Consider the following 138,731-nt stretch of genomic DNA (forward strand, 5'->3'; position numbering starts at 1 on the left):
AGTAGGGTGACCATACGTCCCGTATTTTCCGGGACAGTCCCGGTTTCTCGTTTTTTGCATGACACTACTTGGATTTTTATTCTTCATTGAAGTCAAAGATCGAAAACATTTTTGAACTCATAAATAATATTATGATAATTACAACTACAAATAACATTAATCTCCCACATTTGCCTTGGTAAACGTTTTATTTTGTGGAATCCACTGTAATTTGCAGTGTTGCTTCGTTTCCCGCGATTGCGATTTTCCCGTAATTTCAGCAATATTTGGCAACATTGTTGACTTTTGGCGTCGTTCTCGGCAATAATTGGCGATGTCCCGTATTTTGAATACCAATTTCCCGTATTTCTCTCGAGGAAATATGGTCACCCTATTCTTTAGGAAGCCATTGATGGAATTCGTGTTGTCACCTATTGATAAAATGGAAAGCTATGGAAATATCTCTGAACCTTGTAGACCGATGGTAGCACAAATATCACACATTACTCAAACTATATTTGCTTCTAATTTCGCAAGAAAAAAAATAATCAAGCGTATTTTTTTTAAGGTTTTCAGAAAGCGTTATGAAAAAAAAAAAGGCGAGAAATCACCTAAAATTGGTCCCGTAAAAAAGTTCTTGATGGTTTTGGGGAAGTTGTGAGAGAGCTCTTGAATAGATTTTAAAAGACAACGAAAAAAACAATGTTTATTGGGGTCTGAGAAGTATTTATTGTTTTTGAAATATTTAAGTATGTGTTTGTATTAGTAGATGGCAGCACGTTTCATTTGAATTTGTGTGGGGAAATATATCACACGCGAGGTAACCATACGTCCCGCATTTGTACGGACTTGTTTGGCAAAAATATCCCGGTTTTTCAGCGAAGTTAACTTTACTTTATATTCTTCCCAACCCAGAAGTTACATTACGACTACAAATAAGTCGTATTTATTGCGCAAAATTTTCTTTTTTGAAGTGACACTTTATCTCCCGCGAGCGGCGACTTCTCTGTGATTTAAGCACGGGTTGACCATACGTCCCGGTATTTTCCGACCATCCCGAATTTTTGGAAAAGTGTCCTGGTTTTTCCCGTATTTTACATGAAGCCTACTTGAATTTTTGTACTTTATTGAAGTCAAAGATTGAAATTATTTTTCAACTCGTAAACTATATTATGATAATTTAACTGTAATTAATCTCCCACATTTGCCTCGCTGAATGGTTTTTCCGTGGAATTCATTTTAATCCACTGCAATTTGCAGTAATGCTTCATTTCTCGCAATTGTGACTTTTCCGTAATTTCAACAATATTTGGTAACTTTGTTCGGTTTTGGCGATGTCTCCTATTTTCCCGCATTTGAAATCCCAATTTCCCGTATTTCTCTCGAGGAAATATGGTCAGCCTACTCTTTGCTTACTTTCGACATCATTTTTAGCGATAATTGGCAATGTCCCGTATTTTTGTTCGAGAAAAAAAGGGTCCCCCCCCCCCCCGCTCTAATTTCTAGAGGTGGGCAACCCTTTTCCGATCCGTGCCACGATCACATCGAGCTTATATTACTGGAGGGAGTTGGCAACGTCACCCACATCCAATTGCAAGGATACCACGTGATTCGGTGAAAACAAAAACACGATCTCTCGTAGAGATCAAAATTGCCGATTTTAACGTACTAAATTTCCGCAATTCTAAGGTTTTCCACCGCATCGATAATTTTAAAAATTGAATTGAATTCTCGATTTTCGAAATATTGAGTTTGCTTAGCGATACGAGAGAGAGAGAGAGAGAGAGAAGCCCAGAAAATGAAATATAAAATATGTAATTAGCCAGACCCCCCCTTTTGAGGTTGATATCCATACAATAACATTAATATCAGCTTTTTATTTATATCTTCTCAAGCACGAAAATCAGAATTAATGTCTCCGTATTATCCACTTGCATCAATCCCGTATAGTTTAGGATGTTTTGAAATTAATTACGGAATTATTTCTTTATTAATTATTATTTCTTTCATTACTGCTGGAGTAATTGCTTTAATCAATGCTGGATTTGTTTCTTTCATTATTTTTCATTAATGCTGGAATTATTTCTTTCATTGAATCTGAAATTATCTCTCATTAATTCTGGCATTACCTCTTTCATTAATTTTGGAATTAGCACTTTTTCTTAATTCTGGAATTATTTCTTTTATTATTAATGCTGAAATTTATTTTGGAACTGAAATTACGTTTCATTAAAACGAATTATCACTTTCATTGATTCTGGAATTATCACTTTCATGAATTATGTAATTATCACTCATTGCCGCTGTGGTGGTCGAGTGGTTATAGTGCCGGACTCGTGATGCGAGGATCCGGGTTCGAACCCCACAGTGGTGGTCGGCTGAAGTTGGTTTTCTGTGGTTCCCAACTTCAAGGCGCAAATGCGAGCCGATCTCCCCGTTAAAAAGTCTCGCCACAGAGAGCAACAGTCCTACAACGGTAAATCATTCAATCATAACACTTCACTCATAGTTAAAAAAACTGGGGGCAGATGACAGCACTACACATAACAAGCATTACACAGAAACAAACTTTACGTCAGGTTGCACTACACGTACACGCACATTCCCGCATGTACCGATTCGTTGGGGGGTTCCGCGGGGGGGGTGCATGTGTGGTGTAGCAGTAGTTGGTAGGGCCTCCAAAAAATGGCTCGGGGATCCATGATGTTCTTAAGTCAGCCACCTCGTTGGGCAATTTGCCTGTTGTGGCGTTGTATTTGTATTTGTTGACGCCCCTAGATGGCAGCAGCATACCGTTAGCGAGCGGCCGTTGCCTTGATGGCTGCGCGCGCAACGGAGTAGTATGACCGCGATCAAGCCGACAACAAGGCGGCTCATGTATCGTTTTCCCTCTCATGTTTCAATAAATTCAGTTAATTTCATCTTGAATTGTCCTTAATTATCGATGGTTCGTTCAGCGGAATATTCGACGCTAGTTACCAGAGACCCATCCTGAAAATCACGCCACAAGATCGTGAACATTTATGGTGCCGAAATCCGGGAAGAAAAACGCAACCAGCGACAGCGGTCTTCAGATGGAATCTTTGGTAAAGAAACGAAGTTCGGTGAAAGGCAAGATCACACGGCTTTGCAACATCATCAAGCCGAAGCTCAACAGCGATGATCTCCCACGGCATCAGTTGGAAATCTATCAAGATCAAGCCAAAGAACTGTGGACGGAGCTCAACGTCTTGCATGATGAAATCGTCATCTTGTCAACGGATGAACATCTGGAAGCCCACGAAGCGGAATTCGACGATTTGGCAAGTCGGATCGACGATCTTCGCTTCAGCATGGCCCAGGCATCAGGATCGACGAAACAATCAGGTACTATAAATTCAGAAGCTAGTTCCGTGCGCTTACCGAAAATTGAACTGCCTTCGTTCAGTGGCGAACTTAACGATTGGTTGCCATTTCGCGATATGTTCACAACGACCATCGATCAAAATAAAAGTTTAAGTGACATTCAAAAGTTACAATATTTGAAACTATGTGTCAAGGGAAACGCCGCTCAAGTAATTCACGCGATCCCGCTCGCAGGGAGCAATTACGGCAAAGCATGGGCGCTTTTGTACGATCGGTTCAACAACGAAACAGATTGTTCAGGCAAGTCTGGACAAGCTGTTTTCGCAATCGAACATCGCACATGAGTCAGCAACATGCCTACGTCGGCTTCTAGATACCACAAATCAGTGCCTGGAAGCTCTACAATCGCTGCAGCAACCGGTGCAACATTGGGACAGTATCCTGATCTACTTCCTGTCCAAGAAACTGGATCCGGAATCTTTGCGCCAGTGGTCTCTTCATTCGCAGGGGGATAAGAAAATTTTCACTTTCAGTGAATGGCGGGAATTCATCGACAATCGGGCTCGCGCTCTTGCAGCTGTCAGCACAAGCAAATCATCAGGTTCAGCCAAGTCGAAGACGCAAGGTCACCCGACGAATTCATTCGAATCACGAAAATCAGTGTTGATAAATCATGGTGTTTCTAGCACATGTGTGGTTTGCAAAGGAAACCACCCCATCTTCAGATGTTCGACATTCCTCGACCAGAGTGTTTCAGCTAGAAAAGCAACGGTCGAAAAGCTTCGACTTTGTTTCAACTGTTTGGGATCATCACATATGGTTCGGAGTTGCTCTGCAGGACACTGCAAAAAATGCAACGGTTCACACAACACACTACTGCATGAAGCGGATGTCGATACCACAACGACTGTCAAAACGACTTCAGTCTTTTCGTCACAGTTGTCGCGTACAAGGAAGACGTCGACTTCCAGTTATGTCATCTTGCCGACGGCCATCGTCAAAGGGTTCGATAAAATGGGTCAAGCTCACACATTCAGGGCACTTCTCGACTCCGGAAGCCAATCAAGTTTCATCCGAGAGGCATGCGTTCAAACACTAGGTCTCCGACGACATAATTGCAACTTGAATCTCTCTGGACTATCGTCAACCAAGCTTGGCAAGGTAAGAGGACTGGTTCACTTCAACATATCTTCATGTGACAACGAATCGACTGAACTGGTTAATGCCTTTGTGTTGCCCAAAATAACATGCAATTTGCCGCAAACAAATATTTCTTCAAGGGGGTTGACACAGTTCAAAAACTTGAAACTAGCAGATAAACATTGTTTCCGTACTGGTCCTGTGGATGTACTATTGGGTGCAGATGTTTTTGGAAAATTGTTGTTGCCTGGACGAGTAGCATCTCATGATGGTTCACTTCATGCCCTCGAGACAGTGTTCGGCTGGGTCATCTCGGGGAAGGTACATACCACAGACATACCGAGACCTGTTTCAACAACACTTCTCGTACAGAGTACAAGCTTCGATCTCAACAAGTTCTGGGAATTGGAAGAAGTCCCGCAAACTTCATTGTTGACAGCCGAAGAGCAAGCATGTGAACAACACTTCGACACAACCCACACACGTAATTCATCGGGAAGATTCATCGTCAGGCTTCCTTTCAAGAACATCGATGGAAAATTGTCATCATCCAGAGACGTAGCTGAGACACGACTTCTACAAAATGAAAGGCGTTGGAGACACCAGCCAGAAGCTCAGAGAATGTATCGTGAGTTCATGCAACAGTATGAGACTCTGGGACACATGAAACAGCAGGAGGTGACAAGTGACAATCAAGACAAGTACTACCTACCTCACCACGCAGTTATGAAGCCAGAAAATCAAGCCAAGTTTCGTGTGGTTTTTGATGCTTCAGCAAAATCATCATGGGGTTTATCACTGAATGATAAGCTGATGGTTGGACCAACATTGCAAGACGATATTGCCACACTTCTTCTCCGCTTCCGAACTCACAAGGTCGCAATGACAGCAGATATTGTCAAAATGTATCGTCAGATACTTGTTCATCCGGACGACGCGAAGTACCAAACAATCTTGTGGAGGGAATCGCCAGATATACTCATCAAGGAGTATCAATTGCTGACTGTGACATACGGAACTGCATCAGCACCTTACTTAGCTACCAAGTGCCTGCAGCAGTTGGCTGAGGATGAAAAAGATGAGTTTTCCAGAGCTTCTGCCATAGTCAAGCAGGATTTTTATGTAGACGATTTGCTCACTGGAGCAGATTCAGTCGAGGAAGCTATTCACATTCAGCAGGAAATCATTAAACTTCTTCAAAACGGTGGATTCGTCATAAAAAAGTGGGCATCAAATGAAGACGTTCTTGTATCGCTACCGAATGACTTTCGTGCGACAAGTACTACGTTCGAAATAGAGACTGACATCAAAACTTTGGGCATTTTATGGAAGCCAAAGGATGATGTATTTGTTTTCAATTCAAAATCACCACCGGTAAATATGCAACAGTGGACCAAGCGCTCTGTTCTATCACACATCTCCAAGGTGTTTGACCCACTTGGATGGCTGGCTCCTGTTATAATCAATGTCAAAATTCTAATACAAGAAATGTGGAAAGCTGAACTGTCTTGGGATGAGCAATTGCCAGAGAACATTCACAATCGATGGACAGCATTTTATGAAGACTTCAAGCAAGTGGAGGACATTCAAATTCCAAGATATATGATGCAAATCTCTTCACATATGTTAGAAATTCACGGTTTCAGTGATGCATCAGAAAAGGCGTACTCCGCGGTTGTGTACATTCGAACAGTTTCCAGTGAAGGAGTTGCGAAGGTTCAACTAGTAACAGCAAAGACACGAGTAGCCCCTGTGAAGCCAACAACCTTGCCTCGACTTGAACTTTGTGGAGCAGTGCTGCTTGCAAGACTCATCAAGTTTACATGCAATGCACTACGTCTAGTCAACACAAACATATGGTGCTGGACTGACTCTACAATTGTTCTCGCCTGGCTCTCTTCACATCCAAGCCGGTGGAAGACGTTTGTGGCTCATCGAGTTATAAAAATTCATGAGCTTCTCCCTGAGGGTCATTGGAATCACATTGATGGAACCAACAATCCCGCTGATTGTGCGTCACGAGGAATACCGGCCAACAAATTGAAGGCATTTACCCTATGGTGGTATGGCCCAGAGTTCCTTTCCAAGCCAGGTCAGCTAGCAGACAAACCTGTGTTGTGCAGCTCCGTGGATGAAGTTTTGACTGAAGAGAAGAAAAATATTTCTTGCAACCAATCTGTGTTTGTTGGTATTGCACATGACATGGAAATTATCGACAGGTTTTCCTCACTTACTTCTCTTCAGCGAGTCACGGCATATGTCTTCAGATTCGTAGACAACTGCAAACTTGCTGCACCTGAAAGGAGCACAGGGTTTCTTACCACTCAAGAGCTGACACACGCATTATATACATGGGTCAGGAGAGTTCAAGAAGTAGAATTCAAATCAGAATTGTCTTCGTTGAGAAAATCAGGAACGCTACCTTCAAACTGCAATATTCTTCGGTTGAATCCATTCATCGCCGATGATGGAATTATCAGGGTGGGCGGAAGATTGCGACATGCACATTGGTTGGGAAGTCACCGACATCCAATTCTTCTTCCAAAAGAGCATCATTTCACTCAGTTGATTATCCAGCATTATCATACAATGCATTTGCATGCTGGACCTCAACTTCTCCAGTCTTGCATCCAACAGCAATTCTGGATTGTTTCTGGAAGAAGTGTCATCCGGCAATTTGTGAGAAAATGCATAACCTGTGTTCGCTATCGTGGCGCAACAGCTCCTCAAGTCATGGGCGACCTACCGGCAGCAAGAGTAACACCATCTCGAGCATTTCTTCGCTGTGCTGTCGATTATGCAGGACCTTTCACTATCAGGATGTCAAAGGCATCTCGAGCAAAACCATGCAAGGCATACCTGGCACTTTTCGTATGCTTCTCAACCAAAGCTGTACATTGTGAAGTTGTAAGTGACTTGTCAACAGAGGCATTCATCGCCACTCTGAAACGATTCATTTCCAGGAGAGGAAAGCCGAGTGATATATACAGTGACTGTGGAACTAACTTCGTGAAAGCTGACAAGGTGCTGAGAGAGTTTGCTCGTCTCTTTTCATCTCGCACTCATAACGAACGTATTTCCAGTCATCTCACCGATGTCGGAGTAAACTGGCATTTCAATCCTCCAGCATCTCCTCACATGGGAGGTCTTTGGGAAGCTGGAGTGAAAGCCGTGAAATACCATCTCAGGCGAATCACTTCCAACATACAGCTAACATTCGAAGAGCTGTATACCTTGTTGTCACAGATTGAGGCATGTCTCAATTCTCGTCCTCTCTGTGAACTTTCAAATGATCCAAACGACGTGTCTGCTCTCACTCCCGGTCACTTTCTCATAGGTGGTCCGTTGACAGCATTGCCCGAGCCAGACTTCACACAAACAAAATTCAATCGTCTCACCCGTTGGCAGTTGGTACAGCGCCTTCTGCAACATTTCTGGAATCGTTGGAGAGCTGAGTATCTTACCCAGCTACAGCATAGAAGCAAGTGGTTGAAACCAAAAGAAAATCTCGCTCTCGGTGATCTCGTTCTAGTGAAAGAAGATCGTCTACCACCCTTGCAGTGGAGACTTGGTCGAGTGACAGAGTTGTTTCCGGGATCCGACGGGATCGTCAGAGTTGTCTCTATCAAGTCCAAGGATGGGACATTTAAGAGAAATGTACAAAAACTTTGTCGTCTACCAGTTGACAACTAGTATGACTGCTCAAGGTTATATCATGTATCACATTTTTTAGATTTCATGTACAATAGCATATGTTTCTGCGCATCTATACAATTTGCATATATATATATATATTTTTTTTTATAATTTTCATATGCAGCTGCCATTGTATTTCATGTAAACATGTCAGTTTTGAAACGATGTTTCAAGGTGGGCGGCATGTTGACGCCCCTAGATGGCAGCAGCATACCGTTAGCGAGCGGCCGTTGCCTTGATGGCTGCGCGCGCAACGGAGTAGTATGACCGCGATCAAGCCGACAACAAGGCGGCTCATGTATCGTTTTCCCTCTCATGTTTCAATAAATTCAGTTAATTTCATCTTGAATTGTCCTTAATTATCGATGGTTCGTTCAGCGGAATATTCGACGCTAGTTACCAGAGACCCATCCTGAAAATCACGCCACAAGATCGTGAACAGTATTTGTATAATTCTGGAATTCCCACTTATTATTGATACCATTATTTTTGAAATTATCAATTTCATCAATGCTGAAAGTACCTCTTTCATTAATTCTGGAATTATCTTTAATTACTCTCATGAAAGGAACAGAAATGAATCGATCTGCCTGTTTTTGCTTTAAAAAATGCTTGATTAAAGCTGCGGAATTTAATTTTATTTGGGCCCATAATTAATTTCAAAACATCCCAAACTATACGGGATTGATGCAAGTGGATAATACGGAGACATTAATTCTGATTTTCGTGCTTGAGAAGATATAAATCAAAAACTGAAATCAATGTGTTATTGCATGGATATCCACCTCAAAGGTGGGTCTGGCTAATTATTTTATATTTCATTTTCTGGGCTTCTCTCTCTCGTATCTCTAAGCGAACTCGATATTTCAAAAATCGAGAATTCTATGCAGTTTTTAAAATTATTGATGTGGCGGAAAACCTTACTAAACTTCCGCAATTCTATGTTAAAATCGGCAATTTTAACATGATCTCTACGGGAGATAGTGTTTGTTTGCACCGAATCACGTGGTCTTCCGACGGAAGATGTTGGGGGACACCTTTCTCAGCACTGCCAAGGCGGAGAGCGCTGACGTCACGCTCCCTCCAGTAATATAAGCTCGATGCACAATCATGATTACTATTCACCATGGAGGAAAGAAACAACTGAATGTATTCTTTCCTCCATGACTATTTACGATGCTAGTGTTACTCCACGAATTTCTACTCAGACCATACGTTCTGTTTTTACAGGACACGAGCATTCTCAATATTCCTGCAAAGTATTGTTCAACTGGGTCTTCTAATTTTCATAAAAATTCCAGTGTGCAACGCTTTTAAGTTTTTTTTATTTTTAATAAAAACTCCCCCCCCCCCCCATAGACTCGAATTAAGAAAAAGTTACATCCCCCCCAAGGCAGGTTCTGCATTGCCCCTGAGCAGAATATAATTCCATGTCAGTCTTTCCCTGCGGAACAGAGAAATCACATCTGCATACTGTTCATAAATTATAAGACTTTCCTTTCGTGGACGCTATCAGTGATTGATAATCTTGGGCATATGAACTCTTAAAAGCTTTATATTCAGCTTTATATAGCTTAAAGTTTTATATTTTCTTTCTGAAGACATATTTAATCGGAAGAAACAATTTAAAAAAAAAATTCAAATTACAAAGCTGCCGACGAAAAAACGTGTTTACCGCACGGCTGTTAATGGAATACAATAACTATAATACAGGAATTTCGGCAACTAAGGTCATGCCCCTGATAAATGATTGCCGATAAACGCTACGAAAACGAAGTCGCGTCTTTGCCAGTTGCTAAAATCAACACCACCTGTAGAACAAGGGCTGCGCACGAAGCTTGTGACGTCAATAAAGGCCATTTCTCCTATTCATATTGGGTGTATTGTAAAAAAGGTAAAGATATCACATGCGTCGGCCTGCTATATCCAATGGCAACAGGTGAAATTAAGACGCCTTCATATATTAAGGAGTGTATTAAGGAGTTCTAGGTGATATGTTCTTCAGTGACGTCACGAGCTTCGTGCGGAGGCCTTGTTCTATAGGTGGTGTTGCGTAAATGCGGTCACACGTTTTCAAGGCTGCTCGATGGAAATGATTACAGCTGTCCTCTATGGGTGTTTTCCCTAACGACGACGGTAATTATTGACGCCACGACAACGTAAAATCTAATTTTCTGCCAAAATCCGGAGAGCGGGTGGAAGGATGAAAAATCCGGAGTCTCCCGCCTGAATCGGTAGAGTTGGCAAGTCTGCGAATCTGTTTTTTCCCCCACCACAGAGCTTTTCCCTGCCTTTTATAAAATATTTGCGTATTCGTCATTTCGATTCAGAAAGAGTGGTTTTACGCTTACCTAGGGTGGGAACCACAAACTATGGATGCTCTGCTTACCATAAGGCGATTTCAATTATATACATACTTTTGGGCACTCCCCTCATATTATGAGGTGGGGGGAAAAATTTATACATCAAGTATCATCATTCCTAGAATGACCATATTTCATCAGGAAAAAATATGTGAAGTGGGGGGAACCCTAAATTATGGGGTAATTCAATTGGCAACGTCAAAGAAACTACCAATTGCAGTTGACGCTCGCTAAAATGTACTCCATTTCACAAACTGCACATCAACTGTACTGCAAAAATTTTTGGAATGAAGGGCTACAGAAAGAATTGAAATATATTTTGGTAAAAAAAAAATTAAATTGAACACATCATATCTGTGAGATATAATTATCATTAATTGATAAATGATGAAAATTATCTTCATTCAAATAATTTCGGTAAAGATATCCCATTAAGGTTACTTAATTGCTGATAAAAATATATCCCATTTTAAGGTTAGTTAATGGGATATATTTTTTTTAATGTGTGGAAGTATGGTCATCCGCATGATGGCAATGAAAACAAAAATGCAATGTTTCACCTGATACAATAAAAAGAAAAAGCAAATAACAAGGGAAACAAATATTTGTGGTCTTTCTTATTATTCACCTTTTCATCATTGATTTCTTTACTTTTCTAATATGACCATTAAAAATGGTGATCCTCAAATTTTCAACTGTGTCCACCATTCACTTCTAGCAAATTCTTGCTAGAGACTGTACTGCTACGACTACTACTACTAGACTGCACGTGCACCTCCTCCATATTCCTCTGGTGAATGGGTATAAGTCAGAAGGTGCATGTATGCATTATAAACTTAACGTAAAGTTTGTTTCTGTGGAATGCTTGTCTAGTGCTATCATCATCAATTTTTGGAGCAGATAAACTGGCAGTTTTTTTTTTGCTTGTGTCATGCGTAATTTTTTTTTAAATGCTCCAGGCCTGATTGCTGACGAAGAGACTCTTAAATGTGAGATCAGCTCGCATTCTCACCTTGAAGTGTGAAAGAATCACTTACAAAAAAAAAGCTCACTCACGAAAGAATTAGTTACATTCCTGGGAGTCAAAGTTTGAAGCTCACATAATGTAAACTATTTTTTACAGAAAATTTGAACACAATTCATTGACCAAGACAAAATTTTGAAACTTTAAATTTAATAAGTATGGGAACAGTTGATGCTGAAACAAATATATGATTAAACAGTAACACAATGACATAGGGAGTAAAAAAAATTCGAATGTACATAAAATTTTATCATTTTCCCTATATAATAATAAATCCTTTGGGAGAACAAACAAAAAATAAAAATCCTTTGTACGTTGCTGCATACACATACTGTTCTACATTATCATGACCCTAAAAAAAGAGAAAAATACCTAGATATATTACCATAGGGGGAAAATCAATCGATGATCAATGCAACTTGAGTGTACAATATAATGTTGGAATTTATAAATATTTGAGGCACTATATATTAATAGGCGGAGATGTGATTGGAAGGAGAGGTCATGGGGACCAGGGCCATAACTAGGGGGGGGGGGGGCAACTGCTACAGATGGCAAAATTTAGTGGGGTGGGAACAAAAAACACCATTATAAAATTATAAAGTAATCGGCGGCAAAATAATTTTTGCCCCGGGCAACAAAAATCCTAGTTACGACGCTGATGGGGACTATTGCCTCCCTCCCCCCCCCCACCATCAAAGACAGAGGTGTTTGTCTACTTTTACACAGAGCACTCACATTACATTTCCTGCTGCCTGATACTATACAGTGGGATTGCTGTATGCTTGGTTCAGAAAATGTGTATGTTATGGCCTATATGTTAGGCTCCTTTGATATGCGATTACACCCAAATGGTTTGTCTCAGGTTTGTGAAATTTCATTACTTTTCGCATCAACTAAGAAAAATTCCTAAAATATGTAAGTTTCTTAGCTGAGTGGAAAAACTACTACCTACAATGACTACTACTAAACCACACATGCACCTCTGCTATATTCCTCTATGAATTTTCTAAAGAATACCTGGGTACCTGGTGGAAATATGTGTGTGTATGCTGTGCCTAACGTGAAGTTTGTTATGTGCTGTCGTCTGGCTTCCGAATTTAGAAGCAGACAATTCACCCTCTGTGGAGAGAGACTCTTTCAGAAAGAGAAGACTTTTTTTAGAAAAACAATTACCACTGTCTGCTTGCACAGCTTCTGCTTGCCCTTCTGCTTCCACCTCAGCTTGTGCTTCCACCACAGCTTGGGCTTCCACCACAGCTTGGGCTTGCCCTTCTGCTTCCACGACAGCTTGGGCTTCCACGACAGCTTGGGCTTCCACCACAGCTTGGGCTTGCCCTTCTGCTTCCACCGCAGCTTGGGCTTCCACCACAGCTTCAACATGATTCATTTCCTGTAAACTGAAAGAGAAATGTTTATCTTGAATTGTTCAAACACTACTTCATAGCAGAATGATAGACTGGATAGATATCTTTGGAGCTAGTGGACACTTTGGAGTTAAGTGTTTTTCTAGAAATGTGAAAAAAATATCAAGTTCTGAAATTTTGGTCATGTAAACCCTATGACCTTGCTCACAACTTCCAGTGAAAATTTAGTTACAAGTGTATTTAGGACACCAACACACACACACACAAAAAGTTGAATAAGAAAAACTAGTTTTTGATTTACACTATCAGATAGAGCTGCATCTGATTTTTAACTTTCATAACATATTTTACATAATATTTTCTATGGTTGTATGCATTTTAATTAAAATCATCTCTCAAAGATATGAATGCTTCTAAAAATTCTAATTTTCATTAACTATTTTTGTTCATAAAAAAGTGGATTTTTCAAATTCCACAAAACTTGACAACGTAAAAATTATATTTAAATTTGGAATTGAATTCAATATAGAACTTGGTTAATTTGAAGTTGAAAGTCACTGGAAAAAAGTTCAAATTATCCAAAATTTGAATTATCCAATTAACCTATATTGGATCTGTAAAACAAATACAAATTGCAACTTAATCATCCATTTCAGCAGATCAAACATGTCAACGACCATGTCCCTAATGAGCTTGGGACGTGAACACCAATTTTTTAAATCATTGTGGGTGGATTGACAATCAATAAATTACGAGTGATTATAAGACTACAAAACATTTAATTTACTTCACGGACAGATAAAATATAACACATCATGAATACACAATTTCCATCACACCCTGTTTGAGATGTTGTGTAATTGAAAAATGCTTTCATTCCATCAGACTACTATTATAATGACACATGCCCTTCATTAACAATACTAAAGCAAAAAAAAAAAAATCAATTTTAATTTCTAAAAGTTACTGCAATAATTACAAGATCTTAGCTGGAAATGAGTTTCCTTTAATTTCAAGAAATCAAAATCAGCTTACATGATTTCTAACACTGCTTGACATTCTTGATCTCTAGCAGGAATGTTTTCAACAACATCTTTCACATCTAAATAACGGTGAGCAGTATATCCCACACTAGGGGTTTCAAGAACTATCAAGGGAAGTGAAAAAAAAAAAATTATATAAATGTTGAAAAAAAGAAAAAGTTTGCAACTTGGAACTTTTTTTTTTGCTTCACAAGAGAGACAAAATTCAATCATTTTTACCTTGCTGGAAAATGAAAGTATTGTAGCATTTCACAAATGCGCTTTCCGCATCAATACGGTGTAGCTTACAGCCATGGCCTAAAATCAAATTTATATGTAGAAAAAATACACATAAATTATTCATGCATCACCTGATATGAACGTTATGTCATACAACCCCCATAGTAAGATACAAGGGGAGGCTAATGGGGCAATCCCTCCTCCAGTGAAAAAAAGTATTTATTAGCATAGGGAAAGGCAGAGGCTAACCAACTCTCATTCACTATGCAAATCTTGATTTCTCACCCCTTTCCCAGTCCGCTTATGACCAGCCTATACCTTGTTTCTCTAAAATTATGCTCAGTTAGATGCACCCTCAGCTAAGGGGATGAATTTAGCAAATCTATTGCAACTTATCAGAAATATACTATATATTGTGTGTGTGAATAGTAAAACAAATATTTGTTGGTATTATAGACATTAACATTCAAAATAATCAGAATTATTTAGATTAAAAAATGGGAGAACACGCTAAATTAAGACAAATAAAATACGCATCTCAGCAGGAATCTGGCAACATTCTGGGAAGAGTTTCAATGTCTGGAATGAAATCTTTGACAAAGTCCATACAAAATAACTACTATGGGTGAACAAGAAATTTAAAGAGTTCAATTTAAAAACTATTCCTAATTATTATTTTTCAAAATAAGATTGATATACCACACACAAATAAACACCACATATGAATCTCACATACCTACTGGCATACTCTGTATCATTTGAACTCTACTCTTCTTCTCAAAAAATTTGAGCCACAAAATTAGACCTCTATCAGGAATGACTAAACAATAAAAATTTATGACACTGCAAATTCAATTTAGAACAAACCAAAGAATATGCATAATTTTAAAATTCAATAACACAGAGGTGTACGCAGATGAGCTTGTGCTCCCCAAGCCAAAAAAACAATTTAATATCAAAATAAAATACCATTTATATATTAATGTATAATGTTATATGTAATACCCGCTGCTGCCTGGGTTTACTCCATGCACTGGAGAAGTTGAAACCATTGTATAAAGGAATGAAAAAAATTCTGAAACCATGTTTCGAACCACTGTAACCAAATTAAGCATTCCAAAAATCATTGTAGCAGAAAATGAACCATTGCTTCCTGATAATTTGTCAAGCTCTGACAAATTTTTAGAGTAGCCCACCGTTCGAGTAGTGTCCTGTTTAGTATACAGTGGAACTTCGGTTAACGAGCTTAACTCGTTCGGCCAATATGCTCGTTATTCGAATCAAACTTCCCACTAGGAAATAATGAAAACTCAGATAATTTGTTCCACAATTATTTATTCACATAAAAATGACTAATAAAAACGGCATTCAATCAATAATTATACATAATGCAATAAAATATACACATAATATAAAGAACGCCATAAATAAACATAAAATATGATAATGTTTACAAATTAACTTACTCTAAACGACAAGAGGAGGACTATCATTTAGGATGATTTACAGGCTGACTGTTTGAAAACTTATTAGTTTTGTGTGACTTAAAACAAACCCTTATCCACATAGGCGTAAACTTATTGAAAATGTTAGGGGGGGGGGACGCGGTATAACTGGAATTTTTTTTGAAAATTACCCCCCCCCCCCGTTTTTTACAGACGTTTCCCACAAAAAAAATTTGTAAAAAATCTGTCGTTTTGATTCAAAATCTATGCTTAGGGGCCGTTCAAGTATTACGTAAGCAATTTTATAGCCATTTTCGACCTCCCCCCCCCTTGTCAGCAAAATTTTGTCATCAGCTCTGCTCCTCTGAATCCTAACGCATATTGGTGGGATCAGAGACGTACACGGGGGGGGGGGGGGGCATGGAGGGCTCATGCCCCCTTCCCCGATCAAAAATTTATTTTTTTAATTGAGTTATTATAATCAATTTCTGTTAATTTCAATGTCATTTGAAGGCTATGTATGAACGCAAAATTTATCTTTAATAAATTCATTGCGACCTACCCTCTAAGTCAGCGTGTCTCAACCGGTGCTCCTTGTGCACCCTCCTCCAGGAGCTCCGCGGCCGCTCAAGGAAAATAAAAAAAACCAGTAAAATTAAAAAAAGTAATTATAAATATTTTTAAATAGAAGTAAATTGGCCTACAGTGCTCCGCCATAGAATTTTTCTACTTAAAAGGGCTCCACGAGTCAAAAAAGGTTGACAACTGCTGCTCTAAGCCATACAATGATAAATCGCATAAAGGCTCTTGGCCCGCGGACCAATTATGTCCCCCTGGTGGATGCAGCCTGCCCTCCTCAAACCTAATTTTGTAAAAACTGAATTAAACGGCCCATCTACAGATCGGTTAAGTGTCCCATGGTACAATTCCAGAACCTTTTCAGATCACTTAAATAACCCGGGACACAGTTCCAGAACACTTAAGCGATCCGTGACACAATTAGAGATCCCTTGAGTGACATGCGACGTAGTTTTAGACCACTGGTCCCAAGTGGCCCCCCCAGTGCGGTTCTATATCACTCATGTTATCCGCAGCACATTCTCAGATTAATTAAGTGATCTGCGGCATATGATTACGGATCACTTGAGTGATGTGTGGCACAATTCCGGAGTACTTAAGCGGCCCGGACACATTTCCAGATCACTTGGATCCGCGAAACATTTAGAGATCACCAAAGTGGCTCTGTAGGGCATTTATCAATGAGGGGGGGGGATGTTACTTCAAGTGCCCACAAACTACCGAAAGGTGTTTCTCGGTTCCGGCGCGCAGAGTAAGATGCTATTAAAAATACTTCATATTGTCATAGAGGGTGGTTGATGACGTAAGCATTATCCAAACCCCCCTCCCCCCCCCTTGTCATCAAAAGTCAACAAATCGGAACCCCCCCCCCCCCCCATTGATGATGACATAATACTTGAGCAGCCCTTTAATAAGAAATATTAAACTATCATAACATTACTGTTGCTAAATTCTCAAGCAATTTTACGGTATTCATTTCAAGATTTAATAGAACAAACATTTATTTAAACCTTGTGTAAAATGTCCTATTTATTTGTTTGTTTTGCTTTTGGTTTCTATATCTAAGCAAAAAGTAGATGATGAATTGAGTTCTGTTGTTGAAAGATTTTTCTCTTAAAGAAAGAACTAATAGTGTACATGCTTGCTATCAGCAAGGCCGGAACTAGAGAGGGGACAGGAGGCAACTGCACTGGGCGGCAGTTTTAGGTGGGGACAGAGAACACTGTTATAAAATTATCGAATTGGGGGGGGGCGGCAAAATCATGTTTGCCCCGGTCGGCAAAAATCCTAGTTACGGCCCTGGCTATCAGCATACCATAGCCCATTCAATAATTATTTCAGTACCTGTCAAAAGCCATTGAAACAGTCAATCATCTTAAATTTTATGGCTTTTTCAGTAAAAAATATGCATGAGAAAAACTACAGTCGATCCCGCTTAGTTTTTCCTCTTACAACGTTTTTTCATGACGTTTCGTCACAGATGTTAACTGATCAGTGAATATATGTTGTTTGAATTTTGGGGGCTCAAAGTTATAAAGGCTTCATTTGCCCATGAAGAAATTGGGTAAGGGCCTAGCCCGGTGCTCCACGCCAAAGTTCATGGAAATGGAAGAAATTAGACCCTGTATACAGGGATAATGTATATAAATGTATAGCAACTGAAACAAAACATCGTACAAATAAGTAAGGTCAGAAACGTAATAGGGAGACGTATAGAAAGGGTTCCATTACATTTTCCTAAATGCAGTAAAATCTCCACAAATGATCACCTGTACTCAAACACAAATATGCATCAGTGGTCGCCTCTACTCAGCGTAAATTTCTATGCCTTCAGCGACCGTAGGCTCTTATATTCATTTATCGAATTTACTGATTTAATTTATTTTCTTCGAGTGGGTGCGGAGCCCCCGGGAAGTGTACACAGAGCACCGGTTGAGAACCGCTGCTTCAGTGAAAAGTTTCCCAAACTTTTTGTCCCATAGCCCTTCTTTAAAAAAAATTTATTTCTCATTTCTCCCAACTCAAGCCCACCCATAGGATCCTATACCAAACCCATAGCTTCTATCAACCCTTTGGACAATTGCATCGCCCCCTTCCCCCAGGGGGCGATATTTCACACTTTGAAAAGCACTGCTTTAGTGGCCATTCTTGGTTATTATACAACTTAATTTAATGAAAAGTCATGGGAAATTGGCCTTTTTATTTTTGATTTTTTTTGCACTATTTATAAAGTTGTTATGATTAGTCCTGTTTGTTGCATTTATATAAATTAACCTCTTTTTAGCATTAATGTGTGTATAAATGTATGTAATTGAAGAATCTTCAGAATAAGTGCAAATTTTCAAGTTATGCAAAGGATTAATTAAATTTTTGTAATTTTTCAAATTAATATTGCTTACAATACAATGAAAGTTCATTATAACAACGGTTCACAACCACGAGAAAAGTTTTTGTTGTAACGTAGTTCTCATTATAAACAAATTTTCACTTTTTGGTCTGTAAGGACATAAAATTATTGAAAATTGCTGTTTTATCTGCATTGGGAGGTCTTTGAGATCATTTCGTTCTAATATTAACGATTGAACAGAACTCTAGTCATGTGAAATTGATTTTTGATCTCAAATCAGTTGATTCTCTAAGAGTATAAGACGTTTTCCATAGAATTTCGTATCATCAAAGCCGTTTAGACGACCAACTGAACAATTAAAAGTTTGAACTTATTACATTCATGCTCACTTCCATGGATATATGGATCAGTCAACATCGTCTATCGAATCAGAAATTTGACATTTTCAAATAGTTTGGTGTTTGGCTGTTCGACTCCAAGGAACTTCTAGCTACAATGGACCATACCCGAAGCCTGGGGGCTTTATTTGCTTCTGATTTCTTCTTCTTTCTTTTTTTTCAAGTAAAAAGTAAAATCTCTCAGAGAGGAGAAAAATCCGCCCATTTTTGACATTATTCATGTATGCACTTGTAGTTTGCTTCTTTTTCGAGCAACTTTTTATTTCTATTAGTGAGCAGCTAAAGTACTAATAATAATTTCTACGAAAAGATGCATTTAAAAACGCATTTGTGTCTCTTGCGTGGTTATTTGTTCTTTAGCATATATTTTCTCAGTTTTAGTTCATATGTTGGCATTTTTTAAGTGGAAAATTCAGGCTCTAATTACAGTCGAATCCCGTTTTAACGAATACCATTATAGCGAAAATCTCGTTTTAACGAACGGTTTTCTAATCCCTCTAATAAGTATACATAGGAACAATGCAAACAATCTGAAATTCCTTTATAATGAAATTTCGTTATAATGAAGTTTTTTCTCCAGTTTCTTGGAGTTTGTTATAATGGGATTCAACTGTATAACAACCATTTCATGTATTGTTACCAAAGTGAATGGGACAGGGGCGTAGCCAGAAATTTAGTTCGGGAGGGGGACCAACTTTCATTTTGGGGGGGGGGACCAAAGTGATAGAACAATAGTTTTGGTCATCATTTTCCCTTTTTTCGGTCATTTTCTCACATTTCGGGCCAGCGAAACATTCTTCCACCTCTACACCCTTGGAATGGGACTGCCCCTGAGCAGGAGCGTACCCAAGAAAGTCGATCTATGGGGGAGAAACACGAAATTTCTTCCAGAGAATTTTTGAGTTGGTGCCAAAAGCATTTAATTAACAAAAATTTATTTGATTCTTGGAGGCGTACACCTTTGTCCTTGAGCCCCATTCTAGTTTGATCACGGTCCAAGTAAAAATATACTTTCATTCTCTCTCTCTCTCTCTCTCTCTCTCCTTGAAATGAGCACAACTCCGGTCTATCACCATAGGCAATTTATTCAGATCTAGTCATGCCGTAAATCTGACTATATACCCCAGGATCTCCTTGGTCCCCCAGATCTCATGAATCCTGAAAACCCCTGGGCGGGGTCATGAAAATGATTATATACAAAAAATATATACAGAACAGTATATACATCTTTATTTATTCCAGGGTGGGACAAATCCCAGGTGCCAGGTCACCATGGCGACTGGAAAATCTGTATTGACGCCTAAAATTTTGTATATGTGATTGCTAAATCAGAATCTAGGGATGGCTCAAAATTTTTCGATTTCATAATTGTCTTCCAACATGGAAAGGAGCAGAGCCACAACTAGAGAGAGCAGGTGGGTCTGGTGTTCCGGACGCTGGACGAGAATGGGAGTCGAATTCTCTTAATGGGAGTCAAATCTTTAACTGCTTCTTCTACATGCAAGGGATGCCAAAATTTTGAATTGCCCCAGGTGACAAAATATCTAGTTGCAGACCTGGGAAGGGGTCATCAATTCCCAGAAAGGTTGGAAAAATATTATTTAAGATACTTTTCTCGTGAAAAAACCTTGCTTGGCTCCTACGGAATTTGGCTGGTGCCTACATTTTTTTCTGATTTTTGTCAAGCCCTGTATTTATTTATATTTTATGATACAGTGTATATTTCCCCAAAATCAAATTACATTTCACTTATTTAAGATTTATTTTACTCTCATATATTGAGTCATATATCAGGTTTTAAATTAGAAAAATAATAATTTTTTTTAGTTGCATAAATTTCTTAATTAAAAAAAACTCGATTTAAATATTGTTACTGTCCCAAGTATGAAGCCAAATTAAGTTTTTTTTAAATAAATTTTAAATATGATTGAAAAAAATAAAACATATGGTAAGTTTTATTAATTTATTGGATATGTCTAACAAAAAAAACAATTATTTTACTACGCTTTATTGATTATAAGTATTAGAGGGCTGCAAAATACTGTATCTAGATTGTTTTTGAAGATTCTGAATAAATTATCATTAAAGAAAACGCTTAAAATGCATGAGTTTATCAAAAATGTGTAACTATATTTAATATATTGCTTACTTTTTCTATCAGGAAACTGTGGAATCAAGAAGAAATTGAACCTTTTCGTTTTTTTTTTGTCATGCAACATGTTCTACTAACAGAAGGTTATACTGTACGTGCACAACCGAATGTGGTCCACACAAACCATAAAATACTGTGGAACTGCCTATCTCCCCCCCCCCCCCTTGTCAGCAAAATTGTGTCAGCAGCTTAGAATATTTCATATCTTCAAAAAGGGTGGTTGATGACGTAATCATCCTTCAAACCCCCCCCCCTTCCCCTTTGTCATCAAAAGTCAGCAAATCCGAAACCCTCTTCCCCCCCCCCCCCATCGATGCTGACGTAATACGTCGTCGTCGTGGAGGGAGGGAGGGAAGAGTATGTAACTTTTTCACACTTTCCACTAAAAAAATCGATCGAAACAATATTTTTGTATCCCCCCCAGAATTAGCAGCCCCACAAGATTTCCGCCTGTGAAAACTGCCTTCTTCCCTAGTTCTCTTCAACATTAATTGAAATACTGTATTTAAAATTTCTATATAAGAGTGCTACTAAAGTAAATAGTTTGGGAATCCCTGATTTGTAAGGAGGAAATTTCATATTCCTAGTATTAGAATGCAATGGTACCCCGGCTCAGGGGGCTTTGAAATTTTCCATTCATTTCTTTTTTTTTTCTTTTTTTTTTTTGTGTGTTAATTTTATTTTACTATTATTTATTTGATTCCTTAAAGGCACCGGAACCTAGGAGCGGAGGATATTTGAGCCCCAATAAATTTTGTAAGGCGGTTGAGCCTCCACCAATAATTTTTAGAAAAACAATGCAGTGCGTCCTCTGTTTCCTGCGTATGCGCTTTAGCCCCGTATATACGGGACGGCCAGCAACTTTCTTCGCTCTCTCCCTACCCAATGTTAATTTCTTCATGTCAGCGCCTCTGTTGTGAAGACTCGAAAAATCGGGCCTTCGAACTTGTTAATAAGCTTAATCGTTGTTCACTTTACCTCCTCCCACTTTTTTTCCTGTTGTCTCATGTTCCCATCCCCAAGGGTCACACTCAACAAAAGAAGGAAGAGATGCTCTTGAGTTTACCGACAGTGCAAGCAAGAGAAAGGATTCCCCCCCCCCCCACCCCCAAATTATCTACACAGGTGCCTTCACCCAGCACTCTGGGAAGATGCAATTTAGGATGAATGGATGCCGGGGTGATTGGGAGATAAGACTATTATTGTCACAGAACAAGTGCGTTGAGATTCTGAAGAAAAGTGAAAAAATTAAAATTTCGAGCAGATCGATCTACTATTTAGAGAAATTTTTTGTCAAAAAGTTTTTTCTGAGCCAAGTGTGAGAAACATATCCACTCGAATTTTTTGGGGGGGGGGGGGGCTCGGGCCCATGGGCCAGATACAAGTTTACGCCTATGCTTATCCAATGACACTTGCTTCTGCCTCTGTTTTAGGATTTCTGGGAAATGGTGAATTGCAATGTTCGTTGGAGAGATTCACTGCTACAACTTCATTTGGGTGGTTCTTTTCTACAGAGGTTTGCAAAGATTCCCACATTCTACACATCTTTCTAATCTCATTTTATGTGAGGGACTCCTCCTTGCTTGTGTCCTCCTCAGCCGAGATATCGTCCATAAAACTGTTGCTAGTGTGTGAAAAAGACGTCCATCACTTCACCTACCATTAACTTCTAGACATTTTTTACCACTAGTTCTTGAATGCCATCCTCATGCACCTCCAGTCCATGGTCTTTCACAAGTACAAAATCTCTTACACAACTAATGGCTGTTTACGAGCTAACCCCCCCCCCCCCCCAAATCATGTTCAATAATGCGGTCAACCCAGTTTTTTTCCAAGCAGAATTAAAATTTTTTTTTAAAAAGTGCACATATGCATCGCTGCTATGCTACATCTAATTTCATATGGTAAATATTCACACTCATGTGTATGTTAAATTTCCGACTGAGGCTCGCTTACCAGAGATCGTAGGGGAGAATATTACCCAAAATTCCATAACACATGTATGGACGAAAGCAAAAACCATCAGCTCAGTTGTGATAACGTGAAAATAAATAGCAAAAGTGCAAAATTTTGCTCTTAATGCAAACCATCATTTGTCAATCAAGTCAAAATTCATTCAAAAGTTTTGCTCTTTAACTGAACAGCTCATTAACCAAAGTTCCACTGCTTATGTGAAATTTGGCGGTGATCTGTCTAAAATTGTATATTTGTATAGAAAACATACACACACAAAATCAATTTTATACACTCCCCTATTATGCTTGAGACATAAATGTCCAAATTTTCACTTTTTGGATATATCAGCTAGGTGGATAACTTATTTTGATATCTAAGTTTTGCCAGAAACGCAAATGTATATCCCATATTGAAACAATGTTACAAACAGGACCAGACCTTGAATCCTGTAAATTGCAGAAGGTGCCAACTGAAGTTGGGCTGATGGGAAAGGAAAATTTTTATCACCAAAATATTATTCGCTTACACTTAAAAAGTGCCCAGAATCGGCCCTGGGTGCAAAAAAAAATTTAAGAACATGACATCCATAGAGTAACATGGGTAAAGAAAACATTCAAATGTCATTTCCCAAGTTATTTTTCTTCCCCTAAAAATTTACAAATTCGTGTTTATGACATAATGTAACTCAGGAAAAAATTCCTGGTGCTCCTCCCCCAAGGTCGATCCTGCAACAACACATGTATATATATATATTACCTTCTTCATTCTCCATCATGTCTAAATAATTCTTCCAATAATTTTTACCCCAATATATCCTGCATTGAGAGAGTTTAAAAACATAAGTATGTTAGGTCAAAAAATTTAATTTCACCAAGATTGATGGAACATGCTAATTAATAATTTTGATATATGAGTACAATAGGTTTATTATATAGCTACAAACACAGAAACATACTTATTTCGATAAGAAGCCATATCACCGAAATCACCAAGATTGTAAGCATTCCTCTCAGCTACAGTAGAAAGAGAAAAATCTCTTTCAAATTGGAGAGTAAATAAAACTAACAAAAATTAGATTTATAACTCTTTTGTTGTACAACAATAAAATAATATGTTTACCCAGTGTGCTGTCCAGAGCTAAAAAAACCATAGCAGTCAAGAATGCATCTGAAGATGCATTATGATTCCGAAGATTTTGCATATCATAATCTTCATCCGACGATTTTTCTAAACAATAGAAGGAAATGCAAAAGAAAAAAATGTAGGTTATATGTACACATAGGCATACGTGGAATTTTTTCAAAGGGGGGTTTTGAATTTTTTATTCTCAGATTTTTATGTTTTTTCCTGCAAAATAACACTATAATCTCGGCTTGGGTGGGGGGGGGGGGAAGTTAGAACCTCAAACCCCCCCCCCCTGCATACGCCAATACATGTACATGGTGAATAGTAAATAAAACAAGGAAAAATAGAAAGTTACATACCAATATTAGTTGGGAGGTATTCTGTTAGCTTGCTTTTTAAACTAACTAAATCTGAGAACTCTGTCTGCAATAGATAAACATAAATACTCACTTACAGCAATAAAATATACTTTATTTTTAAAAAAAAATGGAAATATCATACAATCAGCCTTTACTGGTATCAACTTTCTTTAAAGTAAATATTAATTTTCTTGTACCAACCTCAAGAACACGTTCACCAATGAATTTGGTATCATACAATTGTCCGTACATTTGTTGTGTTGCAGTCTTGAACTCTGCAACAGACTGAAAATTCAATAAATAAAATTATATATGAAGTGTTTTTTTAATATAGTTTTTTTACTGCACATGATCCAGGCACTATTGACTAATTTATTATGACTGCATAGTATCAAGAGTTAGATACTGAAGCTACTAAAAGTGAAGAAAATGCATGGGTCATTCTCACGAAACTGGACAAGAAACTGAAAAAAAACCATCAAAAATAATTGTGGACCAAAAAAAAGTAAAAAATTCTTAGAGACACTTCTTTATCTGCTTATAAATAAAATACATATAGTCAGCAGTGAAATTTGTTTAAAATTAATGGTTAAGAAAAAAGTTTAATCATTTTTAAGAGATAGGCGAATCAGACATGATATTTTAGCTATTTCGTCACTTAACTTGATATTTATGCTTGATTCTCGCAACATGTTCTATATATTTTAGTAGTTTATTTCCAACTTGTACAAGCACTGATACTCTGCATAATTTTTTTGTGAATTGCATTTTTATTTCTTTTTTTATTTGTCTCTCGCTCCTTTTTTCATCAATGTCATGGAGGGGCAACAGATTTGTCTGTGTTTTACTAGAAGCATGAGTTGCATTCTGAAAGCAAAAAGATGATACACTATTGCAGATTGATTTTGCAACAAAGAAACTTGTTTTTTTTTCACTTTTTTCCCGCTCAACTTATGATCAAAATCAACAATACATACTATGCAGTACAACATTTATTTTACATTGAATACGAGTGGATTTAGCATAAAAAATCTTGCACACCCATTAGCGACTTGAAACCCTATGGGAAAACCATAAATGTTGCAGGGGCACCAAATCAGTGGTAATAAAAAAAAAAATTATTGCAGAAAAAAATTATTTAAAAAATCTGCGTGAGAATCTCATGCAATAGAAATAAAACTTCTGGTCTGATTTGGCATGACTAGATTCACTTTGCCTCACATCTCTTTTACTGGTCACAAGGTATCAAAGCATGGGAACACACACACACTCCTTCCCATACTAACCCAAATTTTCCTTTCTTCCAAACTGTGTGCATCGCCGGGAGGTCCTGCGATTCCAGCAGCATCACTGGGGTAGGGAAAGGTAATAAACTTTGTCCAACAGAAACCACAAAATGGTTCAAGCAACCGTTTTTAAGGGAAAGGAAAGCTTACTTTATTTTCATTCCACTTTTGTCATTGAGAGGGAAAAGAAAGGTTACATCATTTCTGTTGTAATTTCTCTGTTTCACTTTTTCTGATCTCATCGGGACCTGGAAATTTTGCCCTGGTTATATTTAGCCCTGGTACGCTTTGCCCCAGAAACTTTTGCACCTCACATTTCACCTGCCCTGAACGTATGAGTGACTTACTGTGTGAGCAACCATATAAGTGGGTGAGTGACCAAATGAATGTGAAATTGACTGTAGGAGTGAGTTAGTGACCGTACAAATAACTAAGTGAGTAACCGAATGACTCACCACATGAGTGACCATATCTGTGAGTGTGGAATTGACTTTATGAGTGAGTGTGAATATCTGTGATTGTGCAATTGACTGTATGAGCATATGACCGTATAAATGTCCAAGTGAGTAAGTGACCATATGAGTGAACGAATGGTTGACCATATGTGTCCAAGTGATTGACCATATCAGTGACTGAGTGACAGTGATTCACTGTGTGAGTGACTGTATGAGTGATCAAGTGAATGATCATATGAATGACCAAATGAGTTACCAATCGGATGACCAAATCGTTGACCAAGTGAGTGTCTACAAAGATGATCACCCTCTTATAGCTGGTTATTTTAAAAGTCTTTAATAAATGTCTTTAATAGTAAAAGGCTCCACAGAGAGCAGGCAGCTCTCTGTGGAGCTGCCTGCTCCACATTATACTAACATTATACCAGCAAAACATGAAAATTCAAATATTTCCATCTTTACTTCAGAAAATGGAAGTCAGGTGGCAGCATGAACACAAAGCAATCAAACTCAACAACAAAAATACTTTAGGGTCAAGCATACACACAAAACAAACATTCTGGCATGTGCCGATTCATTGGAAATTCCATAGAGGAATGTATACAAGATGTATGTTTGGTTAAGTAATAGTGGTACTTTAATGGGCCCTAAGAAATTGGAATTTGCTGTGAAGTATAAAATAATTTTTTTCAAAATTTAGGTTGCTGCAAAACTTTTCAACATAAGCTGGAGTATTACAGTTCTGAAGAAAAACATTAAAAGTCCCCTAAGGTACCCCCTTAATGCTTCCTTCATACGTCAATGCATTTGCGACAACAGTAGACATTATATGCTTTGTGCAAATGTTTGCTGCATACTCACTTAACATTTATACAAGGGGCAAAATGTCAGGTGTGAAATGAGATATCTGGTCCAACCCACGTAGTCATACACTTGATCACTCATATGGTCACTCACTTGATCACATTGGGTAAATGTCTAACTTACTTGATCATTCATACAGTCATGTTTACTATACGGTCATTCATACAGTCATGTTTACTATACGGTCATTCATACAGTCATGTTTACTATACGGTCATTCATACAATTGCTTATACGGTCAGGGCAGGTGAAATGTCAGGAAGTATATGTCCAACTCACTTGGTCAATCATATGGTCAGAGCAGAAGAAATATGAAGGAAGTAAATTTCCAATTCACTTGATTGCTCACTTGATCACTCATATGGTTAGGGTAGGCAAAATGTCACGGATAAATGTCAAACTCTCTTAATCACTCACTTGTACCATCATTCATATATTCACTCATATGGTCGGGGCAAGCGAAATGTCAAGGGGTAAATGTCCAACTCTCTCGATCACTGATAGGGGTCACTCATGCGATTGTAACATTACCTTGGGCCCCTGCAGAATAGTCCTAGAGATCTAGTCATTTTGAAATCTTATTTATTGTCTGATCTTTAATTCCCTCCTGAGAACCGGTCCGCTATAGATTTCCGCTGATCGGCCAACATTGTTTATATTTCAGTATTGCCAGATTTCATGTCATAGTTGTATTTTTATTCTGAATAGTTATGCAAATAGCAGTTGTTCTGTCATTACGTATTAGTTTTCCATTCAAGAGCAGAAGATTGTCAACCAACTCAAATCAATTGAGCCTGGGGTTCTATTTTTCACTTTGGCACCTGTGGTGCCCCCTTCCCTAATTTAATGCTCATTCATGAGTTTCACTGACTCCCCAGAATCTCTTCAGAAAACCTTTGGAAGCACATAAGGGTGTGCAGTTTGAGAATCCCTAAATTAGGCCCACAATTTTTTTGGATGAATTTTACTTTTTTTTTTTAATATTTGATGCAAATAATCCATAACATATATGCAGGATGACTCAAAATTCAACAAACTTTTAGGGGAGGTAGAAAACTCAAAAACAAAACAGAATCACATAGAAATGTATGACCGGAAGCCCCAACCTGATCAGCTGGATGATAAATGAATATGCAGAAATAACTAGCCAATAATGAGTGGAAAAACTCTTTAGCGCCTTCAAGCGTGCGTAACTGTGTATGGTAAGAGCTTTGAGCACTCGCTGAGAAACTTGACACACATGCACATGTACTATAGTGTAAAGTACCGATAAATAGTATTCCCACCCATTATTGGCTTGCCATATCTGCATCTTTGTTTATCCCCCAGCCGATCAGGTTGGGGTTTCTGATCACACATTCCTGTATTATTGTGCTTTGTTTTTGCATTTTCTACCTCCCCCTAAAATTTTGTACATCAAGTTTTTAATCACCTTGTATATATATACTGTACGTTGTGGAAGCTGAGGAAACTATAAATTCCTCTAAAGTTACGCGAGCAATGCTTGAAAGATCTCGAATCCTAGAGCACATGCAAATTCCAAAGCCTTTTCTCACATGAGTGGGCTGGCAACTGGCACATTTTGGGCATGAATGTCCTGAAACCATGTATGTTTCTGGAAAATGTCTTGATTAAATGTCCTCTAAAGACAGCTACATCCACATCTTTAAAATTTGAAAGTCTAGTCTTTGAGATACTATGATATCCTATAACTGCTGTATTTGAAGAACTGCAACTTAGTCTGTGATTTTTCAAAAATGGTTAAAGAGTTGATGGATATATATATATGCCATACTTTGATACCACATTGCTTTTATTTACAACAGCATCAACTTCAGAAATTACCTTAAGTTTTTCTTTAATCAAAAACTGTTGGGGCGCGGTAGCCCAGTCGGTAAGATACTCGCCTAAAGTACCAAAGGATGTTTAGAGGTGTCATGAGTTCGATACCCGGTTCGTTCTTGTCAGAAAACTTTCCTGACACAGGGGTACAACAAAAAACTGTGACTTGACAGCAGAAAAGAAATTGCTACCACAGGGAGTCCCCCATCGAGGGATTAGTGCACCAACCTTTCGATGAGTATAACAAACACGCCTGCCATTTGGAATCGGCAATAAATTGTAGGTCCCGGTCTAATTAGCCCTCGTGTGCAGAAAATGACCATGGTGCGACAAAAATGATCAAAATCTATTTTCTTACGAGGCCTCTCATTTTGAAGCAAAATAAATGTGAAGCATTCTTAATGTGTAGCACCAACTCCTACCCCACAAATTTAATTTCTTTTTCGTGCACCATATTGGTTCAAATTTCTTCCTGAACCCCCTACAAGCCATAGAAGATCTCCCCCAATAGTTCAGCAAGTTAATTCTCTGAAACCAATTTCACTGAATCATTTTTGGAATGTTCTGTACTCTTCTGTTGATTTTCAGAAATTTGGTTTTGAATTTGTTACAATAGATTTTTCATTTTGTAATACTGGAATTCACAACACATTGTCCCTATGTAATCTTATCTTTACCTTTTCCTTGGATGGGGAAAGTTTTCATTACAACAAGCTTGTCGATATAATGATATTCATTAAAACAGGATTTGACTATTTCATATGAACTAATAAAACATTAAATGCAGTTCCACCTACCCTTGGCAGTGCTCCTGCTTTGATGTATAGCAAATGCATAACATCTAATGTGCAATTGTGAAACACTACTCTTTTATTTGATAAATTTTGTAATATCTGTCGTATTCCAATTTGTTGAGCCAAGGAATGCTATAAAAATAAGAACAATTGGAGCAATTCAAATTATATATACAATATATATTATTTTTTATATATATTAATTTATAATTTACCAGTACTAAATCGTCTTACTAAGAAAAGTATGAAAGTAATAGCATTAGCAGAATGCTAAATCAAGGTTGTGTTTAAAACCCATCTCAGCCCAAATTGTATTTTCAAAAACCGTGGGTTGCTTTGGAAAAAATTCTTTTCCCATAAGCTAAACATTTGTGATGATTGACTTTTTTCTGATTTTTTTGTGTGACAATTAAATTTTTTTACTGATTTTCTTCATGGGCACCAGTGTGATGATGGTTGTTTTTCACGGCACCAATTATGTTGTGGTTCAAAATTGTTGAGTACTATTTAAGTTGACAGTACTCCAAGAAAGAAAACTTTTGGCCTGGTGATCATATTAGTGGGGTACCATTTTTGAGTTGTTACCGTGTCCGCAATAACCCTTTGTGTGTCGGTGAGTAATTCTCCTGAATAAATATGTACTAGAGCATTTTAACCGAAACAATTAAGTCACAAAGAAAAAGGAATATGTCAACACACAGAGATCTAAATGCACATTAGGTTCTTTAATTCTTAATTCATATAGCCGAAAACAAAATACCAAAAAAAAACAACGATGCTGAAATACCTTACTTTACTTATCGAAAAATTAAAAATTATTTAGGTGCAAAACACAAAAAACTAAATATTGCTCCAGTTTGATTTTTGCCCAACCACTCAACAAAATTTTAAAGAGAAAATTTACTCACTATCTCCCATATTAAGGTCACTTCATTCTTGACAACCGAATTTCGATGAACAGTTCCCTTTAACTTGAACACTCAGTACGGACAGTTCGTTATTTCATGTCATCCTTAGACGGGCGAATCTGCTTGGCCACTTGAACGATTAATGTCCTCTATCTGCTGAAGCAACGGTCCGTGCACATGCTTTACGATGTCGGAGCATCGAAGTTCTCCATCTGTACTACCACTCGGGGTAGTGTGGTCGAAGTACCATCCTTGGACTGGACTGCAAGAGACAGCTGCTGGGCTTCATCTTTCTGGCATGACAGTAAACCTTCCTTTCTGGATCAGTTGGGAGCAACTGATATGACGAGACGATGCTTCATACTGTTTTCCTTGAGCTTACATCTTCAAGTAAAATGTTACGACTTTTGGCAGTTCCAAATTAAATAGGGTTTGAGTGACTTGGGACTTATGAGTTTCGGGGGATCTTCAAGTTACGTGGGTGGGTGGGGGGGATTTTTCAACGGCGGGACCACTCTTTCTCGTGCAACTGGTCCCGATGAACTGCACGCCTTCAAAGTTTTTCAGTGATAATATGTAAATTGAGTGATGGGCGGGGCTTGAGAAAACGCACCCTCTAATTCGTCGCGCAAACTGCGTCATCCAAAATTTTATCCAATTGTATCACGAGGCGCGAACACAAACATGAAACCAAAAGAAAAACATCTTCTCTCAATACGGGGTCGATTTAAGAAAACGAACGGCTTTCAGCAAAGTTTATAATTACAACAATAATGTTCAGTATAAGATTTCCGGATTAAATGCACAAATATTCATCAAAATGAAAAAACATAAACATCATTGTGTGGGGAAAAAAATTAGCTTTCCAACGATATGCGACATCATATATAAATATTCTTGTTTCGCGACATGCCGAAAAATTTAAATCCAAACAAAGGAAATTCTTAAAAAAATTCAAATTCAACACTTTCTCGATGACAGAGAATAATTTCAAGCATATAACATTATTTCAAAAGTTTCTCTCAATCACAATATTTTACAACACTAGTTTTTTTTTTCAAAGCATCGGAAACAGTGGAGAGAAAAAGGGAAAAAAATACATACAAATTTTTAAAATTGAAATACTCACACGGTCTCAAAATTATTTAACTCTTGATTAACAAAAATGCTTGTTTCCCTTATTTTAAAAAGAAACATCCGACTCAGAATATACAAAAAGCGAAAAATCGGCTTTTCAAGAAAAAAAAATATATATACAACAGATTACGAACAAGTGAGAAAGAAAAAAAAGAAAAGGAATCTTATCTTCCTTTTACATGTACGGGAGGCATTTGCGTTCGTGCGGGAACAAGAAAACTGACTCATCAATATGGCGATAATATCTTTGATTATCAGTGAATCATTAGGTGTCTCTCTCACAAAAGAAAGGATATATTATTCAAAAGAACACGCATTTTCTTGTTCAATTTAACTCGGAATTTCTCAAAATTTTACAGGAAGAATCAGAAAAATTCAAGGAATTTGTTGTTGAGCTGAAATGATTGAGATGTCAAAGCATTTAATATTTAGGATTTTCCGACAAACACATAGAGTGTGATGCATAAAGAGTGTGTGTCCACTCTGTACGAATGATCTGTGGTTCAGATCTCGGGCATTTTATGAATATCGGACAGAATGATAACACAAGAGGAAAGGAACTAGACAACCACGAGATTCGGTTCAGCTTTCCACAATAATATAAAGACAGAAGCTCAAATATTTTCCACGCTACAAACACAATTATATTTACATTTAGCAAATTTCACTTATTTGACATGACAATACTGGGTTGAAATTATGTCAGGCTTCTTTGTCAAAGGGGGGGGAAAGTGTCCTACTTTTCCCACCGTGACACATTACTGGATATAACTACAGGGTAATCATAAAATAACTTTTTCAATATGCAGGCCTTAATGATAGCAAAAATCAATGAATGCAAATGAAATCCAAGATATAGCTTTAAGCATAACTAGCTTTTGCAGTTATGGTTTTAGCTACAAAATTTCAAAAAACTCAAATGGCAACACTTTTAATTATTACTAGGTGATCTGAGCAGTAAAAACCATGAATGGCATTGGAAAGGTATGTGTTGTAACATTAATTTAGGTCCCCGCAGAAAAGTAGTCCTTATTCTAGTCATAGGCGGAGATAGACTTGGAAGTCTGGGGGGGGGGGGGGGGCACGATGATGATGATGATGTCAATTTATATATGCATATATACATTAGATTAGTCAACTTCACCTTTGACGCCCACATCTCCACCCATGATTATAGTCATTTATATAGAATTTAAATTATTTTACCTTATTTTTTTCCGGGATCGGTCGGCAAGATCATGTGTCCGCCGATTGGCCGTCGTCTTATATATTTAGTTGCCAGATTCAATATTATATTTTTCACAATATTTCCTTTTCTCTCATGAATTTATGTAAATTAGATGCAAGCTCAATACCATACCCTCGATCTTATGATTGGTTCTCTCATGAAGCATTGTGGGATGGCTTCTGTATAAAACCAGTTGGAGATGTGCAGGATCACTACTGCTTCTGACTTCCTATCTTCATCACTCAGTCGTCACGCCCTGTTGAGGTGTGAGCCAGATCGTCTCTCAGATAGAACAATGTGCTAAATTTGGAAAGGTGTGCCCGGGGCACCTCACCCGTCTCATCGTTTGACTTCATGTGATAATCCAACATCGTTGTGATCCTGTCGCCTGTGGATTGGTTAGTGGCCAGACCGGCTACCCTCGGACGTCCGCCTCAAGTTTTCTACGCAGTGGCTGAGCTGTAGCCTCAACGCATGTTTCGAGACACCAAACTCGTCTGAACCTGGGGGTGAACTATCTCTGCAGTCCTTAGTAACTACTAATCCTAATGAACTACCGGTCGGAGGACTGAAGCTAAGGACCGCTTCGACTACTAGTAGTTAAGAGGTACTATGTACTACCAGTCCTTAAGGTCACGTGACGTGAAACAGTAGTTAGAGGGGGAGAAAATTTTTGGTTTCGAGAGTAACAGATCTCTAACCAATCGGGATGCTGTTTGAAGCCTACAACAACTACTAATTATTTAACAATCGTTTTTCCGCAGTGGGTTGTGGCAGCGATTTCATGTTTACAAACAAACATGTTGTAAACAAACTTTTTCCGAGGGACTCTCCATACATTTTTGTTACCCGTGTTTTGCAATTTTTTTTGCTAATATCGCTGGCTAGTTTAATTATTTTGTAAACGTATGAGGACGTTGCATTTTTCATCTTGCGACTTCTTTTTAGAATAAGATTCAGTATATAATAATAGTCAAAGTATTTTTCTTGTCCGAGCTCATGGACCCCACTTTTAGATGATTGAAGAAGCGAGTATATGGGACCCCAGCTGCATATATGTGGGTCGCATACTGATGAAATCAAAATTTGAAAAAAAAAAAATTCTTACAACAGAACGTAAGATTTTAAATTAAGGTTACCGGCACTAGTTGAGCCTATGGCCGTAATGTGCCTTTTCGGGGCAGACTTTCCCTTTTTTTTTGGGGGGCCTTCTTCTTGAAAGGGTTATTATGCAAAATAATTATAGAATTTTTGGGCCCCCTATTCACCTCGGGAGCCCTACTTGAGGCCCCAGCTGAATACTATTTTTAATATTGAGTGTCACTTTTTTTTAAAGACCAATTTGTTAAATGATTTTTTATTATCCATTTTTATTCCTTTTTAAATTCATTGAAACAACGAATTGCAAATTCTTTCTGGAGCAACTAAAATAAATTATTGATAATTTTACAAGATAATTATTTTTAATTTTATAATTAAAAGAATTAACTGCCTTGCTGCGTATTGTAGTTCTGTATTTTAAACTATGGGTTTCTCCTCAGTATTAAAAAATATTATCAGAACACGATTCTCTATGAATGAGCACTTACCTGTTAATGCAAGTGAATACTTCAATATTTAAAAGATATATAATTCTATAATAAAGATCTTTCATCAATTTATCTGTTTCATATTTAGCTTCCAACAAATAACTTCACCTGATAACTTTCATTTGATCGTATATTTCAGTTCATTAGAAGATGAATGATTGATTGAAGTTGATTAATAGAAACATGAATTGAATAACAACTTACACACATGATTTGTCATACAAACACATTTTATTTCAAACATATATTCATAGAAAGTTATCATAATCACAATTTATTTGTTGTACTTTTCTTAGAAATCGCACCTTTCAAGAATATAATTTTTTGAGATTCATTAATTTTCATCTGCATCTTCAAATGTTGATTTACCTGAAATTAGAAAGAGGAATAAAAAAACACTTATTATGCTTATCAATCTTTAAATGTACTGTATATTTTATTTCAAATTATAACAATCTTTAGTTGCATAAGTAGAGATAATTCGTGCACAATAGCACTTTGTCGACTCGCCACCATTTTATCACAGTAGGATCCAAAATACATCAACTGTGTTTTACAAGGGAGGCCTGGCATTGCACACAGATGCACTTGTTCATGTCTAGATGTATTTACCTAGGGCTTCACAAATCTTAGGAGCCAACATTGCAAAAAAGAAAATCATACTGACACCTAAAATTTTCTATGCAGATCACAAAATATTTGGAGTTTATGTCTGCATCTTCCAATATGTGAAGATCATCACTAAGTGCTGAAAAAGTTGAATATAATTTTTTTTACTTTGGATTATTTTTCCTAAAAATATGCTTGGCTGCGAAGAAATTTGGCCGGCGCCAAAAATGTTTTTCAATTTTTCGAGCCATGTTTCTACCCTAAAATTTTGGTCAGACAGATGAAGTGAAAAAACCTACTGGCACGCAGCTTACTTAATATTTTCACTCCCTTCAGCTTCGCTCTAGAACACATCCTTAGCAACCTCTTGTAGATCGGAGAACTCCTATTTAAATTAACATACAAATTTTGCAGTGTTGTATGGTCTCGCTAGTTAAAAAGTATAATATTATTTGTCGTCAACTATATTAATTGTTTTAATATTTCCATTCACAAAATTTGCTAATCAGTAAATATGATAATAACATTTTCAAAGAATTAATATTGCTTTTCAGTTAGCAAAGCTTCTAAAGGTTTTTTTTAATGTCCTCCCCTCTCATTTATACGTATAGCCAAGACAAGTTTTTCAACAGTACATGTTTTTACTTGCACTGGTCAAATTTTGAGTGGTACAGGTAGCCATTAAGAAATCTATCTTAATTTGCTCAATTCAATTATGTCAAAAAGAGTTGTTCTTTCAATAGTATCTGAAAAAATTATGATTATAAAGAAAATTACTCATAGCAAGATATTTCTCGAGAAAAATCAATATGGTATGGACTAAAAACAATGCCACCTTTCCCCCCCCCCCTGCTTATTTTGTTTTTGCACATATAAAATGTGTTGCTGAAATTACAATAATTTCAGAGGGAAGTATGTTTTATATTGAGAAATATTCAAGTGATTTTACAGTTTACAATTTTTATGAATTTTCTCAACTTAAAATTGAATGTGTATAAAATAGGTATTTTATTCATCATGCAACACAAATGAGACACTGAAATACATTTCTTAATAAACGTGTGAATTTATGTAATACAGCCTCTCCGAAACGCTATTATGTCTGCGATCTGATATAACGCCAAAATTCTTTGGGTGGGATGGTGACATTAAATCGGGGGTTCGACTGTATTTGTTCCTCTAGGGTTGTTGATACAAATGAAATCAGTGAAAATGATGCGACACAATGTTAAAATTTATGTCATTAAATCATGCATGGAAATATTTTATTTTACATGAAAATAATAATGGAAACTGTTGCTCAAAGTCAAATACAAAGAATTAAAATTACCTTTGTTTGCTCTGGTATAATTGTTTGGTAACCTTGAAAACCTTCACATAACTTCGTAGCTACCTACAGCCAAGTTCCTGGGAAACAAAATTTTTCAAGAGTTAGAAAAGTCTCACAAATGTATATACAATATATATATATATATATATCAGCTGTTTACTAACAACATCGTTAAAAAATAAATGCTTGTTAAAAGTTTAAATGTTAAAAGTTTCAGTTCCATAACATCTCAAAATGTTATATTTTAAAGTTCTTAAGTATTCGACATGGAAATTTTTTTTCTGTCGTTACCCATACACACAAAATCAAAAACAATTTTTGGCAAAAAATTCAATTTGAACACACACAGCAAGGACATAACCCAAATACTGAAGTAGTAATATGTTTCAAACACGAATCTGCTTCCTTTCATTATAATATATATACCTCAGCACTAAAAACTGTGCCTGAAATTAAAACTTTGTTTTTTAGTCCCATTGTACGAATTTCATTTTTTTATCAACAAAAATATATAATGATTCCTTATTAAATATTCATCTCAGAGTGCAATTTTTAAAGTAGTAGCATATGATTTTTTTCTGAAAATTTAACTTTCACTAAGTATTACAATATTGTTCATTTGAACAGTTCAAAATATCAAATCTATATTTTAATCCTTTACATTAAATTTAGTGCATGAGTTTTACAAAATTTAATATTTAACATTACTGTCAATTTTTACCATGCTTTATTTCAATTTCACCATTACTCATCACAAAAAAATTAAAATTTTTGTCATTTAGGTGCTATAATTTATTATCAATGAATTGTATTTGTAATTATTTACGCATGTGCTCAATTCATTTAGACATAATTTTTCATTAAAAAAAATTAATGTAGCAGAAAACATAGAATGTAAAATTTCAATTTGATATTATCGTAATTGAAGATTCATCTTTCATTCGCCATGTAAATATTTTCAATACAATCCAAAGTATACATGGGCTATTTGATATTTTTCAGCATTACCAAGTGGGATCCATTGCCCTATTGATTGCGTGACATTATGTCCATTTATATTTTTAAATAACGCATTTACTGAGCAAAAAATTATTAATAATATCTCTAACACTTTTCTTATATAGTTCGATAGCAATAAAATAATTCTTACCTCAGTAATGAACATGCTAGCACTTCGTCGTGGCTTCGATCGCCGATGTCAACATACACATATGTATACTACAGCAGGTTTTGGAGGATATAACGATGAATCACTTCAACTTTGATGACACCGAAGATATAATCCAAGTTTTATCTGTCATTATTATCGTAAAAAATTTTTTAATTCGAAAAAAAACCAGCATATTTCATCGCTAAATATCACAGCGAGAACTCGCGGCCAGAGACGAAATTTCCTCTTTTCCAAGATGGCCGCCGTGAACTACTTTTCTTGCTGCTTTAGGACTGGTGCTAGGCAGTCCTTAGCAGCGGTCCTAAGTAACTACTAAAAAAAAAGTCCTTAGCTTAGAGATAGTACCGAAAAGTCGAACTACTGGCCATCTAAGGACAAATCGGGGCTTAACTACTTTTTTTCGGCGAAGGACCGGAGAGATAGTTCACCCCCTGGTGTCTGGAGTCTTCTGCCGTGAAGTAGACATTTTGGAGTGTCTTGTGGACGACGTGAACTAATAATTTACATGAATATTTGGACATGGCGGTGAGCTCATTCTGTTTTATTGTCTCTTTGTGATAATTGAGAAAATGTTAACTGTAGTAATTGTTTGTTAAAATGTTATACTAATAGTTAATAGATAATTGAGAATAAATGTTTATAGTTTAATTAAAGCCTTGTTTCATTCATTTTCATCCATTCAATGATTACTGGGGTAAAAATGATAAAGAACTGGGAAATGCAAGACAAACGTAGCAGTGTAGCATCATAAACATCAGCACAGGACACAGACAAACATCCATGTTGAAACAACAAATTCAGATCACATTATTACTGCAGGAATCCTCCCCCCCCCCCCACAATGGTTAGTGCATCAACCCTTTGGTGAAATCTTTCTTTGCCTGCATATTTCATGATGCTACTATGACAAATGGCGTCACATTTCCAGGATCAGGAATGAACATCAAGACAATCCAACAGAACAAGAGCTGAAAAATTAACTTCAACATTAATTAAATAGAATCATTAATCCAAACTCTTGGTCTTATTGAGTATTTAAAATTATTGCCTATTTAATCTATTTACAGACTGAATTAGAAATTGGCAACTTGCCATTGTGTCTGAAAAGTTTTCAACCAGTGTGTGTTGCCAGCACCGACTTATGAAGCAGAGACATTATGGAGCTGGGTACTCACAAACAAAAATGATAAAAAGACTACAAATAGCACAAAAGAGCATGGAAAGATGTGACAGTGACAAAGTGATATAGAGCGCCAGATCAATTTATTAATTTAAGATCTACATCTTCTTCATCATGGAGTTCACTATTAACGTGATACATTATTAGGACATTGTTTATGCATTTTAATTATCCATACCCCCACCCCTTCTTTTTTTAAAAAAAACCCCAGAAAACAGCCCTCAGAAAAGCCATAACCCTTCCATTTGTGCTATTCAGCCATTACACAAGATCGTTCAATCATCCAGTACTGATTCTTACTTTTTTTCTTTTTTTTTGATATAATCTATCACCTTCAACATCATTACAGAAATAACTGATTTCAGCGTTTAATATAAAGAATATTGTTTCCTTGTTTATCAAATTTTTTGGTCCATGCCTTCAATCATGATTCGTTTTTTTCTTTCTTCTTGAAAAACTGCAATATTTTCAATCATTAATTATCATATTTCCCCTCCTCACTAACACATCCTTTTTTTTATTCTTATCAATAAATTGGATATTACCAAGATATATCTTTAAAGAAATAATCTAATTGAGTTACTTTGCACTAAAAACAAATTGATTATAATATGTATATCTTTCAAGTAATGACTATTACATACTATTACAACATAAAATTATCTAAATTAGGTATATTATATGATATATATTGCATATGATGAGCTTAAGTACCTTACCATACTTCCCTTATATGCGGGTTTTCTTAAAAAGTATCATACATTTTCAAAAATTATAAGAAATTTCCTATGTTAATTAATAGGATATATAACACAAAAAATGATTTTAAAAATCTTAAGATAATCATTCCTAGAATTATAGTAATAATAAATTATAATATAATTAAATATTAAATAATATAATAAATAATAATATAATAAATAATAATATAATAAATAATAATATAATAAATAATAATATAATAAATAATAATATAATTAAATTATATTAATAGTTGGAGAACTATGGTCTAGACGTGTAGCAAGTGCCACATTTGTGCTTTAAAGCTACGAGCCCATTGCAAACCATTTTCAGCTGCACAATCATGGGTATTATCAGGGCTTCACGATGGAAAGCCAGATGAGGGGCTGATAGTTTAAATAAAGGGCAGTTATCCCAATTGGATTTTCGAGGACAAAGTTGATCGTGGAAACTTGCCAGAAAATTCGAAAATTGATTTTAAAAAAAATAAAAATCTGCTACCTTCTCTCTAATTTAGCAAACTTTTCTGGACTTCCGACAACTCATTCAAGGAGAGACCAGATGGATTATCGGTTCAACATGCTTGTAGCACTTTAAAAAAACTGTCTTGGGGTAAAGTTGCGAAGGGTAAATAAAAATTAAATATTTTTTGATTGAAAATTTATGTTTAAATGTAAAAAATATCTCTGTAGACAAAGCGTGAAAAGCACACATGATTAGCCAGAGTGTTTTTCCCAACACTGTACTTTACAATGTAGTCAAACTACTTTCCGACAGACCACTATTTTTTTATAGCACAACTACAGAAGATGGGAGGATAATGGTGCTGAGAAGTACAGAGGAAGAAAACATGCTCTTCTCAGAAATAATCGTTTTGCAGCAAGCAGGAACAAAAAGTTTTTGGTGTCCTATCTAAAATTTCGGGCATACTGAGGCAGAATTCACTATTTTGGCTATTTGGCACAGAAGCATATGAAATACAAATACAAATACAACGCCACAACAGGCAAATTGCCCAACGAGGTGGCTGACTTAACATCATGGATCCCCGAGCCCCTACCTACTACTGCTACACCACACATGCACCCCCCTCCCCGCGGAACCCCCCAACGAATCGATAAATGCGGGAATGTGCGTGTACGTGTAGTGCAACCTGACGTATAGTTTGTTTCTGTGTAATGCTTGTTATGTGTAGTGCTGTCATCTGCCCCCAGTTTTACTAACTATGAGTGAAGTGTTATGGTTGAATGATTTACCGTTGTAGGACTGTTGCTCTCTGTGGCGAGACTTTTTAACGGGGAGATCGGCTCGCATTTGCGCCTTGAAGTTGGGAACCACAGAAAACCAACTTCAGCCGACCACCACTGTGGGGTTCGAACCCGGATCCTCGCATCACGAGTCCGGTACTATAACCACTCGACCACCACAGCGGCCTACTATGAAATACACTATTGGAGCAGGATAGCACAAGATGTTAATTTTGGTGTAGTGTGGTGCAATTGGCACAGAATTCCCAGGCCTGCAATAGCTGAATTTTTAAAAAAAAAGACATTCTAGCTTTTTTTATAATAAAAGAAAAATATACATAAACAATTATACAAATTTGGTGAGCAGGAAAGAATCAGCTTAAAAAGAACTTTTGTCAACATATGCTAGAAAAATATAAAGAGTCGTATCTCTACAAAGAGAGTAGCAGATTTGTGAGGGTATTTATATCACAGTGAGAAACCTCGCCACAATGACACTTGATATATCAATAAATCAAATCTTGTTTGGATTTGCCTATAGTCTAATGTTAAACATCTTGATACACTACACTTTACTATGATAAATCCTTCAACATTTTTTCCTTGGTTCACAGAGTATCACAAGGATCACAATATCAAGGTTTCACAGTACTTATCAACTTGCAAATGCAAGCCAATCTTTCCATTAAAATGTCTCAAAACAGAGTAACAATGGCCTACAACGATATAATTATTCAATTATTACACTTCACTCATAGTTAGAAAAATTGATGGCACAGATAGCAGCACTACACATAACATGTATTACAGAAACAAACTTCATGTAAGGTTCACTACACATTCCAACATGTACTAATTTGTTAGAAATTCTTCAAAGGAATATAGATGAGGTACATGTATGGTTTAGTAGTATTTATAGATTAATAATTAAATGCAATTAAAAATGCTCAAAAATAAATTCCTTACAATCAGTCTTTGCTTATCAGCGGCCGTTATACCAAGATTGGCATCTAATTTTTCCAAAGCGCCATGCTCTTCTTCTTCGGTCAAGTACGTAACTCCTACAAGTATGAAAGAGTGTTTGGGATTAGTAACTCTGTATCTATGTATATAGGTACATATTCATTTATTTATACAATATTGTTGGCCCTGGGGCCTATACAAGAGGATGCGATTGAAAATGACAAAGACATTGTTTGATATTGGACAAAAAACTAGTGATGGTGGGAGATTCAACAATAGAGCTTGGGAGTTTGTTCCATTCACCAATGGTATGAGGAAAGAAGCTGTATTTAAAGCAGTCAATGGAAGCAAAAATAGGTTTTAATTTAAGGGAATGGTCGAGTCTTCTAGAGATGTAGAATGGTTTGGCTAAGATACTAGAACTATCTATGTTGAAATGACCATGCAAAATTTTATAAAATAATGTTAATCGAGAAATGAGACGAAGAGTAGAGAGAGGGAGGAGATGAAGTTTGTTTTTAAGTTCGGACACGGAAACGAAAGATGACCAGAAGTCGTGAACAAATTGGGCGGATTAATTTTGGATTGATTCGAGTTTGTCTATATTACTGGAGGTGTAGGGGTCCCAGATTTCAGCGCGGTAGGAAAGGATGGGGGAGATATAAGTTGGGATATCAGACTTCTCTGTTACCAGAGTGGAGTATTTAAGACTGTGGCGGAGGAAGAAAAGTTTGTTAAGACACTTATGATAAACGTAGTCAATGAGTTTGTTCCAACGTAGGACGGCTGAAATTATGGCACCGAGGTATTTGATATGAGAAACTTGGGATAACGTTAAATTATTGATGGAGTAACAGTATTCAAGAGGAAGTAATTTACGAGTAACTTTCATGTGAACGGTTTTTGAGATGTTGATTGGCATTTGTCATAAGGAACACCAATCAGCGATGGAAACCAGATTATGTTGGAGAAGTTCTTGATCAGATTGATGGTGAATGATACAGTAAATTACACAGTCATCAGCAAATAATCTAGTGGTGCAGTTGAGGGATTGTGGAAGGTCATTGATGTAAATTAAGAAAAGTTACGGGAGAGGACCGATCCTTGAGGGGTCCCAGACTTTATGGGGGCGGATGGGGAGTTTTTTAGGAAAGCCTCCACCCAATTAAGTAATTGTACGTTAAGGCCAAGGCATGCGAGTTTGAGGGGAACTTTATCAAAGGCTTTAGAGAAATCTAGGAAAACAATATCAGTTTGCAGGTTTTTATCAATGGCTCCCGAGAGGTCATGGATGAAGAGGGCCGGTTGGGAGGTAGTAGAGAGATTGTCTAAAGCCCTGTTGGTTGGGGCAAAAAAAGCTGATGGAGTCCAAGTGGGTACGGATTTCTTTTGCTACAATATGTTCAAAGATTTTACAGTAGGAGGTGGTGATTGCTATTAGCCTGAAGTTAAGGGGATTGGAAAGTGGGCCCGATTTGTGGATAGGAATAATTTTATTGATTTTCCAGTCATTCGGGAGGATAGCAGTATTTAGTGAAGCATTGAATAGGATTAAAAGATATAGTCAGCGACTTCATCAGCACAGAATTTAAGAATAGAATTTGGGATGTCATCGGGGCCAACAGAATAGGGTTTCAGTTTTTTCAATAATTTTAGGATACCTTGTTTGGAGAAGGATATTGGGGGAGAGTTGTAGATAGAATAAAAAAAAAGCGTATTGGGGAGGAGAGGGGTCTATTGCATAGCTGCCAACTTTTGAAAATGAAAATTTGGGAGATTTCCGCGCAAACCCGTATTTTATGCTAAAACCACTCCCTAATAAATACAATAGGGATTTTTCCAAATAAAATAAGGATTTTCCAAACAAAGAGTTAAAGTGTGGGAAATAAAATCCCTACTCAAAAAAAGTCAAATTAAAATAGGGATTTTACACACATGGAAGTTAAACCCTTGGGAAAAACAAGTGAAATTGGAGGTCAAAACTTCAATGATGTAAAAATAAATATTGTGTTCAATCAGAAACGCTGTGAACAAACATTCTGCGCGAATGACCCCAAAATCATCGGAAGATGAAGGGGGAAAAGCGTCAATTTTTGAAGAACACTGACTTTTTGTGACACTTGCTTGATGCTTTTTTTTCATTTCACATGAGTGATGATGTCAGTCTTTCCACCATGACCGATGCTTATGTCCGTAACACAACTTGTAGAAATAGGAAAAGTCTGCCCTTTTCTCTGGAACGTTTGATGAAAGGAAATTCATCGGGGAATAAGTGTCTTTAAAATTGATTAAATATGACTTCGCTTATCAGTATTCGTGTTTTGCTATATCGCACGTACGTAACTTCAACAAAAGAAATTTTGACCACAAGCGCGTCACTATAATCTTCAATTATTATCCAGGACTATTGGCTGCTAAGCTATTTCCCTGCACGATAAGACAAACAACTTTCTTGTTACCATCAGAGGGTTTGTAAAACTTCCTTAAAAAGGTAATTTCCGTATTTACGACGTGTGACGTCATTTCGAAAGGAGAAAAAAAGAGGCTTCATGCTCAACAAGAAATTCCTTAGAATTTGTTTTCATAAGTTTTGTTTTCATGTTTTAATGAAGTAGGGACTTTTTAGGGAAAATTATGGATTTTTTGTGATTTTCGTAAAAATTCGGGAGATTTAGAACTTTTCGGGAGGTAGAGGGATGAAGCTAAAATTCGGGAGACTTGGCAGCTATGCTATTGAGATGACAGAGCAGAACGCTAAATTGAATTCAGCAGCCATCTCTGAAGGAGAAGATGTATATTTATTTGAACCTCTGAGGAAAGTGGGGCCAACAGATTTAGGTTCTAAGGTAACTCTAGAATTATGTTGGATTCGTTTTTAAGTAATGGGGTAGAGAATGAGAGAGGTATCTGGACTTTCGGGCGGAAATGAGGTTTCTGAGGTCTCGGGTGGAAGCTGAAATTATGGATTTGTTGGTTTTATATTTGAATGCCATACGGCGGATTTTCCTCTTTAGATGAATAATGTCTCTGGTGATCCACGGCTTAAAAAAAATACTTACAAGAAACTTTTTTAATTGGAACTGTAGCTAGGCATTTGTCTATAATACATTTAAAAGAGGTCCAGAGGGTGTGGATATTGTTAGAAGAGGATATAGATAGGAAATTGAAGTGAGAACGAAGAATATTTTCATAAGTGGATAATTTGCCTTGTTGAAATTACGTTTAGGGGGCGAGTTTGTAGGATGGGATAGAATGGAGGAGGGAAAAGTTAATGACTGGGATTTTATGGTCGGAGCAGCCCTCAAAGACGGAAGTAGAAAGGATTGAAATTTGGTTGGAGGTAGCGATAAGATCTAAGGTAGAGCTGGAGTAAAAGGTGGTTCTTGTGGGTTCTAAAATATATTTTACCAAGTTAAATTTAAGGAAGATATCTAAAACTAATAATGGATAATAATGGAATGTGTATTTGAGAACTTGTCAAGGATAATTTCTAGTTGTTCAAAAAGGTGGAAGCCTGAAGAGGGAGGGAAATAGACTGAAAAGATGGCAAGTAGGGGACAGTTGGGTTGAAGCCATTCGGCTCCAATAATTTTGAGGTCGGAATCTAATAGAATTTCAGTTAAAGGGATAGAATTTTTGAAAATAAGTAGGAATCCCCCCCCCCCCGAGAGTTTGTCTTTTCGAAAAGCATTGTATTCAGGTGGTAAAATTTCAGAATTAGAGATTGAATTATTTAACCATGATTCTGTAACTCCCAGAAAATGGGGATTATGGAGATGAGTAGGAATGATTCAAGAAAATATATTTTATTTTTCAGGCTGCGAGTGTTAATATTTCCCAATTTAGAGGTATTTTTTAATTTGGAGGTTGTGTAGACAGAGGGGTTGCACCGGAGGCATATGGGAGGAGAGGGAGGGCAAGGAAAGGTTCGAAGAAGCGTGAGCAGGGAAGATGGGGCAAATGTAATTGTCATGGTGGGAAAAGTAGGACACTTTCCCTCCCTTTGACAAATAAGCCCGACATATTTTTAACCTAGAATAGTCATGTCAAATAAGTGAAATTTGCTAAATGTAGAGATAATTGTGTTCATCGTGTAAATAATTATTGAGCTTCTGTCTTTATTTTATTGTGGAGGGCTGAGCCGAATCTTGTGGTTGTCTAGTTCCTTCTCTCTTGTGTTATCATTCTGTTCAATATTGATAAAACGTCCAAGATCTGAACCACCGATCGTTTGTGTAGAGTGAACACACACTCTTCATGCATCACACAGCATGTGTTTGTCGGGAAATCCTAAATATTGAATGCTTTGCTTTGGCATCTCAATCTTTTGAGCTCAACAACAAATTCCTTGAATTTTTCCTGTAAAATTTTGGGAAATTCAGAGTTAATTTGAACAAGAAAATGTGTGTTCTTTTGAGTAATATATTCTTTCCGTTGTGAGAGAGACACACTTAATGATTCACTGATAATCAAAGATATCATCGCCATATTAATGAGTCAGTTTTCTTGTTCCTGCACGTACATGCAAAAGGAAGATAAGATTCCTTTTCTTTTTCTCTCACTGTTCGTAACTTGAATATTTTTTTTTATACTTGAAAAGCCGATTTTTCGCCTTTTGCATATTCTGAGTCTGTTTTTTTAAAATAAGGGAAACAAACATTTTTGTTAATCAAGAGTTAAATAATTTTGAGACCGTGTGAGTATTTCAATTTTAAAATTTAATTTTTTTTCCCTTTTCTCCCCACTGTTTGCGATGCTTAAATAATTGATATTTTGTAATATATTTGAGGGTAAAATATTTTGAGGGAGAGAAACTTTGAGATAATGTTATATGATTGAAAATATTCTCTGTCATCGAGAAAGTGTTGAATTTGAATTTTTTTAAGAATTTCCTTTGTCTTGGATTTAAATTTTTCGGCATGTCACAAAATAAGAATATTTATATATGATGTCGCATATTGTTGGAAAGCTAATTTTTTCCCCACACAATGATGTTAATGTTTTTTTGATTTTGATGAATATGTGTTTAATCCGGAAATCTTATATTGAAAATTATTGTTGTGGTTAAAATCTTTGTTGTAGTCCTTTCATTTTGTCAAATCGACCCTGTTGTGTTTTTACTTTTGGTTTCATGTTTTAGTTTTGGTTGTGATTCAATTGGATAAAAGTTTGGATGACGCAATTTGCGCGACGAATTAGAGGGTGCGCTTTCTCAAGCCCCGCCCATCACTCAATTTTCATAATAGCACCAGAAAACTTTGAAGGCGTGCAGTTCATCGGGACCAGCTGCATGAGAAAGTGCGGTCCCTCCGTTGAAGAATCCCCCCCCCCCCCCCCACGAAACTTGAAGATCCCCCAAAACTCAAGTCACTAAAACCCCATTTAATTTAGAACTACCAAAAATTGCAACGTGCAAAAGATTACTTAAAGATGTAAATTCAAGAAAAATAGCTATAAAAAAAACCAGTATGAAGAATCGTCTCGTCATATCAGTTGCTCCAAACTGATCCAGGAAGGAAGGTTCACCGTCATGCCAGAAAGATGAAGCCGAGCAGCAGTCTCTTGCAGTCCAGTCCAAGGATGCTACTTCGTCCATGTCCACACTACCCCGAGTGGTAGTACAACTGGAGAACTTTTGGTTACGCCTCGACTTTGAAATGAGGGTGCGTTGAAATGAGGGTGCGTTTTCTCAAGCCCCGCCCATTACTTAATTTCCATAATAGCACCAGAAAACTTTGGAGGCGTGCAGCAAACGCTCTCTTCAAGTGCTTTGGCGTGCAGTTCATCGGGACCAGTTGCATGAGAAAGTGTGGTCCCTCCGTTGAAGAATCCCCCCCCCCCCCACGAAAATTGAAGATCCCCCGAAACTCAAATAAATGAAAAACTTCAAATAAATGAACTGTCAATAACTGTGTCTCCCTTTAGAAATCCGGTATCCAAAGATACTAAGATGATGTAACCAGCTTGGGAAATTGTGAGTAAAAATTTCCTCTTTTCAATTTTGTATTTCGAGAGGTCAGGCAAATCAAATTGATAGTTTTTAGGCATCCAAATATGTTGCATTAATACCAAAGATAAAAATTAAGGGGTCAGATATATATATATTTTTTTTGTGTTTATCTTATGAATATGTATTGTTTTGAGAAGTACTAAAATTTTGTTTGTTTTGATTTTTGCTTATATAGTTGAAACATTATTGAGGTTGAAAATATTGGTTTTTTTTGTGTGTCTAACCTTGTGAAACAAATGAAAAAAAAAAAGGATTTCTTAGAATTAAATAACTTAAAGTAAATTAGACCTCTTTGTGTTGACATATTCTTTTCGTTGTTTGTGACTTAATTGTTTGGGTTAAAATGCTCTAGTACATATTTATTCAGGAGAATTGCTCACCGACACACAAAGGGTTGTTGTGGGCACGGTAACAACTCAAAATTGTACTCCCAACTAATATCACCAGGCCAAACGTTTTCTTTCTTGGGGTACTGTCAATTTAAATAGTACTCAGTAACTTTTCTCCATAACATAATTGGTGCCCTTTCCTTGTTTGCACCACAACCAGAACATTTGGTACCGTAAAATACACAACCATCACATTGGTGCCGTGAAAAAACTTACTTATCACATAATTAATGTTGGGATCCCAGACATATTTAGCGCTATAAATGAGTGCAAAATTGTGAATTTGATTTTAATGCCTTCGTCACAGAATTTTTGACTGGCTCTCCAAATTTGACTACGAAGTTTGCGTGTATCGAAGGAGAAATCTTCTGAGATAGATATGTTGCTGTTTCAAAGATGCCAGTTTGATAACCTCAGCAAAACTATTTAATTGCTATTAATTAAAATATACCTCTGCTAATGACGGCATTCAGATCAAATTCATGTGCCACCAGGAACTGAAGAGATGATGGCTATTGATAAGAAAAACAAAGAATGTTTATACAGATACATTAATAGTATTTTGCTCTAACTGGAATTAAAATTCAATAACCCATTGATACCCACAAAACAAAATTAAAAAACGAGGAAAAAATGCCAAATGCAAAAGTATAGATATTAAGAAGGTGGCCCAAGTTGGCACACCCTTATCAGTTACTGTAAGTACCATGTCATGAAATGAGGCATAGCATGCACAATATCATTATTCAATGGTGCAATATTATGATCAATAATTATGGTAGGGGCATGACATCTTGTGCATGCTACAATCAGACCTCTGCATAACGCCATCCCTGGAGACAATAAAATCCTTCACAAAATTTCACACTTTTCTGATGACTGGCCTGTAGGCTACTTTAAAATAGGGTCTTTTAATTATGTGGATGCCCTGGGTATATATATATATATTATGCAGGATGTCCATAAACTTTTAGCAGAATAGGAGGGTGGTGATACCCATCAAGATGAACAATATTATCAATGGAACCCATGACTGCATTCCACTTAATGCCTGCAATGTCTTGGACATGTCCAAGATTTAGCATTTCCTGGCATTTTTGTCACTGAGATTCAGCACTGAATTCCATTGCAAATATTTTGATGGACTTTGTCACCCATTATTTTGTTGAAACAATCTGTTGTGTATGTATCTGCAATGTTGTTGCAATAAAGATCTTTCTTAATCAATGTCATTGCAACGCATATCACAAAATTGATCAATGTCATTGCAACGCATATCACAAAATTGATCAATGTCATTGCAACACATATCACAAAATTGATTAATGTCATAATAATACAGTTCTATATCTGTCAATGTCATTGCAACATGCATACTAGATTCCCAATATTGATTAATGTTATTATGATAGTTTTATATCAGTTAATGTCATTGCAACATAAATATACAGGGACTTTCAAAATTCAAGTTCCACTTTGAAATGGTCATAAAAGGAAAACTGCTGGACAAAATGTTATGAAACTTGGCAATAGTTTACAGGAAATCATAGGATTAAATTTTCCTCAAAATGGAAGTTCAAAAACTCACTACCAGCGGGAAATGACGCAGTGTACAATATTGTTAAACAAAATAAGACATGAAGACATCAATTTAAAATGTTTTTAATCATTTCTAAAACGTGTTACAAAGCATGTTCAATGTAACGTCCACTATTTTCTGAAAGCAAGTTAAATCACATTACTGCGTTCACAACAGTAGCTCTTAGCATATCAGAAGGAATGTTACGGACATGTAGGTGTATCATATTTTTCAATTCCGCCAAATTGTTTATGTTATCACCATAAACAGTGGCTTTGGGGTAATTCCATAGCCAGAAGTCACAGGAGTTGAGGTCTGGTGACCGGGGCGGCCAAGAAATGGGGAAGTGTAAGCTTATAATCCAGTCATCTGTGAAATAGTTCTGAAGTAACGCTTGCGATTTTGCATAAACTCAGTCTTGTTTTAGAAACTATTAAAAATATTTTAAACTGATGTCTTCGTCTTATTTCGTTTAATAATATTGCATACAGTGCCATTCCTCGCTGGTGGCGAGTTTTTTTTTTTATAACATTTTGTTATCAAAAGTTTGATAACATTTTGTCCAGTAGTTTTCCTTTTATGGCCATTTCAAAGTGGAACTTTAATTCTAAAGTCCCTGTATATTAACATTTATCATGTTTATTGTTATGACATAGGTCTATATCAGATGCACGATATGGATATGTATCTCCTTAGACAGATATATATCAGATTCATAATATCGATCTGTGTCTACCAGATTTCCAACATCAGCTTATGTCACTACAACACAAATCTATGTCAGCAGTTGTCGTTACCATATAAGCCTATATCAGATTCATATGAAAATATTTCATAGACAGATCTATATCAGATTAATGATATAGATCTGTATCACCTGCATGATATAGATCAATTTATCTCATGCCTTTTTTAGCGAGAACAATATCGTGGTCTGATATTAATCTATGTTTAAAACTGAAATTTTACAATATACATCTACATCCTTGTGCTCTACTGGGGTATATTATAATACACAATAACATACAAGATATATAATAATACTGGGTAATATACACTTGAACTTACAGTGTATCTATATTACTATCATCAGACATGCTAATACTACCATTTAAAAAAAACTATTTTGAAATAAAAGTGAAACGAGATTTTTTTTTTGTTTTCTTTTCCAACTGATAAACGCGTCGGTATGGAAATTATATTACTTATAAATTATAGAGGAATTTTTCAGTTTATAAGCATAATTAGTTACATGAACATTCTATTGTTTATAATTCATTTGGATGTTCTGGATGTCGTAATCACACTAATAAGTCAGAACACTTGTATATTGAGTCAAACTTTCTCATAAGAAATGATGAAGCTCAAATGATTCGTTCCACAACCCTTCTCCATATGCCATCAACAATTCTTTTTAAAGATATATTGCAGGTTTTAAATTCTGTTTTATTTTATATTAAATTCTTGAGTGTTTCAGAATGGCATAGAAGAGCAAGGGGTTTCACTTCAGAAATCCTACTTGCATTAACATATAACAAGAGGGGTGAGACAGCCTTCCATGGGCTTGAGCAATGAATTCCACTCCTGTAGTCAGAAAAGTCTTAACAAATTTGTCCAAATCAAAGAAGGGCTCCCTTAAACTTGCTTTTTAAAAAGGGTTTCACACATTAATATGCATACAATATATTTTATAATTTGGTCTTTTATTAAAATAAGAAAACACGAGCCCTGTAAACTGTTTGGGCCCAGTCCGCTCAACTCATTATAATAGTCTTTGGACTTAATTGTCATCACATAATGCTTGACAGACAAGGTAAATACACAAAGTCTATAATGAGTAAATAGTCATAATCTGAAATTTTACTGTATATCTACTAGTGTGTGAAAAATTACTACTAAAATCAAATGTAAGATTAACACTTATTATTACAATGAAGTGTTTTTATGATTTTTTTTTAACTTTATATGTTATACAAGTAGATGCATATTATATTTTTATTATTATAAGAGTATTTATTAAATATTTCAATAGTTTTTAATATTTATGTATTAACTACATACTTTGGACCTTCAGTCCAATTTTTCATAATGGAATCAATGTTTTGTGGGTGAAATTTTGCATAATATGAATGAAATATTTCTGGTGCATTTTTTACATCACCTGGCAAAACTGGTTTTTTGAGTGTGGCTACCCAAAATTTACCATTATAATCACCCACCTGCTCTGTGCTAGCTACACCCAAAAAACCAGTTTTGCATCTTCAGTTTTGTGCACCACTTCTGGTGTGGACCTAGCTCCAGTTTTGACTATTAATAATTTATATATTTAAATAAAAATACGTAGACAGAAAATAAAAAACCTCGTTAATATTTGAACTCACTGTGGAGGAAAATGATTTCCTTTCTTTGTTCCAATAGCTTCTTGGAAATACAAGGATATCAAAATCTGTATGACTCCAGCTACAAAGAAAATATGTTCAATTGTATAATTACTGTCTGCAATTAACAAAAATCATACATTTGAACTTGGAAATTGGGAATCCAAAATTAATGCCAACTAGTAAAAAAAATGACAGGATACAAGGTTGATATGCAAGTTATGAAACTGAAGAGAAAAGAAAAATTCAACACTGAATATATGAAATGAACTAAGTTATACCCATTTTCAGTTTTCCGAAAACAACATATTCCTACTTCTAGGATCTGAAAATCCTTGTTTCTCTAAAGACAGAAAAAATATTAGTTTAAGTCACCATATATTTCAAGAAAATTATCCAACTTACTCAATCCATTCTAAACACTGAACAATAAGTCAGAAGCAGGGCCGCAACTAGGGGGGGGGGGGCAGGCAGGTCTCGTGCCCGGGCGCTGGACCAGAGGGGGGCGCAAATTTTATTCTCACACCTCTCCTTCAACATTACAAGGGGGCACCAAAATCCACACTTGCCCCGGGTGACCAAACATCTAGTTGAGGCCCTGGTCAGAAGTGCACTAATATAACAGTTATAAGGTGTTTGAAAATGATACACGCCACATGCAATATTCTATTAAATAATAGAATTTATTTTCTTAAAGTAAACATTTTTTTTTATTAGAAATCCCTGACTATACTGACACAGGAACAAAACAATAATAATAATTTAGCAATGCTGTGGTGGAATATTTTGCCACAATGTGAAGATCGCCCTTCAAGTTCTGAGACACTACTGTATTGATTGCCATACTCGTATACTTTATGTAATAAGGTCACCATGGCAACTAAAAATTTTTTTATTGGTGCCTCAAATTTTTTATATGTGATTACAGAGTTAATTATGTGTGCATTATTTGTGTGACCAGGTCAGGTAGAAAGAAATACACACGGCTCTTAAAATATCTAGTTGGTGCCTAAACTTTTGCATGATTTATCAAGCTCTGCTTACATGCCGCTACAATTCACGTGTTTTCCATCTGATTAAGGTTTAAAGAACATGAGGACCAGTCCATTACTGAAGACCCATTTGCAAGAAACCACTCCTACATCGAATTTGCATTGTGAGGTTTGTGAGGTGGGACATTTGTCCTATTGAAAATGAGCTGTGGAGCCAATTTGAGACTGAAACAAAACGGAATTGTATTATATTTAGAGAAAACCCCAAAAAATACATGTTGTATTCTAGGACACACCTTATGTATACACCAAAAAACATTATGCCACAAAAAAAAAAGTAAAATAGCGCAAATCTATAATCTCATTTTTTTCAGTATAATTTTTGTAGCACGTTGGCATAATAAAATACAATTTTTTTTACTGAAAATAATAAGCATTTTTTTTAATAATATATATAGAGCATTTTTCACAAAACAAAAATTTTATTTGTAATCATTTCTTCGTTAAAACTATGTGTCCAAAAACTTTAGGAGAGCTAGTGAATCTATGCAAATTTGAAACGCCTAATCATGAAGTAATGCTTGAAATCAATTAATGCAGTAAGATAAAATAATGTGAGAGGAAAAATCTTCTGTTTATAAGGCGCTAATATATATTTATACATATATTGGAAAAAGTACAATTTATCTTTTAGATCAGTGGTTCCCAACCAGGGGTACGCGAAAAGAAAACGGTAATGGCGGTCATCCATCTAAAAAAGAACAAAATAATTAAAAAACATAAAAAATAACTTTTAAAAGTAGGTAGAGGTTTTTACTAATATTGCCAGTTGTTATATATTGGCCTTTCCTATCAATAAAATCTTCTATAACAGGGGTTGTGTCCGCTGGAAGATTCGGTCTTTCCTCCTCCCGTCCCCAGCCTATGATCGGGATTCGTGAACTCCATCCTCTCGATTCACTTTTCTTCAGTGTTTTAGATTTCATTGTTGACACATGCCTGGCTGTGCATAAAAGCGAAGAATTAATTCGTGTTGTGTTTAACTTTTGTTGTGGACGTTTGTAATAAGGCGTGTGCATGTTATTCGCACAATTTCCCACGTCAACTTTTCTACCAAGCACCTACTACTCATGCGATTTGAGCTATGGATCAGTGGCTAAAAATTAGATCTGCGCGGAAGTCGACCGAAACACCAAAATGAAATACCGAGCACCTGTAAACCTGAAAACAATTTGAATCTTCCAAATGTGATTCTACCAAAGCTATCGAAACCTCCTACTACATTAGCTATCGTATTGCGAGACGGGGAGAAAAATCACACTATTGGTAAAAATATGATGTCAGATGCATGTTTGCAGAGGAAAGTGCTCTTATAATGAGTTTAATGTCTCCGTCAAATAATAGGGTGTCTCGAAGAATACAGGACATGTCAGACGATGTTGAGAGCACAGTTATAAGTCACGTCAAAGGTTGTGAATTTTTTTTTCTATCCAAATCGACGAAAGTATCGACGTTTTGCGCAATATTCTGTGCTACTTGTAATTACTAAACTAAGCACTTGAAAGAGAATTCGAAGTAAATCTTTTTATTTGTCACCCATTGAAGGGATCGTACGACTGTTAAAGACTTATTTGAAACAATTAATCATTATTTCGTTGAAAAAGAATTCAATGGTCAAAATGCATTTAGCTCACAACAGATGGAGGAAAATCCACGGAAAGTTGCTTCTCAGGCCGTCGTCCACGCGTGGCAGTCCCGTCTCAACGCCTCACAAAAATGAGATCTGAGAAAAACCACATGGCCTGGGGGCCCATGATGCTCTTAAGACAGCCCTGGTTGTGGAAAGACATGGACATCCTTCACAACGCTTTGCTTTTTGTACACGGAAGTTACGTGGCTATCTCGGGGTTAAGTCCTGAGGTTGCTGTTTGAAATTTGGAACGAGGTAACCCTTTTTTTTTATAGGAAGTGTTTAAAACACTTCACGATTTCTTGTCACAAGCTGAGCTAAATTTAACAGTCGGCCACTTGGGATGGATTAAAATCCTCGTTTGAAAAATATTTTTCAGAGCCGGAAATGGGTGATCGGTGGGCATCTAATCCTTTCAAAGAAGACTATTTTGAACCGGCTTTTGATTGTCGATTCCAGAAAAGGAGAAATTGCTAGAGCTCGCATCAGATACGACCCCTCTGAACATCCTCTTCAATGACGGGATGGTGAACCTAGTCAGTTTTTGGGCTTGCCGCGGTGACGAATACGTTGAACTTTCTAGAAAAGCTGTAATATTTTTGTTGCCGTTTGTTAGCACAGAGCTTGTTGAATGGGCGTTTTCTTCATATAACTTTTACATGAAAAATGAATATAGAAGCAAATTGAACGCAGCTCCGGCTTTGAGTTTGTATTTATCCTCTTTTGAGCTTAATTTTTTAAAACTTAATACAGTCCCAAACATCACAATTTTTTTCCCAATTTTTGTGTTAATTTGTTTTTGCTTACTTGAAAAATAAAAAAAGCTAAATAATGAAAAAATAGATAATGTAATTTAATTCAACACGTACCTTTTTTTTGGTGAAACAGATTGGGGGGGGGGATTCGGGGTTGGGGTACGCGGAAAGGAACCGAGCCAGCTGGGGGTACGCGGACTGAAAAAGGTTGGGAACCACTGTTCTAGATTAGAATATGTTTAAAGAGCATGAATTTTCACAATTTACAAAATAAGATTACTTATGGCAACTGCTGAACCTAAATGGCAATTTCGGAGATTGAAAGGATATCAGTTAGGCTTAGGCTTACAACAAAAATTATTGATGTTAATGTTGCGTTGATAGAGCATTATTATTTTTGTGCTGCATAAATGTACAGAGAATAAGAAAAATAATTTTATAAATTAAAAAAACCTAGATCACACACACCCGTATTTATGATGCAATTTCAACTACAGAGGGCCCTGGGCAAGGCAGAAATCGGTGGGATTGCCCCGCCTTCAACTGAAGTAACAAGTATTTAGTTGGTCAGTAAATGTTTAAATTTTGGAAGCCCCCAAAATTATAAGGAGCATGGCAAATGCCAACCCCTTTCCTATGTGAAAATCAGGCCTTGCCCATATCATAATACAATGTAAAACCATATTAGCACCCCCAGACAAGCAACTACTGGCATATTTTTCATGATAATTCTATCCACCCGCGTTAGGTATGGCAACCCATATCAAACCGCTGTTATGATACAGTAATCATTTTTTCCACTAAAATTTGACAGAGAAAACTATATGTTTACATAATTATTGTTATAGTTTTTTCTCTGGAATTTCTATATGCAATTTTTTTTCTCTCATTACAGGGATCCAATCCAATACAGCTGCGATATATAGACATGTATCATACGTATAATATTGTCGTATATGCATAGACCCCCCCCCCCCACCCGGAGCTAAAGTCTGGTGCTTCTCATTCATTCATTATCATTTTCGAGCTTTATTGGACACCTACGGTTCCATCGTAAGTAAGCGGTTCTGTATTGTTGACATTCTGATTCTGTGTTGTAGGATTATGACGGTGCCTTTCGAAGTTTTCCTGTATAGGTGGTGTTCGAGTTGACCGGCCACAAAATTTGTTTTATTCAGGTTCCGCGAAGTACTTCTATTTTCTCAACACCATAAGTCCCAAGGGCATGCATGGGAGGCTTGGTCAATTGTCCTGAAATATTCAGTATTTAGATAATGTATATATATAATGGTTCATATATAGATAATGGTTTTTCCTAAAATTCTTTGAAATCTGGATAGGTGTTGTAATATATCTACTACTTAATACCATTTATAGATGGCAGCACCGTCCTACCTTGTAAGATGGTGATTGTAATAAAGAAGGGCAGTCAGGCTCTGGATGCCATGTTAACTGGTTGTTGCAATCTATGTTCATCGCTATAGTTAGTGGACCAAACAGTAAATAGCCGAGCATCAATATATAACAGGTGTAAACGAACCGAAAAGCTATTCCGACCTGGCGTGAGCCATATGTTATCAGAAATAGTTATAAATAAGCTATGAAAAAGTGAAATTGAAAGAGAATATAATTAAGAAGATTGTGTAACTCCCCGGTTCTTTAATATTTTTCCCCTAGTAACCATTGAGTGGATGACAACAATGAAAGAGACAAGGTTTTGATTAAACTATAAACATTTATTCAATTATATATTAAACTATTAATGTAACATTTTATCAACAATTATCACAGTTAGGCTTTTCTCTTACAACGAAACAATAAAAGGGATCGGTCTCACTGCCATGTCCAGGTTTTCACATGTTAGTTCACATCGTCCGATAGACACTCCAAGGTGTCTACCTCACAGCCAAAGACTCCCCGGCACCAGCTTCAGACGGGTTTGGTGTCTTCAAACACACGTTGAGGTCACAGGTCAGCCGCTGTGCATGGAACTGGAGGTGAAAGTCCACGGGTTGCCGGTCTGGCCACAAACCAATCCACCGGTAACGGGATCACGACGATGTTGAATCCTCACATGAAGTCAAGTGATGAGACGGGCGAGGTGCGCAAGGCACACTTCTACAATTTTAACTTCATTGTATTTGAGAGACGATCTAGCTCACACCTCAACAGGGCATGGTGTCTTAGTGATTAAGACTAACCGGAAGTAGTAGAATCGTTCGTAAGTCGTAGTGAATCACATCTCTATCTGGTTTTTATATAGTAGCATTCCCATAATGCTCTACGATAGAACCAATCACAAGATTGAAAGTGCGACATTGAGCTTGTATCTAATTTACATAATTTCATGAGAGAAAAGGAAATATTGTAAACATTATAATATTGAATCTGGCAACCAAACATAACAAGATGGTGGCCGATCAGCGGACACACGATCCCGCCGGTCGATCCCGGAGACAAAATATATAAACAATGACTAGAATAAGGACGATTTCCACGGGGGCCTCAATCGGTAACGTTACAATTGAAACTTCGAAATCGAAGAATATAATAAAAAATCTGATAACAAATAGGGAAGCCTAACCCCATACCTCCTCGTTTTCGCGTCGGGCGACCTAGCGTCGGCAAACGGGGAGGTTGGCATAGTCGGAACAACAGTTCACCCGACGAAACTGTAAATATGTCAGACGCAGGAGGTAGTATGAGCAGTGAGGTCTCTGCTTATTGCTGTTATTTGAGTTCTGGACTCAGTCAGGAAATTGAAAGAGCGAATTCAATCCCTGGGTCATATATCCAAAGTGACAAAGGATGCTATGAAAGGAAAGATAGATGAAATATTGGTCGAATTTCGAAAAGTGGCAAAAAGCTATGATGAACAGACTAACGAGATAAGGGAATTGCGGAAAGTACGTACCCCTTTGATCCAGCAAGTAAACGACCTGAAAGAATTTGAGACAAGTGGTCAATTGCAGAAGTCAGATTTGGAAGAAAGTTTTCAGAAACAAACAGAACAGCAGATTAAGATGAAAAGTCAGATTATAGACCTAGAGAATACTCTAAAAGAGGAATCTAGGAAAAAAAGTGACATGAAAATAGAATATGAAAAACAAATTACAGATTTAGAGAATATTTTAAAAGTGGAATTTGGGAAAAAAAGATATGAAAGTAGAACATGAAAGACAAATTACAGAACTAGAGATTCTTCTTTAAGAAAGAGGTAGAGAGATTAGTGAAATACGAAATCAGTTGGGTGAGAGCAAAATACAGGTACTTCATATTGAAATTGACTATGTTAGTAAAGAACAATATAATAAAGTTATACAGGAACATAATGAGGAGAAGGAACAAATGAGGCTAAATTTTGAGACCAACCTGGATAAGATGAAAAAAGCTATAGACTTAGCGAAAGTTGATAATGAAACTAAAATGCTATTAGAAAGAGAAGAAAATTTAAGGACAAGAAATGAGTTTAAAAAAAAAAATAAATAAAAAAAAAAGAAGTTAAGGAGTTATTAAAAAAGGTTGATGAGCTGACACACTTGAAGGAAGTAAAGGACCTGTATTTAGAAGAAATTCATATAAGGAGAGAAATGACAGAAAGATTAGAGGAATCTTTGGAAAAATCCGTGAGGGAAGAAATTGGACAGTTCACTAATAATGGGGTAGAAAGCCAAGAAATAGATTTGGCTGAACATTATAGTAGAAAGTTAACAACACAGCATGCTATTGAAGAACTCCTATGTATGGGAGAAATAGGTGATAAAGGAATAGAAATGATAAAGAAAATTAGACAAGGAATAGATGATATACTTATGTTGGTATTTAAGAAAATAGGAGAAATGCTGAGGATTGTAAGAGATAAAGACTTTAGAATGCAGAGGGAAAGTAGTTCAAAAATAATAGAAGAAAGCAAGGATAAGCAAACAGAGGAACAGTCTAAAGAAGACATTCCAATAACTGGATAGGGGGGGAAAAGATAAGAGAAATATAATTCGAATAAAAACTTTGGAGCAAACAGAAGACATAATTCAAGCTCTGAAAAAGGATGTTAATCCTGTTAGGGATAAAATTAATATGAGAGATCATTGGATCACCAAGCAAGGAGTAGTGATGGTGGAAGTTGAGAGTATAACCAGGATCATGGGTGCAAGTGCCCCTCATCCATTTCGGAGCAGCAAATTTCATTTTTGGAACAGAAATTTTGAAAATGGAGCAGAACTAAACATGAACTATATCTGATATTATATCATGAACTATATAATCAATATAAGGAGTAATTTTTCTGTGAAATGCCAAAATTTTTGCCAAAAATGGTTGGAACAAATAATTCTAAATAAATTTCCTTCACAAATTAAAATCCATTTAAATTTTTTCTGAATTATCTTATGGTGAATTATCTTTTGGTGATACAATGTTAAGCAACATCCCAGCAATACGAGGGGAGTAATGTACCATCCCAGCAATGCACGAGAGGGAGTGCGAAAAACAAGAAAGGATGCAAACGTTTCATTCTCTCCAACATGTTTTGGAAAGGTATGACATTTACATATAATAGGTATCTCATAGAAGTTATGTAAAATGAGCATGCTCCTATTACAAACTCCTTCCTCTGACTATTGTTAAGAGCATGCCCTTCCCCCAGTAGTAACGGACCGTGCGGCCATATTGGGCACCGCTCGAGGAGGGGTGCCAAATGGAGTTGAAAGGGTGAAAAAAGGTTTGTCGACCAAAAAAATGTGGTCAGTAGCGCCAAAAAAAGGTTCTGCATGGGTAGAGATTTTTTTCCCCTCGAGTCGGCCCTGCTCGAAAAATCCGGATTTTCGCGATGTGAAATTGTTACGATAACCACACGACCGCATAGTGGCTAGATGACAAAACTATGAATATTTTTTTTTTTTGCTGGAGTTTTTTTACAGATCCTATTTTTTCCCAACGATCTCCGAAAGATTTCGGTGATTTAAACGAGTAAACTTTTTCGATGTTTGCCGTCTTTGAACGCAGGTTGGCAGCCGCGAAAATACCGTTATTTTCAGTATATAACCTATAACCAGCAGGAGAAAAAACGGTCTCCGAAATCGGAAAATTTGGCATATTTATTCAGGGACGTTGATAGCCCGCCGGTTATACCAATAACAGTACAGGACTTTATACTTCAAGGTAGTAGAACTACTTTCCGAAGTCACGAGATAACACGATTGTGGTAGATGGCGGGAAGTGAAAAAAAAAAAGTTTCTCCCGCCCCCGTATCTTTTTCCGTGTCTCGGAAAGAACATGCTCCTTTTTCCTAAATTAAGTGTATTTGACGTACTACATTGTGGTTCGCGGAGGTAGTGCTAATGCAAACATGAATTGGCGCAAATGCGCAGGGATTGGGCAGTTTGGCGCACCGTGCAGCAAGAGAACCGGTTTGGCGCAATTGGCGCAGCTCTTGCACCCCTGCAGGATATAGTAAAAATGCAGGAACGGCTGGGTCAAAACGATTTAAGTGAGAGATATAAAGTTGACCAAATACAAGGAAGAGATCCAAAAATTATAATATATTCAGTGGATAAGGACGTTAAAGAAGAATTGTTGGAAGCTGTAAAAAATAAAATAAGAGAAATAGACCAAGGACAAATATGTATAGTATTTAAGTATGACTTAAGAAGAGGAATGAATTGGATATATTACAAGTAAACAGTGATGCATTTAAGAAAATTATGTATAAGCCCACCATATTTTGTGGATGGAAGAGCTACAGAGTAAAAGAATTCCTTAAGCCTTTGCAATGTTTCAATTGTTGGAGATTCGGCCATATGGCCAAAACATGTAAAAGGGACAGTACATGTAAAAACTGTGGTGAACTGGGACATTTAAAGACCGACTGGTAAAGGAAGTGAAATGTGGTAATTGTGAAGAATTTAATAGACCGAAAAGAACTAAATGAAGAGCTACAGTTCACTGACGTACTGAAGTGCGAGTAAGTTATATCAAAGAGAAATTGATAAACTTAGAGAAAGAACGAATTATTGTTAATTTGAATAGTGTGAATAATATAATGTTGTCATCCCCACAAAACTATTAAACTGTGGATTAGAAATGTGTAAATAGTGAACTAAATTATTTTGTTTTTAAAATGAGTGCAAGTTGTACTTTGTTTTAATAAAATATAAAATTTGTTCCAGTCACGGGGTGGAGTGGGAGCCCAAGTCAGGGATAAATTAAACTAAATTAAGCAAATTAAATTTTAACTAATTATTTTGTTTTGACACTCGTGCGAGTGGTCCCAGCCCAATTTCTCTCCTACTGGGCTGGGTTTATTCGCAACGTCCGACCATCAGAATTAGCGCATGCCCTTAGGGGCAAGACACGTAAACTTATGAGCTACACGCGTTTGGAAGACCTAGGCAGGGGTTCTTGAAACTTTTGCCACTCGCGGCCTCTTTGGCCTTGTCATCTTTATTAATCCGTTGCTCATAAGAATAGCCTAAAAAGAGCCATTTCAAAGCACTGCAGGGGTACACATTGTCCGTACAACGGACAAAGTCGTCGCGACGTTCCAGGTGTCAATCCGTAGCAGAAGCGACGTATACATTCGGGAACCTCTATTTTTGGGGCACAGATTAAAAGGGGGGGAGGGGATTTTCAGAACATTTCTGATTTACTAACTTCTGAAAAATAATCGTTTAAGCTGTTTTTTAACAGCCATAAGTTACTCCAGCGGTTCAGAGGGGGGGGGGGGGCTACAAGGAATTTTATTGAAATTGGCTGCCCCTACACGAACTTGCTACCCCGGTCCGCTTAACCCCCGTACATACGGCACCAGGGCACGACCACCTAAGTTATATAGGAGGTCGTGACCAGGGCCGCACATAGGAAGGAGCAGGCGGTACGAAATGTGTGCTTGCCCCGGCTGAACAAGGATGCAGTTGTGGCCCTGCACCTCACTATGTGTGTGTAAGGTTTAACGGTATGTACAGTGTCGCAGCTAAATACTTTCTTAGCTGCTGCAAGCACACTCTTGGCCAAGGTTTCTGGAATATATACTGGAATATATTATCTGGACTCTTGGCGTCCCCGTGTAGGAAGCGGCTAGAAGGAGTGGTGAAAGGGAGAAATTCGACGCAGCGCCTTCTACTTCAGCGCCCCGGACAACAGACCCAATCTCCCTAGTTGCGGATCTTTGTGGATATATGAATCAAAAGCTGCTTAAAAAGCAACGGTAGGTGTGAAAATTGGATGTAGAAAATCTGAGAGTCTGAAATTGTCTTAGATCTTACCCGCATACAGCGTTTTGTCGTGACGGGTTTTTTTCATTGCAAAAGCACACAAACGAGCACATTCACACACGATACAAAGATAAATAAAAAAAAGAGTAATTAAACCAAAACACTCACAATGCAGCTTCTAGGGACGTACAGTCGAATCCCGTTATAAGGAACTCCAAGAGACCGTACCAATCACTTCGTTATAACGAATTTACGTTATAAAGGAATTCCAGGGTTTTGTAATGTTCCTATGTTAATTTATCTGAGAAATTAACATAGGAACATTAAACTCGTTCGTTAAAACGAGATTTCTGCTATAACGGTATTCGTTAAAGCGGGATTCGACTATTTCCTTCCCGTTTATACATATTATTTTAATGAATTTTTCAAAAATTTGACATGTGGAATTTGCAAGTATAAAAACTTATTCCTTGATATGTCTATTTTTACGACTGATAATTTCTTATGAATTTGTTACAAATGGTCGGGCCCCTGGTAATTTATGCTTTTTGGGTGAGGCAGTTTTTAGTTTTTTTTGCTAAAACGTTATAAGCGGGATCCAATGCATTTTATTCAAGTATTTTCAAATATATATTTCGGTTTTTACGGCGTAATCACGTTATTTTATGAATGCCACTATAACCGAGTTTTACTGTATGCTCGTGTAAGAAAGCCAAAAAAGAAAATACTAGTTAGAAAAATTTAGTTTTTTCTTTATTGGTTTCTTTTTAATTGGTTATCCGTGCAAGAGCGCCAAACAAAGAATTAGTTTATGAAATGGAATCTCACCATTCCGTTTTCTGAATTTGTCTCTTCCCCATTTTTCTGGCAACCTGAGAAGAGCAGTTCCTTTGTCCAGCGCCTCCGAAATGCGATCACCCTACTCGTCAAACAACTTGATAGACAATGGGAGACTTGATAGACAACTTGATAGACAGCAAACCCGCGTTCACCCGCCTCGCTGATCTGGGCGTTCAAACATTTCCAATAGATAACCGAAGATTTGCAACCGCCACCAAAAATGTAGATTTGGACGGGTGGTCGCGGGTAAAAAAATCGCTAGCGGGTTGTCTGTGCGCGTACAGAAAAACCTATAGATGGTCGCTACCCCCCCAATCGCACCCGCTAGCAACCGCCTCGCAGTCAGTTCCCGGCCTTAAGCTCGATGGTAAAATCATGGGCGGTGATACGGAGGGACCCCCCCCCCCCCTCCCAGCGTCAAAGGTAGAGTCGACTGATCTAATGTATAAATGTATATATGAATTGACATCATCGTGCCCCCCCCCCCCCCAGACTTCCAAGTCTGTCTTCTCCTATGGGTAACCGACCGCAAGAGCCAGCTATATACCTGTATATAGGGGTTCTAGCCAGGGCAGGTTTCTACAGCACGTGCATAGTGAAAACGCTGATTAGTAAAAAAAAACCGTAATTTAAGATTTTTAACCAGTCAGCGTTTTCACGCTGCACCTTTAAATATTAACCCGGCAAGAGTTCGGAAAGTGAGCGGTGATCCCTGGCTGAAACGAAAGACATGATTCGGGATTATCGTCAATTTGGCGGATTTTATCGAGATAATTATGCCACGTTAGTTATGGCAAACCATCAAACCGCTGTTCACAATGCGCTAATCATTTTTCTTTTTACCAAAAGTCGGCACAGAAAACTATAAGCACGTTGAAAACATGTGTTTTCAGAAATAATAGTCTTCAAACTGAAACAAGAGATAAATTGAAAAAAAATTCAATTACATATTTCTCACAAAATGTAACTGAGAAGGACATTTCATAAAAAATACTCGCCTCTTTTTTCGCTGAACAAATCTGACTAGTGAATTAATTTACAATGCTAATTGATTTAGAAGGACGTTCTCAAGTGATGGCTACATCCACAGAGTAATAATACTATAGAGTGCGCGCGAGGGGTTACAATGTGAAGCAAAGATCCGGAGTCACGTGACTCCGGTCGAAAGGCTGGTCAGGGAATCTCGCTGGCAATGCTTTCCTTATGGCTACTCGTATGACGATCTACACGCGCTGTCTTATTTTTGATTAGAATGGCCAACACTTGCGCAGCTTTCGGATGTTCTGAGCGGTTTAGGAAAGGGGGACCAGTATCCTTTCACAAGGGAATACTTTTTTGCTTATTCCCCTTCTTATAAATTAAAAATTGGAATATTAAATTGACGATGCAATGGATTTCTGACGTAATCTCAGTTTTTAACGACTCCATTTTGGATTTAATTCAATTAAAGTTCCAAGTTTTGGTAAAATTCAAATGTCATGAATCATTATTAAATGTTTTAATAGAATTTTTGGCAATAAATGATTGAAATTGTGAGTTTTATGAAGTTTTAACTGAAATATACGTCTCCGCAAGATTTGGCGAGATTTGGCGAGCTAGTGAGTTCATTCGACTTTTGCTCAACTTGGAAGAAAATATGCTTTTCAGGAGGAGAAATTTATGAAAAATATTCTATTTAAATAGAATGTGAGGAAAACTCCCCCCCCCCCTCTAGACAATTGCAGTTTTGCATAAAAGTGCATAACAACCTCTAAAAATATTATTCACACCTGAGATAAAACTATTACAGAAAAGAAATTTTTTTATTCATTAATTTATGTTTGTTGTATGTGAAATTGCCGCTTCAAACAAGAAAATTAATTATTCAATTGATTTTTTGAGTCAATATCTGTACTAAGACCTGAAGTCATATATTGTGTACCTCAGATGTTATCTTGAAAAAGAATCATTCTAAAAACGATTTAATACCTTAAATTAAGATTAACATATGCATACTTTTGGAGCGAAGAGATTACATATGTCATGTATATATATATACATATATATATGACATATATATATATACATATATATATGACATATATATACATATATATATGACATATATATATGTCACATATATATATATATGTGACATGTGTAAATATTATATTATATATATGAAATATTATATCCTAAAATATTATATATATATATATATATATATATATATACACACTTTAAATTATTACATATATATACTCTACATGGAATTTTAATTCTTATAATTTAGAGAAATTGATGATGAGATTCTGAAATTTTCTTGAGTAAAATCTATTTTAATCCTGAAATATTATGTAAGTGTTTACAGTTTTGTGTGATGAGGTTATAAAAGGTTTTTCAGGAATGTCAGAAATGAAACTTTTTCTTATTGTTTGAATATTATTTCATGACTGAATATGGTATGAGTGCGAATGTGTTACATTACATAACATAATATGATGCATTATAATTAATTATACATTAATTATGAGTATATAGAGTAATTGTAATGTTCTGGAAAGATATATTTTTGTTTTAATAACCCCTCGTATAAATAAATTTTCGAAATTAAAAGCGACAAAGTGAATGAAGAGAATATTTAAAAATATAAATGAATTAGGCTTTACAACATATACGTTGTTCCGTTTTCCAATATTTGTTTATTTTATAGAATTTATTTTTTCAAATCTGATACTCCCTAAATATTTCACATAAAAATGAGTGAAATTCATTGAAAAAATGAAGGAAAGTTTTCATCAACTTGATCGAATTGAGTCAAATTTCGTTACAGCAACATCCTAGCTTCTGCGAAAACGCGCCAAATGTAATAGCGCAGAACCTGTTCTTTCCCCGACAATACTGCTCATCTTTTCTTCACGTTCGACAAGTTTTATGAATAGCGTGCGCGGTCTATTTATATCTTAAGTCTATGGCTACATCCTTCTTAGCTTTTTCAACACAAAATTTGATGAGTGGCAACTGATGTTGAAGGATTTGAATCAATATTTTCCAAATGTCTCAAATGGAGAAAAAAGCTGGGGAAAGTTTTCATTTGGCTATAAACTATTAATATTTAAAAAAAAAAATTTAAAATTATGTAAACGATGAAATATGAAAGTTTAATCGCCCTCTAAAAATATGTATTAATTTTTTTTTTCAGATAGAAAGTTATCATTTTAAAATTTGAAAAATGGGGTCAGCAAGGAGGACATTCCCCTCAACAAGTGAAGATTTGTTCAAGCAAATTTAAAAAAAAAATCTATTGGTGAAAAAGGTATGGAGTGGAAACTTGCCAGAAACAAGGAATATAAAAAGAAAGTGATAAGAAAAAAAAAATTCTGCACCAAATATATTAAATGTAAATTGCTGGGACACAATTTAGGTCAATTTCATGAGACCAGGGCCGCAACTAGGGGGGAGCAGGCGGGTCTAGTGCCCCGGGCGCTGAACCAGAAGGGGCGCCGCCGAATTCACCCTTTAACTGCTGCTTCTACGTTACAAGGGATGCCGGCTTGCCGCGGGGGACAAAATATCTAGTTGCGGCCCTGCATGAGACTGACCCTTATACGTGTGTGTGTGGTCCAGAAACCATTTTACACAAGATACACTTGGGATGGGAACCATATAGCGGATGTCCCATCAATGAACCACAAGGTTTGTAGGAGAATCTCCAAAATAATTTTTTTAAATATTCTCTCACCTCCTTTATGCTTAGATATCGCTCTGAGCACACTTGACATTGCAAGTTCTTTGGTACCGACACTGCAAAAGAAATATGAAAGACTATATATATATATATATATATTTCGTTTGGGGTGAAGTAGAAAAAAAAATATATATATGTATATATAATTAAGAGATATACATATAATACCTACCCACACCACTGAATTCGGTATCTATCGCAACGAAGTCGGAATTTTGGATTGCTTGAAGAATCACTGGCAACTTCTCTCCGAAATCTGTAAAACAAAAATAAAAATTCCCATTACTCATGTTATGAATAATTAAAAATTATTTGGGAGAAACTAAATTTCGAAGTTTATTGACGAAAAATGAAAGCATTTTTTAATGAATCAGTAAATGGTAGCTGGGTCCAGCTTCGCGAGCTGTTATTATCGTCTTCTCGATACACGTGAACCGCATTTGATTAAGTCAGAAACAAAAGTGGTAACACTTTTTTAGTAAATATTAATAAATGACACTGAAAAGATTGATAAAAAAGTTTTTACGGGTTTCAGATCGAATCGAACACATAACCTTCGGTACATGAACCTCGTTCCATAACCATTACTCCAAGGGTGGACGTCGGGGTCCAGAACAATTAAATGTATCTATTGCTAAACGTCGCCAGCAAAAATTTCGCCAGGAGTGATGTAATGGTTCATCACTCATTTCGGCCAATCACGATGCGCTAAATTTCTACAATGTAGCTAGAAATGTAGGGATTGTTTATAAGCGCCCCGGGTGGCAAAATTTAGGGGACGGCAATTTTAGTCGGGAACAAAGAGCACCATTGTAAAATTATTGAAATTTATAGTTGTGAGAGCGGAAAAATATTGTTTGGCACGGGCGACAAAATTCCAAGATACGAGCCGGGTCCCGGGCACCTCCAGCTATGAATTTTCTAACGAATGAATGCATGTTGAATAGTGTGAGGTGGAAATACGAAGATTATTTCTTAGAATTAATTAGAAATATTTGTTGTGTGTGTGTCATTATCTTGTGCTGCCATCTAGCTTCCGAATCCAGAAAGACTTGCCACCAAGAACTACAAGACACCAAGCAGTAGCAAGCTGGGCGTGCTTTCAGTGAGGGCGCGAAAATGTGTTGGTCATCTGTTGGTTTTCATGTTTTTGCTCGATCAAATTCCATATTGAGTGGATATGCAAATGTAAGTACCGCGTCGGATGACGTAGTGAGATTGTATAAAAAAGATTATGTGAACTCCGATCAGATCGGTGGTGATGAAGACGGAGACCGATACGGGTATGTCGATTGATAAGGTTTTTGAGCTTAAGGATTTGAAATAAATAGATGTGTTAGTATGAAAAAATTCGTGTCTTTATTTGAATTGAATTTTTTTTTTAACAAGGTTATGGGCCAGAGCACCCAAATCCTAAAAGCTCTAGTTTAATCGTAAATGTTATAGCTAGCGAAGTTTTCCTAGATATTGATGAATTATGGCTGAAAGTTGCTCAGATCGATTTGTTTTTCCCAAGTTGAACGAGTTCAATTATTCAACATGGAAAATGGACATGAAAGTTATCCTGATGGATCGCAATTGTTGGGACTTTGTGATGGGCACAGCTCAAGAATATCCTGACGATGCTTCGGAACGAGACAAAAGAGACTTTGCTTGGCGTAGGCAACGGTGTTACACCACAATTTATCAAGGTGTGGAGCGAAAATTTCTTCCTCTGATAAGCAACACTAATGATGGAAAAGAAGCTTGGCAAGTTTTGAAGGAAAATTTCGAACCGACATCCAGAGCCAGACTAGCATGTTTAATCGACGAATTTTTCGAGCTGAAATTTGATTCAGAGAATCAGACGATTGGCATATTTTGCAAACGAGTTGCCGAGAAACGACTTGAAGTCAACGATGTGGGATTTAAGATCCCAGAAATTTTGTGCTGTTTCCAGTTGATCCGACGTCTACCACAAGAGTACGATAATTTAGTACAAATCCTATATCGTTTAGCGGACGACGAATTCTCTTTCTTGAACGTCGAGAAACAACTAATTAGTGAAGCTGGTAGAATCCAACTAAAAAAGAAAGACTCTAACGCAACAGCAATCGACTGTGCATATGCAATGAAATCAACAAAACGTAATCTGGCTAAATCGAGTCGCCGTTCTCAAATCGACAGCAGTGGATGCGTGTTGGACAAACCAAACGAACAATCTAGGCCTTCAACCACCTACGATCATCTTATGGGGCCGTCGAAATTCTGCACGTACTGTAAAGGGACTAATCACAAGGTGGATCGATGTTTCAAAAAGAAAAAAAGTGACAGTGATCATCGAAAGAATACTCAGACTATGTTTTGTGATAGTGCAATCACCGATCAAGAACAATCCTTCTCATCGACAAGAAAGATGGAAGAATTCCTGATTGACACAGCAGCGACTTCACACTTTTGTAATCAACGATCATGGTTCAAGAACTTTAGAGAACTGCCATCATCGGAAGCGCTTATAGCTGACAAGGACTATACGTCCAAGATCCTTGGGGTAGGTGATATTGATTTTGTTATTAAAGATGTAAAAGGTGACGTTAACGTAACTCTCACGGATGTATTGTATGTACCAAATATGAGGAGAAACTTACTAAGCGGAGCTAAAATAGACTTGGGCGGAAACAAAATTATTTGGAAAAATAACAAAATGCTTGTATATAACAAATGGTCGAAATATTTCTTTACTGTTTTTCGTAAAGGTTTGTTATATGTGTTATATGGTTATCCAAAAATTAATGAGGGGAATGATATTGAAGCACGTGGCTTAGATTCTGACTGTATGCATAAGAGGTTTTGTCACATAAATGTTCCTGTAATTAAAAATATGAGTTTAAATAATAGCGTAAAAGGTCTAGAAAATGTGAAATTCAAAAACGCTAATTGCATAACTTGTAATATTGCTAAGTCTAAGCGAGTATGTCTGACTAAAAACTATGAATATGCCAGAAATACAAAATGTGTTCTCGAAAGAATCCACATGGATTTATGGGGGCCTGCTCCCGTGAAATCATTAAATGGAGGTAAATATTTTTTGTCAATCATTGACGACTATTCAAGAAAAGTTTGTGTTTATCTTAAAAAACAAAGATGAGGTGTTTGAATATTTCAAACAATATTTGTCTAAAGCTGAAAGAGAAACTGGTAAAAGGTTGAAGTCTGTCAAAACCGATAATGGGTTAGAATTCATTCACAAGACGTTTGAAAATTTTCTAAGAGACTTGGGAATAGGAATTGAAAGGAGCACAATTTTTACTCCAGAACAAAATGGTGTAGCGGAGAGGTTCAATGGCACATCGATGGACGCTGTACGAGCTATGCTACATGCAGCTAACTAAAACCATCATTTTGGGCTGAAGCTTTACTAACCTATGTTCACGTCAAGAACAGGTGTATACACAAACTCACTAAAGGGTAAACGCCTATACAAATTTGGACTGGTCATAAACCATCTGTCCGGCATTTTCGAAGTTTTGGATCTTTGGCTTTTGTGCATGTTCCAAAAGCTTACAGAAATAAATTTCAAGCTAAAGCGAAAATTGGAATTTTCTTGGGATACGCTAACCAAAGAAAAGGATACCGAATTTGGATTCCTAAAGAGCGTAAAGTTGTTGAAAGTATTCATGTAAAAATTGATGAATCAAAAATTGGTGTTATTTCACTGTTCGGTCATGAAAATAAATTTGAATATGGTTCTTATGAACTAGACAAAAATGTTAGACAATTTGAAGATTCAGAAAAAAAATCTATTGACGTATCTAATTGGATAAGGGAAGAAAATCCCAGAACTACAAGTTCACGTGTAGATGTGTATTATTTCCCTACATCCAAACGATCGGAAAGACTTAGAAATTGGAATGATGTCAAAAAATATTGCGAGAAAAATAATTTGAAGTTTGATCCAGATCAATTCAATTTTAAACCAGTTGTGAAAACTGCAAGTGAAAAAGTGGAATCTGATGAAAGTGCGGATTTTGTGGATATTTTTCAATGTGAAGCTTACAACGTTGAAATTCCGAAAACATTCGAGGAAACGCAAAATTCACAGTTCAAGGAAAAATGGGATCAAGCTATGGATGATGAAATTGAGATCATGAACGATCGGCAAGTTTGGGATCTTGTTGAACCACCTCCAAATGCGAAAATGGCTGCCGGTGGATATACAATATCAAACGAGATGACAAAAATAACATCAAGAGATTCAAAGCAAGATTAGTGGCTCAGGGTTTCAATCAGAAACGAGGTATTGATTTTACCGATGTTTTTTCCCCCAGTTGTAAATTTCGATATAATCAAATATTTGTTTGTTATATTAGTTAGCTTATTGAATTGGTGTCATTTTCAAATTGACGTTAAATCAGCTTACTTGTGTGGTAATCTTGATGAAACTGTATATATGAGACAACCCGTTGGTTATATTTCTGAAAAATATAAAAATTATGTATGCCTACTAAAAAAGGCTATATATGGTTTACACCAGAGCGGACGTCAATGGAACTTTGAATTAGACAAAATATTACTAAATCTGGGATATCATAAATGGTGTAATTGTGTTTATAAATTGAACAAAGTAATTTTGATTGTATATGTTGATGATATTGTAATATTTGGTAAAACTGAAAAAGATGCAAAAATCGAGATCAATAGAATTAAAGACGTATTAGATATAACTGAATTAGGGCCAGTAAAATATTTACTTGGCGTAAATTTTGAAAAAATTGGTGATTCAATGTATTTACATCAGGAAACTTATATTGATAAATTGATTTCTAGATTTAAAAATTTACCGAAACGAAATGTACAATTACCTTTGTTGGTTGTTAAAAGTTGGATGTAAATTACCGGATAGAGCGAATGAAATTTGTGAAAATGACTTGATGCGTGAAATACCCTATAGATCATTAATAGGATGTTTGTCATTTATAGCAAGTCGTTCGAGACCCGACATTTCATACGTAGTTAATACTATGGCACAATTTTGTAATGGGTACACGTATCACCATTGGACTGTTTTAGTTGATGTATTGAATTATATTTTTGAGACTTAGCATTATAAGATAAATTTGTCTAATGTAAAGAATTTTTTATTGAAAGCATATTCTGATGCAAATTGGGGATGTAATCTTAGTGAAAGACATTCAACTAGTGGATATTTGATTATGCTCGGAGAAATCCCGGTATCATGGAAATCGCAGAAGCAAAAATGCATTGCATTGAGTTCCATGGAATCGGAATTTGTAGCTTTAACTGAATGTTCGAAGGAATTAATATGGTATTCGAGGATACTTAAAGAATTGAATGTTCTTGAAAATGAAATTGCTATATTGTATTGTGATAACCAAGCGGCTATTCATTTTGCTAAAAATAATGTTGAAAATAATAAGACCAAGCATATAGACATTAAGTACAAGTTTGTACGTAAATTGTTGAATGATAACTTATTTCAATTGAAGTATGTAAGTACGAAAGATAATCTTGCAGATTTTTTAACCAAGCCTCTTGTCAAGGAGAAATTTAAAAAAATTGTTGATGGACTTTTCAATTATTCTTTGATTCGATCAATGGGGCCGATTGTTGGTTTTCATGTTTTTGCTCGATCAAATTCCATATTGAGTGGATATGCAAATGTAAGTACCGCGTCGGATGACGTAGTGAGATTGTATAAAAAAGATTATGTGAACTCCGATCAGATCGGTGGTGATGAAGACGGAGACCGATACGGGTATGTCGATTGATAAGGTTTTTGAGCTTAAGGATTTGAAATAAATAGATGTGTTAGTATGAAAAAATTCGTGTCTTTATTTGAATTGAATTTTTTTTTTATCATCATCAATAGACCGCTCTCTTCGCATCATCCAGAGATTAGTGGCGCCTTTTTAAAACCTAACCACGCCTTTTTTTACATGTTAATTGGTGTGGATTTTGCCCCACCAGTGGAGATAAAACAGCTTCAACTTTAAACCCTACTGATATGATTTATATGATATATGGGTTTCAAAGAAAAAAACTCCAACAAAAAGGTTTTCGCCATTTGGCCAGGCCGATTTTTTATGAACGATTTCCTTTTTCTCATTGAGGAAACGGAAAGATCAGGGGTAGCCAACTTCTTTCTGTTCGCGGGCCAACATAATGATCAGCTATAGCGTCACAGGCCGCATCAGTGGTGCAACTTTGGTGCATAATCCGGTCCAATATTAATTGAATTAATTGGTTAGTTATTAAATTAATTTCGTCACAGGAAATAATATGTTTGGGTGAAAAAGAAGTAGAAGCACCCTTCTTGGCACTGCTTTGGCGCCATGGCGCTAAGCAGTGCCGAGTCTAAGGTAACCTCGAGAAAAGGAAATGAAAAAGTTTTTTTTTACCGCTCACCTGTTTTTTTCCCCATTCTGTACGGCACAGCAATAATCCATTAGAAACAAATAATCCTTGGGGCACATGCACGAATCGCACACATCGAAATAATCCAACGGAATTGAACGGGCGGTAAACTCATATTACCGAATTTTAAAAATACATTACGACATTCGAAATTAAAATCACCAGAATTATTAAAGTCCGAAGTGCTTGAAGTTACTAGGCCTCGGCCCAACAGAAGCCATTTAACACCGTCAAGAATTAAAAAAATCTGTGCTGAAACACGACTGCGAGCAGACAACGCGCGCTGGAAGTGAAATGACACGTAGTTCAGCAATGCATTTGCGCAGAAAACGTTTCGTCCAATCGCTAACAGGTGTATGCGAATATGCAAATCAGTGGCTGCACCTGTAGGCCGTTCGGCCCTCCGGCCATTAAAAGGGGCCCCGGCCTGTAATTATCAACTGTGTTTGCACCACAACCAGACTCGACTTTGACTTGTTTTACGTCCTTTATAAAGCCCTAGTAGACCGAGAAGACAGTATAATCCAGTTGAGGCTGAAGGTGAACAAACGTTTCCGAGGTGCCACAGTTAGCGGCTTCCTGCAGGGGTCTAAACTGCATCCCATCCTTTTTTTCTTTCTCTTACTCTGTACCTCATTCAGTCTTGATAAAAACGCTTCCCCCCCCCCCCCATTCTGATTTAGGGCCAACCACGATTATCACCAGAAATGTTTAATGAACAAATATGCCACACATGGGATATACTATGGGATTATTACAGCATTTAATTAAATTTAAAATATCTAAATTTAATTTTATTTACAACTGGATTTAATTTTAATTATAAAATTAAAATCAATTGAGGGGAATCTAGTTATGTCAAACCTAGAAGTTTCACTTCTATCGCGTCAGATCATCACAGATTTTTTTTACTGATTTTTTTTTAATTTTCCGAGAAATCAGTAAATTCTCAACTACCACGGTATATATCGATGTTCCACTATTATTTTAGAATGCATATATTTATTTTGTATAGTTTGTCGTAATGAAGAATAAAATATAACTTCTCAAAATGTATTCAAAATTTTTGAGTACTATATACAGATACAAATTTCATTAGTGTGTCACGTTTGATTAATTGGCCAGTGCCTAAAGATCTTTAGTTTGGAAATTCGAGTATAAAAACTATTTTTCGCAAATTTTGTTATTATTTTTTCCTTCATCCCTGATCCAGTGCCCATAGGCAGCCTACAGCCATTCTTCGGTAGTTTAATCTAGAGCCCCATAGAATATGGGTATAAAGATGCCTTCAGTTCGATCCTCACAAGTAGTCGATGGGAGAAAATATCTTAAAATATTTTCAAAAGATTTTGAAAAAAAAAAATCTAAGAGAGAGATCTATCCTTTTGGAAAATATGAAAGAAAAATTCCAAAAAAAACATCCAATGATGTTCCAAAAAAAAAAAAAAAAAAATTCAGGAGATATCAAAGACTGCAAAGTAGAAAAAAGGAGAGGTGTGGAGACATTCAAAATGTCTGTGCTTAGAAATATTCACATCACAATTCCGTCTTAAGCCCGGATTACACCATAAAAATTATTTTATAATTGTTCTACAAATGCAACCAATAAGCTTATCGGTTGCATTTGCTCTATTGTTTTATAAAATAACTAAGTTTTAAGTTGCTAAGTTCTCTAAGTTGCTCTAAGTTTTATAAAATAACTTTCATAATCCTTTTATAGTAAAATCCCATCCTTGGATTAGTTACTTCTGAAATATAAAATTTCACTTCTTTTTTAGTTTATAGATTTATAGACTCAACTAGGGGGGCTCTGCTCCCCTTCCGCCTTTGGCGACCAACCCCCCCCCCCCCACTTCTCTTTACAACATATCCTGTTTATTTCGTCCCACTTCATCAGCGTGCTATGGAAAGGGACGTGAAAGCAACAGCTTGCTGAAGAAGCGAATTTTACACTAATAAAGCAACCAAAAACAAATGAGATTCATCAAGTACCCCCAGAAAACTTCTTCATGGGGGTCCCCAGATTCAATTCGCTGAATTTTAGTGGGGCCCCAATCTGGATATATCTCGGGCTACCGATGTGTTGCAAATTTTACAATGTTAAACAACAAAAATCAATGAGATCCATCCAGGGGCCCCCGAATTAGAACCTGTCAACATTTCCATGGGGCCCTGACCTGGAAGCTTGTCGGACACCCCCTGTGAGGGGCCACGAAATTTTTTCATTTCTATCAATTTTACAACGAATAAAATCCAGGGCCCCACATCCAGTAGCGGGGACACCAATTGGCATACTTTTAGTGGGGCCCCAGACTGGCTTTATCTCGGGCTTGCGCTGTTGCAAATTCTACAACAGAAAAGAATGAGATTCATCCAGGGCCCCCAAAATGAAACCTGTAAACATGGGACCCCCGACTTGGAAGCTTGTCGGTCATCCCCCGCTGCGAGTGCCATGAAAAACTTTCATTTGTATTCGTTTTATCAACGAATAAAATCCAGGCCCACCCACGCTACTACCCGTGACCGAATTCGCAAATTTTATGGGGCCCCCCCAGACTGGATATATCTTGGGCTTGCGCTATCGCAAAATTTTGAACGTCAAAGCAGCAGGAAAACAATGAGATCCATATCAAGGGCCCCTGGAAATCAAAACTTTTAACTTCCCCATGGAGGTATACGTGCAACCCCCCCCGGGTACCCCGACCCTGTGTGTTGGGAGCCCTGGTGTTGTATGTATATTATACATATGCGTACCTCTCGGCATCACCCCCCCCCCCCCACAAGAGCAGGGCTGACAGGGGCCGGAACGATTCTTATCACTTTTTGATTTTTCACACTATAAATTAACCACAGAGGGCCCCCCCCCCCCTGAAAAGCTGGTTTGGGGCTCGCCATCTAAATTCCAGCCTAGGGGCCCTGCTGTAGGATGTGGTAGCCTCTCGGTACATGCACATAACATAGTCCCGATGGGTCAAATGGGTCCCGATATATGCTAGAGTTGAATGAAAACTCGACCCAAAATAGTAACCGACTTCCGTCACCCACTTCCGTAACATAAAATCGTCACTAACTTCGGTTGCTTAGAAACAGGCCCATTTCGAGTTTGTGATTTTATATTATAGAGCAGATATCGTGTAAAATATACATGTAGTTATCGCGGGGGGGGGGGGGGGCACCAAAACTATTCAAGTGCCTAGGACCTTCAAACGTCGTAATCCGGCCCTAAGAGAACGCCGTACGTGGATAACGTTGCTTAATAAAAGTATTTAGTTGTAAAAGTTTAAAAAATTAAAAGATTAAAAATTTAAAAAATAAAAAAAAATTAATATTTAAAATAATATTAAATATATTTATACTTTTAAAATAATTTTAAATATTTAAAAAGAAAAAAATTAAAATTTTTTAATTAAATTTAAAAGTTATCAAAGTATGCAGTGAATTAAATATTCTTAATGAACAGAACGGCTTATAATTTTGGTCCCGTCAGTGGCCGTTGTTGACAGGTTTCATTGTATAAAATTGTACAGTATGGACAAAAGGCAGTTAAAGTTGCTATATCTCCATCTCAGAAGGAAACGGATGGATAGACGTATGTGGCGTGTCCGGAAAATTCACCGCCAGCAATTCACCGACAACAATTCACCGCCATGCAATTCACCGCTAGGAAAATTCACCGACCGACAATTCACCACTAGGAAAATTCACCGACTAGCAATTCACCGACAACAGTTTCAGTGCGAGTCAGTTAGCGAGGGAGTGAGCGATTGAGTTACTGAGTGACCCAGTGAGTGACTAAGTGACCGAGTGAGTAAGTGATTGAGCGGGTGAGTGAGTGACCCAATAGCATAGCTGCCAACTTTTGAAAATGAAAATTCGGGAGATTTTCGCGCACACCCGTATTTTATGCTAAAACCACTCCCTAATAAATACAATAGGGATTTTTCCAAATAAAATAGGGATTTTCCAAACATAAAAGTTGAAGCGTAAGGAATAAAATCCCTACTCAAAAACTGAAGTCAAATTAAAATAGGGATTTTACACACATGGAAGTTAAACCCTTGGGAATAAAATTCCTACGCAAAAAACAAGTGAAATTGGAGGCCAAAACTACAATGATGTAAAAATAAATATTGTGTTCAATCAGAAACGCTGTGAACAAACATTCTGCGCGAATGACCCCAAAATCATCGGAAGATGAAGGAAAACACCGTCAATTTTTGAAGAACACTCACTTTTTGTGACACTTGCTTGATGTTTTTTTTTCACTTCACGACTGATGATGGCAGTCTTTCCATGACCGATGTTTATGTCCGTAACACAACTTGTACAAAAAGGAAAAGTCAGCCCTCTTCTGGAACGTTTGATGAAAGGAAATTCATCGGAATAAGTATCTTTAAAATTGATTAAATATGTTTTTGCTTATCATTATTCATGCTTTGTTATATCGCACGTACGTAACTTCAACAAAAGAAATTTTGACCACATGTGCATCACCATAATCTTCAATTATTATCCAGGACTATTGGCTGCTAAGCCATTTCCCTGCACGATAAGACAAACAACTTTCTTGTTACCATCAGAGGGTTTGTAAAACTTCCTTAAAAAGGGAATTTCCCCATTTACGATGTGTGACGTCATTTCGAAAGGGAGGAAAAAAAAAAGAGGCTTCATGCCCCACAAGAAATTTCTTAGGGATTGTTTTCATAAGCGGGGATTTTTTTAATGAAGTAGGGAATTTTTAGGGACCATTAGGGATTTTTGTGATTTTCGTAAAAATTCGGGAGATTTAAGAACTTTTCGGGAGATCGAGCGATGAAGATAAAATTCGGGAGATTCCCGAAAAATTCGGGAGACTTGGCAGCTATGCAATAGTGACCGAGTGATCGAGTCAGTGATTGAGCGAGCGAGTAAATTGGTTAGGGAGTGAGTGAGTTGGTTAGTTAGTTCGTTTTTATAAAATTTAAGTAAGGAATTTAAGTCCTAGTAGTGTCACAAATGATTAAAAAACCCGATTGTTCCGAAAACGTATGTATGATGAAGTGTAAAGATTATAAGGTAAAAAAGAATGTATTATTGGCACAGGTGGAGGTGGATATTTACCCCCCCCCTTCTGTCCACGGAATACATCCGCGGTGATTCGTACCCCCCCCCCCCCGTTAAGAATGTTCTTTAGTTTCCCTAAGGTGACACGTTGATTAATTAGCAGTAACAGTCAGGACAAAAAAAAAATAATAATCACGTGACCATGAGACCACCTTCTACGACGCATTTTGGTCGGGAGTTCATTTCAAACTGATCGTGGTCTTGAATACTGTAGGGAGTTGATATTTTTATTCTATTTATCTCAGATTCGCTCATTCCAATTAAGTTTTTGATTTTTCGTTGGATTCGGACGTAAAAATGCCTCTTGAATTTGCTGGTAGTGAAAAGCGCAAACCAAAGTTAATTGTTGGTGGACATTTATTTTATAACGACAAACAATCGGCGGAGAAAATATTTTGGAAATGCCAGGAATACCAGAGAATCAAGTGCCCTGCTCGCGTAAGAACGCAAGGTGATGACATCATCCGAGAGTTAAATGAACATAACCATGGTGGAGATGCTGCTAAAGTCAAAGCAGGCATGTTTATCAACAAAATTCATGCAGCTGCAATCGAAACACGTGATTCACCCCACTTAATAATATCTGAAGTGTCTAGTGAAATAAGTCAAAGTACTTCATCGAATCTACCATCAATAGATAGTTTGAAGAGGACCATCAGAAATGTGCGGCAACGAAACAATTGTGCACCAGCAATTCCTCGTCGTCGCAAGGACATAGTTTTGCCCACGGACTACATGAAAACCGAAAAAGGTGAGAATTTTTTAATTTATTATTCCCGGATCCAATGACGATCGTATACTGATATTCAGCACGACGAAAAATTTGGAAATACTGGGTCAGTCCGAACACTGGTATGCAGATGGCACATTTAAAACTGTGCCTGAGATTTTTTGTCAGTTATACACGATACACGGAATAAAAGAAAACTTGTCCATACCATTGGTATTTGCTTTGCTTCCAGATAAGGAGGTAAAATCTTACGTTCGGCTATTGAAAACAATAAAAGAACTGGAGACGTCCATTATGCCCATATCTATAATGGTTGATTTCGAAATCTCTATGATAAAGGCGATTCAATTTGAACTGCCTAATGTTCAAATCCGAGGTTGTTTTTTCCACTTTTGTCAGTGTATATTCAAAAAGATAATTACAAGTGGCTTGAAACAAAAATATGAAACCGAGATGGATTTTGCGTTAGTAATGCGACAACTATCAGCACTTGCTTTAGTTCCCGTAGCAAAGGTAATTGATGCTTTCGAGGAGATATGCGGAAGCAATTTATTTCCAACTGAAGCACAAGAAGTGCTTGACTACTTTGAAGACACTTGGATCGGGCGTCCTCTTCGTCGTGGTGGTCGTCGTCAGCCGCGCTTTGACATCGACATTTGGAACTGCTTTCAAGGAACGCGTAACGATTTACCAACAATTCTATAGAAGGATGGCATCGACCGTTCCAACAGCAATTATCTGTTCACCACCCAGATATATGGAAATTCACCGGTGCCATAAAAAAAGAACAGAGTTTGAATGAACTTCGGATTGAGCAAATTGTAAGTGGACAAAACCATCACATTAGGAGAAAGAAATACCTTGACTCTGCGCAGAGATTAAAGAATTTAGTTGATAAGTATCATGAAGGATGTGACATTAAAGACTATTTGAGAGGTATAGCTCATAATGTATCATTTTAATTATGATATCAATATTTGTGAGAAATGAATATTTTTCTCCCGTTTTTTCTTGCATTTGCGTGTTATCTGTTTTTCCAGATTAGTAGATTGGAACCCTTTAATTATAAATATGTAAGGAAGAAAATCGTGTCGAAAATTGTTAAATAAATACTGTATGTTTTGATTGAAAATTACCAATTAAATATGTATGTAATGAAAACTGTGTGAAAATTATCCTTCTAAAATACTCCTCTAACATTGCCCAAAAAGAATGGCATTTCTTGTATCGTTTTTTGAAGCTGTGGTTCCGCGAGTTTCAGTTTTCGAAAATGTTATTTGTCACCCAAGAGGTTTTATGTCCAAGAATTGGATGTTTAAAACGAGATAATTTCATACGATTTTTGAACTCACGCATATAATTTTAAACAATATGAGGCTATGGCTTTCTTTTACCAGTTTTGCTGATGGAGAAAATTAAACTTATCTTTATATTCACTTAATTCCATTAATTTTTTTTCCAGCATCAGTAGTAGGACATAATTGTATGGCCTCTACAAAACGAACTAATACGAGGTGGGGGATCATACATAATCACCGGTAAATGTTAGAAAATAACTAAAAGAGCTCTAGAACAATATTCTAAAAGTGATAGCAATACAGCCAGACTCGGTTATAAAGCCGAAATCCCGCGGAATCTTCGATGTCGTTATAACCGAGTTTAACTGTATTGAAAATACTGGTTTTAATAGGTGTGGCATCATCAACAACCAATTTCAATCCACTGCTGGATGGTATGGACTGGTATATATATATATATAGGTGTCCTCCTTAGGTTTCCCCTCAAACGAACTGCGATATTTTATGAAATTTTCGGAACTTCTATATGGTAATATTGCAACAACAAATTCAAGAAAACTTCGACTATAAACGAGTAAAACCGTGACATTTTTCAAAAAGTCTGGATGGAGAAGAAAAAACAGAAAAACCGGACTGTCACGGAAAATACGAGACAAAATGCAGGACATGTGGTCACCGATGCTTAGACTAGATTTTTAAAGATTTGTAAAATCACCCCTACCAATAGCGACCTCTAAATCCACCCCCGTCTTCAACATATAGGCTTGTGTCATCTGCGAATGAAATTATTTTACCGTTCTACTTAATTTTACATAAATCATTAATATAAACTAGAAATAATTATGACCCAAGGGTCCTTGTGGGACTCTTTTCATTATATTTCAAATGTGCTGATTTTACCATTTATTATGGCACAGCTTGTTTCCTATTGTAGTAATATGTTTTAAACCAATATAGTACATTACCTCATACGCCTTCTGAGAAGTGTTTTTATTTGTTAGAATATTTAAATCAACATAATCGAATGTTCGTTTTAAGTCTAAGACTGTAAGTCAAATGTCAAAATTCAACCTCCCTAATAAAGGGGGGTTCAAAGGTTATATGGAGTAATAATCACTTAGCCGAAATCACTGAAGCCATAAATATCGTTACGAACTATCGACGATAGATGGCGCGATTCGTTCGATGGCTCTCAGAAATATCGAAATCGGTTGATACCGGTTTCGGTTTGGCGGAAATGACTGTGATCGGTGGAGAACTGGCAGGGCGTGTAGAGAAAAATCTAGAAAGTCCCGCCCCTCCAAACAGTGATTCAACGCCCCTCCAGGCAGTCCGTATGGTGGCGCCGTCGACTAGGAAACTGTAAAATAAAATTTTGTGGAATGTTCTTTTTCTCGAAGTTTCTCCGGGGTTATAAATAGTGCGGCGCTCACAAGATGGCAGGCTAGACAGGCTCAAGGAGATTCGGTCAGTTGTGTTTAAACTTTGCGAGAAAGTTGTTAGCTCTCTGATTATCCTGTAAATACGTGTAAATTGCTGTTCTGTAAATAAATCTGTGTTTGTCCATCGAACCGCTTCTTGTTTTGCAATCTCGAAGTCTTGTGGAAAATTATCCGGAACAATTTGGTGTCAGAAGTGGGATAATTCAAGACTTGAATGAAAACGAGAAGAATGGACACGAAAGAAATGCGAGAACAGCTGAATCAACTGATGTCTTTGATGGGCCAGATGAAATCAAGCATCGAAGAAAAGCTAGAGGCCATGACGGCAGACGTAAAAGATGTCACCACCTCTATTGCTGCCCTCAGAGATTCCATTACTGCCGTCAGAGAGCTGAAAGATCTGAAGAGTGCCAAGAACGATCGTGGGACCGAGAAAAATGAGAAAGACAAGTCGTTGGGAACCTGGAAAAGTCAAGAAAAAGGCCACCTGTGGAGCGCATGCTCAATCGCAGCTACCGGTACGGAAGATGCACCATGCCGAGTGTACCACATCTCACAGATGTACGGAGGAGACCACTGGGTCCACGTGAGAGGCGAGATAAACGGACTGCCGTGTAGGATGGTCATCGACACCGGAGCCAACGCGAGCATCGTCAGGACGGACCTGGCTCGGAAATTCCAGCAATGACTTCTCTACGTACCACCATCGTTGATGACGCTGCACAGAGTCACGGGAGAGAAAATGACTGTGAGAGGAAAATTGAAAGTCTCACTGAAGTTCACCACGGTCACCTATCAACACACCGTCTTCGTGGCAGACATAAGGGATCCGTGCATCATCGGAGTGGACTTCGTGAAGAAACACGGATTTTCCTTGAACATGAGGAATGACCAGTTGCACACGCCGAAGGAACATATCGCCCTGTTCGGATGTGGCCGTGACGATGTACCTCCAAGGAATGCCCCACCCCTCCAGGCAGTCCGTATGGTGGCACCGTCGACTAGGAAACTGTAAAATAGAATTTTGTGGAATGTTCTTTTTCTCGAAGTTTCTCCGGGGTTATAAATAGTGCGGCGCTCACAAGATGGCAGGCTAGACAGGCTCAAGGAGATTCAGTCAGTTGTGTTTAAACTTTGCGAGAAAGTTGTTAGCTCTCCGATTAGCCTGTAAATACGTGTAAATTGCTGTTCTGTAAATAAATCTGTGTTTGTCCGTCTAACCGCTTCTTGTTTTGCAATCTCGAAGTCTTGTAGAAAATTATCCGGAACAGTATGAAATTTAGTAAACATTATATTTTATTACCAGTTGTTACCCTCAGCTTCGCTTTGCAATCTCAAAATTACTCTCACCTCATAATGATGGGTGATGAAGTTTCAGAAATTCCGTCTTAGTGTGTATCTGCATTATAAAATATAATACTAACTAAATTTCATATTTATGGCTTAAGCGACTTCGGCCCAGTGATGATAGCTCCATATAACTTTTGAACCCCCCCCCCCTCCCCCCAGGGGGTTGAATTTGGAAAAACCCCTTCTCTATATTCTGAGTCTATATTCAATATTGATCTAATGTCATATTTATAGCTTCAGCTGTTTCGGCTCGGCATGATTTCAACGTTGACCTCCCTCCCTTGTTGACCCCCCCCCCTCTTATGACGCCCTTAGGGGTCGAATATGGAAAAACCATTTCTTAGTGAGTAGTGAGTCTTTAAGTCGTGAAAAAAACTATTCACAAAATTTGATATTTACAGCTTCAGCGGTTTTGGCTCGGTGATGATGAATCAGCATGACATGTTATTTTATATACAGTACTAGGGAGCCCTGCCCTTCTGCCACCTTTGGCGGCCAACCCCTCCTTTTCTCATCGCAACATATCTTGTTTATTTCGTCCCACTTCATCAGCGTGCTATGGAAAGGGACTCGTGAAAGCACCAGCTTACTGAAGAAGCGAATTTTATAATAATAAAGCAACAAAAAACAAATGTGATTCATCAAGTAACCCCAGAAAACTTCCCCATGGGGATCCCCAAACTCCAATTCGCTGAATTTTAGTGGGGGCCCTGACTGGATTTATCTCGGGCTACCAATGTGTTGCAAATTTTACAATGTTAAACAACAAAAATCAATGAGATTCATCCAGGGACACCCGAAATGAAATCTGTCAACTTTTCTATGGGGCCCCGACCTGAAGGCTTGTCGGGCATACCCCCTGTGAGTGGCCACGAAAATTTTTAATTTTTATCAATTTTAAAACGAATAAAATCCAGGGCCCACATCCAGTAACGGGGACCCAATACGAGGATTTTTAGTGGGGCACCCAGACACTGGATTTATCTCGGACTTCCGCTGTTGAAAATTCTACAATGTTAAACACCAGAAAAGAATGAGATTCATCCAGTGCCCCCAAAATGAAACGGGACCCCTGACTCGGAAGCTAATCGGGCATCCCCCTGTGAGGGCCACTGCAAATATTTATTTTACCAACAAATAAAATCCAGCCCTCCCCCCCACGCAATTACCCGTGACCGAATTCGCAAATTTTATGGGGCCCCAGACTGGACATACCTTGGGCTTCCGCTATCGCAAATTTGTCAATGTTAAACCAGCAAGAAAACAATGAGTTCCATCAAGGAACCCTGGAAATGAAACCTTTTAACTTCCCCATGAAGTTATATGTGCAATCTCCCGGGTACCCCGACCCTGTATGTTGAGAGCACTGGTGATATATGTATATTTTACGTATACATACCTCTCGGCATGACTCCCACGAGGGCAGGGCTGACAGGGGCTGGAACGTTTCTTATCCTTTTTGATATTTTCACACTATAAATTAAGCACAGAGGGGCCCGTGAAAAAGCTGGTTTGGAGGCCCGCCATCTATTTCAGCTTAGGGGACCTGCTGTAGGATGTGGGAACCTCTGGGTACATGCACATAACTTGGTCCCGATGGGTCAAATGGGTCCCGATATATGCAAGAGTTAAATGAAAACTTGACCCCAAAAACCATCACTCAAAAAACGTCACCGACTCCCGTAATAAAAAAATCGTCCGTAATTTCCGTTGCATAGGAAGTATATATATATATATATACTAGCTATAATACCCGGCGCTGCCCGGGTTTTCTTCAATGAGGCTTTTTGGATCATGCGATATCTCCCTCTTTCTTTGAGGGACATGCAAACCGTGTCTAAGTTAACCAATATGGCGACGTCCTGCGCGACTCATGAAAGAAATAAATCTAAATTTAAAGAAACGTAGAAATGAATAGCCCCCCCCCTTTTTTTTATGGGTGTTAGGTATTTCGATTCCCTCCCCCTGAACTTCAAGTTATCTATTTCTGCCTGTTTGAGCTTCCAAAAATGCTTAATTAAAGCTGTGGAATTTTTTCGATGCACTTTACGGGGCCCATAACTAATTTTAAAAACATCCTAAACTATATGAATTTATGCAAATAAATATCAAAAGACAATACGGAGAACTTAATTTTCATGCTTGAGAAGATATAAATAAAAAGTTGAAATCAATGTTATTACATGGATATCCAACTCAAAAGTAGATCCGGCAAATTATTCATATTTTTAATTTTCTGGGCTTCGTATCTCCAAGTGAATTCCATATTTCAAAAATCGAGAATTCAATTTAATTTTTAAAATTATTGATGTGGCAGGGACCCCCCCCCCCCCACCCACTAAATTTCCGTATTTATGCAGTTAAATCGGCAATTTTAATAGTGATTTCTATGAGGATCACCCTTTTCCTGACCCTCAAAGCGATGATGGTGATGATTATGACGTCTATTCAAAAAGCCTCATTACTGAGAGTATTGAAAATGTGGCAAACCATTATAAAGGCATAAACTATTATACATAACTGGCAGCATTAAAGAAGTGACAAACCATTGTAAAGACATAAACACGTCTGAAACTCATCGCTAGGGAACCACGGTAACCAAAGTAAACGTTCGGAAAGTGATTGTTGAGGCCCGAAAACCATTGTTGCCGGACAGTTTTTTGCCCATTTGGGGCATTTGCCCTGGTCTGACGAAATTTTAAAGTAGCCTATCGTTCAAGTCGGGTCCCATTTGGTATATATGCAAAATTTGGCGACGATCGATCTAAAATTGTAGATTTGTATAGAGAACATACACACACACAGACACACAGACACACAGAAAATCAATTTTATATATATAGATATATATAGTAAATATAGAGTAAGTAAATATAGAGTACATATATATATAGATACGCACTAAGGCGGGATTTCTGAAAGTTCATCACGTGAAATCGCGGGTAACAGCTACACTGCTCAAAACAATTAGGGGAGCAAGCAAAAAAGTGAAGAAAACCGTGCGAGACAGCCACGTATTGGCATACAATGGATAGTACACGCGTATCAATGCGCAATACAGAAAAAAGACGTAAAAAAATTTGGAATTAAGCTTTAATTCTTTTAAAATATGGAAAAAACATGAAAAGATGATTTAGGGCAACAATTTGGTTACATGTAAACGATACAAAAAAATACTGTTTAGACATGATGCATGAGTTTTAATAGGGCGTGTGGTCTCCTCGAACAGCTAAGACTGCTGCACACCTGTTTGCCATGGATGCGATGAGGTTATCGATCAGACTTTGGGAAATACTGTTCCAATCCTCAAAAAGTGCAATCTGCAAGTCTCGGACAGTAACAGGCGGCCTTGGTCGCGCAGCAATGCGTCGTCCAAGGTCGTCCAATGCGGATTCAGGTCAGGAGATCACGCTGGCCATTCCATACGCTGTATTGTTTCAGCTTCAAGCATGTTCTCCACCAGACGAACTCTATGCGGTCGGGCATTATCATCCTGGAAAACAAAGGAATCTCCAATGGCTCCAGCGTAAGGGATGACATGAGGTCACAGTATCTCGTCTGCATACCTTCGGGCCGTCAAAGTGCCATTCCGAATGATATGCAGGTCCGTCGTCCGCCTATGCTGATTCCACCCCATACCATCCAACCAGCTCGTCTGTATTGTGACCTTTCACGAACGAATGCGGGGTTATTTCGAGTGCCCCTTTCCCTCCATACCAGAACACATCGGGTGTCACACTCCAGACTGAATCGGGACTCGTCTGTAAACAGCACTTGGCTCCAATCATGTTGCTTCTAATCTCGATGTTCAGCAGCCCATCTTTTTCGGGCCGCACGGTGGCGTGGGGTCAACGGAATGCAGACCATTGGCCTACGTGCATAGAGCCCTCCCGTATGAAGCCGATTACGTACTGTTTGGCTGGACACCCTTCGTCCTGTTGCCAAGAGCAACCGTCTTTGCAGCTGCGTAGCATTCTCTGTTCTGTTTCGACGGGCTGTTAACCGTACATACCGGTCATCAGTTGCTGTAGTGGTGCGTGGCCGACCTTGCCCTGGTCGACGTCTAACATTTCCTGTTTCTTGGAATCGATTCCACAGCCTTGCAACAAGACTTCTGGCGACTCCAACAGCGTCCGCGACACTACGTTGTGTTTGCCCGGATTCCAGTCTGCCTATAACACGCCATGCCATGGATTCCGGTAAATCACGTTGTTGAGACATCCTCAAGTCACCTTGTCTCAAAAAAAATACTGCGCAATCGAATTTCACGATTGCAGTGAGTCTGTTTTACTGGCAGTAAAACAGACGTTTCTGCAACATCCCGATTTCTGCCCTTATCTCCTTTTTCTGGTTTTTGACGTCATGAACTTTGATTTGCATATGAAGTTTTCTTCTTCCGTTTCCTGCTAGGCTTTAAATTATGGAGGATTCATTTTATGTTACTTATCGGTATACATCTTTGCGTAATTTTGTTAAAACCATGTGCTTCCCCTAATTGTTTTGAGCAGTGTAGTTCAGCATAAAAAAAATCCATTGGTTACTGATGATCATCGATGTTTTTTATAATATCAAAGTGATAACAGGAGATGATTTTAAGCATTTTTAGGGGGTTGATTTATCGCGTATCCACTTACTTTATTATCTTTTAATTCTGTTATTATCCCTTTTAACATTTCATTAGAAGTTTCTGAGTAAAACAGAGTTAATGGAATTTTGTTGAATATACTATGGAGAGAATTGGAATAAAATAGGGCAACTGCGACGAAAGTAGGAAAATAGGAGGAAATTTCTAAACAGTAGGAACGCTGCGAGGTCTGCATCTGACTTCCATATTTTTAAGTGAAGATGATAAATGCTTGAATTTCCATGTTATATAAATATCATGCTGAAAGTCTCTCTGCTCCCTGCAGAGAGGCTTTTTCAAATGGGATACCGGCTTAACTGCCCGGGATGTTTTATTGTACATGTGAACGGGGCTACACTAGCAACTCACTATATTCGAGGGAAAACATCGTGACCCCTTTCTCTCGCTGCTGCAGCAGCGCCGCCACAAACGAATTACAAAGGAGGTAAAAAAGCGGTGAAGAAAACATTACAATATCCCGTAATTTTGTAAATATTTTTTCTGGACTTCCGGCAATTTTCCCAAGGAGAGACCGGATGGATTATTGGTTTGACATCAAGGAGGTTATTCTTTCCTTCATGGTTTGACATGTTTGCGGCGTTTCAAAAAAAAAAAACCTGTTTTGGGGTAAAGGAAGAATAAATAAAAATTTAATATTTTTCGATAGAAAATTTTCGTTCGAATGGAAAAAATATCTTTATAGTGGTAAAGCGTAAAAGTACACATGGCTAACCCGTGAGTTTTTAGATTGGACTCTTCAGGACTTTCAGCTGTTAGATGTCTTAGGGGAAGATTGTACGTGTTTATTTTCGTATTTTGAGTTAAAATCGTTGGTTTTCATCTTTTTCTCACTGTACTAAAAAGCTATCTCTTCTATGAAAGCCCAAGTTGCTATCTCCAGGGGACTAAGACGTTTTCATACCCGAGTATGAACCTATTGGACACACTCGAATATGATTCGTACCCGTGATGATTAAACTACATCTTGGGTGAGGATGAGTGTCTACTTTGTATACGTCCAACAACATGTCTCTCGACTGTGATCGAAGTGCACATAAACCTCTCCCCCAATTAGCTGTTGCAGCCCAATTAATACCTTAGTCAATTAATTATGCGCTTATATACTCGCGCTTCGAATTTTTACTATTTAAAGGCTGCGTGATATTAATGAAGTCATTTCACCTTCCATCCATTCAAGAGCTTCGGTTTTAACGCGATCCGGCCGAAGTGCACGTCAACATACACTTTTATGCATATTCTTAAGGAATGTTTATGAAGCAAATTCGCTTTCGAATTTTAATGGCGAAAATAGAAAAAGTTATGAAGTGAAATGTTTGACATGTGCTTTTGGCACCCGAATGACGTGCCTCGTTTTCACTCGAATCCAAGACTCGGCCCCACTCCTCGCGAGACTCCCGTATCCAGCATTTATCTTAGAAGCTCACCCTTCCTCGTTCACAGTGCATATTCACAATAGGTAGGATATAATAAATAGCCTTTCAACCTACAGCCATGCTAATCGCCCATACATCGGAATCATTCACGATGGTTACTGGTTTCCGCTGGAGAAATTATCACTCAACCGCGGACAGTTCCCGTGAGATGTCGTTGACAATGACCCATTAAATTTTTTTCAACTCGCTACATACTAATTTATAAGTTTCTGACTCATTGTTGTATTGATCGAAGCAAAATTTCTTTCAACAATGGTTGAGCTTCAAACTGTTTCAGGCACACACAACAATGTAATTCATAAGAAAAACTTTGACAACTTTAATCAGCAAAGGGAAAAACGTTTTAAGAAACGGTAAACTCTGGTAAATACGACTTGAAAACTTCAGAAGCGCCCTTCATTGTTCCCCGATAGAAATAATGTTGACGGTACACGCACAGCTGGAAAACAGTTCCCCGATACGCATTGGGCTAAAGCCAATCGGGAAAATAAATTAAACGACGTTTCATAGCATCACAGCGTTGCACAGCTCCCGCATGACAAGCAAAATGGAATGAAGAACTGTACGCAAAGAGGGAGAGAAACCCACACAATGAAAACATTATACAATGGGTGAAGTTATCGTCCAAACACTGACATTGCTATATGCCAGTGTTTTTCCAAGTGGACAATATCACCCCCAGGGGCGATAGAAGGCTATAGGGGCGTAAAATCTTCGAGTTTAGTAAAGGATCCAATGGTTTGGCGATTATGAGAAGAAAAATTTTGTAAAGGGAACGAGAGATAGAAAAAAAAAGTTTAGGAAATTGGTCTGAGCGTTAGGCCGGGATTATACTACAAAAGTTTTGTAAAAATATTTCATCAAACTTATCTAGTGTAGTCCCGGCCTTATACAAATTAAGCATAACGGCAACGCAATCAAAATTACTGAGCAGAGCCATTTATAGGGACCGAAGAGGTCCCTGATGAACAAGGATGCCCAACCTCCAGCCAGGGGCCAAATGCTGCCAGCGGAAGATTTTCGTCATTATTCTTCTGGTGTTATGAGTTTAATGGGCAGCAAAATAGTACAACTGAGCACAGTTCCAGTTCAAATCTCATAAAAAGTAGTTGGTGGCCGGTGAGCGGCAGCCAGCTCACATATCAGGCCCGCAGACTGAAAAGGTTGGCCCGAACCTGAACTACTTTGTCAACTGGGGTCCCAAAATACCGCTGCAGTAGCGGTCCATACCTTCTTCATCTCTCGCCGCCATCTGCTAGCAAATTTCACATGAAGCCATAGCATTTTGTGCAGATTAATTATATAATTTTACTTTTCTAGTGAAATTTAGGGCTCACGAGGGGCTCACCATTTGTGTTTACACGTTTAAAAATCGAAACGTAGAGAACTACTGATAAGGTTGTGTACCCCTGGATTAGGAGATCAAAAACATGTATATTATTCCACATGAACAGTCAATCACAGCTGGCTACCTTTACGTAACACAATGTATAACTCTCAGTGAGCTGATGCAAGATTAGAAAAGGGTATAAAACCACTCCTCGACTTACGAACGGGATAGATTACTGAGCATCGTCCATGAGTCGAAATCAATTTTTTTACAATCAGTATTTTTTTACAATTATTTTTAATTTTCAGCACGCGATATGGTGGACTGAACACAATGTAATTTGCATTGTATGTTTATCTTCATATAACAGAGAATGGTTGAATTTTAAGGAGTCAATCCAATGTGTATCGTATATTTATTTCATTAAAAATACTGCATTTTATAACATTTACTGCAACTTCACTGTAATTTATGGGAATAAACTAAATATTACTGAGCATATATATATATATGTATTCATGAATGATACAAGAGATAGGACATAAAAAATCAATCTCGATCAATTTAAAACGGAGAAAATAATTTCCCCCCCCCCCTTCAGATGATCAAAATAACACACTATACGCACGTTAGAAAAATGAAGAGGGGAAAGAAAAAATTTAAAAGGAAAAAAAGAATGAAAACGAACAGAAAAGGAAAAAATATAATAGACAAGTAATATAACAGAATACAGTAGGTAGATTTCTCTTTTTACCCTTACCCTACGTGTTCTCTTTCGCTCTTATATGAAGGCATGTGTAGTGCTTTCAATGACTTTTTCGCGTCGGTTTTTAATAGGATAATGATATTCAATGTATTGGTGTTGCATGGGGTAATAAAATCCTCGCCGATATTCAAGTGGAAGACGTGGCGGTCCTAAATCTTCTAAAAAATGTATGTGCAAGCAAAGAACCAGGACCAGATGATATCTATCCCAGGGTCCTCAGGGAATGTGCTAATGAATTGTTGGGGCCAGTCGCACAGATATACAGGGGTAGTGTTGCTGAGGGGTATCGTCCCAAGGGATTGCAAACTTGCTAATGTTGTTCCAATATTTAAGAAGGGTAGTAGATAAGTTGTGTCCAATTATCGTCCATTGAGTTTGACGAGCTCCCTCTCGAAAATTTTGGAAATTATTATCAAAAGGCTGTTTGGGAAGTGGATAGACGAGAATAATGTGTTGTCGGATAATCAGCATGGGTTCAGGAAGGGAAAGTCATGTGTAACTAACCTCCTTTGCTTCTATGATCACGTGACTAAGGCTTTGGGTAAGAGCAAAAATGTAGATGTTGTTTACCTTGATTTCCAGAAGGCATTCGATCGGGTCCAACATGGTAAACTCTTGAAGTGTTTACACGAGATTGGAATTGGGGGCAACTTCCTGAATTGGATAGAATCGTGGTTAAGAGATAGGTCGCAACGAGTTATGGTGAACGGGGGAATGCTCTGGTTGGACAGGCTTCACAAGTGGAGTTCCTCAAGGAAGTGTCCTTGGCCCCATACTTTTTTCACTTTTTATCGATAAACTCGATCAGGGTATCGATGGGATAACTAGCAAATTCGCAGATGATGTGAAGCTAATGGGGGTAATCGGGAATCAAAGCGATAGGGAGTTGCTCCAGACCAACTTAAACAGGATTGCAGCATGGGCAATTGAATGGAGCATGACGTTAGCGTTGGTAAGTGCATGGTCACTCATTTTGGTTCGAGCAACCCACGGTTCTCTTACGAGTTGAATGGTGTCACTATCCCGGATGCAACTAGGATCACCGATTTGGGAATTCTCTTTGACGAGCGGCTTAGGTTTTCTGAACATTGTTCAGCGGTGGTAAAAAAAAAGAATATAATGCTTGGTCTCATTTTCAAAAAGGTCTCTTCGCGTTCTCCTAAAGCATAGTCTCCCAAACTTTTTGTTCCATCTCCCCCTTCATGAGAAATTTTTTCCTCTCATCGCCCCCCAACTCAAGTAAACCCATAGGTTCCTATGTTAAATCAGTAGGTTCTATCGCCCCCTTGGACCATTCCATCGCCCTCAAGGGGGCGATATTTCCCACTTTGGGAAACACTGTCCTAAAGTCATTCTTCCGCTTTTTCGAGGTTTAGTTCGTCCTGGACTGGAGTATGCTGTAAGGTTTAGAGACCATACCTACAGAGGGACATGGTTGAAGGGGTACAGAGAAAAGCTACACGTGTCCTTATTGGCACACGGGGCTTGAGTTATGAAGAGAGACTTCATTTTTTTAATATGTTTACATTGGATGAACGCAGATGTCGAGGAGATATGATCCAAGTGTTCAAAATTTTCAATGGGATGGATAGGATGGACCATGAACTTTTAGTACACCGCCAATCGACTGCTTTTACAAGGGGACACCAGTATCGATTGGTAAGGGACAATGCAAGATTATGGTGTCGCAGGGAATTTTTCTCTAATAGGGTTGTCAATAAATGGAATAGCTTACCCCCGAAGGTAGTAAATTGTAACACAATTGACACGTTTAAAAATTAACGTTTCATAATAAACGTAAATAAACAATTCATTCTCTCCTACATGTTTTGGAAAGGTAGGACATTTACATATAATAGGTATCTCACAGAAGTTATGTAAAATGAACAAGCCCCTAGTGCAAACTCCTTCCTCTGACTATTGTTAAGAGCATGCCCCTCCCTCAACAATGCAATGGCGGACCGTGCGGCCATATTGGGCACTGCTCGAGGAGGGGTGCCAAATGGAGTTGAAAGGGTGAAAAAAGGTTTGTCGACCAAAAAAATGTGGTCAGTAGCACCAAAAAAAATGTTCTGCATGGGTAGAGATTTTTTTCCCCTCGAGCCGGCCCTGCTCGAAAAATCCGGATTTTCGCGATGAGAAATTGTTACGATAACCACACGACCGCATAGTGGCTAGATGACAAAACTATGAATATTTTTTTTTGCTGGAGTTTTTTACAGATCCTATTTTTTCCCAAAGATCTCCGAAAAATTTCGGTGATTTAAACGAGTAAACCAATCCCCTTTTCGATGTATGCCGTCTTTGAACGCAGGTTGGCAGCCGCGAAATTACCGTTATTTTCAGTATATAACCTATAACTAGCAGGAGAAAAAACGTCTCCGAGATCGGAAAATTTGGCATATTCATTCAGGGACTTTGATAGCCCGCCGGTTATACCAATAACTGTACAGGGGATCTATTACGCTCACGTCGTTATACAACGAGGTCGTTAGTGACGTCACGCCCTTAACGCAAATTCTCAACGAGCCTCATAACGCAAATCTCAGCGACCATCGTCAAAAACTTGATTTTTCTCAGCAACCCGCGGTACGTCGTTACCTATTTTACGAAAAACTCCCTGGTCCGAGAGTTGCGTTAGCTCCGAAAGGGATGGACCAATCGGATAATTTTCTCCGCTGCTGATAATCATCACGGAACAGCTTCAGTATAGGGACCACGCCAAGTTGGCGACTTTTTTTCCGGCAGAATGTTCGAAGAATTCTGCCAGGCAGTGGCGCTGGTTGTTGTTTTTCCGTGTTCCTAGCGTCCTAGCGCGTCTTTCAAACGGGTTTTACTGCCATTTTCAAACTGGTTTTATCTTTTTCCATTCTATTCTCTCTCTTTTTTTTTTCTTCCAAATGACGTCATCTTATAGCCGCGGCGTTTTGAAAAACCGTTGGGATAGTTCATATTTTCTCTTCCTTCCGTATATATGATGTAGTGTGTGTGTCGGATTAATTGGAATTATTTTGGATATCTTTTCCCTCAGGTTGTACCTTTTATTGTACCTAATATTTTCCAATATTTTTTCTTTTCTACATGCAGGATTTTGTTGATGGAGGAATGTCCATCACATTCCTCCAAGGAAAGTGATGGACATTCCAGAAGCAGAAAAAGAGTGCATCGCCATTGCAGAGAAGACCAATGGCAGGACCGGAACTGTGCTCTCACGAGGGTCAGATGGCATGAAGAGAACGATCCAGCCTCGTAAAGAGAAAGCGCATTGCAATGCCGACGCCCTGACGAGAGGACCGAGTCCACAGAACCGTCGTCGTTGCCCCAAGGTAGAAGAGAAGTGTGAACCGGTGAAACCTCTATAGTTTGTTTCAGGTTAACTTTGCAGTGAAGAGAAAGGTAGAGAGTGTATTCCTTCGCCGCAAAATATAGTTCTCATACATCGGAGGTTTACGGTGATCCTTCATGCAGAATATTTCAATTTTTTCTATGGTTTTGAAAAAAATACTGAAAATGTGTAATAATCATCATCACCACCAGCCAAAGAATGGGGTGGTCAAGGCCGTCCGGATGGGAAGAAGAACTGACCAAAAAATGACCAATGTATATGCTCTGTGTGTTTGTGTATGTAATGTTTTTCTTGATTTAAATAAAGTGATAATACAACATGGTGGCAGCGGTAAAAGGCCATGACAATAAAGTAGCAGCAGAGAAAAAAAATGTTCTGATACACATCAAGTAGATGAAAATCAGTACTTGCAAGGAACTTTCAATCTGAAAAGAAAACATGACTGTCTCCAGAGCACTTTCCTTTTGCCATTCCAGCAATACAGATGAACCAGCCGGACAATTTTACATTTTCAACACCTGCAAACTGGTCAAGATGGATAACTCGCTTCCAGAGATTCCGTATAGCTTCTGGGCTCTCCACCAAGACGGGAGAAGAGCAGGTAAACTCGCTGATTTATATTATGGGTGAACAAGCCGAGGACATTTACACTTCTTTGAAGTTGGCTGACACTGAAAGGGGAAACTATGAATTTGTTGTGAAGAAGTTTAGTGATAATTTCATTGTTAAAAAGAATACAATTTTTGAACGAGCACAGTTCAACAAACGTGTTCAGCAAGAAGGAGAATCAGTAAACAACTTCATTACTGCTTTATACAGCCTTGCTGAACATTGTGATTATGGAGAATTGCATGATCAACTCATACGTGATCGTATTGTTGTTGGTATTCGAGATAAACCTCTAAGTGAAAGGTTGCAACTGTATGCCGAACTTACACTAACAAAAGCGGTAGAACAAGTTAGGCTTAGTGAATCAATCAAGCAGCAACAACATAAACTCAATGAAACGGAAACCAATGTTCCTATACATGCAATGTTTTCAAGAAAATCTGATCACTTTCAATATCAAAAGTCTGGTGTGAAAAATAAACCAAAGAGCAAGAACTTTTCAGATTCCCAACATTCGGAGACATGCAAATGGTGTGGCAAGCAGAAACATGAGAGAAGATTATGTCCAGCTAGAGATGCCAAATGTTTTAAATGTTCGAAACTGGGACATTTCGGAAACGTTTGTTTAGCAAAGAAACCAAACCAGCATTAAAAAATTTCGTTCTTGGGTCATATTCAAGACAACACAAACCAGGATTGGACAGTTTTTGTCAATATTATGAATAAGAAATTGAAATTTCGACTAGATAGCGGAGCAGATCATACAGTAATACCTGCAACTTTGTATCACAAGATGTTTCAGAAATTGGATTTGAAACCAGCTGATAGAACTCTCTGTGGTCCAGATAACACTCCGTTAAAAGTGCTGGGCATGTTCGAAGCACCTCTGAGCTATGTAAACAAGAAATGCACAGAAGAAATCTATGTCATAGATGGCTTGAAAAACTGTCTTCTTGGGAAACCAGCTTTGATATCCTTTGGTTTAGGACCCAATATCAGTGCTGTTCAATGGATTACTGCAATAGATCCGAAAAAAGAGTTTTCTGAACTGTTTGAAGGACTTGAACTCATGAAGGAATGCTATTCCATACAACTCAAGCCTGATGCCATTCCATGTGCAGTAACATCGCCAAGACGAGTACCCATACCTCTTTTGAAGAAGACAGAAATTGAGATAAAAAGGATGGTCGAACAAAAAGTCATAACTCCAGTCACCGAGCCAACAGAGCGGTGCTCTCCTGTTGTCATAGTGCCCAAAGGTGGTGGAAAGGTGAGAATTTGTGTGGATCTGATCGAGCTGAATAAAAATGTTCTACGGGAATTACATCCCTTACCCAAAGTGGAATACACACTGAATCTCTTATCTGGTGCTAAAGTGTTCTCAAAACTGGATGCAAATTCAGGATTCTGGCAAATCCCATTGGATGAAAAATCATCTTATCTCACAACATTTATTAATTTGGAAGATTCAGATTTCTTAGACTACCCTTTGGAATCTCTTCCGCTCCAGAACATTTCCAAAGAAGAATGATACTAATTCTGGAAAACACAAGTGGAACAGTTTGTCACATGGATGACATACTAGTGTGGGGGTCTACTCAAGAAGAGCATGATATGAGATTGAGAGAAGTTCGCCAGAAACTGAAGGATGTTCATTTGACTTTGAACAAAGAAAAATGTATCTTCTCAACGAGAAAACTTAAATTTCTTGGTCACATCATTGATAGCCAAGGAATTCACCCAGATGATGAGAAAATCATTGCTATCAAGGAGTATAAGTCACCAACAAATAAGAAGGAACTGAAACAGATGTTGGGCATGGCAAATTACTTGGCTCGTTTTGTTCCAAATTATGCAGAAGTGCTTTCTCCTCTAACTATGCTTCTCAGCAACAAAACTGATTTTATCTGGGATATACCTCAACAAAATGCTTTTCTCAAATGGAAGGAGATACTGTCATCTGATCCTGTTTTGAAAATCTTCAATCCCAACCAGGAATCCATAGTTACTGTCGATGCATCTTCATATGGCTTGGGAGCCACCTTACGCCAAAAGCAAGATGATGGTCAGATTGGTGTTATTGCCTATGGTTCCAGAACTTTAACCACAGCTGAGACTCGATACGCCCAAATCGAAAAGGAAACCTTAGCTATTGCATGGGGTTGTGAGAAATTTAAGGATTACTTAACAGGAACTCATTTCAAGATAGAGAGTGATCATAAACCTCTGATTCCTCCAGAAAACATTTGGACGACTTGTCACCAAGGCTACAAAGGATCAAATTAAGGATGATGCGATACTCTTATGACATAGTTCACATTCCAGGAAAGGAACTGTATGCAGCAGACGCTTTATCCAGGAGTCCTCAAGTGTATCCAAACAAGACAAATGAATTGGAAGACGAAATAGATGCATATGTTCAAATGGTTAAAGAGACTCTACCAGCTTCATCGAAAAGACTGGAAGAACTACAAGAAGCACAACTTGCTGACGAAGTTTGTCAGAAACTTTCATCATATACAATGACGGGATGGCCTGCAAAGAAAGATGTCGATTCCTTTTGTCTACCTTTCTGGCAACATCGTTATGAAATCTCCATTCAGGATGGGATAGTGATGAGAGGCTGTAGAATCATCATTCCTCGATCACATCAAAGGGAAGTTCTAAATCAGATTCACGAAGGTCATCTTGGAATTACAAAATGCAGAGCTAGAGCCAGATGTTCTGTTTATTGGCCTGGAATAAGTAAAGAAATAGAATAAAAGGTAAAAAATTTCACGGTTTGTATCCAAGAATCTAAGAACAGGCACCAACCTCTCATTCCAACACCATTTCCTGAGAGACCATGGGAGATGATTGGCATGGACTTGTTCAAGTACAAGAATTCGTGGTATCGTGGTATCTTCTTTTAGCTGACTACTATTCTTGTTTTCCTGAAATTGCAAAACTTGATAAACTGACAGCTGCTGAAATCATAAACCATTGCCAGTCCATATTCGCTCGACATGGCATTGCAGATATTGTTCGATCAGACAATGGGCCTCAATTTGATCTAGTGCGAACATTGGAATTTCAAACATTTTCTAAAAGGTATGGATTCACACACATTTCTAGTAGCCCAAAGTTTCCTCAAAGTAATGGACTGGTTGAGTCAGCAGTTCAAACAGTTAAAATGCTGATTAAGAAGTCTGAAGATCCATACATTGCTTTGATGGCATATCGAGCAACTCCCCTAGAAAACGGATTCAGTCCAGCAGAGTTGCTGATGGGTAGAAGAATTAAAACAACTTTGCCAATAGCTAAAGGTCAGTTGCAACCACAAGCAGTGGATATAAAAACCATCGAGGTCAAGGAAGAAAGAAGAGTTGAAAGACAGTGCCAAAACTACAACCAAAGACATGGTGTGAGAGATCTAAAGAAATTACAGGAAGGAGAAGAAGTAGGGATAACTGACAGAAGAGCTACTGGTGTAGTACTAAAAAAGACTTCATTCCCAAGATCTTATCTGATCAAGTCGGGAAATAACATCTATAGAAGAAATAGGAGACATCTAATCCCATCACCAAATTTCCACCCAGAGAAAGAAGAATTGGACTTTCCTTCATTAGAACACTGTCCTGCAGCAACTCCATCGAATTCGAGTGAAAACTCAGCTGTCAAGGTACCTTATGTCACTAGAAGTGGGAGGATGGTTCGCCCCCCCTAATAGGCTCAACCTAAAAAAAAAGGGGGGGGGGAGATGTGTAATAATCATCACCACCACCAGCCAAAGAATGGGGTGGTCAAGGCCGTCCGGATGGGAAGGGGAACTGACAAACAATGTATATGCTCTGTGTGTTTGTGTATGTAATGTTTTTCTTGATTTAAATAAAGTGATAATACAACAGAAAAAATATGGTTTTGAACCGATGTTTATTCGTTTAAAATTTTTAAATTAGAAAAAATATTGGTGACTATTATCGAGATCCCACAGCAACGGCAACAATATTCTGGCGCGATATCCTAGAAATTTTCTCCGCCAATATCACTGTCGTGCTTTTTTTGTTACACCCAGTTATATACTGAATATACATACATATTTTACATCGCTATTCGGTTGAATTTTCCATAACGATACAATTTTTCATTCAGTTTTACATGCTGTTATAGGTTTACATCAATACGAATATCCAATCAGTTTTTTTTTCTCCGGAACATAGGCTTCAGTGAATTCAGATATTCACTTATTAATTTTTCCAGGAAGTGTTTCTCTTCCACGAGAGCGCCAATACTATCTTGAGAGGGTCTCTATGGGTGCAGAAGTTTTGGTTTTAGATCCTCCTTTTTTTTTAATTATTTATTTTTTGCCGTCTTTTTTTGGGAGAGTAGTGGATGCTGAATCCCCTATTGCCGATCACGGGGATTGTTGACACGAGTCGCGTCTCACTCACACGAACGCCATGTTCCACCCAGTAGGGCTACCTGTTTCTCCAGATGCCCTTGCTTTTAGTTTCTCTTCAGATAAAATAAGTGAGAGGGGTGGGGACACAGTTTGTTAGTCTTAGTTTCATGCTTTGTGACAGTTATATCTCTCTTTATACGCTAAAACGTTCTCTGACTCTTCCATTCCCGAATACTCGCTGTAAACAAAGCTCGATAAGAATCATCCATAATAACCCCATGAGCGGTACATGAACAGTAACAAAAGACTAAAACTGTCGTGAAAACAAGTGCCATCGACGTTATACCGTTCCGGGAAAGGGGGCTGGGTGAGCAACGGAAATTTCGGCAAGAAAAATGAGTAAAAAATTTCTAAACTTTTCCGCATTATTATTATTATTTTGTGCTATTCCTGAATTTTCACGTGAAAACAGAATTAATCTGTTCTTAATTTTTTTTTGATTGGCTTCAAAAGTTTTATTTAACGTGAATTTTTTTAAATATAAATTGAAGAAAACAATTAGAAATCCCCAAGCTTTTGAGAGCCATGGTTAGTATATACAGTATTTTAAAATTATCCGTTGCTTTCATAATATTGTTTGGATTGTTTTTTTGTAAATAAATTTCAGCTGAGGGAAGGGAAGTATTGCAGAAAAATATTACTATGTTTTTCGAAATTTTTAGTGTTACTTACGGCACATCAAGTAGTATAGATTTTTTCAAAAAATCTATCCCTTTAACTGAAATTCTATTAGATTCCGAACTCGAAATTGTTGGAGCCGAATGACTTCAACCCAACTGTCCCCCACTTGCCATCTTTTCTGTCTATTTCCCTCCCTCTCCTGATTTCCACCTTTTTGAACAACTGGAAATTATTCTTGAAAAATTTTATAACACACATTCTATTCCTGAAGAATATCCGGAGACTGGAATCTTCCCGGCATTGACTGGAAAAATATGGAATCCCTGTCCGGCAATCACGGAATTAATAACAAAGTCCTAGATATCTTCCTTAAACTTAAACTTGGTCCAATCCATTTTTGAACCCACAAGAACCACCCTCTACTCCAGCTCTACCTTAGATCTCATTGCTACCTCCAATCGAATTTCAGTCCTTTCCACCTCCATCTTTGAGGGTTGCTCCGACCATAATATCCCAGTCATTAACTTTTCCCTCCACCACTCTATCCCATCCTACAAACTCGCCCCTAAACGTAATTTCAACAAGGCAAATTATCCACTTATGCAAAATATTTTTCGCTCTCACTTCAATGATTTCTTATCCATATCCTCTTCTAACAATATCCACACCCTCTGGACCTCTTTTAAATGTATTATAGACAAATGCTTAACTACAGTTCCAATTAAAAATGTTTCTCCTAAGTCTTTTTTTAATCCGTGGATCACCAGAGATATTATTCACTTAAAGAGAAAAATCCGCCGAATCGCCTTCAAATATAAAACTAACAAATCCAATTCAATCAAATCCATAATTTCAGCCTCCACCCGAGACCTCAGAAACCTCATTTCCGTCCAAAAGTCCAGATACCTCTCTCATTCTCTACCCCATTACTTAAAAACCAATCCAACAAAATTCTGGAGTTACCTTAGACCTAAATCTGTTGGTCCCACTTCCCTGAGAAGTTCAAATAAATATACATTGTCTCCTTCAGAGATGGCTACCGAATTCAATTTAGCTTTCTGCTCGGTTTTCTCAATAGACCTGTGGGGAATCGGTTAAAGCCGTCCGGATATTATATATATTTTTCCTTGTGGTTGGAAGAGAAGTCAAAGCCGTCTAGAGATGACACTCGGTGTTTTGGTTGAGGTGTCACATGTTGTCGCGTATGTGTATGTCCGTTCCATGCGTATGTAGTGATTTTTGTGATTTGTTTTAGTTTAATAAATAAATTGAATAGATTTTATCATCGTTAATCACTACAACTGGTGACCTATATTGTGAAGAGGACAGGCAACCAAAGGATTTAAGCAAAACAAAATGGCAGATGAAAACGCAACTGGTTCGGCAGAGATCGCCCATGTTTCCGTAAAAGCTCCACCGTTTTGGCGAGCAAATCCGGAGATCTGGTTTAGGCAGATGGAAAGTCAGTTTCTTCTGGCAGGAGTGACAGCCGAGGTGACCAAGTATCATCACATCGTATCTGCCTTGCAACCAGAGGAGCTGTCTGTTGTCGGGGACATTATCACCAGCCCACCCACCGCAACATCTTACGCTACGCTAAAACACCGTTTGTGCACGCAGTATGCGGACTCGGAGGAACAGCGGTTGCGCGACCTAATTTCTGGATTGCAACTGGGTGATCGGAAACCATCACGCCTTCTCCTGGAAATGCGAAGTAAAGCTGGGCAACGGGTGAGTGATGATATTTTGAAGTCTCTTTTCCTCCAGCGGCTGCCTACAAATGCTCAGCAAATACTAGCGATATCCAATGACAGCCTGGATAAATTGGCAGAAATGGCTGATGCCATACTTGCCGCCGCGGAAAGCTCCACTGCAATTCATGCGGTGTCAGCTGAAGCTTCGCAAATGCAGACCATTCTAATGGACATTTCTTCCCGTTTGCAGCGTCTCGAAACGCGTGCTCGATCCCAATCAAGAAATCGCCGAGGATCTCGTCAGCGTTCCAGCAGTCGTGACAGAAATTACCAGCACTGCTGGTACCACTGGTGTTTCAAAGAAAAAGCAACCAAATGTGTCCAGCCTTGCAGTTTCAACCAGCAGGGAAACTAGTTGGGCCGTCACTCGATACTCAGAGTGACGGCAAACTCGAGTGCTTCCGGCTATATCTGTCTGACCAGTCATCTTCCGTGCAGTTCCTCATAGACACTGGCGCTGATGTATCTGTACTGCCACTACGCAAAGAAGATTCCCGACGTCAGCCAGACAAGCTTCAGTTGTTTGCTGCAAACGGAACTGCCATACACACCTTCGGTCAACGACTGTTAAAACTAGACCTAGGACTTCGTCGTGCATTTCATTGGTCATTCATCGTTGCTGCCGTTTCACGTCCAATCATCGGATCTGACTTTCTGCGGCATTTCGGACTGCTTATAGATGTTCGGCGCGGTCAATTAATCGATCCACTCACTCAGCTTCGTTCACATTGCAAGATTGCTGGTGCGGACGTACCATCCCCAGCAGTGAAATGCATCCGGGACAATAGTGAATTTCATCGAATTCTCACCGAGTTCCCTGAACTGACAGAGACTGTAGCAACGTTTAATGCTGTTAAACATGACGTCCAACACTGCATTGAGACAAAAGGCCCGCCAGTTGCATCAAAACCTCGCAGGCTACCACCGGACAAGCTGCGTGCAGCCAAGTGGGAATTCGATCATCTAGTTGCCCAAGGCGTTTGCCGACCATCTCAAAGTTGCTGGGCAAGCCCACTGCACATGGTACCCAAGTGCAACGGCGATTGGAGACCATGCGGCGACTACAGGAGACTGAATGCTGCAACTATCCCTGACAGATATCCCGTTCCGCACATCCAGGACTGTCTCCAGGTGCTAGAGGGGAAACAAATATTCTCCACCCTAGATCTCGCAAAAGCTTTTCATCAAATCCCTGTGAGACAAGAGGATATTCCAAAAACAGCCGTAACAACACCATTCGGGCTATTCGAATTTCTCTTCATGCCTTTCGGACTGTCGAATGCAGCTGCAACATTCCAGAGGTTCATACATATGGTGTTGCAGGGTTTCACCTTTTGTGTACCGTATTTCGACGATGTTCTCGTGGCATCTACAAACGCTGAAGAGCACAAGGAACATTTGCGACAAGTATTCAAACGTTTTTCCGAATTCGGAGTTCGCCTCAATGCTGCTAAATGTGTTCTGGGGCAACCATCAGTTCGATTTTTGGGTCATTTGATCTCTGCTACTGGCGTTGCACCTCTTCCTGAGAAAGTGTCGGTCATCGCTCAATACCCAAAGCCAGACACAGTCAAAGAGCTCCGACGATTTTTGGCCCTTCTCAATTTTTATCGTCGCTTCGTTCCAAAAGCAGCAGAGACGCAGGCGCTCCTGTATAAATTTCTAGCGGGTTCCAAGCGAAACGATAAGAGGAAGATCGTTTGGACCAAAGAAGCCGATGAAGCATTCCTGAAGTCTAAGCGGGATCTGGCAGATGCAACAGCTTTGGCATTTCCAGTGGCAGCAGCATCTTTGGCTATTGTGGTAGATGCTTCCGATATTGCCATGGGCGCAACTTTGCAACAACGTGTGTCAGGATCTTGGCAGCCACTTGGGTTCTACTCCAAGAAGTTATCTCCTGCACAAAAGAATTACAGTGCCTATGATCGAGAGATGTTGGCAGCTTACTCTGCTATCAAATATTTCAGGCACATGGTTGAAGGCCATTCATTCGTCCTGTACACGGATCAGAAGCCTCTCACATATGCCTTCAGACAGACTACTGACAAATGCTCACCTCGTCAGCTTCGACACTTGGATTTCATTGGCCAGTTTACCACAGACATCCGACACATCAAGGGTGCAGAAAATGTTGTGGCAGATGCATTGTCTCGGATATCCATATCTTCCATAGACACACCATCTCCCACCGACTTCAAACGAATGGCAGAGGAACAACTCAAAGATGAGGGTATACAGCAACTACTCACCAATCCTTCATCTACTTCCTTGAAAATCCACTCTCTTCCTGTTGATGAATCAAAGCTTCAGCTGTACTGTGACGTCTCTACAGGACGCATTCGACCACTGGTTCCATCCTCGATGCGTAGGGACATCTTCACTGCCTTGCATGGACTGTCACATCCTGGAGTGAAGGCCTCTGTGAAACTAGTTCAAGAGCGTTTCGTGTGGCCCGCACTGAAGGCTGACGTGACCACTTGGTCACGTACATGCATTAACTGTCAGAAGTCTAAAGTGAGTCGGCATACGAAGAGCCCACATGGGGAATTTTCACCACCTGATGCCAGGTTTGAACATGTCCACATTGATATTGTAGGCCCTTTGCCTCCATCAGAAGGCTACACATATTGCCTCACCTGTGTGGATCGCTTCTCTAAATGGCCTGAAGCCTTCCCTATGCCGGATAGCTCTGCTGATACCGTGGCCAAGGTTTTCTATTCTGGATGGGTTGCTCGGTTCGGTTCACCTAACAGAATCACCTCAGATCAAGGTGTCCAGTTTGAGTCCTTTTTGTTCAAGGCTCTAACCAAGTTCTTGGGAACCAATCGCCAGAGGACCACATCATACCATCCACAAGCAAATGGTCAAGTAGAACGCTTCCATCGAGACCTTAAGTCTGCTATCAAGGCTCATGCAACTAACCGCTGGCTAACAGTACTTCCTACGATTCTGTTGGGTTTTCGAGCCGCCTGGAAGGAGGACTTGCAAGCTACAACTGCGGAAATGGTGTATGGTGCACCTATACGGCTGCCAGGAGAGTTTTTCGTACCTAGTCGTCATCACCCAGATCCATCAAGCTTCGTTGATCAGTTGAAGACCACCATGGAAAATTTAAGCCCAAGACAGACTGTTCGCCACGGAAAACATTCTGTTTTTGTCAGCAAGGACCTGCTGTCTTGCTCATATGTTTTCCTCCGCACGGACAGAGTGAAGAAAGGCCTAGAACCTCCGTACGAGGGACCTTACCAAGTACTGTCAAGATCAGAAAAGGTGTTCCAAATACTAATAAAAGGTCGACCAGTATCTGTAAGCATAGACAGAGTCAAACCGGCTTACATCTGCGGTGATGACCTGCCTTTCAATGCCCACAAGCCTTCCAACGATCAACAAGAAACAACAACTTCAAAGCATCAGCAGACAACTTCTAACGATCAGCAAGCAACAACAACTTCACAGCAAGCAACAACTTCACGGCAAGCAACAACTTCACGGCAAGCAACAACAACTTCACGGCAAGCAACAACAACTTCACAGCAAGCAACCACAAGTTCAAAGCATCAGCAAGCAACAATCCTTACACCTCCAGTAATATAGATAAACTTGAATCAATTCAAAATAAATCCGCCCGATTTGTTCACGACTGCTGGTCATCTTTCATTTCTGTGTCCGAACTTAAAAATGAACTTCATCTCCTCCCTCTCTCTACTCTTCGTCTCATCTCTCGATTAACATTGCTTTATAAAATTTTCCATGGTCAGTTCAACATGGATACTTCTGGTATCTTAGCCAAACCATCCTACATCTCTAGAAGACTCGACCATTCCCTTAAAATAAAACCTATTTTTGCTTCCACTGACTGCTTTAAATACAGCTTCTTTCCTCATACCATTGGTGAATGGAACAAACTCCCAAGCTCTATTGTTGAATCTCCCTCTATCACTAGTTTTTTATCCAACATCAAACAATATCTTTGTCATTCTCAATCGCATCCTCTTGTATAGGCCCAAGGGCCAACAATATTGTATAAATAAATAAATCAATGAAGAGTAAGTGACGCGCTGATGTAAGATAATTATTTTTCTAAATTTTAAAAAACTCTCTAATCAAAAAAAAAATTATTTCAAAAATCTCACTTTAATTTCTGAAAATATCGGCAGTGGTTTTTTTTTAATTCTATGGTTATTACTAATTTACTGTGCAATTTTTTTACACTCATTACATTACACGTAAAAAAACATTTTTCTCAGTGAGATTGGCGAGAATCGGCCATACCTTACCAAGGCCGCGCATCGATACATTGGCATAGCTGCCAACTTTTGAAAATGAAAATTCGGGAGATTTTCGCGCACACCCGTATTTTATGCTAAAACCACTCCCTAATAAATACAATAGGGATTTTTCCAAATAAAATAGGGATTTTCCAAACATAAAAGTTGAAGCGTAAGGAATAAAATCCCTACTCAAAAACTGAAGTCAAATTAAAATAGGGATTTTACACACATGGAAGTTAAACCCTTGGGAATAAAATTCCTACGCAAAAAACAAGTGAAATTGGAGGCCAAAACTACAATGATGTAAAAATAAATATTGTGTTCAATCAGAAACGCTGTGAACAAACATTCTGCGCGAATGACCCCAAAATCATCGGAAGATGAAGGAAAACACCGTCAATTTTTGAAGAACACTGATTTTTTGTGACACTTGCTTGATGGTTTTTTTTTCACTTCACGACTGATGATGGCAGTCTTTCCATGACCGATGTCCGTAACACAACTTGTACAAAAAGGAAAAGTCGGCCCTCTTCTGGAGCGTTTGATGAAAGGAAATTCATCGGAATAAGTATCTTTAAAATTGATTAAATATGTTTTTGCTTATCATTATTCATGCTTTGTTATATCGCACGTACGTAACTTCAACAAAAGAAATTTTGACCACATGTGCATCACCATAATCTTCAATTATTATCCAGGACTATTGGCTGCTAAGCCATTTCCCTGCACGATAAGACAAACAACTGTCTTGTTACCATCAGAGGGTTTGTAAAACTTCCTTAAAAAAGGAATTTCCCCATTTACGACGTGTGACGTCATTTCGAAAGGGAAAAAAAAGAGGCTTCATGCCCCACAAGAAATTCCTTAGGGATTGTTTTCATAAGCGGGGATTTTTTTAATGAAGTAGGGAATTTTTAGGGACAATTAGGGATTTTTGTGATTTTCGTAAAAATTCGGGAGATTTAAGAACATTTCGGGAGATCGAGCGATGAAGATAAAATTCGGGAGATTCCCGAAAAATTCGGGAGACTTGGCAGCTATGCATTGGTTAAGAGGCTTTCGTTCCCATAGCAACGAGTGAAGCGGTTCCCTCGTAGCTTCCCGTTCACTGCAAAGTTAACCTGAAACGAACTATAGTGAGACAGATAACATCTCAAGTCTCAAATGACGATCCTTGGAGCGACGAGAATACCAGGAAGGCCCAGCTAGAAGATCCCGACATTCGGCCGATAATGGACCTGAAAGAATCCACCGGGAGTAAACCAACATGGCAGGACGTTGCCTCTTCCAGTCCGACGACCAAGAGATACTGGGCACTATGGGACTCTCTGGAGATGAGAGATGGCGTGCTGTACCGCAGATGGGAGTCGGTGGATGGAAAGACGTTCCGGTGGCAACTCGTCCTGCCAAGGAGCCGTGTGAAAGAAGTGCTGAAAGAATTGCACGAAAGCCCGACCGGTGGACATTTCGGCGTGATTAAGACTCTCCAGAAGGTCCGAGAACGATTCTGTTGGGACAAATCCAGGACCGATGTGCACGAGTGGTGCAAGAATTGCGCCGTCTGCAAAGGAATCGCCCCGAACATCCTGCGACCGCTACCGAGGACCTCCCGCAAGACGTCGTAAGCCGGATCCAGAAAACGCCATCCTCGAAGTGCAAGGTGGTCCACTTCAACAGACTGGCCTCTTACCGCCGGGACAACCAGCCGATTTAAGGACTGAATTGTCGGGTCGAACAATTCTAAGAGAAGGGCAATGTTACGGACTTTCGACGGTAGATGGCGCTATTTGTTCGATGGCGTTCAGAAATATCGATGATACGGTTTCGGTTATGCGCACGAAGACACGATTGGTGGAGAACTGGCAGGACGTGCAGAGAAAAATCTAGAAAGTCCCGCCCCTCCATTCGGTAGAGCCGCCGACTAGGAAACTGAGAAATAAAATTTTTGTGAAATGTTCTTTTTCTCGAAGTTTCTATCCGGGTTATAAATACCGTGGCGCTCACAAGATGGCAGACTTAGACGAGACTGACAGAGGCTAGACAGGCACAAGGAGATTCAGTCAGATGTGTTTGAACGTTGAGAGAAAGTTGTTAGCTCTCTGAGTAGCCTGTAAATACGTGTAAATTGATGTTCTGTAAATAAATCTGTGTTTGTCCGTCGAACCGCTTCTCGTTTTGCAATCTCGAAGTCTTGTAGAAAATTATCCGGAACAGTATATGCAGTAATTATCTAGTGAGAAGAAAATAATACTATCCAAATTTGAGAGGAAATGGCATTCAAATTTGTGTAGAAAGAATTTTGTGGAAGCAGCTTTTAATATTCCGTTAAAGTTAAATCATTGTTTTTTTTATAAACTGTTTGGGGCATAACATGTCATATATTGCAAACAGAATGCGTATTTATATGCTGCGAAAGATCGCAGAGAACATTCGAAGAACTTGGTTATTGCAGTGGATGTGTTGCAAGAAAGCCATGCTACGGGTGCGCTTGAGGAACAGGGAAGAAAGTTAGGACCCAGTTGGTCCTAATCGTTTGGATCATCGTTTCTGCTCCGCGTGCCATAGCCCTGTCTTTCTCGTTAGCCACGCCTTTTACGATGGTGACGTAAATCTATCCCACAATGCACCGCAAACCCCAAATACGTTTGAAACGCGAGCATAACGACATGAGCGTGACAGACCCCCAGGACTTTATACTTCAAGGTAGTAGAACTACTTTCCGAGGTCACGAGATAACGCGATTGTGGTAGATGGCGGGAAGTGAGAAAAATTGAAGTTTCTCCCGCCCCCGTATTTTTTTCCGTGTCTCGGAAAGGACGGTCCCGTGAACAAAATTTTCATGCTCCTTTTTCCTAAATTAAGGGTATTTGACGTACTACAGTGCATTAGCGGTAACCCCGCGAACCACAAACAAGAATTGGCGCAAATGCGCAGGGATTCGGCGCCTTGGCGCACCGTGTAGCAAGAGAACCGTTTCGGTGCAGTTTGGCGCAGCTGTTGCACCCCTGCGATTGTCATGTCAAAAAATCCAACCCTCAGTAGTACAGTCGAATCCCGTTATAACGAACTCCAAGAGACCGGAGAAATCACCTCGCTATAACGAAATTTCGTTATAAAGGAATTTTAGTTTAATGGATTGTTCCTATGTAAGCTTATCTGGGGGATTAGAAAAGTGTTCGTTAAAACGAGATTTTGGCTATATCGGTATTCGTTAAAACGCGATTTGACTGTAGAAGTAGTAAGTGTGAGGTCCAATTTTAGCCATGTGATAACCCACTGCGTACACATTGGAGGCCCGTGCCCTTACAAATAGATCAAATATTTAAAAATATACAGGGTGATTCAGAAAAGATGGGAAAACTTCAAGAGCTGATAGTACACACAAAAACAAACAATTTTCATCAAAGAATGGTCTAAAATGAAATGCAAACGTGCTACACGGCGCAACATAGTAAAACCGAGGATACGGGGGGGGGGGGGGGAATACAAGAATAACGTATATGTTAAAAACGAATTTTTTTAATGAATAATTTACAATAATTGCTCAAAAGAACAATAGCTCAAGGACCGCCAACGGTGATGCAAAAAGAACGGCAGCGATGGAGGGATTGGAGAACGCTCTGCAATATTCCAGGCATATCGCGAAAATTCTCCAGCAGCAGCCGAGTCTTGCGGTTAGGTCCCTTACACACACAGTAAAGAGGAGAGTCTCATACACCAGACTCTTCAGCTGTCCACACAAAAAGAAATCAAAGCACGATAGAGATCGAGTGATCGTGATATGGCCAAGCTAGAAGACCACCTCGCCCGATTCATCGGTTTGGAAAAGTGACGTCCAGATAAAGCCGTACCTCTCACCCATCGTGCTGGAACCACATACGTGGCCGGAGGACAGATGGAACATCCTCCAGCTAGTCTGGCAGCACCTCTTGCAGAAACGTCCGGTATTTGCCCTCGTCAAGGCGTTCCAGCAAAAGATACGGTCCTATTAGGTGGTCACCGATGATTCCTGCCCTAACATTGATGTAGAAGCGTCACTGATGGGCATGTGGATTTACAGACGCCTAGACATGTATATTGTGGGTATTAAATACACCATCTCGTGCGCAAATGCATTCATCGGAGAAAAGAAGTTAGGGGCCGTTCAAGTATTACGTCATCATCGATGGGAGGGGGGTTCCGATTTCTGACTTTTGATGACAATGGTGGGGGGGGGGGTTGGATAATGATTACGTCATCAACCACCCGTTATGAAAATATTAAATATTTTTAATGGCATCTTACTTGGTGCGCCAAAAACGAGAAAAACCTTTCGATAGTTTGTGGTAACATTCCCCCTATTGATAAGTGCCCCACAGAGCCACTTTAGTGATCTCTAAATGTTTCGAGGATCCAAGTGATCTGGAAATGTGTCTGAGCCGCTTAAGTGCTCTGGAAATGAGTACGGCCTCTTAAGTGCTCTGGAACTATGCCACGCATCACTCAAGTGATCCGTAATTATATGCCGCGGATCACTTAGATGATCTGAGAATGTGTGCAGCATCACTCGTAACTTGTAGAGTGATGTAGAACCGCACTGGGGCCCCGTTAAGTGCTCTAAAACTACGCCACATGTCACTCAAGGGATCTCTAAATGTGTCACGGATCACTTAAGTGTTCTGGAACTGTGCCCAGGGTCATTTAACTGATCTGAAAATGTGCCGCTTAGGTGATTTTTTACAAATATATGTTTGCAGAGGGCAAGCCGCATGAGATAACCCCCCTCCCCGCGGGGCCATATTTGGTCCGCGGGCCTTTATGTGATTTATCATTATATGGCTTAGATAGAGGGTAGGTCGCAATGACTTTATTAAAGATATGTTTGAATTCATAGCCTTCAAATAACATTGCAATTGATTACAACTACATATAAAGGTCTACCGAAATTTCAAATTTAAAAAAAAATAATAATATTTTTTTGATCGTGGGAGGGGGGCACGAGCCCCCCCCCCCCCCCACTCCGTGTACGTTTCTGATCAAGAGGGAGTAGGATTCAGAGGGGCAGAGCTGATGACGAAATTTTGCTGACAAGGGGGTCAAAAATGGCTAAAAATTTGCTTACGTAATACTTGAACGACCCCTTACCGCAAAATCTGGGCGTGATGTACTCTGCTGTAGGAGCTAGCGGGCGAGGTCTACGTGACGAGCATAATCTTCATTCAATGCTTGGACTCGTTGAAAATGGTATGGGTGCAACCACTCACCCTTCAACACCCGCCATGTCGCAGATTGTGGCATACCAAGGATAAGGCCCACAGCTCGTCTGCTTGTAGTTGGCGATATGCCACACCCGCTGTTCTGGCAGTTCTTGTGCGACCTGCATCAGACCGGAAAGCAATAACGGATCCTGTTTCGCACAGCTGCCGATGCAAGCGCGCGAATGTTTCGGATTTGGCACCCGCCTGTGGGGGAAAACGCTCACCATACATTCGTGCTGCCTCTGTGGTACTTCCGTTCGCAGCTTCGTAAATCAAATGCATGTCTGCTTTTCCACTATTACTAAAGTGCGCCACTGTATTTTCTGAAACACCGTTTAATTGCACATTTTTTTAAATTATATATATATTGTTCCGGATAATTTTTCACAAGACTTCGAGATTGCAAAACAAGAAGTGGTTCGACGGACAAACACAGATTTATTTACAGAACGTATTTACAAGCTAATCAGAGAGCTAACAACTTTCTCGCAAAGTTAAATCACGACTGACTTCAGCAATAGAATCTGCTATTCGAGTCTCTTTAGCCTTGTCTAACCTCTCTGAGTCTGCCATCTTGTGAGCGCCACGGTATTTATAACCCGGATAGAAACTTCGAGAAAAAGCGGGGACGGATCTCTTCGCTTTCGTACCCAAAGAGGGCGACACGCTCTTTTGGCGTCCGCAGCTGGTTTATTTTTCAAATCCAGGGAGATACCGTATTTCCTGAGAAAGTCCAATCCGATAATGCATGGGTCTTGAATGTCAGCCACGAAGACGGTGTGACGATAGGGGACCGCAGCAAATTTCACCGATGCTTCCATCTTCCCATGCACGGTCATCTTGTCCCCGGTAACGGTCTGTAACGTCAGTGAAGGTGCCACGTATAGGAGTCGTTGTCGGAATTTTTGAGCCACATCGGTTCGGACGATGCTCACATTGGCTCCGGTGTCGACGACCATCCGGCATGGAAATCCGTCAATTTCACCTTCCACGTAAATTCCATGGTCTCCGCCGCTCAGCTGCGAGATATGGTAGACACTTGATGGGGCATCTCCTCCTTGCAGCTACCTCCGCCCCGCGAGATGGCCGCGTTTCAGTTTAACGGCTCGGAGCTCCGGCAGCCTCGTTGTACCTCCAGCACACCGAGGGCTTGTCTTTCCGTTCTTCACGGTCATCCCTGGCACTTTTCAGGAATTCTTTCAATTCCCTGATGATGTCCACCGTAGGGTCCTCCGCAACAGCACCGCGGACCATTCGTCGCTCGCGTCTGGAAGCTTGATGGGCTGCTTCGTACTTCATGGCGTAGACAAGTGCACTCTTGACGTCCTTGTATTCCCCCAGACGTAACGCCTGCTGGATGTCGGGGTCCTTGACGGAGTCGACGAAGCACTGCAGGGTCAGTCCGTCCCTGATGTCCGGCGGGCAATAGGAATATGCCAGTTGCGAGAGTCGCTCGATGTCCATGGCCAATTCTCGCAACGTTTCGCCAGCCTTCTGTTGCCTGGTCTTGAGCTGAAGTCGGTGGAAGTCCTTAAGGTTATTTTCTCCAAACCTCAGCTCGAGTGCGCTCGTCAGGGCTTCATAGCTGGATCGGTCCTCGGCGGCGAGCGTCTGAAGCACCTCGGCGGCTTCACCTCGGAGAGAGGCAGCTAGGTGGAAGGCCTTGAGCATACAGTCCCATCCGTTCGCAGAAGCGATCATCTCGAACTGGGTCCTGTAAATCGTACACTATGTCCTGCCGTCATACGTCGAGGGCTTGATGTTCGGCTGATTGACGTCAGATATGGCTGGCAGGACCTGGTGAGCGTCCGGGAAAAGCGTAGCTGGCTCTGGAATTTTCTTTTCCAGCTCTATTATTCGCTTTGAAAGCTTCTCGTCGACCGCGTTCACCGCTCCCTCCACCACGCTCACCCTCTCAGTGACGGAGTTCATCTCCTCGGAGAGCTCTTCTTTTACTTCAGCGACGGCAGTGGCAATGTCGTCCTTTACTCCAGCGATAGCAATGGCAATGTCTCTCTTCACGCCGGCGACATCTTCTCTGACTTCAGCGATGGACGTATTGACAGCGGTGATGTCGTCTTTGACGGCAGCGATGGACGTATTGACAGCGGTGATGTCGTCTTTGACGGCAGCGATGGACGTATTGACAGCGGTGATGTCGTCTTTGACGGCAGCGATGGACGTATTGACAGCGGCAATGGAGTTTGTGACATCGTCTTTGACGGCAGCAATGGAGTTTGTGATATCGTCTCTAACGGCAGCAATGGACGTGTTGACATCGCCTTTGACGGCAGCAACGGACGTGTTGACATCGTTGATGCCTGATTTCATTTGGCCCATCACAGAAATCAGTAGATTCAGCTGTTCTCGCATTTCATCCATGTCCATTCTTCTTGTCTTCATGCAAGTCTTGAATTATCCCACTTCTGACACCAAATTGTTCCGGATAATTTTTCACAAGACTTCGAGATTGCAAAACAAGAAGAAGTTGGTAAACTACTACAGGAAATGCAAGTCAACAACATCATCGAGCCATCAGCGAGTCCATGGGCATCGCTGATCGTGCTGGTGAGAAAGAACGACGGTTCCACACGATTCTGTGTCGACTATAGAAGATTGAACGACGTCACCAAGAAAGACAGTTATCCACTGCCAAGGATCGACGACACTCTTGACACACTTTCCGGACATCAGTGGTTCTCTACCCTGGACCTGAATAGTGGATATTGGCAAGTGGAAATACACCCGAACGATCGAGAAAAGACGGCCTTCACTACTGGACAAGGAGTGTGGCAGTTCAAGGTGATGCCGTTCGGCCTCTGCAACGCCCCAGCTACTTTCGAACGATTGATGGGGACCGTTTTACATGGACTGTCTTACGAATCGTGTCTTGTGTACTTGGGCGACATAATCATTGTGGGAAGGACATTCTCGGAACATCTAGAGAATTTGAGCAAAGTCCTTCAGAAGCTGAGAGATGCCAACTTGAAATTGAGCTCGACAAAGTGCCGTCTGTTTAGACACGAGGTAACCTATTTGGGTCACATCTTGTGAACGCCACGGTATTTATAACCCGAATAGAAACTTCGAGAAAAAGAACATTCCACAAAATTCTATTTCACAGTTTCCTAGTCGGCGGCGCTACCGCATGGAGGGCGGGACTTTCTAGATTTTTCTCTACACGCCCTGCCAGTTCTCCACCCATCGTGCATTCGTTCAATTAACCGAAACCGGTGTCATCGATATTCCTATCGAACAAATTGCGCCATCTATCGTCGGAAGTCCGTAACAATATGTTTTTTTAATAAAAATATATATATATATAATTAGGTGAGAGTGTCAGAAAAAAAATGGTACTTACTTTCACGATTTATTTCCATCACTGAAATTCAAATGTGTACGTTCCTTGTGACGCAAGCCAACACTACAGCTGAGACGAGTGCTATCTTTCCGACGACTCTGTCAGTTTCTTCTGAGAGGAAGAAGAAAGAAAAATACTGTAATAAGATACAAGTGAGAGAAATGTTCGGGAGCCAGGGCAAAACATTTGAAGACCATGGTAATCCATGTGTAGTACACGAACCCATGGGTTCCAATAAGATGAAGGCCCCCGACTCTCTTTAAACAGAAAATTTGTCTGTACAGTCGACGTTCGATATAATGACTCCATCGGTCCCGTCGAAAATGGATGTTATATTGGGAGGGTCGTTATATCGAAAGTAAAAAATATGTGATAGTCGTTGTATGAAAATATTCGGGATTTACCCTACCGATCGTTGTAATGGAATGTTCGCTATAACGTGGGGCCGTTTTAGTGACGGGTGCCGTCGAGCGTCGACTGCTTCAAATAGTATCTGAAATTTTCACCAGACGATGGAGGCCTGGGCCGTTTGTCCAGCTCCGGCCAAACATGAATTTTCAGCCCCCCCCCCCCTTTACACAGCGTCATTGCAACAGAGTAATTACAGTCGAGGCTCGTTATAGCACCCTTCGTTCCACGGAAAATGGACGTTATATCGAAAGAAAAACGTATAGAATAGTTATATGGAAACATATTAGGCTTGTTTTACCGATCGTTATAATGGAATGGTTGCTGTAACGTGAGGTTGTAATAACCGGCATCAGCTGTATTATGTAACAATTACGCATAAATACTATAAAAATGATTTCCCCCCCGTTTGGCAATATTCTACGGCAATGGTTCTCAACCTGAGGCCGTATAGTCCTGTGGTATTCTGGGGTGGGAGATCCACAGATGAAAAGGGAGCCACGATAAGTGATGAAGAGGAGGGCCACTGATAGCTTTGAAGAAATTAAGTGAAGCTTTCAAGTGAAATATTATGGGAAAGTCGACTACTTTCAAAATCCAACAAAGCTGCAGACCTCGCAGCGTTCCTACTTTTCCTATTTTTTAGAAATTTCCTCCTATTTTCCTACTTTCGCCGCTGTTGCTGCGTAATAATAATAATAGTAAAAAAGAAGAAGAAAAGTAAGGAGAGAGCAGAGGTCAAAAGGTGATGAGAGCTCCCCTCCCGTCCCCAGGGAGAGAGAGAGAGAGAAAAAAGCGTTTTTATGAGTGTGTGACAGTGTGTGTGTGAGTGAGTAGGAGTTGAGACCTCGAGCTGGTCAATTGTACTACGATTCCCTCGATCGGGATTTCGTGCGAGTTAATTTGTTATATTTGTGAATTAAAATTATCGAAAAATTTATTAAAAGTGTTTACAGTCCACTTCTTTCGAGTGAGTTATCGTCCAGCCGCAATCGTCCTTTTTTACCCCAATTCTCTCCTACTATTACTATTTTATCCTTTCCCTTCTTTTGTTTACAGCCAATATTTCACTACGAAAATTCCGAGAAACCGCAAAATGTCACTGCTTTCTCTCCCTTTTTGATGTGTTTTATTCACATCACTCGCTACTGAAAAAGAAGAGAAAAAAGAAAAAAAATTTCAGTTCCACTGAAGTAGGGGGACGACGACAAGCGTATCTTCTCGCCCCTGCAACTTTAGTGCTAAGAACTGAAGTCCAGTGGGGAAAGCGAATCCGTTTCCGAGATTGGTTGCCGTAAATAAGAAGGCAAAAAAGCCGGGGGGGGGGGGCAGGGTCACAAGAGATATTCTATGAGAGAAAAAAAAGTTTAATTTTTTAGTATAGGTTTCTCTCCCGGGATCCCGTAACAAGCGTTCATCCCAAAAGCCGGGTTTTTCCTAGGAGTAGGCTTTCTGCTCCGTGTGAACCGAACTGGATCATTTCGCTTCGGCAGAAATGTGTTGCATAATCACGCTACGCATTTGTGTTTTGCAAGCGTGGCGCATCAGCTGCATGCTCCGGTTTGAAGGGAAGGGAAAGAGAACACAAAAAATGAAGAGAAGATCGCTGAAACGCGCAGCACACGACGCATTTAACTCCTCCAGAAGCAGTCCGCCAAACACGCCCTACGTAAAGCGCTGTCGTGAGCCGTATTGCGCTCTGTAGGAAAACTGTCGTACTGCTTTTCTTATTGGTAAGTGGACGGCGTGTCACGCTGGGTGATTCACGTTGCGCGCGGCACAGAAAACCTGCTCCTAGGAAAACCCGGCTTAACGGGATAGGGCTTGTCTGGTTTTACAGGAGGGGGTGGGGAGAGACGAGCCGATTAGCTGAACCCCCAGTTTTTTTTTAACCTTCAGAAAATAACTTTCAGGTGTCTTTATGTTCGGGGTCATTCAAGTATTACGTCAGCATCGGTGGGAGTTTCGATTTGCTGACTTTTGATGGCGGGGGGAGGTTGGATACCCTTACGTCATCAACCACCCTTAAGAAAAATATGAAATATTCTTAATGGCAATCTCGGTGCACCAAAACCGAGTAAAACTTTGCTAGTTTAGGAGCCCACAAACTAGTGAATTCTCCCTAATGAGTCCCCTGCAGAGCCACTTTAGTGATTTCTAAATACTTAGCGGATCTAAGTGATCTGAAAATGTGTCGCGAACCGCTTAAGTTCTCTGAACCTATGCCGCGCGTCATACAAGTGATCCGTGATTATGCTGCGGATCACTCGAGTAATCTGGGAATGTTCCGCGGATAACTTGAGTGATGTAGAACCGCACTGGTGGCCGCACCAATGCTCTAAAACTGTCACATGTTACTCAAGGGATCTCTAAATGTGCCACGGATCACTTAAATAGTCTGGAATGTGCCGCTTGGTTCATTTTTACAAAATTTGGTTTGAGAGGGACAGGCCGCAACAGAACCCCCAGGGCCACATTTGGCCCGCACAGGCCAAGTGTTTATCGCGAGTCAAGGGTTACCTATGTGGCTTACAGGTATCACTCAAGTGGCTCGCCGCGCATTCCCAGATTATTTGAGTGACCCGCGGCACATTTACAGATCACACTTGTAATCTGCGACGCTGTTCTAGATCACTTAATTAAGTGTCCCGCGACACGTTTTCAGATTAATGAAGTAGCCCCGCACACTTCAAAAGGTTGAGTTAAGTTGAAATCAGGGTTGGCAGGTTTTTGACACATGGCAGTTTTTGACGGTTTAAACCAGTTTTTGACCAGTTTTGTCAAAAACCCAACCCTGGTTGAAATGTACCGCGAGTCATTCAGGTGGTCTGAAAGTGTGCCGCTAGCCGTTTGTGTCATCTGGAAATGTGCCGCAAGTCACTTGGATGATCTGCAAGTGCGCAGCGGGCCGCTTGAGTGGCCTGGAAAAGTGTCAAGAGCGCCACTAAAATAATCTATAAGAAATGCATTGAGCCACTTAATGTTAATGTATCGCCACTCATGTGCCAAATGTGCCTCCAGTCAGTTACAGTAATCTGCAACTGAACTACATGCCACTTAAGTGAACTGGGGGTTTGCTGCAGACCGCTCAAGTGATTTGTAAATGTGCTTGGGGTCACTTAGCTGATCTGGAATGGATATATGCTGTTGGTAGCTTGAATGATCTGCAAATGTGCCGCAAGCCACTGAAGTAATCTGGAAATGTGTCCCACTTAAATGATTTGATGGTCGTTCGTGGGCCACTTGTGTGGTTTTGATATTTGTCCTGGGCCACGGAGAAAACTCCGAGGGTCATAGGTTAGCATGTTTGTTTTAAGGCATACTAGGTCCGTGCGTATGATATGCATGAATGAACATATGCAGGCCATTCTAATCGTTGTATCTTTCGGATATAGTGTAACTCCAGGAGTTGGTACATCAAGGGTGTTCAACATTCAGTAGAGTCTGGGCCATTTTATTGATTTTGAAATGTGTCGCTGCTCACTTAAGCTGACCTGTAAATATGTCTGGGTCAATTGAGCGTTCTGGAACTGTGCCACGGTGATCTCCAAATATGCTGAAAAATATTTAATGATCAGGAAATGTGCCGCGGGGTCACTTGAATGACGTGTAAATGTGCCATGGGTCACTTGAATGACATGAAAATGTACCTCGGGTCACTTGGAGTGGTCTGGAACTCTGCCGTGAATCACTTAAGTGTTGGTGAACAGTGTCGCAGGTCACTCAAGTGATCTAGGAATGTGCCACAGCTCACTTAAGTGAAGTGGAACAGCAGCTCGGGTAACTTGAGTAATCGAACTGTGCCGTGGTGATCTGTAAATATGATGCGAGCTACTTGAATGACCTGAAACTGCCGCAGGGTCTCTTGAACGATCTGGAAGTGTATCGTTTAGTTCATTTTTACAAAATTAGGTTTGAAAATGTGGGCCGCAACAGATGACTCTGGGGCCACATTCAGCCCGTGGGCAATGGTTTAAGCATGCATGCTCTACATTTCTATGGCACCTATAGTTTGTTTCAGGCCACATTTGCAGTGAAGAGAAAGGTATAGAGTATATACCTTCGCCGCAAAATACAGTTCCTATACATCGGAGGTTTATGATGATCATTTATATAGAATATTTCAAATTTTTTTATGATTTTGAAAAAATACTGAAAAAATACCGTTTTGAACCAATGTTTATTCGTTTAAAATTTTTAAATTAGAAAAAATATTGGTTACCATTATCAAAAATCCATGGCAAGCGCAACAACATTTGGGCACGATTTCCAAGAAATTCTTCCCGCCAATATCACTGTCGTGCTTTCTTTTCGTTGCACACTTATATATATATATTTTATATTTTTTTGTTGAATTTTCCAATAGATACAATTTTTCATTCAGTTTTTCATGTAGTTATAGGCCTACACACCCAGATGAATATCAGTTTTCTTTCTCCCGAAAATAGCCTTCAACGAATTCAGATATTCACTCATAGATTATAGGAAGTGTCCCTCTTTCACGACAGCGCCGATACCATTGGGAGAGGCTCTCTTTATGAGTGTAGGTTAATGTTCCAGGTTCCCCCTTTTTTTTAAATTATATATTTCTTGCCGTGTTCATAGGATAGGGGCGGTTTCTGAATTCCAATTGCCGATAACGGAGGGTGTTGACATAAGTAATGTCTCTCACCCACACCAACGCCGTCTTCTCCCCCACAGCAGAGGGCCATCTGTTTCCCCAGATGCCCCCTCCAATGTCTCTCCAGATAATATAAATAAGCAAGGGAGAGAGATCCACAATGCTTTTAGGCTTGAAGTGTATTTTTTTCCCCTTCTGTGGCAGCAGAGTTGCCAGATTGGCGATTTTCCCGCCAAATTGGGCTATTTGAAAACGGTTCGGCGGGAAATTTTTGGCTTTGGCGGGTGGCGGTTTTTTGGGCGGTTTTTCAAAAATTGTGTTCACGGCGAATTTCTCCCTATTTTTCTTTGCTTGCGAGCATAGTTTTTCTTTTTTTCACTTTAGTCCCCACCTCATGTTGTGTTTTCTTCCTGATAAGGCAGAAGGGGTGGGGGGCATCTCACCCAACTATGGAAAGCCAGAACTTCCAACCATAATGCCTTTGCCACCCAATGATTGAAAGGACCGTAAAACAAAAACTTGGGAACTGTCCTAGGCTCTAGATCACTGGTTTTCAACCTTCATGATACCGCGGCCAATCGGTTATAATATATCCAACACTATAAGGGAGACTTCAGTGACGTCACGAGCTTCGCGCAGTGGCCTTCTGCTATAGTAGGTGTTGCTCCTGCCCGACGGATGGGAAACACAGTATCTAGACCACAGAAGCCTGTGAAAGAAACCGTAGCCTCCACAAGCGTGGAACTGGCAGGGCTCAAGCCCAGGAACCAGTTCTGTCTTAACGCATAGGCCCACCCGAGCGGGTCTAGGTCAATTCGTCGCGCTCAACTTGTCGCGGGACAATTCGTCGCAGTCAATTTGTCGCAGCGTCAATTCGTCGTGCTACAAACTCGTCGCGGTACAAGTTTGTCGCAGGCTCATTTCGTCGCGGTACAAATTTGTCGCAGGCTCATTTCGTCGCGGTACAAATTTGTCGCAGGCTCATTTCGTCGCGGTACAAATTTGTCGCGGGCTTATTTCGTCGCAGTACAAATTTGTCGCAAGCTCATTTCATCGCGACAAATTTTAATTGCTTTAAAATTCATATGTTTGTTGTGATCTTATAAATAGGGTAGGTGCTTTAGGCGTAAAAAATGGAACTAATTGTTTTTCTCATTTATTGGAAATGTTCCCCCTCCCATCTGTTTTAATTTTTAACAAATAAAGGAAAGTATTCATCGAAATCATTAAAATTTTAAAATTTAATTTTTACCATATAAGTCGCATCTCTGTCGGGATTTCCATTTCTCGCAGTGAGGGATGTTGAAGAGCTCACCCAAATAAAAAATTCAGATCAAATAAATTTTTAAATTTTAATTTCCATCGTATAGGCCGCATTTCCCACTTTTTGTCGGGATTTGAGTCCCTTATAAACGGAAGGAATGGCGATTTTCAGCCCCCCCCCCTCCTCAATGTTTCCTTCATGTCGGCACCTTTGACTGGCCAAGCATGCCGGAAGTGTTTGGAACTTGTGGGTTCTTGTCTTGATCTTGAAGTAGGAAATTTTGATTTTTGAATCATTTCTCTGGGTGCCCATACCCATTCCATAAAGTACCCTGGGCACCAACAGCATCTCTGTCTCTGACACCACTGCAAATGTCAATCGATTTTTGATATTTTTCAACTCTAAAGTAACAACTCTCGAGTGAAAAGAATGAAATCAGACTTTTAATTAGATCATTATTCTTCATGTACATGACACTCGAAATTAAAATTACAATATCAATTACATTTAAAAATTTAACTGCATATAAAAGTTTAATTATCTTTGAAAATTCTGTTAGAAAAATTTGAAATGTTAAATAATTGATTTTTGCTGTGATAAAATTTCAATATCATGTGGAAAAATTTCGGTTTGTATGATATTCCCCAAATTACAGTGAGCCTATCTTTAACGGTAAATTTCTATCTGCCCCATGGGCTCGAGAGTTTCTCCCCCCCCCCCCCTTCAAGAGTCACCAACATTTACCATTACAGTATCTCCATAAGAACCTGAAATATTTAATTAATTAATAATTCAATTAAATTAATATTTAATTTTCACCGTATAAGCCGCACTTCCCGCTTTTGTTGGGATTTCTCACAGCGAAGGGAGTTGGGCGCAGATCAAGGATGGAAATGTACAGTGCTTATGAATGACAATTCGATGAAGTTTTCATTATGCCCACAGGATGAGCACCGACAAAGGCAATGTAATCACCAATAAGAAAGATGACTATGGGTCAGTCGCATAGATACAATATAACCATTAATCTCATGTTTATAATCAGTCGCATATCTTTGGCTGGCTTGTTTGAATATTTTCACATAGTTTTCATTAGCGTCTAAGCTTTTGATACAAGGCTGGTGTGCTTGGTCTACGGCTCCAGTCAACGATTAGTAAAAATTTCTTCCTACAATATAAGTGAATTAACATTAACAGACAATGTAAGATTATTATATTCAGAGGTATATTTCCTAGGTGGGGAGGGGGTATGCGGACTTTATCCCAAGATGACAAGTTCAAGTGAAAGGGCGAGACCAAAATTAAGTAATTGGTGATCAAGAACATGAATTAGAAAGGAAGAAGGAAGGCAAGGTTTGAATAGCCCACAGGTGGGAAAACTATAAATCCGCCTCTGATTATAGCCTACATTTATTAGGATAATTTTAATTTTAAAAACAATTCGTATCGTACATATAAACACTCCACAATATCTAAACCTTTATTTATTTTCGGTGCTTTGAGAGTATCATTTTATTTACACTTATATACGTGAATATCGCAGTAAAAACCCGATGATGATTTATAGAATAATACGTAATGGTATTTTGAACTACCATAATTTTTTTTTAAGATACATAGAAGATTTCAATTGATTCCAATTTAAATTGAATTCAAACAATTTAATTTTAAAAAGTACTACATTATTTTTTGTCATCCGTATATCTCTCTTCAAGATACAACAAAAAACTCAAATAAAGAAAATTAATAATAGTCTAATTCATTTTGAATTGCATTAAAAGTTTTTATAATTTCGGAACATGAATTATGGGGGAAAAAACTTTAAACCACACACGTAAACCAACATATCATTTCCACGTTCGGTTTTGCAATATTCCATGTTTATGCCAACAGAAATATGTAGACCAAGCACACCAACCTTGTTCCAAAAGCTTAGACGCTAATGAAAACTTTGTGAAAATATTCAAACAAGCCAGCCAAAGATATGCGACTGATTATAAACATAAGATTAATGGTTATATTGTATCTATGCGACTGACCCATAGTCATCTTTCTTATTGGTGATTACATTGCCTTTGTCGGTGCTCATCCTGTGGGCATTATGAAAACTTCATCGAATCGTCATTCATAAGCACTGTACATTTCCATCCTTGAACTGCGCCCAACTCCCTTCGCAGTGAGAAATCCCAACAAAAACGGGAAGTGCGGCTTATACGGTGAAAATTAAATATTAATTTAATTGAATTATTAATTAATTAAATATTTCAGGTTCTTATGGAGATACTGTAATGGTAAATGTTGGTGACTCTTGAAGGGGGAGGGGGGAGAAACTCTCGAGCCCATGGGGCAGATAGAAATTTACCGTTAAAGATAGGCTCACTGTAATTTGGGGAATATCATACAAACCGAAATTTTTCCACATGATTTTTTTATCAGCAAAAATCAATTGTTTAACATTTCAAATTTTTCTAACCGAATTTTCAAATATAATTAAACTTTTATATGCAGTTAAATTTTTAAATGTAATTGATATTGTAATTTTAATTTCGATTACCTTTCTGCATAGACAAAAATTAATTATTTTCAGTTAACTGCCTGTACACTTTTGTTTATGTTTTTATTTCACGTGTAAGACAAAAACCTACATACAAGCTCGCGTGGAACATGTACAGTGAAGAATCGACGGTTCGACGAATTGATTCTGCGCTGTAATATATAAATTCACGTCACGACGAATTCACACGGCGGAAAACTTGTACAGCTACGAATTGGAGCTGCGACGAATTTGTATCGCGACGAATTGGAGCTGCGACAAATTTGTACCGCGATGAATTGACACTGCGACAAATTTGTATTGCGACGAATTGGAGCTGCGACAAATTTGTACCGCGACGAATTGGTTCTGCGACGAATTTGTACCGCGACAAATTGAGGCGCGACGAGTTGAGCGCGACAAGTTGAGTGCGACAAATTGACCGGCGAAACCTTGCCCTGAGATGACGGTGAGTGATTCAAACTATAAGTTTGTATAATTATATATATACAAACTTGTATATATATAATTATTGTGTGTTTAATTTGGTGGAGTGAGAGTGTCCATGTTGAATATAAATTGTATCGAGTTTAGTGTGATGCACCGTGTCAAAGTAATTTTCAATGAATAAATAAAATCAAATTGTAATTCTCTAATTGAAAAGGTTATTATTATTTTCGCAATGTCCTGTTCATAATTGTCCAGTAATAAATAATATGGAAAATGGTGTGACGCTATATCAACATATAGTTATTAGTGGTGCCACTTAAAAGTTCCGCAACAGATGTCAGTGAGCTTTAGTGAAAAAACAACTCATTTTTCTTATACAGTAAAACCCTTCTTACCGGACATCTCTCAGATGCTGTTACCCCCTTCTTTTTCGGCCAAATAATAATTTACCCTTGTATAATAAAAGTATGCATTTCCCCCGATTAATGGTCACCTCTCTTTTACGGAAGAATTTTTTTGTTCACTGGTGTCCGCAAAAGATAGGTTTTACAGCATTATACACTGAGTGGCCAAATTACTTGACAGTTTTAAGCAAATGAACTATGGAGCCACACTGTTGCCGCTGGAGGGCTAGGCTGTCATAAAAAAGGAAAGCTTAGTTCCTGAGTACAGAGCCGCAACTACAGGGGAGCAGGTGGGTCTGCTGCCACGGGCGCCGGGTCAGAGGAGGAGCAAATTTCCCCTCTTTACCTATAATTCAACATCACAAGGGTGTGCCAAAATGCGTGTTTGCTCCGTGCTGACCAAGTACCTATCTAGTTTTTTTTTTTTTTTTTTCAAACCGAGCACAACTCAGGTCTATCGCCAGAGGCAATTTACTACCTAGTGAGTTGTGCCGGAAGTTAAGTGTATGTACCTAACAGTTTGAGTGCGTGTCTAGTGTTGTGTATGATTTTTTAGTGCTGCCATCTATATCTCAGAAGTGAAGTGAGTGATGTGTAGTGACTGAATATTTGTACTGTTTGTAGGACTGTTGCTCTCTGTGGCGAGACTTTTTAACGGGGAGATCGGCTCACATTTTTTTTTTTTTTTTTAATAACATACAAACATATATACAAGCATATACAGAAACACATTAAACATACACTTTGTACCTCAAGGGACATGCCTGTCCTTCCAGTAGGTCTACAGGGTTTCTCCGTAGATTATTTTTCTTAGCAACAGCCTATTATGGTTTAGGTCGGTTTATAATTGTTCAATATACAGTTGGTTTTTTTTGTATTTATGTTACAAAGAAATTTTACATACAGATGGATTGTATCATGTGGTTGTATTATTGTTGTAATATAGATTCTAGACTGGTATTCATAGAAAACGTGAATATATTGTTATTAGATCTTATGTAATTATTTGTATGATTGATTGTATGGTATAGATTCATTATTTTTGGAGCGGTGTATCTATAACTCTTTTGAAATAACGTTTTATTTGTTTTTGGCACTTTATATATGTTATTTAATCTAGATGACGTTCTATTTTGTTTCATTTCTAACCAATTATTGTTTAAGAATGAAAATTTTATTAGTCTATAAACATAGTTTTGTCTTATAGTTAGCTTATGGCATTCTGTTTTGTTGGTGTTTATTGTGGTGCTTGTTATTTGGGATCTTATCTTATTATATATATTATCTAGTTTTTGTATATCTATTTGATAAGCACCTCCCCAAGCAGTGATTCCATATGTTACTGTTGAATATATCCAAGCATTAAATAAATCTCTTAAAAAGTTATTGTCTATTGTGTCTCTTAGTCTATAAAGAATTGCTGCATATATTCTTAATTTTTTTATTATTTTTTCACACTGTAATTTCCATTTTAAATCATCTTGTATTATTATTCCTAGGTAGTTGTATTCATGTACTCTTTCAATTTCTTGACAGTTACATTGTAATATATGTTGACACGGACAATGATCATGAATTTTTATACTTAAATTTGCCAAACTATTTGCCTGGTAAATCTCTTTTGCGTAAGTGAAAGGCCTGGCTTCGCTATGCAGATATAAGCCAATGATAGGCATTTTTAAGACAAATCTAATAGTACTGCCCAGGCCACAACTAGGGAGAGCAGGCTGGTCTGGTGCGCCAGGCCAGAGAGGGCACAAATTTTACAATCTAGCCTCTTATTCAGCATTATAAAGGGGCGTCAAAATATCCGAGGAGCGTGCTTGCCCCGGATGACCAAGCGTCTATTTGCTGCCCTGGGTACTACTCTGGTTTAAACAGCTTGCCCGGTCTGGACACCAGGCTCGCGTCCCGCTTTCGTAGCGAAATTATTTTGCGCTTTATCTCGAAAAGTTTGCAACGTAAATAGACGATACCATCGTCTATTAGCTATTTCAAAGACAAATCTGATGATACCAATATCATTACGCCAGTAGCGACAACGCTGTGTATTGTTTATAAAAGTTTTCTCCCACACGGTCCCGCCCCTTTACAGGGGCAATGGCTAAAATTGACTAAATCCGACAGAGCCTGGTCCGCGTGTTCTTTTTGAAAGAAAGTACCGACAACGAGATTCAAGGCACAAAGAAAGTATTTATATCGAAACTTGCGGCTATGTCCACGACACGCAGCCTACCACAATTTTTTTCCACAGAAATAGAAACCAATGATTTTGAATTAAAACCATTAAATTCTTTAAAAAAAAAGGGCTATGGCTGGAGAAGGAGAGGGGTCATTTTCAAAAAATTTCAGTGAAACGACTTTCGCATTTATACGACGTCTTGACCCGTACGAGCGTACAGACCTCGTTTATACAACGCCGTCGTATAAACGAGGTTTCGTTATATTGAAACTGAGCCTCCCCAACATTTTGAATAACTTTACGCCTATATGTGAGAGGAAAGATTTTTTATTCTTTTTTTGTCAATATCAGAAAGAGGACATGTCGATGGGAGAATGGTTCTTGGCATTAACACATTTTTGCAGGAAAAATGACGGCACAACCTCAGATGTTAATAATGTTAAAAGAGAAACTGAGATAGCGAAGTGTTTCAAACTGTGAAGAAGTTTGGGAGAAAAAATTATTTTCTCTTTTTTTCCCCCTCCCCCTTTTTTTCCTTTTTTCGATGAGTATGCGACAAAACGATTGGAAAAACCAAGTCTTTCGTTGCAGTGGTGGCGAAGAGAAGGTGGGGGATAGTGGAAAAGGTATTAGTTTTGTTAGGGGGGGGGGAGAGAGGAAGAAGGAGAAAAAGAAATGTGGGGAGTCACAGGCAGTGGTTCAGTTGAACTCTTCTCTCGATGAAATTAGCAAAAAATGAAATGGGGGCAACAACCATGGAGGAAAGAATAACAGGAGGTGACGCGACCAGCCACGACCACCTAGATCAAGGTTTCTAGAATATATAGACAGCGTCGTCTGCGAAAAGTGCCGGTATTAGAATGTATAACAAAAATAATTGGGGGCCCAGGACGCTGCCTTGGGGGACCGAGGCTGTGATATTGCGTTTTGAAGAAAGGTATCATTCTGCTTAACTTGAAATGTGCGCTGTGTGAGGTAGCGGAAGAAAAAAATGACGAAGTATGGTGGGAAGTTAAGATTAATAAGTTTGTGCGGGAGTGTGGCGAAGTTGCATTTGTCAAAAGCTTTTGATATATCGCAAAAGAGGGCGGCTACTTTATCGGTGTAGTTAAATGCATTTGTGATGTATTCGGTGACCCGGAGCAGTTGCGTGACGCAAGAGTGCTCCGGGCGGAACCCGTGTTGTTCGGGGCGGATGATATTATGGAGTGTATTGTAATCGTGAAGGCGTTTAGCAACAATTTTTTCGAAGAATTTGGAGATGCAGGGGAGAAGGCTGATGGGGCGAAAAGATTGGGGCTGTAGAGGGTCGGCGCCCTTTTTTTTGGGATAGCCTTTACGATGGCGTGCTTCCAGGGAGAGGGAAAGTAACTGGTGGCAAGGCAGCTGTTGTATATGTTCGTGAGTGAGGTGACAGTGTTGGGGGGGGGGGAAGATTTGATAGCCCTGTTTCCTATTCCGTCAATCCCTGGGGATTCCTTGGGGGCGAGTTTCTTGATATACTGTGTAACTTCTTCGGTGGTAGTGAGGGACATATGGTCTGTGTTGTTGTTGAGATGGTGGTGAATGTAGGCGGAGCATTGCTGCCGATTTCGCCGTGACGTGGCAAGTGGTTGCACGCGATTGGGTGAGAACTGGCGTTCGAATGTATCGGCGAAGGTTTCTGCTATTGCGTCATCATAATTTTTGTAATTTTTTGATTTCCCGGTTTGCATATGCGCCAGGCCTTCCACACATTCCCGTTTTCGGCTGTTGCATTACTACGACGATTACTACATTAAAACGATTATTTATAAATTCATCGATGTCGTGTTTCAATTGCTTTTGCAATCAGTTGAGTAAAAGTTTATCAGCTCGCCTTCTGTGAAGCTGCAATTTTTTCCTAATCCTGTTTTTAAATGTTATTTTTTCCTGGATGTCTTGGGGGATGCCGTAGCGAAGGTCGTTTCCGACTATTTCGGTTGTGGCTTGTTGCAGGGCTGTTTTAATTTTTTCGGTGATGTCTGTGACGGCTTGGTCAATAATAGTGGGGGTTGGGGCGAGGGGGTGAGTGGGGGCTCTGTGGTGAGGTTTTCCTGAAATTTGATCCAGTTTATTTGTTTTACGATGCGTTTGGTTCTGGGGAGAAGATGCTCAATTTCGAAGAAAACGGAGTTGTGGGGGGGGGGGGAATTTAGAACCGACGCTGTGTGTGTGGATATTTCGTGTAGGAAATTTCTGGATATCCCGAAGTCCAGGATGTCGCTCCTGTGGGTTGGGCAGTTGGGAAAATGAGTGTCGTCTGTCGTGGAGTGTACTTGCAGGACTTTGTTGAGGCAGTATGTTCTAAGCTTTCTTTCCTCGATGTTCGTTTGCTGGCTGTGTCAAAGATTGCTTTTGGCATTCCAGTCGCCCCCAACGAAAACGGGGGTCTGGACATTGAAGAGGGTGTCAAGTAGGTGTATGTCAATTTTTTCGTTAGGTGGTTTGTAAATTGCACAAATATTGAAGGAAACACGATGAATATGGATGGAAATGGCAATCGCCTCCATATCTCTGGAGGGGGAGGGGGTGGTTTGGGATATCGTTTCGAATGAAAATAGCTACCCCACCGCCCTGTGCATGAGTTCTGTCGTTACGATAGATAGTGTATCCGGGAAATTTTATTTTGTTACTTGGGAGAAGCCAAGTCTCGTTGAGAAGAAGGGCGTCGATTTTGCGTCTTGTCGCTTCTTCGTGTAGCTCTCGGAGGCTATTTTTGATTCCGTTGCAGTTCCAGGCCATCATGAGAAATGGCCTGGGGGGGGGGGGGCGACTGTTGAGTGGGCTATTGTTTAAGGGCGGAGAGAAGGTCGATGAGAGCAGAGATGGTGTCTTGCAAAGCGCTTGAAGAGGTGGTGGTCTCTTCAAGCGCTTTGGTGTCTTGGGAAAGGGTGGCGAGGTTGGTGGCGATTTTTTCGTAGATTGTGTTGTTGGGGGCGGGGGCGAATGCGTGGAATGTGATTGGGTGGGTTCTCGATGAGGTGTCGTGGTAGGTGGTGGTGATGGGGATGGCGGGTGTTTTGGAGAGGGGGGTCTTTGCAGGGTTAGGGAGCCCCCCCACATTAAGTCGTGAGTACAGTTGAAAGTCGGCTATTGTCACGAAAACTCGGACGCACGGGCAATCGAGCCTCATAACTAGGAGGAGACGGCAGGTAGCAACTGGAGGGGGGGGGGGGGGGAACACCAGGAAGAGAACACCAAAATGTTTGCTGGGCCCCAGTCGACATAGCAAATTAAATTTTCGTTCCTACTTGCGACCAGAGCCGTAATTAAGCTTTTTACAGCCCCACAACTTTAACATTTTTTAGGGCTTTGTTCCCACCTAAAATTGCCGCCCGGGGCAGCAACCCCTGGTTACATCATAATTTTAAAAAATCATAGTTTTCTTTTCCCCTCTCCAAACTAGGTGGTTCTACGGGGAACCTTTTTTTGGTTCCACACGCCCCCCCCCCCCCTTACCCGTAAGATGAAGGGCACGGATTCATATAGGATCTGAGACGGACGCAGGTGCGATTGGCCACGTTTTCCATTAGCCATTGCTTGTGAAAAACGTATGCCTAACGTCTGATTATGAGATGGGGAGAGCTTCAATTTTCAACAGAACCCCCCCCCCTCCCCAGGGTCGCTACAGGGTGGGGGCAAGTGCCCCAGGAGACAAATTTTAGGGAGGCAAAAACGGGGTAGAAAATTATATCGAGTTTTTACAAAGCGTTTGCCCCATCTCACTAAAATTATAGTTTTGAAAACACCCAAGGCTTCAAGTTTGAAGCTATGAGTATTGCTCATAATAATTTTCAATTATTTTTGCCTGGGGGACTACAACATAGACAGAGGTGGGGGGGGGCGGAATTGGAACCTGCAGATTCCAAAGACCCATTGGCCGGCCACTACGAAAAGGCAGCAAGGTGCTCAACCAAAGCCGCTTGAGAGTTTTGGGCTCAACCGAGCACCGGGGCTCACTTGAAAGGCCTAAAAACCCATTGTCTACACTTTAGGGCCCTTTCACACGGAGCGGATGCGGGTCCGGAAGAAGTTTTAACAATTGGAATATACTGCGCCTTTCAGACGAGCCGAAAAATCTCCGCACCTAGGAAATGTTCATGCGGGTCCGGACGTCGTCCGCATGTGTCAAAACCTAAGTGCGGGCTCCGCATCCGCACATAGAAGTTTTGACAATAGGTTTATTCGGAGCTATTCAGACGATGCGGATGCGGAGCGAATTCGTCCGCATCTTTGGCTACTTTTTGAAGGTGATTTTTCACGGAATTTTTTTAATTATTTGCCATAAATACCCTTAAAAACACCATATGATGGTCCCTGCTAATTAATATAATGTACCTACATACGTCTATCCCTCCGTTTCCTTCTGAGATTGAGATATAGCAACTTCAACTGCCTTTTGTCCATATTTCACAATTCTATACAATAAAACCTGCCAACAACGGCCACTGACGGGACCAAAATTATAAGCCGTTCTGTCCATTATGAATATTTAATTGACTACATACTTTATTAACTTTTAAATTTAATTGAAAAATTTTAATTTTTTTCTTTCTAAATTTTTAAAATTATTTAAAAAATTATAAATATTTGAAATATTATTTTAAATATTTGTTATTTTTTTAAACTTTAAAAAAAATTATTTTTATTAAACAACGTTATCCATGTACGGTGTTCACTCAGGGCCGGATTAAGACGTTTGAAGACCCTAGCGCTTGAATATTTTTGGTGGTTCCCTCGATACCTACAAGTATATTTTACTCAATATTCAGTCTATAAACTGAAAAAAAGTGAAATTTTATGTTTCAGAAGTGAGACTGATCTAAGGATGGGATTTCACTCTAAAAGGTTTATGAAAGTTATTTTATAAAACTTGAAAAAAGCAACTAATAAATTTCAAATGCAACCGATAAATTTATTAGTTGCTTTTTTAAAAGAATTATTATAAAATTTTTATAGTGTAATCCGTACTTGAGGCCGGGATTATACTATAAAATTTTGTAAAAGATCTTTTATAAAAGTTAAAAAATTAAACCAATAGGCGCATCGGTTGCATTCAAGCAACCGGTGATCTTAATGGTTGAATTTTTCACGTTTTATCAAAGAGCTTTTACAAAACTTTTATAGTGTAATCCCGGCCTAAGACAGAATCGTGATGTGAATATTTCTAAGCACAGACATTTTGAAAGTCCCAACCCCCCCCCCTTTTTTTATACTTGCAAATTCTTTGATATTTGCTGAATTTTTTTTTTTTTTTTGGAACATCGAATGTTTTGGATGTTTTTGGATTGGATTTTTCGAACATTGGATGTGTTTTTGGAATTTTCTTTCATATTTTTCCGAAAAGACAGATTTTTTTTCAAATTTTTTTGAAAATATTTTAAGATATTTTCTCCCATCGACTACTTGTGAGAATCGGAATGGAGGCATCTTTAGGCTCAATGATAAAAACCACCAAAGAATGCCTCTAGGCTGCCTATGGGCACTGAATCAGGGGTGAAGGAGAAAAATAATTACAAAAATTGCGAAAAAACAGTTTTTATGCACGAATTTCGAACTAAAGATGCGGGCGATTCGTCGCTCGTTTGAAAGGGTATGCGGACCCGCGTCCGCATCCGCTCCGTGTGAAAGGGGCCTTAAGAACCTTACTCGCGGGAGGGCAGGAGCTGCGCCATAGGCCTATAGGCACCTGTCGCGAGACAGCGCCCTAAAAATCGCTTCAATTAGGAAACTTCTCACGGGAGGAGGAAGGCTGGGCCACGACCGGCCGAATGTCTCGTTTCGGGTAATCGGGTTTCAGGAGATCCGGGGAACCAGGGGAATTCGATGGGGGGGGGGGGACACACACTTCCGGCACAACTCAATCTATAGTAAATTGCCTCTTTCGATAGACAGGATTCGTGCTCGGTTTGAATGAATGTGCTGTGTAACGCTCAAGAGCTATGTAACTGTGCCAATGGTTACTTAAATGATCTGTAGATACGCCGTGAGCTACTTGAGTGATCGCGAAATGCACCACTTGGTTGATTTTTTACAAAACTGGGTTTAAGGTCGCTGGGCTACATCACATGACTCCGAGGGCCACATTTGGGGGCCCATGGATTAGCATGTACATGTTTAAAACGTTGCATATACATGTTGACATGGATATTTAAAACGGGTATCGATCGCGCAGTTATAGAACCAGCCATGGTGCACTTACTTAAAGTACTAACCTTAGAGAGCACCACGGTGCACGCGAATTGTCATCGGCACGCAGTTCTGGACCTGACTCTGAAAAATTTCCAAAGACACCCATGAGAGGGGTGGGATGGGAGGACAGCTCCATGCGCACCCTAGGTTAAACACTCTTTCTTTACACCAGTGGTACCGAACCCGTGTTCCACGGAACCTTGGGTTTCCCGCGTACATTTCAACGAAAGGAAATTTAAATTTAAAAAAGTGACTCCGCGGGGTCATAAAGGTTAGGAACCACTGTCGTAATTTTTGCACTGATTAAATTGTCAAATAGGTCACACACACACAAGGAATACGAAATCAATGATTAATTTAATGAATTACAATGAATTATGAGGAAAAAAAACTTACGATGCAATTAGATGACGTGCAGAAGCACTGAAATCGGTTCACTCGTGCAGAAGCACTGAATATTGTTGTACACATATACGTATTCAATACGTATATAAGTATTTAATTTTGTGACATTTAAACTACGTAAGGTACCGTCGCTACCTACCGGGGGCAGTCGCGTTCTGAAGATCAGACGATAGGAATAGACGCGAAAAAAAGACAGCAATTTTCTGCTAATGCGGACGACTGAGACAGGAATAACGGATCCAAACACTGTTGCCAGATCCTTCAAAAAATTTCCTGCCAAAATCATCCTTGTAAAGTACGATGACCATACGTCCCATATTTTGCGGGACATCCGTATTTTCACGTAAATTTGGCCATCTCTCGTCTTTCTCCTTTTTTTTTCTTTTGTAAAAAATGTTCCCTTTTTCACGTACAGTGTAACTCTCGATAATCCGGCCCATCCAGTAATCCAGCGGTATTTTTAAGGCGGGTTTTCTTCGAGCATAGAAAAGGAAAACATGTCACTGCATTTGTATGCACAGAAGTTTATATCATTTAAATGGGCTTCTCAATTGACTTTCCAGTAATCCGGTGATTTTGATAATCCGACACACCTTGATCTGAAGTGTAGATTCTTATTAGCGAGAGTATTTTCAACAAAGTCAATTTGAATTTTTAGTCCTTCATGGAAAGTCAAAGATTGAAATTAGCTTCCAAACTCATAAGTTTTTGTAATTATAATAAGTTTAATTATTATATTATCATAAGTTTATTATTATATTATCATAAGTTTATTATTATATTATCATAAGTTTATTATTATATTATCATAAGTTTATTATTATAGGTTGACAAAAAAAACTATATATATATATATGTATGAATCATGGACGGAGATACATTGTGGGGTGCTCCCCCTCCCGAACATCAAAGATATGTTTGAGTGGTACAATGCTTTTGCGCACATACTACCAAGCCGAAATCAGTCAGTTCGCGAATTGGCCAATTTCGTTGTAACTTGACCTGGCCAATGTCTGAATTTCGGTCAACCAGTTCACGGAGTTGCTGGAGATCTCTGGCCAAAGTCCGAAAGGAAAAGGCATGATTCGGGGTTATTGCCATTTGGCGTATTTTCTCGTCACGATTATTATGTCCACTTTAGCTTAGGTAACCCATAATATCGCAGTCACGATGAGGTAATCATTTTTTTTCCTTCAAAATTTGACAGATAAAACTGTGCCTATATCAGTGTTTCTTAACCTTTTTCGGCCCATGGTACCCCTTTGGACCATATTTTCGTCTTGCGCACCTCCCTCCCACTCCGGACGTATTCAGATTACCCTTTTTCCCAAGAGCGAAGCCCTTTATATTTGTTAAATGTGCTTTCTAAACCAATTTGTAGGAAGCAAGAGTTTTATAAATAAGATAATAAGATGATCTCTGCACCCTTCCCCCTCTCGAGTTCAGTGTGGTTTCGTCTTGAAGGAAAAGTTCTACGCCCAAATAGGGCTGTACCGCCCCCCCCCCTTTGTAAATATGTAAACTTTCAGTCTACTTACTCTCGGAAATCATAGTACCAGTACTTATCATGTAGGCTTCTTATGGACATGAGGTGCTGCTCGCAGGCCATACCTAGATGAGCCCATGTGTTAAAGTAAAGATGATCCTCGTTTTATAGGCATTTTTTGCTGGATTCTGAAATTACAATTTTTTCCATTTTATATTTCACTTAAGAGATTCATTTCTTCACAAACACACACATCTGAATTTTTCTTAGATCTCTGTGCTTCCCTCAACCACCTGTTATGAGACTCCCCTTCTACTTACTTTCCCCCCTTGGCCTCTCAGAATATACCAAGACCGCAGGTGGGGCATGTGGCCCGTGGTTCAGAACCACTGGTTTTTATTATGTAAAAAGTTTCTTTCCCCCCCCCCCCTCAAATTTTTTTTTCCCTTATTGTCACAAGAAGCTAATCCAGTACAGAGCTATTGTATATAGTCATGTATCACACGTTAGTGATGAAAGAAATGGATTTACATCCCCCGCATCGAACATTGACCAGGGGGATCTCCAGGCACTTCATGAATTAGCCGGCGAAAGCCCGAATTATTTCTGCAAATCTTGGAAAATAAAATTATGAATTTGCGGCCAATTCCCAAATTGGTCAGCAGCAATATATATATATCGTGCCCCCGTGAGACCTTCACGTAGTCCCGCCCAAGTCTTATCTCCGCCTATGCTATGAATAAGATACAGTCACACCAGGGGTGGCCAACTTCTATCGGTTCGAAGGCCAAAATAATGGTCAGACGCAATGTCACGGGCCGCACCACAGGGATAAACAAAACTCCGGTATATAAACCGCATTCACAAGGGAAGAAAATTCCGGCATATAATCCCCGCACGCATCAAGTTGATTGCTTGCTATGGCAACGGAGGCCGTAAACATACTGACGGGATTTATTAACTAACTAGATATAATACCTGGTACTGCCCGGATTTTCTTCAATGAGGCTTTTTGGATCACGTGATATCTCCCTCTTTCTTTGAGGGGCATTACAAACCGTATCCAAGTTAATCAATATGGCGACTTCCTGCGCAACCCATGAAAGAAACAAATTTCAATTAAACATAGAAATTATAATGCTTAATAATGCTTAATTGAAGCTATGGAATTTCTTCGATGTCCATTACGGGCCCATAATTAATTTTAAAACATCCTAAACTATATGTGTGAATTTATGCAGTTGAATATTAAAAGACAATACAGGCAACAATTTCATTTTCGAGCTTGAAAAGATGTAAATAAAAAGTTGAAATCAATGCTATAGGGCGCATTAGTGTGACGTCACGACCGGCAGCGCTGATTCCAAACAAACATGAACTGAGCGAGACTATAAAGGAAAATGCCATAGGACGTAGATGAGCCTCTGTTTAAATTATTTTTCTAAAAATAATATGATTAAATAAGACTTGCGAGCTCTTGAAATGAAAGCTTCAAACTCTTGTGAACATGCAATGTTAAAAATATAATAATGATAGTTCTCCTCTAATTAGCTATGGGTGCTTTTTTTATTTTTCACATGCTACCCGTTCACGTGCGTTTAACCTAATTGCTTCGAATATGCAGTAGAACCTCTCGATAACGGACACCCATGGGACAAAAAATTTTATCCGCTGAATTTTATTTTAATAACTCCAAAAGTGATGAACCTGTGGTTATGCATAATCACCAATCGTCTCGACAAAGAAATTTTGATTAAATTTCACTACATTTTTATCACTTTTACCAACGATTATGCGTAATTCCCAAATAAAGTTATAAACTTTTCATATTTAAATCAGACTTTCTAACCTTTGTATGTATTATAAACTTTCATCTCTTCATTGATCCAATTAATCATTTCAACCCGTACACGATACGTAAACCAAACATATTCTGTAATAAAAATTAAATTAAAATAAGTGTGAAGAAGATAAAAACATTCATAACAATATTATTAATCTTATAATGCCACAAGGTATCGACAAACAAAAGCAACATTTCCATTCGAATTCACCATGGAGCATTCAGTTAATTAAGTAATTAATTGATGATTTATCCTTTTTACCTTCGCGAGCTTTTGGGACATAATCTTGTTCAATGTGATAAATTCACAATTTATGATCATAAGTTAATAAATTAGAGTTTTCCTGATTTTGCAGTCCGCTATCGAGAGTGTCCGCTGACGCGAAGTGAAATACATTAAAGTGATATTCCACGAAACCGGGAATCAGAAAAGTGTCCGTTAACGGGGAGTGTTCGTTAGGGGAGGTTCCACACTGTATAACTTTCATTAAATTTTTATTTATTTTCAAATAACTTTCTTTCATTAATTAACTAACTCTTTTTGATCAATTACTTCTTTCATTAAATCTGAAATTTGTCCCGATAATTCGGAAATTATTATTTACATTAATTTTTAATTTTCATCAAGTATGAAATTATTTCTTTCAAAAACGTAATTTTTTTCATAAATTATTACTTTTAACAATTCTGAAAATTACTCGTGGTAATTCCTAAGTTATTCTCAATAATTCTGATTTCTATCAGTAGTTCTGCAATTATTGCTCTTTCAGTAATTCTGTGAATACTTTTTCATTAATTGTAAATTTTCATTTATCCTAAGTTTATTTTTTCAATAATTCTAAAATTATTTTTTCAATAATTCTAAAATTATTTCTTCAATTTTATTCCGTGATTAAATCTATGGTTCAATACAGGAATCAAAAGCATGGCTACTAAGCCAAACGCACTTGAACGGATAGCATGCAAGAAATAAAAAGCACCCACAGCTGATTAGAGACGAACTATCATTATTATATTTTTAACATTGCATGTTCGCAAGAGTTCGAAGCTTTAATTTCAAGAGCTCGCAAGTCTTATTTAATTAGAAAAAAATAATTTAAACAGAGGCTCATCTATCGTCCTATGGCGTTTTCCTTTATAGTCTCGCTCAGCTCATGTTTGTTTGGAATCAGCGCTGCCGGTCGTGACGTCACCACTACTGCGCCCCATTGCAGAAGGCCTCCGCGCTGAGCTTTGACGTCACTGAAGAAGTCCATTTCACCAGCAGCCATTGGATATAGCAGGCCGAATCATGCGATATATCTTTACTTTTTTTTGCAGTA

The 138,731-nt window shown here is 38.8% G+C and overlaps 2 protein-coding genes across 2 annotated transcripts; one reads left to right on the plus strand and one right to left on the minus strand.

The window, feature by feature from the left end:
• The first annotated feature begins 3,002 nt into the window (after positions 1–3,002).
• Positions 3,003–8,157, plus strand: LOC149079623 (uncharacterized). The gene is made up of 2 exons (XM_089240433.1): positions 3,003–3,533; positions 3,616–8,157. The coding sequence occupies exons 1-2, from the start codon at positions 3,003–3,005 to the stop codon at positions 8,155–8,157; spliced, it is 5,073 nt and encodes a 1,690-aa protein (XP_089096559.1).
• A 5,788-nt stretch (positions 8,158–13,945) lies between these two features.
• On the minus strand, positions 13,946–115,679 carry LOC149079624 (poly(A)-specific ribonuclease PARN-like). The gene is made up of 16 exons (XM_089240434.1): positions 115,601–115,679; positions 67,622–67,705; positions 67,444–67,505; positions 52,519–52,580; positions 52,241–52,319; positions 48,732–48,792; positions 41,885–41,979; positions 29,782–29,910; positions 24,739–24,822; positions 24,538–24,601; positions 24,173–24,280; positions 24,009–24,066; positions 23,810–23,868; positions 14,913–14,996; positions 14,177–14,254; positions 13,946–14,061 (listed from the first exon to the last, which is right to left on the minus strand). Exons 1-16 carry the CDS (start codon positions 115,617–115,619, stop codon positions 13,946–13,948), a joined length of 1,242 nt encoding a protein of 413 aa, XP_089096560.1. The 5' UTR covers positions 115,620–115,679.
• Positions 115,680–138,731: the final 23,052 nt, after the last annotated feature.

This window comes from Pholcus phalangioides, unplaced genomic scaffold (assembly GCF_987345545.1).
Source record: "Pholcus phalangioides strain wild (caught in Gottingen) unplaced genomic scaffold, Ppha-v1.0 ptg000012l_1, whole genome shotgun sequence".
In the NCBI taxonomy this organism is placed as follows: domain Eukaryota; kingdom Metazoa; phylum Arthropoda; class Arachnida; order Araneae; family Pholcidae; genus Pholcus; species Pholcus phalangioides.

Coding starts and splice junctions, on each gene's coding strand:
- LOC149079623 (XM_089240433.1), top strand. CDS start 3,003: ATGGTGCCGAAATCCGGGAAGAAAAACGCAACCAGCGACAGCGGTCTT. Junction 3,534..3,615: donor TCAAGGGAAACGCCGCTCAA/GTAATTCACGCG, acceptor ACAACGAAACAG/ATTGTTCAGGCAAGTCTGGA.
- LOC149079624 (XM_089240434.1), bottom strand. Junction 52,581..67,443: donor GATATCTAAGCATAAAGGAG/GTGAGAGAATAT, acceptor TTCTGTCTTTAG/AGAAACAAGGATTTTCAGAT. Junction 48,793..52,240: donor GGAAATCATTTTCCTCCACA/GTGAGTTCAAAT, acceptor TCTTATCAATAG/CCATCATCTCTTCAGTTCCT.